Below are 144179 nucleotides of genomic sequence, written 5' to 3'. Positions count from 1 at the left end.
TCGTGGTTTAAGCCCAGCCCTAACTCAGAACCATGCAGAAGCTTGATCACCCCCCCCCCCCCCCCCCCCCCCCTCGCAGAGGGATGGGGAGGAGAATTGAAAGAATGTAACTCCCACGGGCTGAGAGAACAGTCTACTAACTAAGGTATAACACAAACCACTGCTGCTGCCACCAATAATAATAATTATAAGGGAAATAACAACGGAAGAGGATACAACACCTCACCACCCACCGACTGATAACACCCAGCCCCCAGAAGTGATCTAACCCTTCCAGGTAACTGCCCCCAGTTTATATAGTGGGCATGACGTGCTGTGGTATGGAATACTTCTTTGGCTAGTTTGGATCAGGTGTCATGTCTCTGCTTCCTCCCGGCTTCCCCTCCTCCCTGGCAGAGCATGAGACTCTGAAAGTCCTTGATCAGAGTAAACATTGCTGAGCAGCAACTGAAAACATCGGTGTTAGCAGTGCTGTTCCCAAGCCGAAAGTCAAAAACACAGCACTGCACCAGCTACTAAGAAGGAGAAAAACGACTGCTACTGCTGAACCCAGGACAAGTAGTTTTTAAGATGAATGGTGGGTTTGTAAGAGAGGATATCCAAATACATTTCCAAATAGGTTTGAGACATTTGACTTGCTACAGAAGCGTTGTCTCCAAGAGTTGTAGGTATTCTTTTCTGTTCTCCACTAACTGCAGATCTACTTCAGATATTTTCTGGTTCAAATATTCCATGGGGTTTCCCCATGTCAGAAGTGATTCCACTCCTCACACTTACATATGATGGGCTTTGCCGGTTAAGCTTACAGCTCTTTTCAGTGGTCAGTGTTATGTCTGGATGGTGCTTTCTGCTTTGCTCACTTGGCTCTCTGAACAGAAGAGCTTTGCCAGCCCTGATGTCTCTGCCTTCAAAGCAGAGGAGGAAAAGGTGCTTTTTGTCTCCTCCACCTATACTTGCACAGACCTGGTGAGTAGCACTCATGCTGCCAGCAAGTGGGGTCTGGGTGTTCTCTGTGCCATTTGTGGGGGGATGTTCTGTATGCTTTCTACTGCTTTCATACGTCAGTCTTTGTATCATGCTGAACTCCAGGTCAGGAGAAGAAAGACAGAAGCTCTGGACTAGGGAGTGAAGATTATTCAGTATTGGGTGATAGTACCTACTGCTACATTGCAAATATCTTGGGCAGAAAACTTCTGAGACAGACAAATTTTGTGTGCATGTTACATGTATATATGCATTTGTTAATTACTTATTCAGTCATATCTGTGGTCTTGGAGCACTGAGCTGCTAAATTAAACATGAGATGTACATACATTGGTTTGGAAGAAAGAGACTATTTGACTCTAGCCTAAGATGAGTATCACATTGTAATAATATGCATCTAAACCTGATTTCCTTAATTAGAATTAATTCTGTAACAAATCACACTGTGATCACCTTGTGCTATGGAGCTGGTGACATGCCTGGGGACATCCTCTGAGGTGACTGGTGTCCTCCTCTCATGGTTTAAGCCCAGGTGGCAACACAGAACCATGCCACAATTCACTCACTGCCCCCTCTTCCACCCCCCCCCCCCCCGCAGAGGGATGGGGAGGAGAATCAAAAGAGTGTAACTCCTACAGGCTGAGAAGAGAACAGTCCAGTAACTAAGATATAACACAAACCACTGCTCTTGCCACCAATAATAATAATTATAAGGGAAATAACAACGGAAGAGGATACAACACCTCACCACCCACCGACTGATAACACCCAGCCCCCAGAAGTGATCTAACCCTTCCAGGTAACTGCCCCCAGTTTATATAGTGGGCATGATGTGCTGTGGTATGGAATACTTCTTTGGCTAGTTTGGATCAGGTGTCATGTCTCTGCTTCCTCCCAGCTTCCCCTCCTCCCTGGCAGAGCATGAGACTCTGAAAGTCCTTGATCAGAGTAAACATTGCTGAGCAGCAACTGAAAACATCGGTGTTATCAATGCTGTTCCCAGGCTGAAAGTCAAAAACACAGCACTGCACCAGCTACTAAGGAGAAAAATGACTGCTACTGCTGAACCCAGAACACCTCCTTAGGCTACACCAGTGCAAGGCTCACCCCATCATCTTTTACCAGGCACAGCCAAAGCCCATAGTAAATTAATGCAGAAATGTCAATTTGGCTGCTGCTATAAAACCTCCAGGAAGATTTATTTTACTTTTGCGACTTTAAAAGGCAGAGGAACACAGAGTCACCCACTGTACCTAGTCAGGTAGTCAGGAAGATGTCAGTGGCTTTTATCCAAATTTCTCTTCCTTGTGCAGCATTAGCTGGGGGAAAATACAAGTGACACCCCAGCTTTCCTGTTTCTGACAATGGGCTTTGGTTTTGGAGGGACTCCGTCTCCCTCTCCAGGATGAAATCAGAGCAATGTTTGCCATGTTAATGCTTGGAAATGAGGTAGCCCAGGAAACTATGCCTCATTAAATACTTTTCATGCTTCAGATCTCCTTTTTCTGCTCCCTAGTGTGTCCTTGTCCATAGCTAAAGGATATTCAATTCAACGTAGGTTCATTTCTAGTTGGAGTGTCTTCTTCCATACCAGCTTTCTCCCAAGTGACTTTATAAAATGGAAGACAACAACCACAGAGTAATGATGATTCATAGGAGGGAGAAAGCACCATAAATATTGGTTTAGGAGACAATAGGCGTGAAATCAGTTGAGAAATCACAGAAGCGAAGGGATACAGGGAGCACTTGTAAGCAAGAGATACTGGAGAGGACAGACCTGTGGTGAACCTCACATCACAGGAAAAGGGCTGGTTCACTTCACTGTGAGATGAACAGGTCTGCTGGAAGATGCATTCAAAACAACTCTACTGCTACACTAAATGCAGTGCTGAAGGACCACTGATGACTCTCTCTGAAGTTTGTAGCTCTGTAGCCGTGTAATACTGTAAGAATGAGACGGTGAGATATGTGTTGAAGGGATTAATGACTTGTGATGCAACACCCTGATAAAGGTGATGGGCTGCTGATAGCGGTGATTAGGCTATACTGCCTCAGCCAGATAGAGCTGATACTAATGTTTCACTGTTCTCTTCCACTCCTACAGAAGACCTGCCCTTGAGCAGCCTGACCAAAGGTAATCAAAACTTTCATTATCCCTTATTTAAGATATAATAAATAGACCAAAGTGAGAAAGAGGCTACCCCACACACCATCTGTGACAGGAACAAGAAGTAATTTGGCTACATTCTCATCTCCACTTCTCTCAAAAGTATAAATTTGGCATTTCAACTTCTTCATGGCAGAAGATTAGAATATCACCTCGCTTTGCAGACAAGTCAATGAGCTTGTCCTCTCTCCTCTCCAAATCAGGGACTCCTCTTTGGTAAGATTTGTGCCTCTGACTAAGCTGGCTGATACTCAGGTGGAACTAACCTTAATGATTTGTCAATTGTTTTTTCCATGTACGCTCAATTAATCATTAGCTTTGGGTTTTATAGCTAATGCAGTAAGTGAATTTATCAATGGTAATTTCAAATCTGTATTTCTGTTACTTCAACGAACTGCACTATTTATGACTCTGAATCATAAAAGATCTTATTGAATGTGACTGGACATATAGAGCTGAATTGGCAGTAATCAGAACTTAAGCCCATTTGTACACGGCCTTTCTCATCTCTGAGGACTGGCTGGAACTCAAAGGGGTTTATTTTCTGCCAAATTTTTATACTCTTAATGCACCAAATACAATATTAACATGGCTTGACACAGGCTATGAGCTCTGTACTGAGTTGCAAGGCCTCAACACCAAGCCTTGTCCCAGAAGACTTCCAAGAAGTTAATCCTACAGATCGTTTAATTGTAATAAGGAGTTGGGGAAGGAAAGAGAGAGTTTGAAGTTGAATAATAAATACGTTTAGGAAAAGGTATTATGCATCAGTTATTACAAAGGGGGCAAAAGGAATACATGTTGGTAGATGTAAACTATGGGAGAACTGGACAACAGCATGGTACCGAGGTGCTTTGCAGAAGAAGCCGATGTGAGAGGGGCCTGCAACATAACACAGAACAAGCCTAACTATTCACAGATGAATAAACACAGGAACATCCAGCTTCCCAAACACATGTGATTAGTTTTCAAACCTTACAGCAAACATACTGAGTCAAGTTACACATACAAGAAGGCAATTAAAAAAAACTAACATTGAAAACTTGTGCAGGTCACAACACTGTGCTAGAGAAGATGTAGTCAGGGAAATAATGGAGTGAAAAAGATCTTTATGTAGATGCCAATAGATATTTGTTCCTGGAGGCTGTTGCTAATATCAGGTGGAGCCACCACCAGAAAAAAACTGAGGCACCAGAATGACCTGCACAGCAGGATGGGGACTTGGGACCAGTAAAGGAGACCACAGCAGGCTAAGGAGGAGAAGGCATTTACTCCCAAACCTATCAGACCCTACCATACAAACTGGTGGAAGAAGGTGACCCAGGGAAGGTAAAGCACAGCTTCTCTGTAGTTTTCTGCAGAAATAAGATTTAAATAAAGGGTGCTTTATGTTCATGAGAAATGTGCATGCAGAACCAAAAGCAGGAAACAATTCTTTGCCCCAGACAGGCAAAGATCTTCCTTGCTTTATTTGAATGGAGCTTCCACACACCCAGAGAGAGAAACAGAGGTGATGTACAATTCACAGGCATAAATCACACAAAGTCCATTCACAAAAGCAGTTTACATTCCTTGCAAAAAATTACATGGATGTTGGAAATATGTTTATCTGTTCACTGACTGGAAAGCTCCATATACATAACCTGAAATTTCGCCAGTGATATGTTGATATGCACAATCCTGCTACGCTGTGCACCTATTTAGTATTTGTTTTAGAAATAATCATAATAATTTTGCAAGCTTATAAACATCCTGATCATTTTAGTAAAAATAAAAATGTAAGTGGGAATATCTGAATTTAATTTGTCATGAAGTCATATTACCTTGAACTAGGGTGTGCATAGAGAAATCCTCAGCAAAAGGAAGACAACGGGGCTTTTTTCCAGTGTTGACTCTTACTATTCTATTTTTAGAGTTTGTAGTAAATAAAAACAATCCAATAATGGCAAATAAAAATATCACCTGAAATGTGGTATATTTGGGTTTTCAATAAGAAGATCTTAAATCCATATTCTCCTGTCTTTTGGGTGCTTTTTCTTTCCAGCTGCCTTTGAAACACAGACGAAAAGTACATTTTAAGCAGCAAATCATCATGCTTATCTTCGCAACAAGAAATGTGTGCACTTGGAGAAAGCTGAGGATCATTATCACATCTCTCTTCCAAACAGGAGAAACTACATCCTGCAAAATCACAAATGCAGAACTTGATCATTGCAGACATGTTGCTAGTGGGGATGTTGGTAGCAGCTTCCTGCAGCCAGCTCACAATGCTCAGGTGTTCCAGGTCAAATGGAGGGACAGAAGCACAAGCAGGGCTGTAGGTAGGGGTATGGGCACAGTGCAGGACACTCCTTGGGCCGCTCCTTGGGGGAGCTTGGGGTTTGAACTAATGGGGCATTGTTCTAGTATTAATGCAACATCGGCTTAGAGCACAGCTCTTCCTCTAGGGGCACTGAAAGTACTCTTCGTGCAGAGAGCCGTGTTTGCAGACTTCACAGCTACAACTGAGGACAGATGAAGGAGGGAGATGAAGAGATGTTCACCACCTGCTGCTCGATACCCAGCTCCACCTGAGCAGCAATCAGGCCCTTCCAGGTATCCCCCCCCCCCACAGCTCGTATACTGGGCATGATGTCCTGTGGTATGGAATACCCTTTTGGCTAGTTCAGGTCAGGTGTCCTGCCTCTGCTTCCTCCCAGCTTCCTGTGCCCCTCCCCACTGGCAGAGCATGAGACTGAAAAATCCTTGATTGGGGTAAGTGCTACTGAGCAACAATTAAACCATGGGTGTGTTATCATCATTGTTATCAGACTAAAGCCAAAACAGAAGAAAATTAACTCTATGCCAGCCAAAACCAGGACAAAAAGGGGTGGCAGTTACCCAATTTTCATATGTTTATTTTGCTTTTGGTGTTGATGTCTGTTTCGGGTTTTGTTTGTTCGAATCTGTATTGGTAAATTATGCCCCAACTCACATTTGCAATACAAAGATGGAGAAAGAAAGAAAATGTAAGAGGGCTGGCAGCACTTCCCCAGACCTACTGTCTCAGGTATGAGAACTGTTCTACGTTCATCAGGCTGAAACCTGGGCTCACCAAACAGAAAGGTAATAGGGACAAGCCCAAGAGAAACATGCTAGGGCTTGAAGGATGGCGGACTAGGGAGGACTATCAATCTATTGTTTCATTTGTAGGAAAGGATAGTTGTTTAGACTCTGTTCCGCAGGGGGAAGAGGGTACTAGGGCAAGAGTTAGCAGAGCTAACTCACAATGCTTCAGGTTAGATTCAAAGTGCAAGGGGGTTTTAGCTGGATTTGAACTAGTGGGACATTGTTCTAGTATTAATGAAGACCAGAAGGCCTCCTGCCTCCTGAGAGTGCCATCAGCGTGCTGTGCTCGCTCCCTGAAATGCCTGTACACCAATGCACGCAGCATGGGGAATAAACAGGAGGAGTTAGAAGTTTGTGTGCGGTCTAAAGGTTATGATCTGGGACAGAAACCTGGGCTCCCTGGGGGCAGGGTGCTCCCCCTGCATCAAAACCCTGGCTGCAAGCACCTTGGGCAGGGCACGATCCGACCTGCACCGTGCCTGGGCGCAGGCCTTGCTGCCTCCCAGCTGCCTCGTTCCCTCTCCTGCCTGTCCCCAGCTCTCTGCGGCTCCTGTCCGCGCTTCCCCCGCCACCAGCTCCCTTCCTCCTTCCCCCCATCCCAGCCCCACCTGACTCCTTCTTTCTCCTGCAGGCCATGGGTCTCGCAATGCTCTTACTCAGCGTTCTGGGAAGTGTAATCTTGAAAGCGCACATGGTCGGTGATGAGCTGGATGAAGCCACACGTGACCGCATGCGGCGGCGTTCGGAGATGCTTAGCAAGGAGATGGCTCGGATGCTGCAGGAGCTGGAGCAGGCCGAGGAGATGAAGAGAATAGAGCAAAATGGTGTGACCTGGAGCGGCCTGCTCTCTGCTGCCTTGTGGACCTGGAAATTCTGGGTGATCGCCATCTTGCTGCTCCTCCTGATTGTGGGGCTCTGTTGCTGCTTTAGCAAAATAAGCCCTGAGGTGAGCAGCAGCAGCAGCAGCAAGGAGGAGGAAGACACTGAAGAAGAGGAGGAAGACACTGAAGAAGAAGATGCTTCTGAAGCGGCAAATTTCAGCATGTACATTGCAAAGCGCAACATGTGGTCACCGAACACCGAACAAACTGTGGAACCGGAGCAAGTGGGTGCATGCGGTGGTGGAAAGCCTCGTCACTGCTTGCCAAGAGTCCAATTCCTTGTCAAAGCGTTTCTTGCCGGAGCTGGGACCAGCTATGGGAGTGGGCAGCGCCTTTGATTGCTGGAGGCCCCAGGAAGACGACCCTGTCTACCGTATGCTCGTGATCCTGAAGCCCCCCCGTGGCCACACTTTCTGCCTGGAACCAGGCACCGTGGAAAACGAGTCCCGCATCTGTGTGAAGCTGAAGTGCACATGCATTGCTCAGCAGATGGTGGGGCCCATGCTGTGCTTCCTTCACAGCCCCGAGGAGCAGCTCACAAAGGAGCAGAAGCCCAGCCTCCTGCACACCCTCTGCACCGACTCCTGTCTAGATGTGCAGAAAACTGCTTGCTGGTTCCGGGATTTGGTGAGGGAAAACAAGGCAAGCACGCCTCTCTTACCTTCATGTTACTACTCTCTGGCTGTGCTGCCCTCCAGACGCTCCTGCAGAGTGGCAATTCAACGTACCTGTGGGAGAACCACGCTCGTTGAGATGATCTTTGGCGTGCAGCTGGGCAACTCAGACATCTTCATGAGCAGTCAGGAAAGAGAGGGTATCCTGAGCCCAAGCACAACGTGGACATTGACTTGTGCCCAGGCAGAGGCAAAGTTCTTGTGGCTGATGTTTGGTCAGACCCCAGATGACAGCTTACACAGCCTCCTGCATCTCTGCACCCGCATGCTGGCGGGCAGAGGCTTTTTCACCTCTGCCTTGAAGACGGTGGTGATGCACCTCCTGACCACCACACCCCCGTCAGGCTGGCACACCAGCCACCCTGGTACCTGTGTTTCCCATGTGTGGCACTCACAGCTTCACGCAGCTGCTCTGTAGTGACAGTGCAACAAGCCCTGCTGATTGCCAGAGAGAAAATACAAATTCTTTAGCCACCTTTAATGGTTTGCAATGTGAAGATTAGCAGTTGAGCTGTGTATATGTATCAGATTCTGCTTCTGGGCACGCACTGAAGATGATTTAATGCTCAAAGTCATGCTCACACTCAAAAGTCACACTTTTGTCAACTTCAGTGGGTGAACAGAAGCCACTCTGGTTTTAATTACACACATCAAATAGCAAAAATACTTCATGTGCTTTTGCTTTCTCTAAATATTGCTGAGAGTTAGCAGAAAATATCTTTAAGAAGTGAAACACTTTGATAAGAATGTCTCTAAGCACTCTTACCTAAAGAGAGATAAAAATTAGTATTTATTTCAGTGTTTAACATATATACAAGTAAATATTGCTCCCAAACATGTCACGAGAGGCCTATCTGACTAGATAGACGTAGATGCCAGTTCCCTATGTGTAGGATTTCCACTTGAAGCATGTGGAAAAAAGGCCATAATATTAATTTGAAATCTTGGCCTACCTTAAAGAGCTCTATAAATTATTCAAAAGAGAAATTGCAGGCTGCACAACACTGTGTCACTTTTCAATGCAACGCAGGGAGGCAGGAGGCTCCTGGAATTTCCCATGGCTGCTAATTAAAACCCAGAGGATTTCAAGAAACTTGTGGAGAACAGAAAAGATAAAAGAGGAACCCAAATGAAGTTATCCAGCATGCTTTAAAGAAATACTTTTTAATAGAGAAATAATAAAAGTTTTTGTAAATAGCCTTTGTACTGAACTATTCATAAGGCAAAAGCATACAAATACCTTGGTTGCCCCTTTTTAAGTGAAAAAAAGAAAAAGTAAAAAAGAAAGTCAGCAGCACTTACTGTTCTTAGCTGCTTTGGAATGATGTAGGTGAAATACCTACTCCTTTGTAAGGACAAAGTCCTATAGTTCTGGTGCCTTAACATGCATCCTTGTTGCCTTCGAGAGGCGTGACGACCTGGTTCAGGAACAGCGTGACGTCCCCCCCTTGGGCCGCTCGGTCCAAATGCTCACAGACACCAATGTGGTGGATGGCAAATGGCGTTTATTGAGAGAGAACACAGCATTATATAGCCTAGGTTTACGATGTCATTTCTGTCTGCTTGCATCTTAAAACTGATATCATCACCTAAACACTATTGGCTACCTGGAGAGGGGTCTTATCTTTCCGTACAGCACGATATGTTCCGGCCGCCAGGCCCTATCTGCCTACATTTCCCCCCTCCCTATGCTTAATTGAATTGGCTAAAATGTAACAATCTTAAAGAATATATATGTCGTAAAAATATACTAAATGCATTCTACTCCTATTCTCTGCTCTACAACAAACTTAGGATATATATCAGAAACTTGGATAGAAAACATAAGGCACACTAAGCAAGAGGTAACAGGAGGATAACTGGGAATAACGGGGTATAACTGGGGATAATTAAAGGAAATTTTGAACAAGAACATTCTTAAAGCAGTTGTTGGCTGCGTTTTTAAAGCAGTTGCCGGTGTTCTACTAACATGATGTTAACTTTCTCTAACTGGCTCTTTACAAATGACATGAGCTTATTCAGTATACAAAGGCACTGTGTTGGCTGTCGTTTGGATCTAATCAGTGCAGAACTCTCAGGTGCGGGCTGGATGCTTGTTGGCTTATCGTCCTCTCTTGTCACCGGGGTATACGGGTTACAGGGACGTCCGATAATCCAGTCCTGTGGATAGAAACTCATGGCAGAGTTAAGCCCTTTATCTGCAATTGCCTTAACAATCACTTGTATGTCCTTGGGGCTTATTGGCGAATAGTGCCTCTGTCCCCCAGGTGCCACACAGACCGGGAACGTTAATGTGGCTGGTGAGCTCTGGTCGGCGCACGCAATTTACATTTTCTTCCAATCTGTCAGAGGGATTTCTTCCCCTTGTGGTCCCTTTGTAGTTTGGGTGGGAATACTTTGGCTCCTGATTTTGTTTATCTGTTTCCTCCTCCTCTAAACTTGAATCAGTTGTGGACTGCTCGTCCCACCCCGTGTCTGATTCAGAGTCGGAACTCGACTATTCATTAGGGACTGTAGTGATAGGACAAGGGGTAACAGGTTGAAACTTAAACAGCAGAGGTTTAGACTGGATATAAGGAAGAAATTCTTTACTGTGAGGGTGGTGAGGTACTGGAATGGGTTGCCCAGGGAGGTTGTGAATGCTCCATCCCTGGCAGTGTTGAAGACCAGGCTGGATGAAGCCTTGGGTGATATGGTTTAGGGTGAGGTGTCTCTGCCCATGGCAGGGGGGTTGGAACTAGATGATCTTGGGGTCCTTTCCAATCCTAACTATTCTATGATTCTATGATTCTATGACTGGATGGCTACTTCCGATTTTCGGTGCCTCTTTGCTGGGCTCCGGCCCTGCCCGCTTTTGCCGGTTGGCCGTTCCCTCTCTCTGGGTTCGCCCTTCCCTCTGCTCGGGTTCCAACCCCGCCCGCTTCTCCGGTGGCCGGGGCCGTTCCTCCCCTTTTGGCTCGCCCCTCCCTCTGCTCGGGGGGTGTTTGCCCAGCATGGGCACCGTTCCCTGTGGCCGCTCGGATCCGTGTCCGCCCTGCGCCCACCCCCTCTTCCCCTTTCTGTGCTCCCTCCCTCTGCTCGGGGGGTGTTTGCCCAGCATGGGCACTGTTCCCGATGCCCGCTCGGATCCGTGTCCGCCCTGCGCCCACCCCCTCTTCCCCTTTCTGTGCTCCTTCCCTCTTCCCGCCACGAGCATCCTCGCCCCGCCCTTCGCCTTTGTGCTCGGCGCCATCTTGGGGCGCATAGGGCAACGGTCTAGCGCTAACCTGCGCGGGGTCTGCTCTCTCCGCGACCCCCCTGGCTTCCTCGGCCAGCGCTCCCCAGAGGGATCCAGCCTGTTCCTGTCCCTCCGCGAGCGTGTCAGCACCCGAGGACTGAGGGGTTATATCGCCTTCTTGCCGATCTTCCGGGCTAATGGAGTCGGCATAGTCGGGGGGGGGGGGGGGGGGGGGCGCAAAGTCTGTGTGGCTGCCCCGACTCCTAACTTCGGGGTGGCCATCAAACAGTCCCTTGCCGCCTTCCAGGTTGTCTGCTCTTGCTGGGTCTTCCGCAGAGCCTGGACGACTCTCCCCCATGACTTAAGATGTTTCCCATTACCCGAGGACATCGTCTCCTCAGCTAATGCATTAGTACATTTATCCCATGATTATGGGTGGAGAATATCTACCGGTTGGGCAATAGCCCCAATTTTCACAAGTCTCTCAACAGCGAGAGTAAAATCTTTAGGTTTACAATCAAAATAGAACAATTAAGTTCAGTTTTCCATTAGATCAAGGAGATAGCTACTAGCAGAAGTGTGAAAAGCAATTAACTCCTTAAAAGTTCAAATACATTCAATCGACAAAGGTAACATTAAACAAATGTTAAGGATGCATGGTTAAGTACTCCAAAGTCCAAACCATCAAATATCCATGCAACAAAACCAACCTTGTGCCTGCTCCCTGTCTCCATGATTCCCATGTAGGTTTTAAACATTTCATAGTCCCTCAACAATGTAGATCAAGTGTGAGACTGCTTACGATGCTCCCAAATTGTCTGGATGTCCTTACTTGTCCTTTGTCTATCTAGGAAATTTATGTCAGATTTGGCAAAGACAGTGATGTGTCTTATACAAAGATGTAGGAAAAGCTCACCATGGTGAGCAGAAGCCCTAGCTGGGCAGGACTGCCAGTCATTTTGACATGGATCTGCAGAAAGTGCCTTCATCTGCCTGGGCAGAGGACAATGAGGAATGAGGACAATGCTGATCCCCAGTTGTGGACTTGAGCAGAACAGAGGGGAAGCTGGGGTTGAAAAGTGAAGGTGCAAAAGGGAGTCATTTAGCAAATAAATGTGACACAAGAATTGCAGTCAAAGAATGTGCAGAAAACACAATTCTAATTGTTCATGTCTCCAGGCCATGAGCTTGGGTAACAAGCAAGGAAAATAAAGTCACAGGCTTCTAAGCAGAAATCTTACATTTGGGGACTCTGGTTTCTAGAAGACACCTCCCAAAATTTGGATGTTGCACATGCACTGGATATAGTAATCACAGAGACGAACAAGGAAACAGGAGGCTGCAGAAGGTACCTGGAAACATGTGAGACATGCCCTAATGAATAATCACAGACAAAATATTAGAAGATGTATTAATACATTTCTGGTGCAGACCACTAAAACCTCATTAGGCATTAGAAGCTGTAACAAGATAGAAAATGTAGAGCAAAGAGGGGCCCTGGTAAGGATGGTGTACATGAGGAGTCTCAGTCTGCCACTATCAAATTATCAAATTATCATCAGGTGTTATAATCACTTTCTATGACAATTTTCTAAAAATCAAGCTATGCTGCACCTAGCATGGGAAAAGATATGTGTATATATATGTAATGTAATATTCAGAGGGTTTTTTAAGAGCTGGCTGAAAAATCTCACGGCAAATTCCTGGCATAAAGTGAGAAGAAAGTATATGAGTATTAGAACACAGGATAAGCAAGATGGCCCACATAATTATAGACTTGTCAGTCCAACATCAATGCTGGGAAAAAAAAAAACAGAACAGTTGTTATGGAAGTTAATCAAGAGAGAACTAAAAGAAGAAAACATAGTTGGTGCTGGTTTGCGAAACTAATTGTCTTCTTTTTGGACAAGATTCCTGGTTTGAGTCTCACAGGAAGCTACAGCAGCACGCACCACTGTCTAGCATCCCCAAGCCCCAAGATATCCCTGCAGCCAGGCAGTAGCTAGGATGCATTTATTGCTTGCAGCAATGCTTTGAAACATCTTTATCAGCTGCTTTCATCAATTGGGTATGTGACACATTGACATTTTTTAGTTAATGGTACTGCGTGTCACGGCATTACCTGTCCCTCTGTGTGGTGACACCATGGCCATACGTTCTCAGCAGGTGAGCGGTACTGCGTGTCACGGCATTACCTGTCCCTCTGTGTGGTGACACCATGGCCATACGTTCTCAGCAGGTGAGCGGGGTCTGCTGCCCGTGTGCCATCCGGCAGTGGCTACCTGTGCTGTAGGACCAGGGACCAAACCCAGCGGGACCCCTGCTGTGTTTGGGGCTGACACCATGCAGACTGGAGGAGCAATAAGTGACAAAAGAAGCTGAGTAACCGAGGCAGGGAAACCTGGATTACATGGTCACATAAACTTCTTAACATGTCCACATGCAGCCTCATGATGAAACAAGGTACTTGTTGGCAAGACTGGGAGATCTACCTGCTAAAATGGGTGGCAGTGTCTTGCTGGTAATCAACTAAATGGAGCTCCAAGGGCAGTACTGGTGACAAGGACAAATGATCCTTGTGCAGGAGTGCCCTGAGTCAGAGCAGGGTGGTCTAAACACCTTTCCGACTCCTGTGACACTGCTGCCTCCCATCCTGGAGAGGTGCAGGAGTCTAGGGAGACTTTGAGGGAACAGAAATGCTGAAAAAGCCAAAATCCACCATCAAAGGCAACAGGCCCCTGTCCTGGTAGAACTGCTGATGAGAGAGAGAAGGGGAGATGTGATAGTCTTGGCAGACAGCATGAAGGAGCAGAAATGTGGTGAAAGGGGAATTTTCTGCTTAGCAGGTGTTGAGGTAGGTCAGCACACTGCTGGTTGAAGCTGATGCACTGATATAAAGGGACTGGACATACTTCTCCTTTGTAAGAGTAATTAAGAATCCAGCGAACTTACCACAGACCTGGGAATTTTTAAATCAGGGCAAGATTGATCCTCTTGTTGTTGTTGTTGTTGTTGTTCAGCAGTGTTCTAGCTCAGTCCGGAGTTCATTGAGGGACCTTCTGAGGCATCTGTTAAGAAGAAAGTAACACTGGTCCCTTCTGGCTTTATAACCTATAAATCTATTAATCTGTGCATAAAGCCCAGGCAGTGAATCTGAACAATTAACAGGCTAAGTACAGACTGAATTATTGTGCTTTAACTGAGATGAGGAAAAGCAGAGTTATTCTCAACACCATAAAACATGGTGTTTGGAAAAGAAGTGGAAAGCTTTTAAAGATAAGACAACAGCTCTTCCCAAAACAGACTGTTTGCAGGCAGTTATGCACAGGTGATCAGGGACAGACACAGAAAGAAAATCCCTGGCACCTTTCTGAAGGAAATCCAGTTCCCATTCACAGGGGCAAAAAAAACATCAGAGAGAATATGGATTAATGAGAACATTTTTAATGAACTGAAGTGATCACCAAGTAGCCTTTACATGAAGGAAGGAAGGAGAGGGGAAAGTACAAGCTGAGCAGCAGCTTGTTTGACCTCAGCTCAGTCTCTGCCTTCACCCAAGAGTTCCCAGGAATACTTGTTGCTGAGAACAGCAGAAAAAAATGTCGCAATTGCTGAAGTCTTCAGTAGCATTTTCTGCTTGGAGGATGCGGCTGGCAAGGTCAGCGCATCCCTGCCCACCATGGATGTACCACCAGAGCCACCCCCTGGAAGACATGTACTGGTGGCTCCTGAACTTCATCCATAAATGCCAATCCACACAATGCAGTTTTAAAAGAGAGGAGGAAGAAACAAACAAGTAACATGATCAGAGTTTCACACTGTCATGAGACTCTAGGGAGAAAAGTTATTATTTCTGTTGTTGTTTTCCAGAAAAAAAAAAAAAATAAAAAAGCACCACAAAATGCAGCATCTTCTCTACCTTTTGTATCAGTGGCAGATGTGTTGACCACTAACTGCTTTTCAGGCTCCTCCTGCATTGTGAATGGCTTGCCTGGACAAATCGTGATTGTAATGAGCCAAGAGATGTGGTGCTGCTCTGTTGGCTTGTAATTATGCCTCCTACATGAGATGACATCAGCAGACAATAGCCCAAGGAAATGTCCTTCACCTCTTCCATGCACATATGTATTTTCGTAGCAGAACTCATACTGCAAAGCTGCTGGCAAAGACCCTATTTCTTTGTATTCCCCAGCAAAACTAGAAGTGAATCAGGCAAGGTCACTGGAAGTAAAGCACTCGTTTGAGGGTGTCCAGCACATCTGCTTCCTGCTGCAGTCGGGTAAGCATGGCGCAGACCTGGGCATCCTCACACAGCCCTGAGCACTCTCCTGTTCTCTGCGGCGTTCAGAGCCATCTGTTCAGCATGAGGCAGCTGCAGCCCTGTGCCCACATCGGCACCTGTAAGTGCTACTCAGCAGCACCAGCCACGGGTGCACATGGGGCATGTTTCCCACACAGCCTTCTTTGGGTTGGAAAGGCACCATATGGATTCTGGTGAGTCTGGATATGTTTCTCAAAGTGCCCTCTTACAGTTTCACACATCATCAGTTTGGTACTTCGAGATTCTTCTTCTGGGAAAAGCAAAATCATTTTCTTACAAAATAACTACTGGGGTTAGATGTTTTTTATAAAATTCTTTGGTGGTTTTGGGAGGGATTATTTTTCCTTTTTTTTTTTAAGTTAAAATATATGGCAACAAAATATTTTCCAAGAAAAAGTACTGTTTTATCATGTCACATTTTTTTCTCTGTCTCCAAATGAAGTCTCACTTGCTCCAAAGCTCCATAGAGCAAGCCAATGGTGAGGTTTCTGCCTGGCACAATGCACAGATTTGAATGGGAGTCTCCTATATCACAGCCAAGTACTCTGCCCGTGGCAAGCAGACAGTCCTGGAGTGTTGGCTGCTGAGTATCCTTTTTTCTTCTTCACAAAACTGAAAGGTCTGGATTTTGTTCTGTAAGAAGGGAAAGCAAGCAAGTCACATTCTTTGCCCTGGAAAAAAAGAAATACTGGGTGCTGGAATTTGCTATACAGCTGTGCCAAACAGAAGTCCTCTCTGTTAGGAAAAATGAGAGTGCAGCACAGGAAACCTCTAGAGCAGAAAATCTCCTTTCCATCTCCCCTCACCATCTCCACAGCAAAAAATCTGTCCTTAATGCTTACAGAGTGAAACCTCACTCCCTATCCTGGTTCCTGATGGGTGCACATGATGGCACATTCTTTAATTGCACTGGTTTACGTTTTTCTACAGAGCACTGTTCTGCTCCCAATTCCTCCCATTAGGCCAACCCTCTGGAGTTACATTGTGAGATCAGAGGCTTTCTGCTTGGATCTCTTTATCTAATTAAAGAAAAATCTTTTCTGCACTAAATGACTTTACAGCCTCATGTCCCACAGCACAGAAGGACAAGCACTTGGTTCTCCTGTAATCTCGTTACCTGCAATTCTCCCAGTGACGTTCCTGAAAGGATTTTATGCCAGTAATAAACACACCAGACCTCTGGGCAATGAACTCACCAGGAAACTGGGGGTCACTGGGTAACGCTGCACCCATTCCCCTGGCATAAGTAACCCCTCTCCAGACCCACCATGGTCCAGCCAAGAGACAAAATCAGAGATGCAGAGGTGCTGCTTCAGGTCTCCTCTTCCTCTTTCTCTACTCTCAACATAAGCCTCTCTGCAAAGTAGGGTTTATTTCTGGCACAGTAATCAAGACACCTGTTAATCATGTCTAAGCACTGAAATTAAGACCTGACCTGATAAGTAAAAATGTCATGGTTTAACCTCATAAAGCAGCAAAGAACCAAGCAGCCACTCACTCACTCCCTGCCACCCCCTGGTGGGATGGGGAGGAGAATCAGGTAAAAAAAAAACCATAGGTTAAGTACAGTTTAATAATTGAAATAAAGTTAAATATTAGATAATTATAATAAGGTATATATTCTTAAAAGGAAATAATGAGACAGAAAAAAACCCCAAGGCAGAAAAGCTGTTCACTACCTGCTGCTCGATACCCAGCTCTACCTGAGCAGCAATCAGTCCCTTCCAGTTAAACCCCCCCCCCCCCCAAGTTCATATACTGGGCATGATGTCCTGTGGTATGGAATACCCTTTTGGCTAGTTCAGGTCAGGTGTCCTGCCTCTGCTTCCTCCCAGCTTCCTGTGCCCCTGTCCACTGGCAGAGCATGAGACTGAAAAATCCTTGACTGGGGTAAGTGCTAATGAGCAACAATTAAACCATGGGTGTGTTATCATCATTGTTATCAGACTAAAGCCAAAACAGAAGAAAATTAACTCTATGCCAGCCAAAACCAGGACAAAAAGGGGTGGCAGTTACCCAATTTTCATATGTTTATTTTGCTTTTGGTGTTGATGCCTGTTTCGGGTTTTGTTTGTTTGAATCTGTATTGGTAAATTATGCCCCAACTCACATTTGCAATACAAAGATGGAGAAAGAAAGAAAATGTAAGAGGGCTGGCAGCACTTCCCCAAACCTACTGTCTCAGGTATGAGAACTGTTCTACGTTCATCAGGCTGAAACCTGGGCTCACCAAACAGAAAGATAATAGGGACAAGCCCAAGAGAAACATGCTAGGGCTTGAAGGATGGCGGACTAGGGAGGACTATCAATCTATTGTTTCATTTGTAGGAAAGGATAGTTGTTTAGACTCTGTTCTGCAGGGGAAAAGGTGTACTAGGGCAAGAGTTAGCAGAGCTAACTCACAATGCTTCAGGTTAGATTCAAAGTACAAGGGGGTTTTAGCTGGATTTGAACTAGTGGGGCATTGTTCTAGTATTAATGAAGACCAGAAGGCCTCCTGCCTCCTGAGAGTGCCATCAGCGTGCTGTGCTCGCTCCCTGAAATGCCTGTACACCAATGCACGCAGCATGGGGAATAAACAGGAGGAGTTAGAAGTTTGTGTGCGGCCTAAAGGTTATGATCTGGTGGCAGTCACAGAGACATGGTGGGACAGCTCGCATGACTGGAACGTGGTCATGCATGGCTATGTCCTTTTTAGGAAAGATAGGTCAGCAAAGCAAGGTGGTGGAGTTGCTCTTTATGTGAGAGAGTGTTTAGAATGTATTGAGTTCTGTACAGATGAGGAGCAAGTGGAAAGTCTGAGAGTACGAATTGAGGGACAGACTGGTACAGGTGGTACAGTTGTGGGAGTCTATTATAGACCTCCTGATCAGGATGAAGGAGTTGATGAGGCTTTCTACAGGCAACTGAAAGCAGCCTGGCAACTACATGACTTCGTCGTCATGGGGGATTTTAACTACCCCGATATTTGCTGGAAGACTCACACAGCCAATCATTCACAGTCTAGGACTGCAGCAGGAACTGGAGGAGGAAGACACTGAAGAAGAGGAGGAAGACACTGAAGAAGAAGATGCTTCTGAAGCGGCAAATATCAGCATGTGCATTGCAAAGCGCAACATGTGGTCACCGAACACCGAACAAACTGTGGAACCGGAGCGAGTGGGTGCATGCAGTGGTGGAAAGCCTCGTCACTGCTTGCCAAGAGTCCAATTTCTTGTCCAAGGCTTTCTTCCCGGAGCTGGGATCAGCTATGGGAGTGGGCAGCGCCTTTGATTGCTGGAGTCCCCAGGAAGACGACCCTGTCTACCGTATGCTCGTGATCCTGAAGCCCCCCCGTGGCCACACTTTCTGCCTGGAACCAGGCACCGTGGAAAACGAGTCCCGCATCTGTGTGAAGTGCACATGCACTGCTGAGCAGATGGTGGGGCCCATGCTGTGCTTCCTTTACAGCCCCGAGGAGCAGCTCACAGAGGAGCAGAAGCCCAGCCTCCTGCACACCCTCTGCACCGGCTCCTGTCTAGATGTGCAGAAAACTGCTTGCTGGTTCTGGGATTTGGTGAGGGAAAACAAGGCAAGCACGCCTCTCTTACCTTCATGTTACTACTCTCTGGCTGTGCTGCCCTCCAGACGCTCCTGCAGAGCGGCAATTCAAGGTACCTGTGGGAGAACCAAGCTCGTTGAGATGATCCTTGGCGTGCAGCTGGGCAACTCAGACATCTTCATGAGCAGCCAGGAAAGAGAGGGTATCCTGAGGCCAAGCACAATGTGGACATTGACTTGCGCCCGGGCAGAGGCAAAGTTCTTGTGGCTGATGTTCGGTCGGACCCCAGATGACAGCTTACACAGCCTCCTGCATCTCTGCACCCGCATGCTGGCAGGCAGAGGCTTTTTCACCTATGCCTTGAAGACGGTGGTGATGCACCTCCTGACCACCACACCCCCGTCAGGCTGGCACAGGACATATTTCCTGCTGCGGCTGGATGACATCATGAGGTACCTGAACCGCTGCCTGGAGGAGAAATGCCTCGACCACTTCTTCTTTGGGAACCAGAAGATTCCTGAGGAGATCGTCTTGCCCCCATTCTTGGAAACAGCCAAGCCATTCAACCTCTTCCAGCATCTGGCGCAGGATCCGGCTGCCCACGAGCGGGCAATGCGTGAGTTCAAGGAGCTGCAACATCGGCTTACAGCACAGCTCTTACTCTAGGGGCATTGAAAGTGCTCTTCGTGCAGAGAGCCGTGTTTGCAGACTTCACAGCTAGAGCTGAGGACAGATGAGGACCACCTCATGCAGGAAGGAGATGAAGGATAGAGTGCAGGACACTGCAAGGAAAGGAAGAACCTGGTGCAGTGGGCCTCTGCCAAGAGCGGCAGCATTTTCTTCTGGATGCTTTTGAGATAGCAGCCGTTGACGACTGCAGCCGCGACAGAGATGACTTTCCCTGTGCTTCCTTCTCTCGCTGACTGCAACCAGAATGGCATTTCACGTGGACCAGACTCTTGGTGGCAGCTCTGGCTGTGCAGGGACCAAGCGAGAGGCACCGCTGATGTGTCCCCGTGTGTTCACTGGGCTCTGGACAGAGAATCTACATATGCTGGACCCTCCCCAGGGTCCTGGTGCCCCAGAACTGAGCATGCTGGGCACGGAGAACACGCTGCTCTATCAGCAGTGGGAATTCCTGCCTCACCTTTCCTCCACAGCAAAAGCACGCTCTGGGGACTGGGACCCAGATGCAGCTGAAGCTCTTTCCCACTGGAAAGGAGCCTGGCAACAGAGACTCCTGTTAATACTCGGACAGTGAGCTCCCTTCCTCTTGGACAGGGTCCATTCCCTCTGGGAGCTTTCTCTTGCGCAAAGATGCCAATAAGTCTCTCATGTTACACCCAATGAAGCACAGCTTCTGTGAGGGTGTGGGCTATGGAAAGAGCTCTACCTGATAGTCAAGCTGATGGGGACCATGCTTGATGGTTAGCTCCACAGAATCATAGATTCGTAGAACAGTAACAGTTGGAAAGGACCTCAACATAATTTAGTTCCAAGCTCTCCACCATGGGCAGGAACACCTCACCCCAGACCATGTTGCCCAGGGCTCTGTCCAACCTTGCCTTGAACACTGTCAGGGATGGAGCATTTACCGCTTCTTTGAACAACTTCTTCAGTGCCTCACCACCCCCAAAGCAAAGAACTACTTCCTTATATCTAACCCAAACTTCCCCAGGTTTAGCTGCAACACATTAGCCCTTGTCCTATCGCTACAGTCCGTGAGGAGGCATCCCTCTCCAGCATCCCTGTAGACCCCCATCAGATACTGGAAGAGTGCTGTGAGGTCACCACGCAGCCTTCTCATCCCCAACCTAAACAGCCTCAACTTTCTCAGCCTCTCTTCATACAGAAGGTGTTCTGTCTTTTCCTTACTTCATCTGGTTGCTTTGAGAAGTAAGCTACAGCGCTTATATAGGGTCCTATATCTTGAGCTAGGAACCCTAGGGCTATGCCTTGTCTCTCATGTGAAAATAACCAAAAGAGGTTGGTGACCTCTGGCAGTCCGAGGGCTGAGGCCCTCAGTAATCCCTTCTCCAGTTTGCTAAATGCCTGTTTTGCTTCCCCAGTCCACTGCTATTCCCTCGCTTCTTTTTGCAGCAACTGCCATAGGGGGTTGACTAATATACCGTAATTATAGATCCAGGGTCAACACCAACCTGTTTGCTGGAAGACTCACACAGCCAATCATTCACAGTCTAGGAGGTTCCTCCAATGCACTGATGATAACTCCTTAATGCAAATGGTGGACAAACCACCTAGGGGAGGAGCGCTGCTAGATTTAGTACTCACCGACAAGGAGGGTCTGGTTAAGTGGTGATGGTCAATAGTAGCCTTGGCTGCAGTGACCATGAGATGGTGGAGTTTAGGATCCTGCATGGGAGGAATAGAATACCTAGCAAGGCCACAGTTCTGGATTTCTGAAGGGCCAACTTTGGCCTCTTCAATCAACTGCTAAGGGAAGTCTAATGGGAAAGGGTACTAGGTGGTAAAGGGGCTCAAGATAGTTGGTCAGCATTCAAGGACCACTTCTTCCAAGCTCAGGATCAGAGCTTCCCAATGGGTAGGAAATCTAGTAAGGGAGCTAGGAGACCAGCGTGGTTAAACAAGGAACTGCTGGGCAAACTCGTGCAGAAAAAGAGTATCTGTGGATTATGGAAGGAGGGGCTGGCCACCTGGGAGGAATATAGGACAGTTGTTAGAGGATGTAGGGAGGCAGTTAGGACATCTAAGGCCTCCTTGGAACTTAATCTTGCTAGTTGGGTTAAGGACAATAGAAAGAGCTTCTTCAAATACATAGCGAATAAAAGTACTTACTGTAAGAGTGACAGAGCACTGGGACAGGTTTCCCAGGGGGGTTGTGGAGTCTCCTACGTTGGAGATATTCAAGGCCCGCCTGGACAAGTTCCTGTGTGATGTACTCTAGGTTTCCCTGCTCTTGCAGGGGGGTTGGACTAGATGATCTTTCGAGGTCACTTCCAACCCTTGGGATTCTGTGATTCTGTGAGCCTGAGCTCCATTTTCAATGTTTTGGGCATTCTGCAATGCATTTAAAACCTGGCTTTCATGTGCAGACTGTAGATACTGCATGCTGCTAGACAGTGTTCCACTGCTCCCACAAAAGACAGATACCCAAGGACACGTTCTTGCAAGTAGTATTTTACCAACCATCCCTCGGCAGCTCCAACTACCTTGTCCAGGATGAGGTACAGCATCCCTTAAAGATAGACAGGACAGCTCACTACAGCATGCTTCTCGCAGAAAGTTAATTAATCCTATTTTACAGAGCTGTGCCAGCTGAATCCTCAGTACAATGGTTACAGAATTGTCATCACCAGAGTTTCTTTTTATTATAGCCCCAGAGTAATTAAAACATAATTACTTCACTTGCAGAAAAGCTGGATCCCCTTGTAGTCTACCTGAAAAGCTTTCATTTCCAGCTGTTCTCCTCAGGCTGTGGGAGCAGCTCATCAGAGAGGTTTCTCTGATGGAGTTGTAGACTATTATGGGCAGGCTGAGGGTCTGTCAAGCTGACTGCTTTTGCAATAGCCCTGTTATTATCACTTACTAAATTTCAAACAATCATTCTTTTGCGTTTATGCTTGAGTAAGACCTCTGAACTTTCAGCAAGGCTTCGAATCAATATCACAGCCAGCAGGTAGCATTACTGCCTGCCTTTTCACCCTTGCTGTCACAGAAGTTGCACCTTCATTCTTTACCCAGAAGTCATGTGAAGGAATCACCTACATGGCCTGCAAAAGACAAATAACATCAGCCACAGCAACTTTACTGCTCCTTGTTCAGAGCAACATGTGTTTCTGCACCAGTGGCAGGACTCACACTGTAATGCTATGGATGCACACAGTACACATACTCCGGTGAGTACTAAGCAGGAACACACTTCCCTGCACTGTGCAGAAAGAGCAAGGTTTGAGTGCTAAGCCACCACAGGTTATTTTCACTTCCATGTAAAGACATTTTAGGGTATTCACAGGGTAAAGAAGGCAAAAAAAATTTGTATGCAGCATTTGCTTTTCACTATTAGACTAGATAAAGTCTAAGTTGTACTGCAGAAACTTCCTTTAACATATCTGCCTAATGCATTGTTCATCTGAGCCTTGTACACTGGGGACTTCTAAACCACTTTATACCCAGCCGTGCCAGTCTCCCTGCTGCATATCTTGATACTGTATTGTCTTACCTTTGCACTTGTGAGTTATCTTACCACAAGAGATGAGTGCTTGCATTGTTCAAGCAGTGCTGGTAGGTAGCTGGAGGCCTTGTGGTATCATGACTGCACAGGGCAGGGGTGATGCTTCCCAGTGGTACCCAGCTGGGCTCTCACTCTCTGTAGCAAGGTCTGTACAGGCATCTGTCTGGGTGCTGAGCCAGGCTCCACAGAAAGTGCCTGATGAGCCTCACCTCCTGCTCTGATGCTGTAGCAGACTGAGGGAGAGCTGCCCATGTCACCCATCTCCTGCTGAACTGCCAGTGCCCACCGGACTGCCCCACCATGCACTCACATCTGCACCTGTACAACAAATGAATAAAATGATGTAAAAACCTGCTTGCAAACCAAGGGGTTCAGGCAGGTATGAGTGCTGCCCCTGAGAGCATGCTTTAAAGCTTCATGATTCAGCAAAGGCAGAACACCTCAAAGGCCATGGATAATTCATTTACAGCCATTTTCAGATGAAGCTAAATTTTGAAGAGAAATTCAGATGATGTATGTGATAATCCAGGTGATCTATGTGACCTGAAGTATTGGAAAGCCTCAGGCTAAAAGGAAAAAAGAAAAAAAGATCAGTGAGCAGAAAACAAACAGAAAAGAAACATATTTTCAACCTCATAAAGCACAAAGCATTAGTAAATAGATGCTTAAGGCTATAAAACAATAAAAAGATACAAAAGGCACAGAGGTGTTGCTTATTTTATAACAAAATAATTAATACTATTATTATTGTGTTGGACTCAGTTGAACTTTTAGATATTCAGGCAACCAAACTCCTGAAGTTATAACAAGATTACTGAACAGGACTATATCACTTGATAGTGTTGTTGCTTCCTTTGTAAGCAATGCATCAACTTTCTTGAATTTTATCCCATATAACGAGACAAACTGTTATGACAGCAAGACATATGCATCTTGCATCTAAAAATCTCTGAAAACCACCTGTTTGGGTTCCTTCATCATTAAGTGGATTACAAAGAAAATAAACCTCAATGTTTCCTCCAGACAAAACCCTTCAGAAGGTGACAACAGCTTAGAAAGTTTGAATAAGCAAGTTGTTTGCAATTCCAGTGCTACTCAAAACAAAATGAGCATTTCTAATTACAACATGACGAGAAGCTGTCAGTGGGGGGGGGGGGTCAGGCCCTGCTGCAGAGCAGCCATCAGTTGAAGATCTCAAGACAGATTCTTGGTTGTGTTTGCAGAAAAGCAGCGAAAAAGGGTGACCCAATCTCCTACTTTCTCTCTGGTCCAAGGAGGTGGCTCCAGAGCAGCCTAGCACTGGGCCTGGTGGTGGCCAGGACATCTCTGCCCAGGGTTCCATACTACAGTGGTGGTCTGCCAGGAGATGTGCTGCAGAGGTACTGGTGAGGCTGGATTACCACTGCTGGTCAATGCCTATGGCCACAGGCTGGGGACAACACTGGACTTCCCTTTTCACTGGCCAGGTATAGATCTTGTTCTAATTTTGGCTGGGAGGCTGGGATAGTTACTTTTCTTCCTAGTAGCTGGTGCAGTGCTCTGTTTTGGCTTTAGTATGAGAACAATGATGATAACACACGCATGGTTTAGTTGTTGCTCAGTAGCACTTACCCCAGTCAAGGACTTTTCAGTCTCATGCTCTGCCAGTGGGGAGGGGCACAGGAAGCTGAGAGGAAGCAGAGACAGGACACCAAAGTAGCCAAAGGGATATTCCATAATGCAGCACGTCATGCCCAGTATATAAACTGGGGGGAGTTACCTGGAAGGGACCAATTGCTGCTCAGATCAGGCTGGGTATTGAGCAGCAGGTGGTGAATAACAGCAATGGGCATTACTGCTGGGGCTTTTTAGTTGTTTGGTTTGTTGGGTTTTAATATCTCTTTTTGTTACTTCATTATTATTAAAATTATACCTTATTTAATTATTAAACTGTTCTTAACCCCTGTATTTTTACCAATTCTCCTCCCCTTCCCACTGTGAAGGGACAGAGTGAGCGAGCAGGTGCATGGTACTTGGTTACCAGCTGAGGTTAAACCAAGACAGATGTATTCATGGATCAGCAGAAGGTGCTACTTATTAACATTGACTTTACCTATCCATGAGCCTCCCCAGTCTGCAAGAATCATGGTGTATGGCCATTTGCTTTCCCAGAGGTCAGATGGGCCCCAAGGATCTCCACTGAATAGAATCTTCACGGGCTTTGCAATGATGAGGACACACAGCATGGGAAAGTACTGGAGTAGGTGACCTCAGGTGTGGGATTTCTTATGTGGTCAGATAAGGCCTAGGTTTTCTGAAAAAGAAACATAGATAAATAACACAAAATTACAAGTATTCTGTCTGTGATCAGTGCAGCGTTCATCAGGAGAATGGCAGTGGGTCTCATGAGAAGCCTTCAGAAGAATCTCTTGGGATGAGTCTGTGCAAAGCTTCCCTTGGTATCTCACTTTCAGTCAACACAGATCATAACTATAGGTGAGCAGGGACCAAGCCAGCTGGGACCAGGGTATGGGTCCAAGGGTCAGTCATTAGGTAGTGGGTAAGTTTTCTTGGACAGGTGATGATAAGCCTCCATCCAGAGATCCAGATCTGTATATTGAACATCCCACAGCTGAACATGAGGAATGCCCGCAGTTCACACAGGCTGCAGCCAGTTCAGGGCTCTGCTCCTGCATGGAGCTTAGGGCAAGCCTGATTAGGTTTCAGGGGGCGTCTATTGTACACACAGCTCTAGTGGAGACCAATTGTACCATCATGTGCAATGTACATATGCCTAGGGCTTATACATATGTATATACATACAAGTTTATTTATACACTATATATATTAAATGAAAAGAGCTGAAATCCTGCAGTCTGCAATGTGGTGGGTGGTGGCAGCTGAGAATTTCAGAACACTCGAGAAGTTTCTATTCAGATATCATTTTATTTCCTATTTGGGATAAAAGGCTACAGGCCCAGACGCAAAAATAATATATTATGCATGCTGAGACTTTAGCTTTTATTCAAAATATATAATTTTATAGTGAGTGACATTTTCTAGAGAGATTTATTAAACAGCAAAAGCAGTGCCACTGAACATCATGTAGAAACATACTGAAGCACTGTTTTTCTGAGAAGCAGGTTATTTGATTTTCAGCCAGAGATGCAGAATTTCCCCACAGGTCCTGAGCAGCCTGGGGTTTGATTTAACTGTTTCTTCCACTTACCACAGCGACATTCCCCACAAACTGAGCTCTGAACATCAGGTATGACCTTATCTCAGAGCTTTGCCTCTGGCTGGTGTGCCAGAGCTGTCATAGCCGACCATCAGCATTGCAGAGTTCATAGAATCATAGAACGGTCTGGATTGGAAGGAATCTTAAGGATCCATATTATTTGCTCCATAATTACAGAGTAAAATATTCTAAGTGGACTTGAAGTAGTAGGAACAAAGACTTGTCTGGTGTACACCATGTGTATTCAAAGAACGTTAGACATATTCCTGCTGATGACATCTTTCCTTTCCCTGTGACCAAATATTTTGTATATTGATATTACCTCCATGGGCTGCGTTTCTTGCTCCTATGGTCCATCTCTCCTGTGCTTCATCTCTCCAGTGTCCCCTGTCTGGACACTGCTCCTATATGACCTGGCTGGAGGTGAGGGTGCTGGAAGGGACATTTCCCTGGTTTACGGACCAGGCTTCTCTTTGGCCCCACACATTTGTTTTCTCACACCAATTGCATTTTCCTGAATTCTGGCCATCTTAGAAGTTGAATGAGTGCACAGATCCTCTTCTGAGGAGCTGCTACTGAGCCAGGCATTCACCAGCTTTATTTTTTGGGTGACTATTTCCTATCTCACCCCAGTATATCCTATTTCTAACAAAAGAAGGAACTTTCCATTTGTCCCCTCTGAACTGGACACTTGCCTTTCTCATACCCTTTTTCCAGTTCATTTGACTGAAGGCAGACCAGAAAGTTTCCTCCAGAACCTCCTGCACCAAATCCAGAGAACCTGGTTAAGGCAGAACACTGTTCCTCTAAATTACATGCAGGCTAATATTAAAAAACTCACATGATAAGAATTCATTCATATCTCTTGGTATAGGACAGATTAAGAGTACTTGTAGTTTATCTAGCTCTCTTCCAGCTTTGTGGGTTCTGCCTGTTACATTAAGCTCACAGCAGCCTGTTGGGGGATGATGCCTTTGCTGTAGAGCTTGCACTGGGGTTACCACACCACCCTCCTTTGAACAGGCTGCAACAGGCTGTGATATAGCCTTTTTCTGAGATGCAGGTTTTTTAGACCCCTCTGCATTTTGCAGCTTTCTGAATCAGTTATTTTTAATTCTCAATTAGCCCATGCGAGATACAAGTAGTTACTTCTTAGTGATAAGAAATTACTTCTTCTTATCTATTTCCTCAGTAATTCAGTAGAGCAAATTAAGGGCAGCCCTGCTGTCCTACACAAATAGATGAGCATCCTGAGATTGACCTCACAGCAGCATCTTTGCATAAGGTACATATTGAACATATCCACTGCCTGAAAACAGGAGTTTCTTAAGCCTCTGGCCTGCAGTGGTGTGGCAGCACTTAAAAAGTTGCAGAAAATTCTCTAGAAAATGAACTTTCTTCAACAGCCCTGAGCTAACTTGTACCTATCGTGTTGCTCCACCATCCCAAGGTTGAGCAGACAAGACATGGGATAATGCCACACTTCTATTCTTCCTGAAACAGGAAAGAAAAACAAATTAACGATTTTACTTAATCTCCAAGGATTCCAGCTTTCTGGTTGTCAAAACAAAGATGGAGTAAAAAAGGAAACCATTTAAGGGCAAATATTAAGTTACAAACCACTACAGAGAGGCTTTTCCACTGTAATTCTTCTACATAGTTGGCATCTTATCTCAAGATAGGTAGGTAATTTTTCACTGGTCAAGGGTGCAGCTGTGCAAAGAACATTTTTCTTGCAAGGGTTACAAGGTGATAGAATTTTCTTTTAATTCAGTGCACAAAGATTAAGATTTCAGTTGGCAGACAGTGAGAAATTAGTCCAATTTGCACAGTAATTAGTGGTTACAGGTGCCACAGGTGTTGCTTCCTGTACTCACTATGCCTCATTTCCTCAGAGCATTTCCTGCTATGCAGCATTAATTTAATCTTGTTCATAATCTCGGGCAGTTTCAAAATATCTCTTCCAGAGCTACTCCCTTCAGTTTCCTGAATTCTTCTGTGTTGGAGGCTTTCACACTGTTTTTTGCATGGTGTATCATGTCAATGATTGGTTTCTTACCCATTCAGTTTATTTTAGCTGTCCCTAAAAATCACTTTAATCAGTTCACTTTTGACAGAAAGCATCTCTGACATTTGACTGGACCAGTTAAGTAAGCCAGGAGAATAATTATTTCAGTGCTGAATATTTTATATTGCTCCAGGACACTGATGTCTGGACTCTTGTCCTGACAATTTTCACAATCACAAAAGAAGACAGCCCAACATAGCTGATGGAGACACTCGACTACAACATGCTCTAAGCTCCACTGCTAAGAGACTGGTTCTAAGAGGCTAAGGTGCTGGCAGCACATGCCTGTTGCCCTCCATTGTCAGGGACTCCATAGCATCCTCACAGAGATGCTTCTGAAATCTCCCCAGAGCTGCACTCCTTCCTGACTCTAACTGCCCTTCATTAGCAGTTGGGCGGGTTTAAGTTATCTTGCTGTGACATATTCTTGAAGATTTTTGCTGCTGTATTTTCGAAGTGCACCTCTGGTTGACATGCTTCCTGCCAAAGTTAGGTTGATACAGTACCACTGTTCTCTTTATGCTGATATTTGAGGCAAACCTCTGATTAGAACCATTATCAAGACTGTTAATAGTGTTCTGTAATAATTTATGCACAACCAAACCACAGTTGCTACTAAATGCACTTTTGTGGAACATCAACCCTATAAACTTTGAGGTAGCTCCAAAGAGGAAGGGTGAAAAATCCACTCTTGGTAGGGTGATAAAACTTCCCAGCTTTGATTATTTTTAAGTGTATCCCAGGTTATTGCACAGAAGACAATAGGGTTAGTGAAAGGAAAAGCCTGTCTCCATGTTATTTTTAATTATGAAATACTTCTGGTGTTCTCAAACTATTGTGAGATGAAGAGCAGTTTTCACACGTGTCTGGGCAGCCAGATTTGTGACAGGAAGTCTGAAGACTTGCTCAGCTGACAGTACTGAAGTTTGTTCAGTTGGGTAGATTCTGCACTCACCATATATATCCCTTGAATGATCTCCGTCATACACATCTTTGAATCACAGTAAGACTCTTCCAGAAGCTGGAAGATGTAACAGCCTACAGACGTTGCATCGCCCATATTTTCCATCTTTTGTTTTTAAAGCACAGCAATGTCTGCAGAGTGCAGAGTGTCTGAGAAATCATTTCCTTGTGTCAACAAGAAACAGTTCTCTGCTTTGGTCACAGAGCTGGAAGATGTTGAGAGGTATAGCACTGGTTGTTCCCTCTGACAAATGCTCAACAATCCACTCCAAAGTGCCAAACTCAAAGACGAGCAGAGTTGTAGGGTCAGAAGCCAGAAAGGACATGCAGCATTGTGCTCCCCAGTGTCAGGAGGAATTTGAAGACTACATGGTGCAAAGTTCAAAGTGCTTCTCCACTCGGTACTCTTCCTTTACTGCCAAAAGACCCAGATGTCAAGGACTTTCTGGACTAAGGCAAAGGGAAGATTAAGCACAAGTACTTAAGAAGAGTTCTTAAATATTGCCCAGTGGAAAGACAATGGTTGTCCTCAGGCCTGAGGTGAAGGAGTGTCAAACTCAAATGCCTCCCCAAACCAGATGCTTGCAGAGGTCACTCCCACCTAACTTGTCTGAGACTGGAAACATCAGCAGCAAAGTCTACCATTTGCTATTGTTTCCTTATTGCTGGAGAACTTCAGATGTCAAAAGAAGGTATAGGAAGCACAATACTACTGAAAACCCTGCATACTAGTTGACAACATCAGGATACATCTCCACAATGCTGCATCTGTTCTCCTGCCTGCGGCCATCAATACTTGCTGGTACAATTGATTCCATCAGGGTTATGATGACAGATATAGATCGTTCCCAAGTGCAGCAGATGCATGTGATCTAGCAGCTTTCATAACAGACTTCCTTTCCCAAATCTTAACTTAGATTGTTTTTAAAAAGAGCAATGCAGTTAAGAGCTGAACAGCCTGTTACGAGCATAATCCCTGCAATCTAGCATTAGTGCTAAGCCTTTGGAGCTGCAAACAACCTAAAGGCAGGTAGCAGCATGTCCATATCAGGATAGCAGGTAGTGGTTTTGGATTTGCCTCTCCATTAAAGACATTATAATTATTTACATATTCAGATGGGCATTTTTCCCAGTCTGGTTTTCTAGGTTTCATGTAAGAGAAATTCTGTATAAAGACCACTTCAGTTAAATACAGGAGCCATAGTCACTTATTGAGGTTCCATCTTCCAGTTCCAGACTAGGTATATACAGATCCTCAACTTGCTGCAGGGGAAGCAAATAGTGAACCCCATCTTTGCAAACAAAAGGATTTTTAGGGAAATGCCAGCCGACCCATGCATTTTAGTCCCCTTCTTTTGCCATACCTGATGGGAGCTGAGATGTCTGATCTGCCCACTTGCAGAGCTGGTGCATATGACATTGCGTTGCCAGGGATTGCCATATGATTTATTCAATCTGCTTTTACTACTGTTTGCTTGTTTGCTTTGTTTTTTTCCAGTCATTAATGGGATGACATGAAGACTGAAAGGAAATCTGAAAATTCATTTAAATGACCTTCAAGGAAATGTGAACTGCTTCAGCAAATCTGCCTCAAGTTTCCACCATCAGTTGATGAGCAGGCAGAGGAAGTGTAGAATTATCATGCACTGGTATTTACATGTTAAATTATTCATCTTAATTAGTATCTAAAGCTTTTCAATATTTGTTAATTTTATAAGAATATATTCATTTTTTCTTTCAAGGAAGCAAACAGCATTGAAATATTAAAAACTGAAATATGAAAAAGGATATGTTATGCTTCTCATTCTAGGCATATTCACTGGAGACACACAAAGTTTTAATGTTAATGTCTCTGCATCACTACTCCCTGCATGCTAAAGTAGATTTGGAAATGCTTGAAAGGTTAAAGCTTTTGCAAATTCTGAAACCAGACCATTTTGGAGCTATAAATCCTGATCATCCAGGATAGTTGTTCTTGTGTAAAACCTCATGTTTTCTTGAGAGACTGAGCTGAATATTTATGCTTAGCACATCAAACACAAGGAAGGCACAGAGGTTCACTTGTCTGCAGTGGGTATTTGAGAGTTTACTGTTGATAATTAAATCTGGAGATTATAATTAGTCACCCACACTGGAGTGCCCACTTTTTCCTCATTTACCTTTCTAGCATAGGACTGGTATTAGCTCACCAGTTGCCCTGGAGCAATGTCTTTGTAAATCAACTTTTGTCATTTATGGTTTAATTATGCCCTGGTGGCTCTGTGTCCCCTTTGCTTTGCCAGTACATGAACTGCTTCACACAAGTGCACATTCTGATGCCTGTGGTGAACTGAAACAGGAGACTTTGGAAAGCACCTTCCAACAGCCAGTGCCTTGGCCAAATCCCCCAAACCTTGACAAAAGGTTGTAGGGTGGCTTTTGGTAACACAGACACTGTTTGGAGCTGGGGTTTGGTTTAGTAACGCAAACATTGTGTTTAGAGCTGGTGTTTGGTTTGTTCATAAGTGACACACCAGTGGCCTCGCTACAACTCAACCCCTTGTTTTAAAGAGAAATAAATGCACCCTGTCTATGGGAAAGTGAGACTGAGGAAGGGGAGCACAGAGGACCACAAATGAGGTTGTGAGCCAGCAAACAAGCAAAGGAGTGGAACAAGCATCCTGGCCAGTGGCTGAGGAGGCATTTGAGGCTGGCCTCAGAGCCAGGCATGGAGAGAATGCATCTTGATGTCTCTGAGTAGTGCACTGATAGCTTTCGTTGGCTGCTAGAGCACAGCCAATTGTAAGCAGCATGTGGGGATGGCATTTTTTTTGCCAGGAAAACACTCGATGAGGCAGCCTTTGTGGGATTTCAGACCTGCAGAGGAAGAGTACTTGTGCATTGTCAGGTGTGGTGCTTTGCACTGCTGCAGTGACACGCCAGAGCTGCAAATACAGCTGACAAGGCACCGGACCCAGCCCGGGGCTGTGGTGAGCCATCACAGCAATGCTGCTGGCCCATCAGACCTAACACATGAATGCAAAGCCAGGGGAAAAGGTAGAGCATCTGACAAAGAAGAAACCCAAATGTACTGGGAGGATCTGGTTCTCAGTTCAGGCTGCAATACCTGAAAGATGAAAAACGCCTCCTGGCATAGGATGTCTGCTAAGGACTTGGAGGGGTCTGACCCCTCCAGCAGGCAGGCTGTGCCCCTTCCCTCCCAGAAGGCTGTGGCAGACCCCCCATCCCCACTGCTACCTTCATCTCTCCAGCTCCCACCAATCTACCTCCGGCTCTGCTCTGCAACATCCCAGATGTTCCTACATGTACAACCTCCATCACAGCCGCACAGACCAGCCATCAGCCATTCCTGCCCCACGCTTCCCAGAGCAATGGCAATACCACAAATAAGGTGTTGTCCAGGCCTCTCCACAGCTACCTGAAATGCAATCCCTCTTAACGTGTGCCTTGTGATCACTGTTTTCATTTTCCCAGCTATATCAACACTTTAACTCTCACAAAAGAGAATTCTGTAGAAACCTTCTTTCATCAAATACAGTTTTCTGTGTTTTTCATTTCCCCTTAAATAAACACCTTCCTCATATAGTGAAACAAAACCAGGGAGAAAAAAAAGAATAAAATGAACATAAAATCCCAAAGCCCAGCCTCTCCACAAACACCTCCAACAACCAACAACTATCTGTGGCTCTTGTGACTCTGGTAAGCCAGAGCAGAATGTATAGCTTTATTGATCTGTCTGTTGCAGGGGGATTTGTAAACATTTTCTTGGCTCAGAGGAGGCTTTCCATGTCTCGCTTAGTTTTACTGTTGCTTGCCAAAACAGAAACAAAATAATTCAAGGCTTTGTTTAGGAAGTTTAACCTGTCATGTACTACCCTGGCCCTCCTGTCACTCCTGGACTTTCTGACTGAGTGGCAGGTTTGGAAGGCACAACAGCCCATTTCTCCTTGTTTTGCCTTTCATGCCCTGCCTCTCATTCAACTTAACAGAACATGAGCAGAATGCATACATGTAAAAGCATCTGAACACTGTACAAGTCACACCTACACCTCACCCTAAAAGCAAATGCCTCCTTTCAAAATTGCATTCACCCACCCGCAGAATAAATTCAGCTCTTGTCTTCTGAGCCCTCATCTCTCTTTCACCTACAAGGCGCAGTTCAGCAGCCATGGACAGCACACTTCACTGTCACAACACACAGCACATCTTACTGGTAGATAACACTGAATAGCAAGGGAGCACACAGAGACTGATGCCAGAAAACACACAAGAATATTTAATTCACACAGGAATATCTAATACCACTACTAGCAACACAGTCAGTGTTGAACTGCAAAATGCCAGAAATAAGGACTGTTATTGTAACTGCTGGGAACAGAAACTGCCTGTAGCATTTTGCCAGGGGTCACTGATTCCCAGTTGAGCCTCCTAGGTATATGATGACACAGAACCACTGCTCCAGCTTCAAAGATGCAGATACAAAAATCTTGCATTGAGCCCATCTTTCTGCTTTTGAGCTAGGATACAACAGATGAGGATTTAGGGATGTTCTCAAGCCATGCACCTAGAAGTCTCTTTACATGGGGCATGCTCCAGCACTTTACCCTAGATGCAATTGATTTAAAGTCTTGCTGCCACAGGCAACTTTTCTTCATTTGCAAGCAGAAATAAATTATAATCTTGAACCACTTCTCACTCCTGTTCTGTAAACCCAGACTGACTATTTTCATGTCAAAAGAAACCCAGTCTTGTCACACCAAGATGGAGAACAAGTCTCACACGACAGCTATGAACAAGTACAATTCCTCCTCCCTATATAGGATGAGCAGAGAAACATTTTCTCTGGAGGGAGGTGGATGTTTGGCTGTGTGGGGGAAATCCAAACACTTGAACTGCTGCAGGATCCCTGCTCAGCAGGAGCTGTCAGACTGCCTCCACCTCCCCTCTGAGATGAGCATCTTAACATCACTAAAAATAGAAGTTAATGGTTAGGTATTATACAAATAACAGCTGGAAAAAGATGTGATTTAGCTACAGAATTTTAGCTCTTCCAGAGGAGGGGAAATTGATTGAAAGGAACCTGTTTCCCCACATCTAGGATATGCTTGCAAAGCTGGTCCCCTTTGCCCATGTTATTCTATAGCATCTATACCAGGTGTCTTCTGCTATCACCTAGGTAAAGCATAATTTGTTTCCTTCCCATCACAATATAAAGCATAGCATTTTTTGCTTTTGTGTGCATTTGTATGCTTAAATTAATGGTTTTAATTATTACAATTGTAGGAAAAGTTTTCTGAGTCAGTATGCTGTTTTACTTCAAGAAACTTGTGCATTTTAAGAAATATGCAATTTAAGAAATGGGAGAAGCAGGCTCAGCCATCCTACCAACAGCATCCACAGATCTTGGTCCCCAAGGAGCCGATTCACTATTCCTGTCACACCACAATTCCACCAAGGAAATCCCCCCCCCCCCTCCAATCTCACCATCCTACACAAAGGCAGCACACTGCAGAACAGTGGAGACTTCTCGCTTCCTATTGTGTCCAGTGCAGGGTCTGCAAACTTCAGAGCCAACCCATCCAGCATTCCTGTATTTCTCTTTCATAATTTAACTAGCAGCAGGGATTGGGCACAGGGGAGGCCAGGCGGCAGCACAGGGATAATGTGAGGTGTGAAGATGCACAGAGGTGCAGCAGAGCCCACACGACCCTTGCAGCCCTTGGGTCGGCACACAGGGACACCCCCTTTGCTCCAGCCAGGCATCACCTCCCGCTCACTACTCCAAGGTGTCAGGAGCCTCCCTGCTCTTACCAATCAGTGCAATTAGTCTGTAGACGGAGGGCAGGGACAGGTCTGTCCCTGGTGAGACACCCTCTCAGCAGGTGACTCCTGATAGCTTACCTCAGCAGTGACTGCAGTGCTAAGCCCTCACCTCAGCCACTGCTGGCTGCAAGTGGAGTGAGGAGAACCGCACTTTGTACAGCAATCAAAGTATGGTTTTGCATTCTCCCTGCCCTGTGGAGAGCTCTGGCTCCACAAACAGCTGTTAAAAGCAACCAAAGAGAAGGAAAAAAGCTAGAGAAAAAATAAAAGAAAATAAAACAAACAGTGCATAGGAGCAAATGAGAGTACAGCTGTGACCTAAGGTCAGGGACATTCAATTGTACCTATTAACACAAAGGCATAACCTTTGCCTCTTCCCTGCTCCTGTCCAGCTGAGTCTGAACACCAAAACTTTTTCTTCTTATCATGATCTCTGACCACCATTTGTATGTCTCAGTCCTCAGGTCCATCTTCTGAATTCTCTGTCTCTTTTGTCTGAGGTTAAATAAGCATCATCAGTGCTGTATCTGTATCCACCCATTTCCCTCTCTGTCTGCCTATGCTGAGTGGCTAACCAACACATCTGGCTGCTTTTGCCCTTGCCAGGAGTGCAGGAGAGTGTGTGGTGCTTCATCCTGAATTTTGAGCCTTTCTTCTTCTCTAAGCCCAGCCACATAGTTTCACTGTGTTTAATACATGGGACAGACCCAAGGACTCACTCAGCGATCAGATCTTCTCAAGGCTGAGGACAACAGTGGGTAGAATAGAGGTATCCTCCCTGGCAGAATTCCTAGCTCACCCCTCAAGGCATCCTGAACAAGCCAGCAGGCCAGGGGTTCCTCTGCAGCATCAGGAAAAGCGGACTCAGCTGTGAGCTCACCCACTCTTTCCACCCTGGTCCCAGGGCAGCAGTCTCCTGCATCAGTAATGGCCAAGCTTATTTGCTTCCCTGAGCATCCCTCACATGGTTGCAGAGCCAACCCCAGAGAGGTCTGATGGGGCAGGAAGGTGGCAACTATCAAAGCACCACGGGCCAGATGATAGCCAGCACAGAGCAGCCTGGCTGATGGCACTGCATTGCTGCATAACCAATGGTGGGCTTACAGTGAGCTTGTGTTGAAGCAATGCTAGGGGGAAAACCATGGCTGCAGGGAGCTGTTTTGATGGGGAAGCAGCCAGCAGGAGAGCTGGTATGAATCACTGCCAATTACCAGAGTATCTAAAATTACGTGAAACATCCACACATAGTCTGAAGAATTACAAGCTAAGTAGCAGGCAGTTTTCTCCTTGGTGCCAGCAAGCTGCAGGAATGATCTGATTTGGTTTTATCCATTCCAAGAAAAAAAAATACTATGGTTGCTCTGCCTGGCTTCTACCATTCTACCATCAATTCCTTACCAGGCTGCAGCCACTGTCACAGGACTCTTCCTCTGCCATTCCTCCACTTTCGTGGCTGCTCTTGTGATTCTCCCTGCTACCATACAAACATCTTGTATGCATATCCAAGCACCTTTCAGACCCTTTCCTCACCCCTCTTACTAGGGTGAACATTACAGGGGAGTGAAGGATCATCGATCTCTGGTGTCCCCTGACCCTTATAAGTGTTGAGCCATAGGAGTTGCAGCCACCACTGCCACAGCACTAACCCCAGGCTCCTGCAAGGGCTTCCCAGGAACTCACCTGGTTAAAAGTAGGTGATATTTCTGAGCTCCCACATCATTTCCCAGAGCAGACACAATTCATCCATCACAGTTAATTCCTGGACAGGCATCTCATCCTCCTCTTCAGGCAGAAGGAGTGCTGCTGAGCAGGCAGTTATTTGACCCTCCAGAAGCTTTTCAGGAGATGCTGCAACACTGAGACCAAGCTCTCTGCTCCCCCATTCCTTTGCTGAGGCTGCACAGGCCAGCACCTTGACCCTGATGGGGACTCCTCAAAGTACAGGCCCTAGCAAAGAGCAGGGCACTTTGTCCCTGCGGCACTGATCCTCGTGCTGCAGTCTGCAACCAGGTGACATTGTCCACCCCCTTCAGGGTATCTTGCTCTCACCCATGACACCATAGCATACATGGACAGAAATGTTCTGTAATATGTTAAAATATGTTAAAAATAAGCCTATATATCTTTAGAATAGGTAAATGAACAGGAAAAAATGCGAACTCTCACTGATTTGCAGTTAAACATATATTCTCGTTAGAACCAGCCACTACATCTGTAGAGGAATAATCCTATGACTAAAACATAACAAATCAACATCTTTGATGAAACAAATAAGGAGACTTCATGAATCTAAAAAAAACAAATTATTAGATTTCGTGGCACAAATAAGTGTTTTGAATGTTTTGACCCCTTTACTGGAAATATTCAAGGAATAAATTTACAAAAAGTATTTGTAGAACCCACACAGAAGCATGCAAAAGAGCAGATGGAGCCGAAATATAGTAGGGGCTGAAGGCATCCTCAGGGCATCCCTGTTTGCATCCTCAAGCATTCAGGGGGAAAGATCTCTTTTAGTCTTTGCACTACAGATTCAAAAATGTAAAACTCACTGAAAAGATTATCTGTGAGAAAAAAAAACCAACCTGTTTAATAAAATTGCACCTCTGTCAAGGAACAGAAACACAATAATTCAACATGAAAAATCAATTATACCATGGAAAAGGCAAAGCTCATGAATGCAACATTGTTAAAAAGTGTTTTCACATACTCTGTGAAGTAGCTGTAAAAGCAGATTGGAAGTTTTTAGAAACATGGTTGTTAGCAGATGAAATCTCAGCCAGTAGCAGGCAACAGCCAAGAAGTAGGAGCATTATCACCACCGTCCCTAATTTAGGAAAACATTCTTGAAGAAATCACTCCAGCCAAATGTGTGTAACATTTGGCTCTGATTTAAATCTCACCGAAAGCAATATGTTATAGACAAGGCAGGATGGAATTTGAGATCTTTGCTCTTAAAACTACCGACCTTAAGTTTCTGTCAGTTTGGCAGCCACCCTTCATAGCTTTTTCATGGGAAGGTGTGAAGTGAGGATGTGTGTGCCTTTTGGGGCTCAGCTTTCTCTTCAGACCCCTCAGGGGCAGGGGGAGAGCTTCTGACCCCCTGCATCCATCCAGCCTTATGCAGTGTATTGCTCCCAAAAGCTCCTGTGCTGCTGGAATCCTCCAGCCCAACTCTGCCTGTTGCACCACAGGAAGCAGCTGCCTTGGCTCAGGCTCTCAGAGCACTCATTCTGGCTTTCAGCTCAAGCTCTTTCTTTGAGAACACCCTGCAGCTTTCATATCTTTAGGACAGATTCAGATTTTTTGTATCGTGCTTTGTTATGGAGATTGCTACATTGCAAAGCAATTAAAAATTAAACATAGGCAATATGGCAAAAATGAAACTACAGTCTCTGTCTTGGGGACAGAGAGTATTTCCCCACCATTCCAAGTTATTTTGCAATTCTCCCTGGGAAGACAGGCCTTTACTCAATATCACAGACAGCAGGTCTGCCAGCTCCTTTCTGTCTGGGTAGTTCCATCTGCATGTTCAGGCTGCAGGATACCCCCCTCATCCAACTGAGAACTGTGAATTGGAAGCAATAGGGACCTGCTGAAAAACATGTGGTTCTTCCCATTCATTACAACAGCCACAAGGTAGCTGTCCCTGGAACAACCTGCAGCCCCCAGTTCTGCTCCAGGCTTGCACAAAGGGATGTGCAGTGTGATGTTTCTTCAGCTGCCATTCACCAGTGGGCAAGGAGATGGGGTCAGGTACCCAGTGTTACCTGGAGTACCTCAGCCCTCCTACCTGGCTGTCTCACACCCTCTCTTCAAACCCCACAGCTGTGTTCACACAGCTGTGAAGGAACACAGTGCTCCTTTGTCTCACTTTGAGATGGCAATATTTAAGTCAGGATATAGAGACAAGTATGAATATGTTCATGTGGCTGAGGCAAATATTAGAAAAGGCAGTAAAATCGTTATACAGCAGAAAACTCTTACTGACAATTCATACTGACAATTGTTTGTGAGAATCACGCACACATAGAGAAAACAGAAAACTTAAAAACTTCATTAAAAATGTTATTTCTTTCACACTTAGATCTACCTACCATTTTAGAGAAAATTTGATTTAAAAATACAGCATATCCTTATGCCTCTAAGGAACTCCAAAATAAGAGCAGGAAACAGGTTTTAAAGTGTTAATGCAGAGGAAGGTCTCTGCGACACAAAATTATTAATTTGTGCTATGACTGCATAATTAATACTTGGTCTCATCTCATTCTCTTTTAAATGTATTCCCACATTGCATAGAAGTTGTTGGGTAATGAATTAAACAGTTTGATGTTGATGAATCACAATTTTGCCTATCAATATTAAAATAATGCCAGAGGTATGTTTTTCGGTTTGGGTCATGAAAGCTTAAATTCCAATACTGTCAGAAATATAGACATCATGTTTTCCCAAGCCTCAGTGCAAAACCAGAAGAGCCCAAGTTCTGTTTTCAGACATGGGGTTTTTTTGACTATTTTTATTTGCTTTCTTCCATTCAAGCAATGACATGAACATACGGTATCTTACAAAACTTCAGACTTATCAGTAATAGCATCTGAAATGGAGAAATCCAGTTACTCAGGAAACCTCAAGTCATAACTAGCTTGTTTCTTGGACTATGATTAATGTGGTAAGTGATACCAGATGGTAAATGCTTTGATAAGCCTCTGCTCTCAAAAGAAGTGTTAATTGCTTTCAAAGCTGCAGCAAAGGATAATAGAGGAAGTGCAGGTCTCAGCCCAGTATTGAAAAGACACAGGAGCAAAGGGCACCTCAGCGTAGTCTCTACCAGGAGGACAGGTGAGGGACCCCATGGCACTGGGTGCTTCCACCTTCCAGGCAGGACCAGGGTCTTCTAGTGCAGCTGATAGCCATCCTGTACCCACACACCACGAAAACCATCTCCTGCCTTCAGAGGAGGGTAACTGCCTGTCTAAGACAGATAAACCCTTTATGCTCCCTGTGATAAAAGACAGAAAACACTGGCCTGATAAGAGGTAAGCTCCATACTTGTCCATATTTTGGCATCACAATGCCTTTTAGCCACTTTGTCAGTCTTGCAGTGTTCATAGCTCTGACTTTTGTGGCAGGCAAAAATTCTCCACTAAACACATACTTAACTGCTGGGCCAGGCTGTTGCTATGATATTCTCCACACAACACGATGGGCTTTGTGCTATAAGCAGTTTTCATCAAGGGAACTGTAAGAGGAGGAGGCCATATGGCTGCTAAAAATTATTTGATAGGCAAAATACTTTCTCACAAGCTGAACATCTCAGCAGGAAAAGGTAGAATAGGTAATACCCCTTTCAACAGCTTGGGAGACCATTGAGGAATCTTCTTGTTTTGCATGGCAGAAAGCAAACCCTATTGAGACAGCCACTTGCACATCTAGACATGCTCTGTTTTTGCAGACCTACACCAGGACCCAGCAGTAACACAGACCACAATGCACGTGTGCATTTTTCTGCATGCCAGGGAGCACCGCAGCACCCCATCCCATTTTTGAAGGTAGACTGTGTTACTCTGGCTGACCTTCACTTCAAAAATGCCATTGGGCTGTCCACAGGAGAGTGTGTTAACTTATATTGTGAAGGTAAAGGAAAAACAAAGAAGTGAAATTCCCAAGTCATGAATAGTACCAAACATGGAACACCAGTGTGAAAAGACACACCACTGTCGCATGTCTGCTCTGCAGCATGAGTCCAGCAGTGCAGGTAGCAATGCCCAGCCATGCAGGCAGCAGAGCCCAGCTGAGGGTGCCTGCTTGGCTCCCAGCCCACTAGGGACATGAACTGCAGCCATCAGCAATCACCGCTCTCTGCCCTTCAATGCTGACACTCCTGGCCACCTCAGCACCAGCCATCTCTCTTCTTTATTGCCCAATAAATGAAGTTCTTGCACATTTGCAAGTCATACACCCTGCTTCCAAGTCTCTGTGAATAACAGAGCCCAAGGAAAATCCAGACAAGGCAGAGGGTTAAAGCTGAGAGCCCTTGAGTTGGAGGGAGGGACAGGTCTGAGAACAGAGCTCAGGGGTAACAAAACTGGGATTGAAGCTTGTTGACTCTGATCGAGAGCCATGTGCAAAGAGGAGGAAAAGCCTAGGAATGACTGGAAGCCTGGGGAAACCTGCCTCCCTAAAGACCTCTGCAGGGCTTAGGCTAAATGGGGAGATGAGGGAGTGCAATTCGCTAATGATACCAGTCGCAAGAAAATTGAGGTGTTGGTTTTGCACAGCCTTAGCTGAGGTGGTTGAAATTCATCAAGTCGCAAAGCCAGACAGGTCTTGTGGACCAATGCCATATTTAGTGGATTAGAGAGGAAAAAGAGCCAAAAAGTTTAAAGACACAATTAAGGACATTCAAATATCATCAACATGACCTTTCTGAAGAAAGCTGACCTAGTGTGTCAGATGGAGACTTCTCAGAGGTACAAAATAAACAGTTGAAAACCAAAGCAAAGCTATGTCTAAAGCTATCAAAGTAAAGATATGAAGCCCCAAAGCAATGAGAAATTGCTGCTTCATCATGGATATCCTCCAAGGGAAGAAGCAAATAAATGCAACTAAATCATAACATACCACAAATAAAACACCAGCAATAAATATAAGCTCTCTGTGAGTCTCGGCATTCCTCAGCACCTGTGAGCTCTGACTGTGACCGCTGTCGTGACACACAACTGCCACTGTCTTCATGTTGTGAAGAACAAACCAAGGACATCTCTAGCTCCAATCAGGAACAAGACAGGACATAATATTGATTATGAACGCACATCTATCAGGCTGACAATGCACAATCCACAGGGAAGTAGGAGGGCTCTTTGCAACTATTTAATTTAAGACTGTAAGTGAAGCTTTACTTGGATTATATTACAAGTAGAAAGAATAATTTAAAAAAGCGAGTCTGATGAGAGGTCTGCCACTTCGGTAATTTCACTGCAGAAAAGTCAGTTCTTCTAAAAACTCCTACAGAGGTGAGGCTCTGAAGCGAGTGCGAAAGCAAAGTGTCTGTTAATGTACACTTAACCTCTACACCACTGAGAAGGTAATATCTTAGAGCAATTGCAGCAGTCTTGAAAAATGTAAATTCATCTCCACAAGATGTTAGCCAAAACTTGAGCAGTCCCCATTGATACTTTTGGAGACTGCAGTGTTGGTCCAACAGCTCTAAAAGCAAAAGCTGCATCTGGGAAAAGGGTCAGACCTTAGTTTTACAAACTTTGTTTTCTTTCTTCTGCAACTGTGAAAGACAGAGACAGCTCCTTGCTTGCAAGACATGATGTCCAGCAGAGTAGAAGCCCTTTGGCAGTGGCAAAAATGGTGCTGTCTGACCTGCTGTGATGCCCAGCCACCAGCCTAGCGGTCAGCTCTTCAGAGCACAGTGAGGATTTCAGTGTACTTATCTCTACAGCTCCCCTATACAAAGAAACACTGAAGACTGAGAACTGCTCCCACTGCTTGGTGAGTGTTTTGAAGTAGTCCTGGGCTCTACTGACTGGCCCTGCCTGCAGAGCTGCCCTAAGGGGCTGTCAGACTGAAACATGAGGAGAAAACACACAACAGTGTCGGGGCAGTGATGGCTTGTGCAAGCCTCCAGCAAGGCTGCTGTTCTGCAGGGATATTCACTGAAGTCCTGCTTGGACTTCTTCCAAGGGAAGTTCCATTTCACTGTTGGGATTAGCATAATACAGCAGGAAAGTTACACCTCCTGGACATTACTTTCCTGGTCTAGTGGAAGGTGATCCCTTCCCATGGCTTAAGGGGTTGGAACTAGTTTATCTTAAGGTCATTTCCAACCCAAACCATTCTATGATTCTATTTCAATTATTAAACTGTTCTTATCTCAACCCATTCTTACCTTTTTTTCTTATTCTCCTCCCCATCCCACCTTGGAGATGCAGTGAGCAAGCAGCTGCATGGTGCTCAGTTGCTGGCTGGGCTTAAACCACAAGGGCACCCTTGCCAACAAAGGCAGCACATGCTGCTTCTTTTGTCAGGGCAGGAACTTTACTAAAGACCTAGCTTTAAGATTTCTGGCCTCAGCAGAGCTAAGAGCCTAGACAGTGAAAGAAATGGTCTGAAGAATGGACTCTCAGCTGCCACTCTGTGTTAAAATTTATTTAGTTTAGTACACATTGCCAGCTACCTGGCTCGCAGCTGATGCTGAGGTTCTGCACTGCAAGAGCTGGCAGTTTGCTATGACCCGCATCATGCTCCTGATACTATGTTCCTGCTGAAGGTCAGGGATGCGATGGAATATTAGGATTATTTATTTTTTTAGGGATAATTTCATTAGGAATAGTTAGTAGCAAATTCCCTCTGTAAACCCCCTCTACAGCACAGATTTCTCCATGATAGAATTTAGTGTATCTGCAAGCGCTTAACCAGGGTAACACCAGCAACCCACTTTTAGAAGGATTAAGGATCTTTGAACTTACCCCATTGAGAATTTCAAGCCTTGACATTTTAGTCCTAAGGATATATTAAACTATATAGAGTTCCATATCAATCTCAGATTTAGGAGTATTCAATTTTCAGTTACCTTAGGGATTACTTTTCATTGACAGCGTTACCAACATACATGATAGTGGCTAGGCTCTTCACCTACACTGAGGAAAACATTGTATCAAATACTGGCTGCTCACCATCTAAGTAAATCAGATCGAAAACAATGTGATGCATCAGCTTCTATTGACATGAAAAAAATATATATTAACAAATCACCTCAAATTTCTAAGCTTGTTTAATAGCACTTTGTGAAATAATTTTAGTAAATAGAAACTTAATACAAACCATGGTCATGAATAATAAAAAGTAGATGTAGTTTTGTAATGTGCAAAACTATCAGACATATCAAAGGCAATCATGAGGCAAGGAAAGAGCAGCCATGAAGTGAGCCACTAATGGCAGGGCTGCAAAAGTTTGCAAGGAGGAAAACAGGAGCTTCATTAGGGCAAGAGTGTTGAAATTACCGGGGTGTGACGTCTCCTGAGGAAGAAGGACCAACTGCCTTGTATCACCACTCTTCATGTGAGATGTCCCCCATCTTCTGAAGCACGGGGGATTCAGCTCTGGTATCTCTCACTTGCTATCAAATCTGCATCTGTGATTAATCAGCCAGCCTGACCTATCATAGAAAAAAGATTGCCAGTCTCCAGTTCATCCTACTGTGCATTCCAGCCATCTTTCAAAGAGGTGGTCAGTAGCAATCATTAAACCCAAGGAAAGAGGGAAACAATAAAAAGTCAAGATACATATTCCTCTACCAGCATTCGAGTCACAACAGCTCTGAACCACACTAAAATACAGACAGCTCTGGTTTGTCCACTGTGCCAAACTAGTCACTCCTCACCGGGGGAAATATCCCCAGACAGGTAAGGAGCAAAGTCCCTTCAGCCTCAGAGCTTTGTCTTCTATGAACCAACCTATCCACCCACCAGACTCAGCTATTTAGAGACATCCAATTCTGATGTAAAGATTTCAAGTGACAGAGATCCAGCTATACCCCAGGGTGAGCTGCAGTTCTGGTTAATCTCAGTCAACCATCAAGACCTGTGTTTTATGTCTAGTCTGAGTTTGTCAGATTTTAGCTTTCACTGACTGGCTTTTGCTAGGCTTTATTTCTGCTAGATTAAAAGAGCTGTTAAAAGATGTTTATATTTCTATCTGCCAACTCTGAAAACCTCTCCAAGGCTCTGACAATTGAGCCAAGTTTCTTCTGGGTATAGGGGAAGCATGAGCTGCAAATAATAGACTTCATATATTAAACCTAATCTTCAATCACACCTGTGCAAGTAGAATGCCTTCAAACAGCACTGGTAAGATATAATTGACCAGCCATGCAAGTGGAAACAATTGAAGATGCGAGAGAAAACTCAGCTCACTGCTCCCACTGTGTGGGGCCTGCAGCAGCAGCACAGGTAAAGACAGTGCAGACATATTTTTTGTCACTCGGACATCGGGGGAGACATCTCTCTGAAAAATGTCAATTTAGCACATTAGTGCATCCATCTCCTGCCTCAAGAGGTGATCCACAGCTGACAAGGATGCTGGATCAGCCCTGCATGGATGCAATAGCCCTGTGGGGATGCTGTGGTGGTCACCTCTACAGAGCAAAGGAAAGGGCACAAGACAGCATGGGCAGCCCTGTGAGGCAACTCACCAGGCTCCACACACCCTGTCTGGCCCTGGCAGCTGGAAGACAAACCACACTGATCTCCACAGTGTGCCTCCATAAGCACCACAAGCAAAGAACAGGGTGAGGGTCCTGCCCCAGGGCTGCCTAGTGTTCACCCACAGCATTACCCAGCAGACCCAGCTTCTCTAGACACTGTGATTTCCAGGTACTTACTCAGAAAAACACAGTCTAGCCAATTATTTTTGTGTCAGTGCCTCTGTGAAATGCTCTGTTCAATCGACAAAATGACCAGAAAAACAAGTGAGGCGCTTCCCACCCTCCCCATGCCTTCAAGTGTCAGCATTCTCTGTGCACTGAGCTCTCCTGCAACAAGGAGAGGAGAGCCTTTGAACATGTAGTGAAGTGTTACCCATACCTGGAAGAAATTTTAATTGGATATAAGAAAAAAATTTGTATATTCAGTGTAAAGGAGACTAAACCACTTAGGAAAGGATCAAACAAATCCTCTGAAAAGGGCCAGTACCGTTTGATCAGCACGTGGTGTCTTCGAATTGAGAAGAGATTTTTTTACCTCTGTTTTCTGAAGGAGGTGATCTAGTTAAATCTCAGGTTTGGAGCCTATTGTGCCTGTTTACGTAAGTGGGAGAGTATTAACCCTACTGCAGGAATTACTAGCTTTGTATACAAAACCTACGCACACAGATGATAGGTGGGGTTTACAATACAGCTGGGGAATGCATTGCAGCCTGTGAGTGGGGAAAGGCTGGGTTCATCAGGCTCAGGACCTGGGAAAAGGGGCAGTGTTAGCTCCTCATCCTCACATCTCTTGCCACTTGGAGCAGGGAGCTGCAGCTCTGCTTTCAGGATGATGCACAGGTCTGCAACTGGAAACTGCAGAGGCAGTTTGGGCTTGAAGATTCCCCCATGGCATGTTGCTGGTCCCAAGCACCAGAGGACCCCATTCCAGCCCCTTAGGCAACTGCACAGCTCTTGAGCTGAGCACCAAGAACACTGCAAAGGCAGGATGACACTGTTGAGAAGGCAGGATGAAGCTCATTCCAGCATCCCTAGTTCTGCTTGTGATTTGCTGTGGCAGAAGCCATCCCTCACTGTGTGCCTTTCAGCACTGAGCACCATGGTCCCTGTGCAGAGCTGGGCCCTCCCAGCACCAGGGCTTGCAAAGGCAGCAGGAGGCAGGCAGCACTCCCTAAAGGAGCTGGAGCTTTTACTGAGACCTCTGCTTCCTGGCTCAGCAGCAAAGCTTTACTTCAGCAGAGACTGTTTCCTTTGAGAAGGCTTGGGCAATAACCACCACCACCAGATACCAGGCTCGACAATCCTGACAGAGGTAGAAATCATCAGCACAGCCACCAGAAAACCCTGTGCAGGTTTATCAAGGTAACAGCCTGTGCCCCTGCCAGGGGGTGGGCCACATCTCCCTGCCCAACAGACCTCACCAGTGTGCACAGGACCCTACCAGGTGCTCCAGAGCAACCCAAGGGTGGCTGATGGAGGTGCTAAGTGGTCCTGGGTGCAGGGCTGCTGTGCTGACACCAGGACCACCAGTACAGAACAGAACAAGCAGAGGACCACCTAGTCCAGGAGAATAACACCTGCACTTCCTCAAGCAAGGAGAGACAATGGGTCTTCCAAGATTAAGAATTCAGGTAAAAGCACTAGAAACAGTGGAATGCTATAATAGAGCTGAGGACAGGAACTTGGCATTGTCAAAGGACAAGCCCCTGACAATTTCTTTCTTGTGTCAACAAGTGCAACTGAACTACTGTAAAAGAAGCAGCACTTCTCTGCATATGCAGAACTAAATACACTAACTAGCCTAGAGGTAATTTTTAGTAGACACTCTCACTTCTGGACACAGACAGTAGATACTACAGAAAATTAAGACCTGCTTTCCAGCCCACGTACACTTCCCATCTTCACACACAGGAGAAGCCTTACCTTGCAGAGCTCAGATTCTTTATTTTCATATGTGCTGAGCTTGCAGCCTGGCAATTCACCAGAGTATTTGTTTCGTGAATGTCCTGATCCCTCAAAGGTGCCAGGCCCTCTCCTGCCTCAGAAGGCAGCTTTCTGGATAGCCTAAGAGCAAGCAGGTATTCATAAATTCCTATACAAGCATAACATATTATGTTAGAATAAGCAAGCCTCACTACGACCTTCAAACACAAACAAGACCTAAAGAACTGACTGACAGGAGGAAAAGCAGCTAGACCCAGTTTTATAGAATTACCTTTGTGGTTGGTAATTGCTGAGTCAAGGAGATGTGTGGTTAGCTGGTTTAGCTCACTTGTGTGGCCTCTACATGTCTCTCCTTAACAGCTGAGAGTGCACTTGAAGGCTGCTGGAAGTCCTGTGTGTGTCTGAAAGCAGTTCTGAGTGAAGCTTATTCTTCTGCAGGATGTGCTCCCCAAGCCCTTCCGCTTGTAAGGCATCAGCCCATGTTGCCCAGTCTAGGGCAGGATGGTGCCCAGAAGTGACCTACGTGCGGTGCCAAGGAGCTTAGAGATCTGTGGCACCACCCTGACTGCAAGAGCATGTTACCAGTGTTGCAGCAGCATCTGCACTGTGTTATGGCCAGTGTTGAGAACCATGGTGCCCACTGCACATCATGCTCGGGGGTCTGCCGATGGTCTCTGGGCCATTTAGCAGGTTCATATCAGTAATGTTGGGAAAAAAATGTTACTTTAACATTACAGTAAGTGAAGGAAGGGCTTAATTTCTTTGTTTTCAGATTAGCAGGGAGAGAAAGCATACCAGACTGCCCAATTTGAAAGGAGAGGAGAGAGAGAGAGAGAGAGAGAGGAGAGAAATCACCTGTGCCTAATGCAGTGCCATTACAAAGCAGTACTCTCTGAGCTCAGTTTATCTCTATACAGGAATTTGGTCTCCAGATGATACTTAAATGAGGCACTGTCCTCAGTGAATGCCTTTTTGAAGGCAATCTGGTGTTGGATGGGTTTTATATAAGTGTTTTAGCAGAGCAGACCTGAGCGCTGGGATGAAGTTGCTGCTTGCTTTTGAAGTATCTGTACTGAAAAGCATTTTCCGTTCTCTCTTTCTTGGAAAAGCCTTCAGATGAAGCCATTACCATAATGGCACAGCATACCTGCTGCATTGTAGAGGCACACTAACCAGAGTGTTTCCTAAAAATGAACTAATTTATTGGGATCTTGGCACAAGATATCACACAGACAGGGAAGGAGATCTCAGCCAAGCCTCGTTCCTTCCATTATGAAGGCTCTTGCCAGGCCACCCCCAGCAGAGCCTGCTTTTGCCACAGAACAACAGTGCCACAGCAGCCCATGTTCCTCTCTTGGGAAAAGGAGAAAGAGGCTAGGCTGCTCTGCATAGCTACTGCACTGCAGCAATGTCATCATCAGCTGAAACAGAGCAGTAGGGGATAAGACTATGGGGGGCTAAGATAAGGGGCTATGGGTTCAAACTTACACAAGAGAGATCTAGGTTAGGTATAGGGAGTGACGTTCTTCCTTTTGAGGTGATGAGGCACTGGCACAGGTTGCCCAGAGAAGCTGTGGCTGCCTCATTCCTGGCACTGTTCAAGATCAGGTTAGGGTTAGGCTTAGGCTTCGGCTTAGGCTTAGGTTTAGGGTTGGAGCAATCTGGTCTAGTGGAAGGTGTCCCTGCCTGTGGCAGGGGCGCTGGAGCTAGATGATCTTAAGGTCCTTTCTATCCCGAACCACTCTGTGATTCTGTAAGTCCTCAAAAGCAGCTGCGTGGGGCTTGGGTGCCAGCTGGTGTTAAACCATGACACCTTCACTGACTTACCAGCCTCAGAATCCCTCTGTTTTGGATGAGCTGTCATGGGAACCAGCCAAAGGCAGGATGTCAGCCCTACCAGGAATACAGGCAGAGAGCAGCGCCACAGCTGTCCATAGGAGAGACACTCAGTTTTTGCTCCTGGCACTGGAAGAACCACAGTGATACCAACCATTGAGCTGTCACTGCACCCCACAGCCAGTTCACAGCATGTGCTGCATTGTACATGGACTGACATAGGTATAAAGAAGAATGACTGCCAGGATCATTCTTTTTTTGAAACCTTATGTCAGCTAGTATAGCATCATTCTAGATAATAACACGTCTCAGCCATTGCCTATCAGTTCTCAATGTAAATAATGAGTCTCTCCTGTGGCATTAACAAGTTAATATAAACACATAAACTGTCAGCTGAGGTACACCCCCTGCTCAACACACATATAGCATGCTCAGTGTCCTACACTACCACTACACAGCCAGCTCTTGCCCTGGCTCCAAGGCAGGGCTGGTCCCTTCAGGCTGATCATTAGAGGAATACCTCAAACAGTTTGCAACAGCAGCTCTCCTGAGCTGAGACAAGACTTACCTATTCCATGACACCCCTCTCCCATCTCCAGAGGGGACATTGCTGCATTGCTGCAGGCCCTGGAAGAGAAGCACAGCCTTTTGCCCAAGCTGGGATGAAGATTTGGCTGGACAAGTTCTCTGTTCTTTCAATGAGCTATGGTGGATGAAGGCCCCTGAGGTTGAAGTGAAGTCCTTTCTGCTCAGAAGTGAGATTCTCCAAGGCACCAGCTGCTGCTTCCAGCAGCACTAGGAATATCCCCACTTAAACACGGTCTTGGCATAGACACAGAGTACTGCATTTTCTGTCCCTTTTATTTTACTCCCCATCCTGACTACCAAATAGTCACTGCATGCATATAACCCCTCCATCCAGCCCCTGAAGCAGGGCTCAGGGAGCACCGGTTCCCATGGCCTGTACCATCACTTCGTTAATTCCCATTTCTCTGAGGACCAGAACTCTTGTTTCTCAGATCCCATAGTGTTTGACTCACTGTGCCATCTCTTACACTCCTGACAGATGCAAATGGCCGAGATGCATTTTTCAAACAGTTTGGGGCAGTCTGATAGCAGGTTTTACATCAATGAGTGGAAAGTTTTAAAGGATTTCCAAAACATCAGTTATGTGGCTGTCTTGTGTCTGTGTGTTCTTTACGTGTACTTTACTCTGCATCTGTTTTCCTATCCAAAAAATTTCAACAAAACCAGAGCTAAACAAAACCTTAAATTGCAGATGACTTTCCTAAGCTCTTAGTCTTTACATGACTTAACATAAACCAGATAGTGAGAATGACTGATTATTCATACTCTTAAAATATGCTGTGTTTCTTCACTGAAATGCCAACAAGAACACGGAAAAAAAGGAAGCATTTCAAAGAGGAGATATGCCCCCAGTAGGAGGTACAGCTGTCACACCAACCTCTGCAAATCACATTTTCTCTTTATGTACTCCATGTGTGTATATAATAATGCAAACAATTACTTTCACATGTTTACAAAACAATCCTAACAAATGGATTGTAACTTATGAATCAGAGCTGCTGTGGGTTGAAGATCCTTGCCCTTCAAGAGGATGCTGGGTGGTCCTGGGCAAGCAGCTCCCTCCTTGCATGCAGGCCCTGCAGGACTCTATCTTGCCTTGCTGCTGTTCATCCTCACCACCTCAATCATTATTCTAGCAATTTGGAAATATGGAGATAATTTTCTACCAAGAGACATTCAGAAGACAAGCCCCACTCGAGGCAGATGACACAGTAATGATAATTATTGCCTTACATTAGCAGAAACAAAGGAGCAATGCCAAGATATTAAACACAGGACTGTGCAGTAAGAATTTCTGACAGGTTATTGCCATTGAACGGCCACTTTCACTGTCTAAAAGCCTCAGTCACTTCAAATAACAGCAGATAGTTTTCTCCATAATGAATTCAAGGACAATTAGCTGGAATCAGCTAGTAAAACCTAAGATACTTCAGACGAAGTGTTATGCCTTGCCATAAAAATATATACACTTCATTTGTTATACTCAAAACCTTGTTATGGGCAAAAGGGAGTAACACATCTGAGGTACCAGGAATTTATTGCCAGTCCAATTACCATTTTACCTGCCTAATCAAAATATGAGAAGCAGTTATTATTCCAGTTACAAGAGCACTAACATACTCCAAATTACCTAACCATTATTTTTAAAAAATCTATTAAAAATAGAGCTAACACTTTTTGTAGGTAAATTTCCTGGTGTTTCTGCAAGGGGGCTCTGCTCTCACTGGTACCCATGGGCACCCCAGGTTGCTAGCACCCACCTACACCCTGTCTGCATCAATTGTGGGTTTAGAGATGGGTCACTCAAGCCAGCAGAGCTCCTCATTAGCACTAGCAAGTCATTAATAAAAAGTAAGTTAAAGTACAGCCCAAATACACTCAGGCAACAGGCACCCAAGCAGCCAGGCAGTTGCCACACACAGGCCACCTCCATTCACACTACCCTGTGCAGGACTTGGGGCTGCCAGGTCAGTACACATTTATGGCAATAGCAAAAGTAATGAGATATTGGACAGCACAGAAGAACAAGGAAAGCTCTGGCATGGGAGCATAGCAGGCATCAGGCAGCAGCCAGCCCTTTCGGATTTATTTACCATTAATGATGTACAACAATGAAAATAACCAGTCAGGGTTGTTAGATGAGCAACAGGAGTTCAGAAAGCTTTTCACATGGGTGCTTAGCACCACAACATTACATTTTATATCTAAGCTAATTGTTGGACTAATTAGGAATTTTCTTTGGTTTAGAAATCTTTTAAACACAATGTACTCACAATTTTAGCCTAACTATTTTGGCAGCAGCATTTCAAAGAATGCACTCAGTGCAAACTGGCTTGTCACACAGAATTATAGAGTCATATCCAAGGCAAAGCCTTCAGAGCTGCCTTGCCTTGTGCTGGCTCCAGCTCTGATCTACCCAGAAACTCAGGAAGAGAGTATAAATTTAAATTTTGTCTTTTAAGGAATTCATACTGTCTAGTACCATTGATATCAAAGCAACTGGATGTAAATTTGATATTCGGTATGTATTCTCTTATGGAAAATATCTCCGAAGGGATGACTAAATTACTTTTCATTCCAGCTTGAGTTTATGACTTTCTCAAACATCACATTGATGTATTTGCCTGCCTCTGGTATTTTTCACCCTTCCAAAGTCAGGAAACATTGTTAGTCTAAGTTTACTCGTAAACAGCCAGGGACACAGCATTTTAGCATTCTACAATGGAGTAACTGTAAACAGCATGCCAGAAGTTTCTGAACAGAACTAAAACATTAAAGTAGTCCATCACAACATGTTTCCAGCCCAGAACTACCTTTGATTCCACCCCATGTGAGGTCTCAGACCAGTCAATAACCCTGATGACTGCCCCAGCACAGCCAAGAGCAGCCAGATGCTGTCTTCCGCATTGTGTCATACCCCAAGGGACACACCAGCTCCTCCCTGCACTCACCCAGCCTGACTCTGGGGACATATGGCAACTCATGGCACAAGATTTATGTCTTGGACTTGAATGCAGAAGGATAAAAATTAAGCCTGTGGAGAATAACACGTCCAGCAGTGCCGTGAACTTGCTTGTTCCCTTTGTTAGAAGCCAGTACCTTCCCCAAAAATGATAAAGAGCAACTAGTGGAAAGTCAGCTCACCACCAGACAGGCCAGATCAGGGGGGTGTGACAGTACTCAGGAGCATGTGTTAAGTCGCCACATAGTTCCTGTCTTGCTCATGTGGGTAAAGCGTTTAACATAACCAGGCAAGCGCAATTTAATCTCCCTTTTTGTCCTAGGTGCTTGCTTTCAACTACTCTCTTCCAGCACACACATCTTCCCACAGGTCCTTCCTCCTGTCCTATCCAGCACTGAGGGAGGATGCTCAGCACTGCCCTGCTCCTCCAGCAGCAGTTGCTCCTACCCGGTGCTCATGCTGGCAAACGCCTGTGCAATGGCACACTGGTTCCCATGTTAAGGGTCTGCAGCAACCACATGTGACATTAAATGGACAGGTGACAAATTTAACTCCTGTTTTGCCTGTCCCATCCATCACCGTTTTTGCCAAGTCCGTGTGTCCTAACACCAGAAGAGGTGCTGAGGGGACTCCTCAGTTTAGCTTAGTTAGGACACTGCACATGAACAATGGTGATTTATTCTCTTAACACGTTTTGATGGGTAAACCACATTTGCAATGACTTTGATAGCAAGAACAACAGTGAGAACCACAAGAGACTTGACCAGGTTCCAGACGTCAAAGGAACTGGAAAAAAACAAGTTCTTTTAGAAAACAAACTGAAACACCAAATGAGCTGGTTATCCCACTTTTGAAATACCAGAAACCACTGTCAGAGGAAGGCTCCAAGTACCCTTGCTAAAATACACAGACTGATTCTCATGTAAATCTCCCTTTTTTACTGCTTCATTGATTCTGAATAGGGTGTAAAGATGAACAATGCTAAGATAAATTTGAAGCAGAGGAAGATATACCAAATAGGAAAAACTAAACAACATTTTAGGGAAGGGGGGGAAAAAAGGATAAAAGATTATGAGTTGAGATGAAATGAAAGAGAGAGCTGGTAAAAACAACAATTTCTTTTTCCACATCAAATAGTTACATTCACCATGAAGATAATCTGGAAAAGCAGAAAAAACAGCAGTTCCTCCCTCTTACACTATTATTTCTTAAATGTTTTTATTGTTTCAGACATGGACTTCCAGCTGGGAGAGAAAGGAGGGAGGCTTGATATGAATGGCCGCAGCATGAATTAAAGCCTATTTAATGGCAGCTATTAGTAAGAAAGAACTAGTGAGAAACCTGGTCCTCAGGCCACATGTTGTTGGCACAGCCTGGGCCAGGCAGCCTCAGCTTCAGAGCAGCAGCAGGTTAATGATAAGAGATGGTGGTGGGTGGGTTGGTGCTCTCCCCATCACCTCTGCCTCCCTGAGCAAAGGGAAGCACAGTGAGTTCAGAAGCACCTGCTTGAGGCTATACCAAGAATGCTCCAAGACAGCAATGAAGAGCAGCTGGGTCTTGTCCTCCCCCACTGAGACACCTCACATGTCTTGGGCTGGGTGATGGGAGTGGAACCAAGACACCCCTGGCCACAACACAGCCCTCCACTCCCTCCATTGGACACTGCCAGGCCATCAGCTGTCTCCATTTTTTGTTAGGCTCCAAAGTATCTACCTGCTCAGCAGCAGACAAACGAATCGGTACCCTGCACACTTAGCAGGAGAAAAATAATGAAGATTTAATGTAAAAGCACACTGCTAAAGCATTGTAGATTCTGTTCTTCCCCCTCTCTCCCCCATTTTTGTTTTTGTCTCCTTTAAAGCATCAGTATGTGCTTAGATACTGGAATGTGTGTGCCTGGGTCAGAGTCCTACAATTTCACCATGGAATCTAACAGAAAAAATCCCTTACTCTTCCCTAGTTTCTCCACATCAAAAAGATTACTAGCATACAATTCTCTACAAATCTCTGATCAGAGCTGCTCAATTCACAAGAGGAATTTTTTTTTTTCCAGTGAGAACAATAAACCATGGGAATAATCTCCCCAGGGAAGTGGTGGATTCCTCAGTGCTGGGACACTTAAGATTCAGCTGGACAGGGTTCTGGACATCTAGTCATACTTTGCTTATAAAGGTTGGACCAGATGATCTTTGAGGTCCCTTCCAAACTGGGATTCTGTGTTTCCATGAATTCTTGTTTTAAATTATGTTTATTTTTTTATTTTGCTTAAGGAACCGTGGGGGTTTGGGTTTTCAAAATGACCCCTCCATCCTGACCCCCTGAGCTGCATGCATCAGGTAACCAGAAGGCACCAAGGGCTCAGGTCCTGGGGCTAGCAGGGCCAAGCTACTGCCAGAGCCAGACTGTGCTTCTTGCAGACTGGAGACACAATGAGCCTCCTGGGACCCTTCTTAACTATCAGGCTGAGGGGAGGGAGGAAGAGAGCTTGTTAAAACAGAAATCCTGGACAACTTCATTGTGAAATCTGTTGAGCTAAAGAAAACCATAATGATTGAGCACCCACTCAGTATTCTCCAGTCTTCATGCACTGCTTTGCACTGGCCAGCACTCCTGTGCATGGTAATCAGTATTTTATAAGTGGCAGTCACTGGCTGTTGTTTCATGCCACAAACATACTTTAGGTAAAGCAGAAGGAAAATGACTGGAGAAGGACTGCAAATGCCTTTTGATAAGAACCCCATAAGAGCCTACTAAAGAGACTTAAATTGGCTCCACAGTTATTGACATCAGAAGCAAGTGGGAAGAATGACTGAAGTGGCAGCTAGCTCCTCCCCGGTGCAGCAGAGATATCTGACCTCAACAGTATTGGAAGGACAGACAGCACAGCAAGTGGAGGCAGCTCCTAGGGAGGTACCTGAACACATAGGCATGTGCTTTATGTTGAAATGTGAAGCTGCCATACGTGAACAGTCCAGGGCAGCTTTGCCTCCATCCAGACAGAAAAACCCCAGAGCCTTCATCCTGGAGAAGTCACACGAGCTGGAACTCAACCACATAGTGACCATGACTGTTCTGAGAGTTCACAGCAGAGCATCACAGGCACTCGCCCTACTGTCAGTACAGTTTATGCTTTAAAAGGGGCCTCAAGATTCATGCCCAGTTTTCATGATGTTTCCTGCATGGTTTCCTTGTAGTTACTGTCAGCATCTTCCAAACAAGACCAAGGTGACATACTGCAGCTGGAACAGTAAAAGGTGACAAAGGAAAGCCTTTTTAGCCAGAGCAGTGCTTGCCCGATACACAAGCACTTGGGTAGTGGGGTCTTGTTTCACAGCTCCGTAAGTGCCTACATGTGCACCTTTGTCTTCTGAAGAGAAAGCCACCGTTCACTTAGCAGCTGAACTTACCATTTCCGTACCTCCTTTCAAAATGAATTAACAGTGTGATTTAAGGCTTTTCCCCTAGATCTACTTCAAGGAAATTTTGTAGCTGGCTCAGTGGGACAAGAGGCTTCGTCTACTGGCTTGATCTTCATGTTGCATGCTGGGCAAATAGCTATTTAAAAGCACCAAAGGAGCAATAGTCCCTCAGTTCATTTGGTTTCCCTCCAAAGTTAGAAGACTTCTGCTTAAAAGAAAGTACTTTTCCTTATCGCAGATGACAGAATCACAGGAAAACACCTCAGAGTTCCCTGCTTTAGAAAGACCTGTGTTGTTTGTGGCAGATTTCTGCCATGGAAGAAGTTCTTGATGACCTGACAGTCCCCCCAGGCAAGCTGCCCCAGGCCCCCGGTCCCACTACCTCAGGCCATTTGAGGTGTCTCCCCTGAGCCACCCACTCTGCAAATCCACAGTGCTTCCCTGCCCACCACAGACACCAAGCAGATTATTCCTTTCCTCTTTCAATCACCCCCCACTTTTTCCTTAAGCACATTTGAAGACTATTACCATAATTGATAGCCCTCAGACCCAAAATGTCATTTCTTGGTTTACATTTAAACCAAATATTAAACTACCTGCTTTTTCCTGAGAGACTGTCTTTCACAGACTGCCGATCATGCTGATCACCCTGGACCCCCCACCTCTAACAACAGAGCCACAGAGGGACCTGAAGCCCAAGGAGAACTCCCATCCACTGTGGTGCTCTGGGAAGCAAACGCAAGCTTGTCCATCCTGCAGGACCGAAGCCTCCATGGTCTGTGCCCTCTCGCTGCCCTGTGGGGATCTCAGAGCAGTCCTGCCTTCAGCCCGTGTTCCCCACCACTGTGCAATGCAACACTCCTAACCCTGCTCCTCACACTGCTTTCTTTAGGTCTGCAGCCTTGCTTGGATCACACACATGCTGTTTCAGATCAGCCAAAGTCCTCTCTTGCTCTCAGCTCACAACGCAGGCTGCATTCAACTCCCAGAAATCCATCTATTCTTCCTTCTCTGCCAGAGCAATGCTGACACCCAGTCTGGCTTATGGCCAAGGGCCTGGTACTCCTCTTGCTCTGGGATGGAACAGAGGTCATTCTTTTGGGGACAGGGTGCAGAAATGTCCATCCCCAGACAACCTTGCCTAGGATTGCCCACTCAACAAAAGATGTGAAACGGGGATGTAGACTCTGAGGGCAGTCAGCAGAGCATCCAGCAGGTACTGAAACCCAGGTTCTTCCAGAAGACAAACCCCAGATGAAGCCCTTGCCCCCCAAGCAGGGGGCTGTGTTTTGCCTGCCATACCTGTCAGCACTCCAGAAATGCAACGGCAACAAAACCCACACATTCCTCCAGCACAAAAATACCTCTGTGTGGGCTGAGCCAAGTGAGTGCTCCTTCAGTACCACATCCATGCTGCCACGATGGGCAGGCGAGATGTAAAAATAGGGCTCTCCATCTCCTGCTGCCTCTCTGCAGGCTGAGAGTTTGGTTTGCAGTGGGATTACATGTGCTGAGGGGTGATCCAGTGCTGGAGAGGAGGAAACACCAGCACTCCTGCCGGTGTAACTCCCCAGGCAATCGACATTGGTTAACACAGGTTATCTTGGCAGTGGAGACAGAGCCAAGTATTCCAAGTACTTGATGCCACAGCAGGAAGCCTGTTAATTTCCAAATTGCACCAGGTATTGGCCAAGAAAGAAAAAAACCCAAACAAGCAAAACAGAGTAGAAGAGGAAACTGCAGAGGCAGAGGTAGGAGCTGCAGAGCTGCTGCCAGCAGTGCCACTGGCCCAGGCACCACAGGTACCAGGGCAGGAGGAGTCAGTGCCAATCACCACTGGCACAGGCCATAGAAGATAACCCATGTGCTTGCTCTCACACAGCCCTCAGACCAAAACCACCTCTCCCCTGGAGCTGAGGACACCAGGCAAGTGGCCAGAGCCCTTCCTGCCATCTCCCCAGGGTGTGTCCCTCAAGCCTCCTTTGTCTCCCAGTATGGCATTTATACCATGACATAGATCAGATCATGATACCAGTCCCACTGAGCAGGCAGTGACTCTGACCATGTGCTCTGCAGCACTGGCTAGTGAGCAGCTAAAAGCCTGCCCCAGTCCTGAACTCACACCTCCCCTGAAGAGTGAGAACTGCAGTGTTTGCTCTGCATCATGCAAATGTTAAGCAGAGCCAGCATTTCATAAACTCCATCTGCCACCACACAACAGCAGCTTCTGCTGTTGTTTATTTACATGGGTGAAGGTAGAATATATTTAGCATCTGGATGGGTTTTCATGAAGCAAACACAGAAAGAGCAGAGCAGAACAAAGCATGCAACTTACCCAGCACAAGTGAGACGTGCAGTGTGCTAGGGCTAGTAGCTGTCCAAGGGGACCTGCCTCTGTCTCAGAGGCAGTCTCTGTCAGGTGTTTGCTACTGTGTGGGCAGAGGAAGGGAACTCTCACTTGGTGTGTGCATGAAGCTTCAAGTCAGCCACTGCACCCCTGGACAGGAGATGTCCGTAAATGTGCTGTTGTCATTTCCTTCGGCCTCATCCCTGGCAGCCTGGTTAAATAGTGTGCCTTGCTGTGTGCTGAGAACACAGGTACAGGACCCTGCACACATGTGCATCCATTGCCCACACCCATTTCAACCACAGCGAGCACAGCAGTTCCTGCAGCTCTTCGCAGCCTGGCACCCATACCTGCATTTGTGGGGTGATGTTGAATGTAAGCAAGTAGTAGAAGCAGCTTAACACCAGGAGCTAGCTCATGGCACATGCAGAGCCAGCTGTGCTTCTCCTGATGCCCCAGCTGCACCACACAGCCATGCATCTGCCAGACCTGCCAGGACCTGGCCTTTTGCAGCAGCACTGAGGGAACTGCACCCTTCCATGAAGCTATTTCTGAGTGTTCCCATTCACCAAGTTCTCCCTTCAGTATCACTAAAATCCTTGTGTTCTTAGGCATTTAGGGATGAAGCTGCACAGCTGAACTGCACCAAAACCAGCATGCCCTTTCTGCAGAAACCTCCTCCCTTCACCTGCATTACATTTTATATCTTATTTTAGCATTTACATTTCAGATCCTGGCCAGTGAGGGCTGGAAAGAAACTGCTAATCTGCCTTTAACTACAGCAACAGGAACACAACCTTTGCCAGCAGCTGCAACAGTTGATGAACCAGGAGGTCCCCTCCGAGGCACTGCTGTCCCACCTGCCTCACCTCCACACCCTCTCAGACAGACTTTGCATCAGGGGTAACACACACAGAACTGGCACTAATCATCATAGTCCAGCCACAGGCACATCTTCTACCCCAGCCCAAAAGCAGCGTGCTGAGGTTGGGTGCACACAGCAAGATCCAAGCACCATATCCAACACCAGCACACAGAGCAGACTCCTCCACATGGTCTCACCTGAAACCTTCCCATGAACTGTAAATCAAGTCCCAGTTTTTATTAAAGAAGTTGTTCTTCCCTATGAGGGTGGTGAGGCACTGGCACAGGTTGCCCAGAGAAGCTGTGGCTGCCCCATCTGTGGGGCAAGTTGGACTAGCGTTTTGAGCAACCTGGTCTAGTGGAAGGTGTCCCTGCCTGTAGTAGGGGAGTTGGAACTGGATGATCTTCAAGGTCCCTTCCAACTCAAACTGTGCTGTGATGCTATGATTACAGCAGGCAACATGAACAGAGAGGCTGGAAAAACACTATCTGCATCCCCTCAATCTGTTTCATTTAACCTGCCATTTATTAGTCAAATTCCTGTTTCGTACCTCTAAAGCATGCAATAGAATAATGTGTTCTTCTACAGTGTAATTAGGCAGCAGTTTTGGCTAATTGCTGTTGTCTTAAGGACAGGGAAATGGGACCACACACCCAATAGCACTGGAAATGCCAAAAGCAGGGCATGCATTCACACCTCTGCAGAGACAGCACACAATGGCCAGAGTTCCCATGTCCCTCAGGCCAGGCCACTGTGCAGTTCATAATGCTGCCTTTATTTCCAAATAAGAAACAGAAACACAGCTTCAGCTCTTCTATATTGCAGGGATTTTTAAAGTTCAGTTTATTGCAGCCTATCACAAGTGTTATTTGCAATTTGTACCCTGCTGTATCACTTTGAAGTATAACCTCCATCTTCACGTACAAGCTACAGTAGTTATTTGCTCATTTAATGTTAGGGAGTAATAGGGATAACAAGAGATACTTGTGCACAGCATTTATCTACCACATCAGCAAAAAATATACAAATATATTTCAACCCTGTTTAAAACAGTACAATGATGCTGTTTAAAGAGCAGCATTGTTACTCAATGTACCTACAGAGAAAAGTTTATCCAGCACAAGTAACAGGAACTACTACGTAGCATATTCTAAAATAACAGTCTTCACAGTTGTGCTTTATAGCACAATTATTCACCGGAGGTGACTCTAATTGTGGTGTCAGATATATTCACTATTTAATGACTTCAGAAGCTTCACAGCATGTTGCTGGCAAGACACTGCAGAACATCTGAGCACCAGGCTGAGAGCAGGTAGGGACTCTCCATGCACTAAGCATTTCCTCTGGCAGCACACCCTCCACTGCCCTTCTGCATGTATTTGATGAAGTGCTGTGCAAGGGTCAACAGGCCAATCTGAACCCCTGGTTATATTTCATAAAGTAAGAAGCCTTTGAGAAAGCTACAACTATATTTTTCTTTTCCCCCTTTTAATGGCTTTAAACTGACCGAGGGCAGATTTAGATTGGATATTGGGAAGAAGTTCTTCACCATGAGGGTGGTGAGACACTGGCACAGGTTGCTCAGAGAAGCTGTGGCTGCCCCATCCCTGGCAGCGTTCAAGGCCTGATTGGATGGGGCTTGGAGCAACCTGGTCTAGTGGAAGGTATCCCTGCCCATGGCAGGGGGTTGGAACTGGGTGAGCTTTAAAGTACCTTCCAACCCAAGCTATGATTTAATAATGTTTTTCAACGTCATTACAAAATAAATGTTCTATTAAGTGTTGGCCTTCCACCTACCTATTATAACTTGTTTGAATCTGACACAAACTCTAGACACACATAGTTAAGTTTTCTCTGGTTTCAGTGAACTGCACAACAAAGTGCACTTGTTAGGAAATAAATCTTTTCTGTGAAGGGTTTGAAGGCTGCAGGCTCTAGAGGGAAGCACATCAGCTTTAAGCAGAGCACTGCATACCCTGACAAGCAGCGCCCTGGGGATAAAACATTTCCAAGAAGCCAGTCAAGGACTGTGCTGGTTTTGCAGTTACAGCTGGATGCAGCTAACACTCAGGGTATGAGAGGAGGGATCTGATGCAGGAGCTAATCTCTCCAGGCCAGTGTTCTGAGGTGTGCTTGTCCGGCTGGGCCTCTTTCCACACCATCCCAGTGGGCCCAGTGCTCGTGACACCCAGCGCTGCTGCCCTCCCCACCTCCTGAATACAAAAGAGAACAGAGCAGTTAAAAAACAGAACAACACTCAGCAGAACAACCCCTTACCCCGCTTTTACACCCAAGGAGACAAAAACTCAGCAGGTTGTCCTGGGATACCAGGAGCTGTGGATTTCTAGAACTGAATACCACCCAGCAGCAAAAGCCCAACAGCTTAGACCATTCCATCAAATGAGGCAATGGATGACACCTAGTCGGAGGGCAAAGCCTAGACAGAGCAAGCTGTTACTCTTGCACAACACAAGTAACAATCTCTGCAAGGTACCTGAAACTGTGGCTTTAACAGAGCCAGGAGCCCTGATGCCCCTGCAAGAAACCACACTGCCACGGATTTTCAGCTTCCCACAGTCTGGCAACACCCAAAAATCCATCAGGTTTGGGAATGACTGTAGAGAAAAACCTAAGTTATTGACAGCAGACTGGCTTTTGAGCACTGCTTTTGAGGAGTTCTCAGCCCTCAGGGCTGCACAAGCCACTTCCTGGAAGAGCTCAGCTTGCTGAGCTATGTGGTATGAGTTGTTCCCAATGTGCTAGTGACCCCCTAAACCAGGGCAGAGCCCTCCTGGCACCCTCATGGTCAGGGCCCTTGTGAACACCAAAACACAGGGAAGAAGCTGCTGGCAGGAGGAGCAGGACTATCTCCCCCAGGTAGCACATGTTTTACAGGCTTTCCTCCCTGCTTCACTGCCTAGCGGGGAGAGGTTTCTCCCCACATCCAGCCCAAGCCACTCAGTCAGCAGCTGGGAAGGCATTCTGGGGCTGCACAAGTTCCACCTCTCCCCTGTTTTTCCCAGAGGTCAGGCACAAAATGTTAGCACAGAACAACCTGTTCATCTCACTAACATTCAGGAAAGGTTTGGTCCCAGCAGTGAATTACCCACTGCCACCGCATTTGTCCTCCGAGATGCGTGACAGGACATCAGCCCAGACACAGATTAGATTTCACTGAATTGTGATTCAGTAGGGGTTTAGGACTTTAAAGGTCAGACAATTTTTTAGGGATGAATACTCCAAAATAATGAAGATGAATATTAAACCACTTAGAAAAGAATGGATGTTTAAGAGCTATATAATTATTGCTATTCAGAAACATGAGCACAGATGCAGCAGTGGGTATTGCAACCTGAAATAATTCCAAAGGACTATATTATTACCAGTATAACTGGGAAAAGGGTTGCCATGTCATTAATCAACAGGGAAATGTCTGCATCATGGCAGATGACAGCAGCATGTTGACGTCCTCCTTATCTCACACATTTTTTACTGTCTGGTACCCAGGGAGGACCTCTTTTAGGAGCCTGTTTGAAAATCATTATCCAATGGCTTGTGTCAATGCTGAACCTGTCCATCTCAGGTCTTATGTGTGAAGGATAATTTATGGAACAAAATTACTGGAAGAAGTGGTAACTTGAAGGCAGCCTGCAATTCTGATGTTAAAGGGTTTTCCATTGGCCTTGGTTATCTCAACCAGGTGGGGACTGGAGGGTGGGAAAATGGAGGGTGCCCTCACCTGCCTCTGTGCAATCACCGACAGCCAAGAGCTCTCACCCTGGACCCCAAAGCCTGTGGTAATGCAGGTGAATCTGTAGCCACATGTTGGGACTCCTCCAAGGAAGGCACCTTCTTGGGTGTTTGCAGCATCCTTGTGCTGTTGGGAAGGTCTTTGCTGCCTCTCCTAAAATGTGCTGTTGCAGCCTGAGCAGGATTAGGCCAGCTGGGAAGCTTTTTGGTCCTGTGAGCCATCACCTCAGTGCCCCTGAAGGGACCTTGCCCGTTGCTGGAGTTTCTGGTATCATCTCTCCTGGGCAGTATAGATTTATCATTGGTACAGAGGCACAAGGACACGTTCTGCTCTAGCAGACTAATGCGGAGTTGCAGCCTCTCATGTGCTCCTTCTGGAGGCTCTAACTCAGCTTCCTAACTTCAGAAACCATCTGGAAAAGCAGACACCAGAGTGGAGCTGTGAGCAGGATGGGAAGAGATGCACCAGTGGGGCACTGGGATGTGTGGCTGGACCTTCTGCTCCTGCCAGTTCTGCACCGATAACCGGTGCTTCATCATGAATGCCTCCAGTGCCAAACCAGTGCACAGAGAGGTGTCGTTATTCACAGGCAGCAGCTTCAGTTAACATGCTGACATGTGCCTTGAGCATGGTGTCTTGAGATAGTCCCACACTGAAGCAGATGCACAGGGATGTGGTCACACACCAAGAGACACGACGAGTGCACATCCAGTAAAATGAACTCTCCAAATGGGTAAGGGCAGGAGGATATTTATCAGTGTTGGAGTGACGAGGTCTTGGCAAGTTCTTTGGCTATTTGCTTTCCACACACACGCTAAACAGACAACAGCCACTGGCACTGAACATGTGAACAGAACACAGTGTTTCAGATTTCCATGAAAGTGGCTCTGGAAAACACGCAACTGGGGCAGCATCAGGAACCTGGCTTGCTGTGCATACAGCTCTGGCAGAGTTCATCTCCCTGTCCAGATGGAAACATCCCAAAGGATCCTTGCTGCCCCAGGACCTCGCTGTTCCAGGGTAGATGGACAACCTGGAAGTGCAATCTGGAAGTGCTTCAGTAGTCTTAGAGTTTCCAGGAGATTAAAAGCAAACAAAAAAACCCTAAACCAAACAAACAAACAAAAAAATACGAAGCAAAAAAGACCAAGTTGTTAGCTGTGTCTATTAAACTTGGTGTTGTTCAAACCTAAGGATGCACCTCAGCACCAGTCCCTGAGCATTAGACATGGAAAATCAAGATTCAAATTCCCACTGTAGATCTAGTCAGGTCTGGGTTTCCTGCTTCTCAGGAACTGATGCTCCAGAGGCTGCTCTAGGGTTCAATTTGTCTCTGAACAGAAATTTTTTCTTCAATTAGTGTTTCCCCTACTGTATACAAAAAAGAAAACAAACCAAGAAACAACAAAACCAGAACAAGACCATGATACATCTGTGTATTTCTGTGAAAACAAGGTTTAATTGGAAAACTACCAACTAGTTCTCCCTATTGCATTTCAGGACTGCAAGAGCCAAGTGCACACTGGAGTAAGGGGCGCTGGCAGGGTGTAATGTCTGAGTCCTTCTAGCTGAAGATGCCCTGGAATAGCACTAAGATGTGATCCATCACACCAGCACTGCTTGGGAGCCAAAGCACCCAGAAGGCTGCAAGGTCAGAGGGTGCTGCATCTCTGTTTCCTGGACCACTGATGAGCCACCAGCTCCTCAGTGTCTACGGACACATTTTCCTGACCCTTTCTAACCTATGAAGAAAAACACTTTCCAGTATTAACCCATTCACTTACTTTGGTGAGTATCTGTGGTGAGATGTTGACCATGGAGTGGTGTCAGGCCTGTGGAGTCACTTGTAGAAAGAGCATTCAAAACATCACAGCATTCTCCTGGACAGAAGCGCAATGCATTCCCAGCAAGGCAGAGGGTGCTTAATGGTTGGAGGTGTCAGCTGTTGCAGCACTCACCAGGACCTAAGAAAACACCGTTTGTGTGCCAGAACATCTTTCAGCTTCATGAACCAAGGTGATCTGCATGATTCTTCACTAAGTATTCAAGCTTGGGTCCCTATAACATGTCATCTTTGCTTGCTGATATTCTTCTGAACTCTTAATATGTGGGTGAAATGCTGCTAAAGCCATTCTAGGCAAAGCAGCTCCTGTTGCTGGTCCACCAACAGGATTATTCATGACAGTGTACAGCTGGCATCTCTATTCCACAGACTTTCCGGGGTTTTTTCCAAAATTTGATCCATGACTTCAGCACATTTTGCCCCAGTGAAAGCTGGATTTCTAACTAACATTAAGCTGACAGGTGGAACTTACCTTGACAATTAATTAAAAGAATGTAGAAAGGAATCAGCAAGGGAAAAGCAGCTCTGCTATGTGCATGAAAGCTTGAAATTGGAGCCATTGAATGAGGGTAATAATATGATATTAATGTGAAATGAAATCCTGAGAGCTGATATGGTCTATGCAGTGAGTTTGGAACTTGTGGGTTTAATAAGGGTTTCAGCAACTGCACAGCCTAATGTGGAATGTCAAAAGGAAGCAGCAGCCCCTCAATTCCTCTTGTAATTCACACTTCTGAGTCATGGACTCACTCTGTCTGGCTGTTTTGCCAGTGTTAAGTGTCATCTGCTTGCAATAAGAAAGGTCAATTGTGCTGTAACTTCACCAGGGAAGTCACTTCAGTCTGCAGTAAAAGAGGTCATGAGCTTGTGGACTCAATTTCCATTAAACACTTTATTGAAAATTAGTTTATTTTGGGCTCATCCTCTTTCGGAATCCAAACCCCAACTACACTATACAGTGGGAAAGTAAAAAGCAAGATGTACTGCTACTATAATCATAGAATCATAGAATAGTTAGGATTGGAAAGAACCTCAAGATCATCTGGTTCCAACCCCCCTGCCATGGGCAGGGACACCACACACTAAACCGTATCACCCAAGGCTTCATCCAACCTGTCCTAGAACACTGCCAGGGATGGAGCATTCACTACCTCCCTGGGTGACCCATTCCAGTGCCTCACCACCCTCACAGTAAAGAATTTCTTCCTTACATCCAGTCTAAACCTCTGCTGTTTAAGTTTCAACCCGTTATCCCATGTCCTATCACTACAGTCCCTAATGAAGGGTCCCTCACCAGCATCCCTGTAGGCCCCCTTCAGATACTGGAAGGCTGCTGTGAGGTCTTCATGCAGCCTTCTCTTCTCCAGGCTGAACAGCCCCAACTTTATCAGCCTGTCTTCATAGGGGAGGTGCTCCAGTCCCTTGATCATCCTCGTGGCCTCCTCTGGACTTGTTCCAACAGTTCCATGTCCTTTTTATGTTGAGGACACCAGAACTGCACACAATACTCCAAGTGAGGTCTCACGAGAGCAGAGTAGAGGGGCAGGATCACTTCCTTCGACCTGCTGGTCCATCTACATCAAATGTGCAGCACCAGAAAAACCTTTTCCCATACTTTGTGAGAATAAGAGTCATGAGTTCAGCTCCTTATCAAAATAGATATTTTTACCCCTTGAAGTCTCCATTGGCAATGGCATTCTTGTGCACTGGATGAAACAGGGATTGCTCATTCCCATAGTCTGTGTGACCAGACCAGCACCACGTTTTCTGCGCATGCAACAGCTATGGTGAGCCCACTGGTGAGCTCAGGGTTCTTGTTGTCAGTGCCTTGAGTGAACCCTGCTGCCAGCTCTGCAGCCATCAAAGGAGAAAGTATAAGAGAAAACCCAAGGGTGAGGCTCCTGGCTTAGCTCAGAGTCTCCTCCCATGGGCTGCCTTGACCTGGGGAGATGCTGGTGCCTCTGCTGGTATGGGAAATCATGCTCAGCCAGCTGCCCAGGCTGAGGTCTATCACCTGCATACTGTGACAAAGCCACCAGTGGCACCAGGTTCCCCCATGGGGAGCAGCTGGGCCAGGGGAGCCACGTCAGGCAGCTCCATCTCCTGCCCTTCACACAGCCAGCGTGAAGCCAGTCCCACCAACAATAAATGTTTATACTAGCTGTAATCTGCTCCTGAGAAGTTGTATTAAAGCTGGTTGATTCGCTGTGGGTTTCATGGAAGCTATAATTAGATCTGTAAGCCATATGGGATTCTTGACAGAGGAAAGAAAAAAGCCCACAAAAAGAATCCCTGGTCTTGTTTGAGAAGCAAGGCACAGCATGCACTGGCAGCATGGCCAAAGGTACTGGTGCAGCCACACTGGGGTGCACCCCCAGCTGTCCCCTGCCCACCTTTCCCATGTTAGGGCTGGTGTTGCACAAGAGCTTGCAGCATGCCATGCTCCACGTTTGGCCTGTTTCACAGCACTCCCGGCACCCAGTGCTCCAGGAGGTCATGGTGCCATACTCCACGTTCCCCACCTGGCCTGGAGAGGGGCAGCCTGGCTGCAAGAGAGGAGGTTTTGTGGGGCCAGCAGCCCCGTGGCTGTACCAGCCATAGGCAGTGGCAGACTGGGTTTTCCCTTTCTGTGCCAAGCTGTCATCCAGCACCACAGGTCAAAGCGGGGTGGCACTCCTGCAGCACTAGTGCCTGACGCAGTCAGATGCCCTGGGCAGGAAGCACTGGCGGCTGCAGGTTGTGGCCAGCACAGTTCAGTGCTGCTCACTGAGCAGAGCAGAGCCCCCACACTGTACAGATGCAGGTACCCCACTGCTGCAGTGCCCAGCCTGACTCCACTCAGCACTGCTGGGCATGCAGAACACAGGCAGCACAGGGCCCTTTTGTGCAGAGAAGCAGCACTGTGCACGGACGGGCATGCCTGCTGCCAGGTAGAACCCTCCAGATCAACCAACATGCCCACGCCATCGTAGTAAAACATTTATTTGCTCAGGTGATATAAGCTACCATGTTTACAGTTTGTGAACTCACCACTGGCGACATTTAACATGACTCAGGACTGCAGCTGTTGCCACCAGATTTTTCATCATAATTTTTAAGTTTTATAAAAACCTTGGACACCAGAAAAAAGGTATTTAGACTTAATGTGGCAGATGGGAGATGGGCAATCTGTGAAAGGGGGAAGACAGTTTATTGGACGCAGCCAACCTCGACGGCCTCTTGGCTTTGGCTGCAGCTTCAAGTAAAGGTTTCAGTAGGGTGAGCGTGGTGCAACACATTAATCTTCAGTGAGTTGGAATCGTATTGTTTTCTGCCGAGTAAGAACATCGGTTGCAACGTTTTCAGGGAGCAGAGGAGGGCAGGAATCCTGCGGATCAGCCCCGGCTTCTGTGCAAAGAGACAAAACAGAGAGTGAGAGGACAAGGAGCAGAATCCGGACTTTCACTGCAGCCGAAGCTGACCTGCCATAGGGAAGCACTCAGTGGGGTCAGCCTCATCAAGGCACTGCTTCAACAGCAGCAGGCAGGGAGCAGGCAGCAGAGCCTGCCCTCAGTCCTGCACCCGCTCCTTGGGTGCCAGCAGCACTGTGAGACTGGGGCACAGCAGGCAGAGCATGGTAGCTAACAAGAGTTAATGACAGCCGGCATCCCCAGCCCAGCTCAGCCAGCCATCACCAGCTTCCACACCAGCTGGACATGCTGGTGCTGCTGCTAAGGGGAAAACCAAACCAACAAAAAAATCTTCCCATCAGTAAAGCTCATTGTTCCAGAATCAAGAGAAATTTATGGTTTCTGTATTTGCTTCCACCTTCATTGAGGCCAAGCTTTTCTCCATGGCAGGGATTTCAACCTGCATGGTTTCAGAGATTTGCACAGAAGTGAAAAAACACCAGCACAGAGCAGTGGCTGGGCACAAATCCAGCACTTGCCTTCCTGAGGTGTACACGTGAGAGAAAAGGTCACTGTGTTGAGAATGCAGATTTTTTATGGTCCTGCTCTGAGGTCCCACATCATTTGCATCAATCCATGGCAGTGCGGACAGCAGGACTGCCGCAGGAGAAGTATGGTCCCACCATGCCTGGCCTCGCTCCCTGCCACCCCAGTACCACTTCACTTACCTTAGTGAATGCAAAACTGCAGCTGCAGTACATAAATGCAAACTAAACACCGCGTTCTAAATTCATCCTTGCTTGCTGGGGGTTGCAGCTCCCAGCTGCCTACAGACCATCCATGTGAAGCCAAGGCCAGCTCTGGTGGGGTTCCCTGTGTGACCACATCATGGTGCTGCCCTCTGCCACCCCCCAAGACCCAGGACCACAGCCCTTAATGGTTTTCCTCATCTGCCTCTCCCAGTGCAAGTGTCTCCTGCAGAGGAAACTGAATGGTTGGCACACAAAACACAGTGGGCACCTCTAGAGAGGCAGTCTGGCACTCACATGTAAAACTGGCAGCCCAGGAGGAAAAGCAGCTCAGCCCCAAGCTAGGCACACCAACTTGGTGTCTACTTCCAGATTTATGACAGGAATGCTTTCTGGAGTGCGACGCTTGAAACAACCTGAGGTGACGCAGTTTGTTCCAGAACAACAAAACCAGAAGCTTGTTCTGTTCACATTCATAGTTTCCAGCGTAAGACCTATCAGCAGCCAGTGATGTGCCATGTTTGCTTTTTTCCCTTTTTAGTTTCCTTCCTTCCCAGCTAAGCTTCCTTCTTTGTACAGCAGCAGCCTTCACACCCAACTTTGTGAATAAATCAATTATATTAAAAGTCTACAGCCAGCAAGACCCATACAGTTTGCCTTTTCTTGGTATTGTATTACTGATGACAGGGCACTAGTGCCTTAACCCTTCAGCCCCACTAACCTGGGCACTTTTATTCATAGGCATCTGTACTGGTGTGAAAGCATGACTACAGCCCTGTTCAAACAGTAAAAGTCACTGTAGGCCATGTGTATTCTCGTTTAGAGAGCTGATTTAATCTGATACTCAATGCCTAATGCAAGGTACCTGCCTGCAGCCTGCACAGAAGGAAAGGCAGCACTGCTGCCCCTGAGGGGTGGGCCAGGGCCAGCCAGATCCTTGGTGGGTGCCTGATGCCCAAAAGGGACAATTCAGCTTTGAGGCGGATGGCAGCAGCAGGGGTGTAGCACTACAGAAGGACCCGCAGAAAGAATGGGTGCCTTGTTCCTGGAACCCCCGGCTGGCCAGAGATGCTGTGGTGCATTAACTTACCCAACACTGACCAGATCTGGCAGCATAGACTCTGGCACCAAGTCCAGACACCCCGACACACAGCAAGGCATGCAGAAACACATTTACACAGGGAAAATATGGGATATATGTTTTCTGTAAGTAGCACCTTTTTGACCTTGCCATGGTTTGCTTCTTTTAAACCAGAACTTTGACCAGCGTTAAAATTACCATGATTTTGTGGCTGTTGTTACTGCTGCTTTAGGAGAGCACTAGCAAACCCCTGGCTCTGAGCAGCACCCTGGAACAGGCCAGGAAATGTTCTTAAGCTATTGCAGTGCTGACATGATGCCTCTCTGCAAGCAGTACCTCCAAGACTTCAGTTTCTCTCCATTAACAGGAAGAGAAGCGATAGTGATAGCAGCTGTGACCATTACTACTTCTGGTTCCCTCAATTACTGGGGAAGCAGCACACTCCCTCTCCATGCAGGGTGCCAGCTTGTAGCTCTAGGTACAGTTCCGCAGTGGCAAAAGAAGGGCTGTGCTGCACCTTCTTGAGGGCACATGCACAGCAAGCACTAGCTGTGTCAGGATTGTTGGCTGTCAGGGCTCATTCTACCGGCATGGGATGCCCAATGACAGCATCCATCTGGCCCAGCAACCATGCTAAGAAGTTACCACAAGACACTTGTGCAGTCCCAAAGCAGTGACCAGCAGCAGGGCTTTCATGATCTCCAGGAGGCAAGAGCATCCTGGTGCTGCTGGCAGTAAGGTACCAGCCTCCAGCAGCTTTGCAGGAATAAGACAACCTCAGCAGGCCCCCTTGGGCAGGCAGCGTGCCCAGCAGCAGCCACCCCATGCGAGTTGCGAGGCCCTTCACAGCCTGGGCTTCCCGTCCCCAGGAGCTGTGTCCTCTCTCCCAGGCAGCGGACACATTGCTGCTGCTTTCCAGTTCACCCTTACAGCGGGGCTGCCCGGGTGCATGGGGAGGGCTGTCAAACACATGGGAACACACTAGCAGAAATAAAGCCACATTGGCACCCAGAGCGGAGCAGTACCATATATTCACTGTAAAGAACATGCCCAGAACACAAGCTGAAAGGCAGCACAGAAAACAACTAACACAGCAAACGTTTAACCCACCAAAGCCCTGCTTCTCCAACCAGACATTGTTTGTACCAGCCCTCTTTAACACAACATGTATGCTCTGAGAAAAGGTTTAGGAAAAGGTGTAAGAGAAAGCATGTGCCAGCAAATTTAACAAGAATAAATAAATTTCTGACGTAATTTCTCCTCCTCTGGTGCTTGTCCAAAAAGACACCATCTCATGGCTAAAACCTGGGTTTCTCTGTTCTTGAGAAGCCTCTCAAGGAGCAGACCTGCAGGTGGGTGATGCTCCAAGGGCAGGTTTGCATCTGCTGGAACAAGTCTTTGCTGCCTGGGGTGAAGCTGGGGTGCAGCACTGGGCTAGCATCCCCTGGCATCCCAGAACTGCCCTACCCCAGCACCCCCATGATCCGCAATGGGGAACACCCTGTCAGGGTTTATTGATATCCTCTGTTCTGAAGCATTAAGGAAATGTTGCAGTACTGCACTCTGACAAAAGATGTACCAATGTTACTCTGATCAAGGAGTTTCTCAGCACTTTTTCTGCCTCAAACTGTTGGCAACCTCTGGTTTTGCAGAACAGAAAGGATAGAGAATTTCCTCCTTCATAAGGCTTTTCCACACTCTGAATAAAAGGAAACATCCTGCTGCAGAGTTACTCCAGTGGAAACAGCAGATTTTACACCCAATGCATTCCCAAGGGACACTCCTCTCTGCCAAAGAAGCGAAAGCTGCACGAGATGAACCCTCAGCTACGCAGGTCTAACCATTCCTACACTATTAGCAGAGAATCAGATCAAACACAGGGACGTATCGTCCTTCTAAGCTGCTTATATATATGCACTGTGGACAAAACACTCAGCTTCAGTGTTTAGAAAATGATTAGAGTAAAAAAATCAAAAATATAAAAATAAACCTCCCTAAACCACAAGAAGCTATTAATATTTTAGCACTTTCACAGAACATTAGACACATTTATGTCCAATTATGACATATAAAGCATTTTCATTGGGTGTTTTTAAAATGCATGATTAAAACAAATACCTCAGCAGAAAACCTTTGAAGCTATCTCCATGCCCAGGTGCTGGTGCTGTCTGCAGAGAGCAGCTCCTCGCTGAGCCATGAGAGCATTTGTTTTTATCATGTTTGACAGTGCCTTTGGCATCAGACTACTGGAGGTTGGACAAATACTCACTGCCTCTGACAATGTACTATTTTAATAGCTAGCTTCTGTGCACACAGCCGCTTGAGAAGAACGTGATCTTCCAGAGAAATCTAGGGAGGGATTTTTTTGGGGGTGGCTGAGGTTTTTTTGTTACTTTTGCAATAGGAAGTGGCCATTCTAATTTTGAGGCTTCATTTCTTTTTTGGTCTCTGTATTTCCCAAGGGAAGTTAAAAGGGCTTTCTAAAAAAGAAACAGCATCTTCTGTTTATCTAAAAAAGAAACAGCCTCTTCTGTTTATGTCCTTTGCACCACTCCCACCCAGACTCCGTTTTTCCACACCAGGCAGTAAAATCACAGAGAGCAACCCACGATGGCTGAGAGGAAGAAGGGTCACCTTGCCTGCACATCAGCCCTGAGCTTCAGGGCCTCAGAGACCAGGGGCCTGCCAGATGTCCCCAGACACAAGACATCCCCATCCACAACTACTCTCGAGCTGGACCTCTGCCCTGGTTAGAACCAGGGCATCTTCAGGCATCTGCTTGGGTTACATTGCCCTCAAGAGCAAGCACACAGGGTGTAAAATGTAACTATTTTATCACTTTAATGGTCACAATGCCCCAGTCAAACCCATTACTTGGCATTTGAGAATGCACTAATGTTGCAGAGTTAAGCTGTCTCTAATTTAAACACAATGACCACATGAGTTTAATTAATATGAATGGTAGACTTTTCTTTAGAACAAGCAGAGCAGCAGAACCCCTCACACATGGAGGTTTTCAATTGCTATCACCTATTGCCAGATGTTTATGTCTATCCCACAGGCACTGCAATCAAACAGCAGGTTGAAGATGAGACCATCTTCCAGTCCCATTATGCATGGGGATTAAAGAGAACTGGAACAAACCATAGAGTTTACAAGAAATACGCCCCAAAAGTCTAGGAAAGACAGAAATGACCATTATCATCCTCATCAATCACCGTGAGTCACTGAATGGCTACGAATCCGTCTGCTGCAGCCCTGTCCTGCAGCTCTGGGGTGACCCACCAGCCCTACTCGCTGCCCCTGCTTGGCTCCCTGTCCTGCACCCTGAGGTGCCAGCACTCTGCCTGGTGCGCTCGTCACATCTGGTGTCCCAGAGGAGTCCTGTGGGACTGCCACGGTGCCCATGACACAGGGCTGCTCCCACACTTCCCACAGGCTTCCCTTGCCAGCGTTTCACACCTCATGCCTCTGTGCTGATGGGAAGGAACAACCTTTCACTGCACTGACTGCCAGAGCAGGGACCAGGTCTGAACGGAGCAGCAAACCAAGTCCCACATGAGTTAGGCACAGCATCCCTGGTGCTGAACACAATGTGTTTTTCTAACGTTGGCACTAGGCAAAGCCATTGCGGCAGCAGGACCAGGCTCTCGGACAGGGCTGAGAAGGGTGCACAGTGAGTGGCTGGTCATTACTGCCAGACCCAGCACCGCAGGATGAGGGTGCTCAGAGTTTATAGGTCAGACACCCTCTTGGTGAGGTCCAGTGGCAGAGTCCTGCTGCTCCACCAGCACCCAGCCCCAGCAAGCCAGACCCTAGCAGGAGGAGAGGGATCCCAGCACTCTCCTCCTGCTCCTCCTGGCCCCACAGTGGGACCCACTGAGTGGCACCCTCAGGCCCCAGCACGGCTCCGGGGTGGCAGTTACCGTGAGGCTGGCTGGTGTACGGAGTGAATAGTTTATTTTACACAACATAACAACACAGCGTTGCTGTTCTTGTACAGCATCTGCCTAAAAACAAAGGCAACACCATTGTCACGGAAAAGAAATATACAGTCTGACCATTTTAAAAAATATCATTTTACTGATTGATCCAGAAGTGGTTATTTTGTTAGCTTGGAGGAAATTTCATTTCCTTTATAAAAGGCTTTTTCTGTGAAAACTCTCTCTTTTGTTTTCTGCTACTGCAGAACCAGGAAGCCAGTCCTAGAGTAGGGAAGGCACTGGTGCTGTTTCATGCTTTTTTTCACCCCTTAATCTTTTTTTTCCTTTTTTTTTATTTTTATTTTTATACTTTTTACCTCTGAATGTTGCCTTCGGTTTTGATATTAAATAAAACCAAATGAAAACTAAATAAAACCCTGTGTGCACTGGGTAGCTTATAAAGAACCCCGCATGAACAAGCCATTAATCAGTGAGACAGCAGTGGACTTCCAAATCCAGTTCCCTGGAAGAGGGAGATACACACGTTTGGCGTTTTTTCATTGAAATAAAAACTAAAATAAGAAAAGAAAAATAATAATAAAAAAAAGCAGGTCACACAGTGCTTTCCAATATCCACTCAGAACTGGAGAAAGTTGCTTTTCCACTATCCACATCAGAGCTGTCCGACTGGACTAGCATCCCATTCATGGACATGCTCCTTTTGGACCGCAGTCCGCCTGCGCCCCAGGCGCTGCCAGGGCAGCGGGACTCCATCAGCTCACCGCCCAGGGAGAGCCTGCGCTTGGCTCGGGATGCGTCAGCTGGCAAAGTGAGGAACTTACTTGGCTTTGATTGTGCTCTTTTGTACGTGGGGGCCCCTTTGACAGAGTCGGGGGGACGGCTAGCTAACTGCAGAGCAGTGGAGTTATTTCTGTTAGTGTTTTGGGACTCAATACTGCTGACAGCTTCACTCTGCGGCTCGCTGCTTGGCTTTGGCCCTGACTTTCGCTTCTGCTTCTGGGAGACAGAAGTGCTGGAAGTCCAGGTGGGAGGCAAAGCGGAGGTAGTAGTGCCCAAGTCCTGGCTGGAGCCAGTCTCTGGAGACTGTGTCACGCCGTCGCTAGCAACCTTGCAGCACTGGATGCCCTCTTCATGCCCAACAGCCTGCTTGGACATCGACTGCGACAGCACCCCACTGCAGCCCTGGATCTGAGCCCCGTTCGTCTGTGAGTACACGTTGCTGACCTTGGTGGCCTTCTGCTGTCCGTTGTTGTTACACACCTTGTAGCGGATCATGAGGATGATGATGAACACAAGCACAGAGGCCACAATGATCCCACCAATGATGATAATCATGGTCCCACCCAGGAACTGGGACTGCATGAAGTGGCAGCGCACATAATCCTGCTCAGTGGTGAACTGTGTGCAGCCCACCACCCTGGTGGCGGTGAGCGAGGTGATCCCGTCATCGTAGATTGCCAGGACGCACAGGTCATACACAGTCCCAGCGGCCAGGTTGTTGACCAGGAAGGTTTTGCTTGTGGGAGGTATCATTCTGAGGGAGAAGGAAACTAGTGTGAATGAACCCAGAAAACCCACAGACACCTCCCCACTGTGTGCAGCACTCCTTGGCAGCAGTGAAAACCACCAAGCAACCCACCAAGAGAGTGACCATGTCAAAACCATAAAAGAAATAGCCAAGCAAAGACAGTTTTGACCAGTGTGACTGTGACATCCGGTAGCACAGAGCCCCTCTGAACTCAGCTAACACACCAGCATGGACACTCCCTGAAAATGCTACGAGGAATGCATTTCCAGACACCTTTTCTCCCTGTGTTTTCATAAAGCTGAGAGTGTTATGATCCATGTAACTCATCTAAACTTCACAATCTTTTTGCCAATCACATTAGTTCAGAGGAATAGAGATCCATTTACATTAACTAAAAATAATACCGTTCAAGGTAATTTCCCCATTTGGGATGAGTCTTTCCCGCAGCTGCCAGCATCTGCTCCATGGGCAGGGCTCTGCACAGGAACCTACTGCTCCAGCGGAGAGGCTGCCTGGAGCCAGGGGCAGTACATCAGCGCTGAGCAGCCTGAGTAGGGCACAGCACAGCAGGGCTGGGGCTGCCTTACCTGTAAACAAGGGAGTCATCGTAAGTACCATTGTACTGGATTTGGAACATACGTATCCCAGGTATATTCCTCTGAAAATTGAATTTCAGCAGAGCAGTAGAAGATGTTGCTTCTGCAACGACCACCTTCTTATCTTGGCTGACTTTAGTATCCCCATTGCTACTGCTCGCATTGGAGCCTGACTTGGTGGAAGTAGAGATATCCGAGGAGCCAGGGTCAGGCTCGTGGATGTGGTTCGTACTGTTCAGCAAGTGGGGGAGTTTGATTATGTGCAGGTCCACTGTCTGCGTGGCCTCCCCAGCTGGATTGGAAGCAATGCAGGTGAAGGAGCCTGTATCCTTCACCGTCGTTATCAGGATGTCGAGTGTCCCGTTGTCATACACCACGGACCTCGTTGCATTTGAAATCAGTTTGCCCTCAGGTGAAATCCAATGAATTGCTGGTTCAGGGTCCCCCCGGGCCTTACACCGCAATGCTGCCCGCTGGCCCTCCAGCACCCGCAGCTCATGGGTATGCCGGGTGATGAGAGGAGGCTCACACAGGAACTCCTCCTCAGGGATCGACCAGAAGTACCGGCCGGACAAGAGCGTGGGAGAAGCACAAGTCTCCAGGTCATCCTCCCTTGAAAGACGCCTCAGCCACAAAAGCTCACAGTTGCAATGCAAAGGGTTCCCACCAAAGCTCAACGCAAATGTCGAGGGGCTGATAATTCCTGAGGTTGCTAGTACTTGAGCTCGCTGGAAGAGAGGATCAGGCGGTAGCTTTTGCAGTTTGTTAGATGTGACATCCAACCTGGTCATCTTATGCAAGTGGGAGAAGGTCCCCTTAGGAATATGGTCAATCATGTTATGGTCTAGACTGAGAGTGTGCAAACTAACCATCTTCTCCACAGCATCCCACGGGATGGTTTCCAGGTTGTTGTAAGACAAATCCAATTCCTCAAGAGCTAAAACATCATCAAAAGCTGTAGAAGAAATTAAAGTCAGCTGGTTGTTGTTAAGTATCAAGTGGTGAAGATTGGAGAGTCCACTGAACATGTCATTTGTGATCTTAGTCAATCTGTTGCTGTTCAAATGCAAAGCCCGCAAATTGCGCAAATCAGCAAATGCGTGAGGTGTAATAAAACTGATTGTATTCCTGGACAGCGTCAGGTCCACGAGGCTGGTCATATTGGCAAAGTCTTTCCTTTTAATGTTTGTAACAAAGTTGTCTGCCAGCCGTAACTCCACAGTCCTCCTGTCAATATTGGGAGGAACAAATAAGAGCCCTTTCTTGGCACAAAGGGTGGCAAGGTTTGGAGACAAAATCTGACAGACACAGCGCTTTGGGCAGATCTGAGCTCTCACCGCTATGCCAATGAACAGCAGAAACAAAAGCAGTTTTTCCATTGTAGATCAGGTTCAAGAGCCTGTAAGAGAGAGAAAACGTTTGTTAGTCTCCGCAAGATGAGCAAATGACATTATAAAAAAGCAAAGACAAACTGTCTGTGGTTAAATCACGAAGCTGAGGTTCATGCAATGGTGCTTCATCCTTATGTTGTTGCCTGATGTCTTTATCATTCTCCATATCCTGACACAAGAGCTGCGATACTACATTCCAAAACATTGAGAGACAGGTATCTTTGCATACACACATATATAACCACAGACATCCAGACACCTGTATACAAATAGTGTCAGCAGTGCCCTCTGGGGCCCTGCTGCTAGAGCTCAGCCCTGCTGGTACCTCCATGGCAGGCACTCCACTTTCTGACAGAAGCTTCTGACCTCGCTGCCTGGAGTTACTTTGCCATAATGCCCTTTATGTACTGAAAATGAGAGGTTTTTCATGTGCACTTCACTTACTAGGCCAAAACTCCCAGCGGCCTCTAAATCATGGCAATTCAATGAGTACACAGACATCTCCACCAAACAGCTAAGCTCTTACCACTATTTTCAGAATAAACTTGGAAGAAGCTAATTTTGTGTTATTCCAGACCCAAAAATGCAAATAAAACAATTAAGAAAAAAAAAACCAACAAAAAACCCACCACCATCCCCCCCAAAAAAACCAACCAACCAAAAAAAAACAAGAAAAGCCCCCCACAACAACAAGGGTCTAAATAAAAATGGAACATGAGCTAATTTTAGATCATCGCTGTTTTCCCGGCTCCCACAACCAGCAGCGCTGAACTCTTCTCCCAGAAAACCTGACAGTTCAATTAGCCTTATCTCATACCCTGCCAGATCCAGGATCTTCAGAGTATGGAAACAAGGAAGAAAACAACAGTGCCCACACCAGCTAAATGAAATCATCCATCACGACTGTGCCAAAAGCTCGGCGAGTGCAGCGGTGCTGATTTCTGCACCACCATGCATCAGCATCCCCCACAGCACAGGCAGGCAGGGAGAAGGCATCCACTCCTCCATGGAACAGGAGGGCTTGAGGGAGCATGGTCCTGCGGAGGAAGGGAGACCTATGTGTCAGAGAAGAAACTTGTGCAGTCATAAGCAATGGAGCACAGAGGGACTCACATTGGAAATGAAGCTCCCTTCAGGACTCATAAAATTGTACATGTACAGATAGGAATACTCAGATGTATTATCAGCCCAGAAATGCACTAATGAAGCACATCTAAAATAAAATTAACTTTCACAACTAGCCATCAGCAAGAGTCTTGAATGTCAGAACAGCAATTACTGCTCCTATTGTCCAGTCCATACATAGTCTATCACCAGTGCCATGCAAACTAAGAGGAGCTAATGAGTTGTGAAAGCACTAGCCTCTAAACCCTGCTCTTTAGCACTATCTATTTATGTTTTTTCCTGATATTTCTGGGGACTGCTGTTTTTCATGACTACTGGCTTCAATCCTTGAGTGGCCACTGGAAAAAACCCTCAAGTATTCTCTACAGCACTCATCAACTGAGTATGCACCTGCAGCATGGCCTACCACTACTGTAGCTCTGGGAACCATTACCATAGCCATTACCATTACTCCTACCATTAATTCTGTCAGAAAACTGTTTTGTGAGTTCAGTTTTGTCCAGCCTGTACCAGTACTGCAGGTCAGGGTGGTCCTACAGGCGAAATGGACTTGGAGAAGAACGGTGATGCTGAGATTCATGTGGACTCAGCAGCTCAGGGCATCTGCAGCATGACTGCCAGGGTCCTCAGCCTTGGCTGGGGACACTATGCTCATTTAGATTTGCTAACTCAATAATGCTAATTTAGATTTGTAGCTGTGATTAAAATAATGTGTTTGGACTCAAGTTCATCTGAAGAACTATACAAGATTAAAACCAAATCAGCAAGGTGAATTTACACTTTGGAAATACTGTTACAAGATGAAACAGAGATGTAAGGAGACGCAAACTTAAACAGGTGTAATAACAAAGTTATGACAAGGTTATCCACCAGTGGACGTGGGTTTTTTGGATTTCAGGAGAGCTTTTGATACTGTCTCTGACACTATCCTCTGGACAAAATGCCTAGCACATGGCAAGAGCTGGACACAATGCAAGAGGCGAAAACTGGGCTGAAGGGTTGGGCTTTAAGGGCTTTAACAAATGGGGTGAGATCCTGCTGGTGGCCAGTCACTAGCTATGCCCCCAGGACTCACATTTAGGTTTAGGCCCAGTCCTGTCCAGTATTTCTACCAGTGACCCAGACAGGGAGGTAAGCACACACCACGTAACCCTGCCAATGACACTAAATTAGGAGGCGCTCCTCAAGGGTACTTATGGAGAGGTCTTGGTGGATCAGAGCACTAGCAACCACCAGCCCCATCGATTGTAATTGAGAGATTCATCACCTGGGACCTGATCTGTCTGCCAGTATACCTCAGCCCTCCTGCACATCTGCCAGTGGCTGCTGGCACTATGATGGGCCCCTCGGCAGCCTGACCTGGGGAGGGGGGACTGACCCCATGCCATGGGGACAGGACTGTGCCAGCACACACAGGACTTTTAAAATCCCACCAGGTCCATCAACTCCCTCATACTGCAGCTTGGGAAACCGCTGAGGGGTAAATGAGGAGGGCAGAGAAAAGCAGGCATGACATTTCTCTTGGACCATGTACAAGCCCTGCATAGGAACTGGTCTCCACATTGAGCTGTCTTAACCAAAGCCAGAGGTGCCTGTGGGTTCCCACTGCTGCCCAGTGTCCAGCTGTTCCTGGTAAATAGTTTGTTAACCAACCTTATCAGGGTTTTTTTTTAAGTGTCACATAAGTTGTGAACCATAGAATACTAGGATGGAAAGGAACTCAAAAATCATCTGGTCCAACCTAGACTATATGTCCTAGCACCTTGGCCAGCTGAATCTTGAAAGTGTCCAAGACTGAGGAATTCACCACTTCCCTGTGGAGATTATTCCAATGGCTGATTGTTCTCACTGGGAAAAAATTTCCTCTTGTGTCCAGTCGGAATGTCCCCAGAAGTAACCTGTGCCCATCACCCCATGTCTGTTCTATGTGACTCCTTGTAAAAAGGGAGTCTCTATCTTCTTTGTATCCACTCTTCAAATACTGAAATATGGTGATGAGAAATGTGAGCAAAGCTTAAAAAAAGTTGTGTGTTTGCACAAATGCTCACAAGTGCTCCAAGATCTGTATGTCATGCAAAGACGTACTGATACTTGCAGCTGAAGCTGTACTGGACACTTCAATTGATAGAAAAAGCAAAACCACATATGGATCAAAATGACTGTCTGCCCCCACTGTGTAGGGACAGCCCATCCTCCCCAGGCTGGACATCAACCCTCGCCATAGGGGCAGCAGAAACATTTCACCACCTTGCTGAAAAAAGGCAGAATATTTGCCTGTGGGTATGCTCAGTGTCATGGCTACAGCCCACAGCCGAGATACTCTAGAAGACAGCAGGAACTGCAGGATCTAGTGACTTAGAACAGCTGCCATAAGAAGACATGACTTTTGAAAGTCAGCCAGGCTATGCATCCCCTCCTGTCCCAGCACACATCATCCTGCACAGAGATAACTTGCAGTGACAACAGCACTGAGACAGCTTACAGCTCATTGTAGAAAACACCTTTTTGACATAGCAAAGCATTATCTGATTATCATTACTTAAAAAAGAAAGAAAGAAGAAGAGAGCATATTATTACCATTAAACAAATAGAGATATGCTAGTATCCTAGGAAGGTGCACACTGCTTTCATTTACTACTTGGTGTCTGCAAAAAGATAGGGATAGTCAAGCTCCGACAGTGGCATTTGTGATTCACACACAAAAAAAAAAGCTCTCATATACCAATTATAAATCAATTTTGTTCCTACATTTAATAATTTGAGTTATTCAGTCTATCTATAAAAACCAGCTACAGATCACAGTGGGCTGCATGGCTCATTGCCACGCAGATGGGAAAATTGTGTCTCTGAAGAGCAAAGGACCCCATCAGCCTCTGGCGCATGGTGTCTTCAGGACTGGGGCCTGCTGCTTCTCCTACTGATTTGAAATGGCTAAGCTAGGGCACTGTCCCCAGACTGTAGTCCCTGTTCCAGAGCAGAGGAAAACCTTCCCCTTATTCATTTTTCACAGCAACATAGTGGGTCTGACACCAGTTCAGCAGACCAGGACTCTTCTTTCCTGTCAGCCCCATTCCCACCTTAGCCATGCTCCCAGTGTGGACTTTGGTCTCCAGATGCCCCAAGTCCCTTTGGCTGTAAACCAGCCATCCCGGCACAAAGGAGGTATCTTGAGCTCATCTGGGCCAAAGCCTGTGCAATGCCCAGGGCACTGTGCCTGTGGAGGAGAGGCTGTGCCTGTGCACACCTCGAAGGTACCCCATCAGCAGCAGGGTAGGAAAATATATGACCACCTACTGGTTCTAGCATCAAATTGAGGTCATGTAAAGGGCTAATGAATTTGAAATTTCTGCCTGGAATTGATCTGAGAGACATGAGAATGAAATGTCATGATGTACGCCAAGCTGAGATTGCTTCTCTTTCCTGATGTGCTGCGTGCTTTTTTGGCTTTTTGCCCCATCTTCTTTGGGAGAAATAGGTTTTCTGATACTTAGTACAGCATCTGCTGCCATGTCCAGTGCTACAAAGGGTAATTTACATATTGTGAAGTACATAACATACGGAAGCAGCAGGATCCAGGAGACAGTAATTAATTAGCAAACGATTTCCACTGCATCTGATCTAGTTCAGATGATACGTGCTACATAGAGTCAATGTGCTGGATAAACCCAATACAGCACTCTGGTAGTTGTTCAGAGCCAGCTGCTAATACAGTGCTTGGCTCAGACATAATCTGTCATCACTGAGGTCATGACAGAAGCTATTGACTGTCTTTCCTAACCCTCCAGGCCTCAGCAGAAGTGGTGATTTTAAGGTCTTTGCAAATGCAATTTTGTGGTGAGCAAAAAAAAAAAGAGGTCTAGAAGCTGATGATGTTCACCTGCTGGGAATGAAGGATGGGGAAATAGCTGGCACCAGTCACCAAAAGCATCCTGCTGCCATGCTAAAATGAGAGCATAGAAATGAAGATGCTGTGATATATGTTATACCAGCTGCTAAAACTACTTAAGTAGAGAACAAGGAGCTTCAATTTCACAAAGGTCAATGGTTTGTAAGCACGCCTGAGTGTTTTGCTGAATTGGAAACACAGTGTCTAAGAAAACAGAAACACTCAGATCAAAAAGCCTCCCACAGAGGTTTCACCAGGGGCTTTGCTGGCTTCAGCTGCTGCATGGACCACAACCATGTGTTGGAACCACAGAACAGGACCATGGTCTCTCACCCCAGAGGTATGCACTACGTGTTCCATCAGAGGCAAAGCCCTTACTCACTGCTGAGGGGTAACATCTTAAACAGGCAGTAAGGAGCCCTCAGCCACAAGGCAGCTTCTGATGTTCAGCCTGCCTATTAGCACTGCAGGGAGGACATGCTGCTTTGGTGCTTTGACACTTGCAACACTTGCTGCAGGACTGAGCAGGGGAATCACCATGTGGAGACAAGCTATGAAGGAAATAGTGTTGCCCAGTCTTTGTTAAAGGGCTTCAAACACTGCAACAAGTACAGCTGCACCCCACCTAATGCCTGGGAATTTTACAAACTGGAGGACATCAAATCCTGCTTGCTCCAGGACCTCCTTCAGCATGCCTGATACTGCAGCAGAGGTGGTCAGGTGTGCTCCAAGGTGATGGTCCCCTGTAAATATTGAGGAACAGGGCTAGAGGCTGGCTGGCTAATGAGCTGTTTCGCATAGCTGTTCTCATTTCCCTCCAGCCTTAAAGCTGCAAACGACACATATGCAAAGCAGCTCATTCTGGGATGCAATTTTTCTCCTGTAACGAGGCGAGATTAAAGTGAACAATAACAATTATTTTAATTAAAGGGATTTCTAGAGAAAGCAGAACCAGTATCAGTAATCCCTAGACCGTGCCCCACGCCTGCCTGGCTACCTAAGAGCAAAGTTTCAACTGTTTTCCCAATTGCAACAGTGGAATGGTGTTGAAAATAAAGGGTGAGGAAGACACTGCCCGAGAGCTCGTGGGGGTCTGCACCCCTTCCCCGGGGGGTGCAGAACGGCAGGGCACAAGCCAGACAGCTGCAGTAATGGAACAGTCATTATAGCAGGACAAAATGCCCACCCTAACAGTATATTAACTTCTTAATTCCTTTATTAATTAATTAATCATTTACTAAATTGGCACAGTTAAGTTTCTGAAGAAGAGTGCAAATATTAAAATGCTAGAAAAAACATTGGCTGCCCCACAATAACAATAGGATGTGCTACCAGGACTCTTCAAGCATTGCATGGGGAGTCCTGGTATTGTGGAGACCTTTCACTACCCCTGCCACTGGGCTCCCTCCCCATAGCTATCCAGAGTGAAGGTCTGCACTACGAATTGCTAGGCGTAAGAACAGTAAGTAGTAATTGCATTATCCAGGGTACTGAGTATAGTAGTAGAAACTATACAGAGAGTAGCATGAAACTGCTACATAGTAGCATACACTGAAACAAATGCATGAAACCCCAACAATCTCCAAGTGATTAATGCTTTGATTCACAACATACTGAGTTTGTATTCTCCTGTGCAGAGTAAGCCTTTCCCTGAAGGAAGGAGTGATTATGCAAATTATCAGGGAGTCCTTCACTCAAGCAGTATCAATGTCACTAAAGACACTTTGTAAGAAAAACCTGTATCTTGAGAACATTTGCCTGTGTCTGGTTATAGACAGGCAGTGACAAAAAGCTGATGATACAGCAACATGGGCACCGAGATGATTTGTCTGGCACAGAGGGAACCACAACCAGACTGACCTGTAACCCAGGAAAACAGTGTTCCCAGGTGAAGGGACCAAGCTAGAGGTGACATAGAGCAAACAGGGGGAAATGCAAGCAAACTGGAATGAGGAGCTCATGGAGGGATGTGAAAGCCAGCTGCCAGTCACTGGGCATGACAGACACATCCCTTAAAGCCAGGGGTGTGCCCTGTGACCGATGACCAGGGAACCGACCCACAGCTTATGTGGGACTAATGGAAACAACAGGCACAACTGCAACTGTCACACTGCCACTGCTCCTACCAATGGATGCCAGCCCCACGGAGGCAGCACAGCCATGGGTGCAGCGCTGCTCCCTTGTGCCATCCTTGCAGGGCTCCACACCTCTTCTTCAGCCTAGTCTCATTTTGTAATGCATCTGAATTTTCTTATGCTGCATGCTAATGGGCAATAGCATCCCACCAGTGTTTTGGCTTGTAGGTAAGGTGGGATGGCTGGGGGTATCTCCTGATGCCTGAGTCTGGCATATGGGCCAGACAATACATCATACCACATTTTAAAGCTTAGGCTGAAGGCCTAAACCTTTCATAGAGAGGTTTGACACCTCTGCTGAAGGACCACCAGGAGGATGTGAGCCCTGAGCACCCATGCAGACAAAGGGTCCCGCATGGGCACAAGGGGAAGCACTGGCTGTTTTGGGGATGCAGCTTCTCAGCACACAGACAAACTCCTTCACAGCCCAAAGCAGCCTCGAGGGTTTGCTGCAGTAGAAGAGAGGCTGTGTCTTGACCTGCAGTAAAAGGATACTATACTCATTATTACTGTCAATTTTACACATTCCTCAGTTGTCCATCTGCCTGGAGACAGTCAAGCAGAAAGGAACTGTCAAGTGCCAGAAGAAAACTGAGGTGCTGCAACAGTTCAGCTTTTTGTACCCCACAGTTCATCTGTTCCATCAGTGACTCTTATTTCCTTCAATTGCTTGTAATCTTCAGCATTGCTACCTGCACTTATTTTTTTGTGCTGGTTTTATTATAAACCATAAAATCAAAGTGCTTTGATCTACTACTTTATTTCAAAGTCTCATCAGTGTAAAACAGACTGATGATGCATAAGGGGCACCAACATCATTGCAAATTCAGGGTGTCTTGGCCTGTAATCTACTGTGCCTGATCCCTGTGTAGTCCTAGTGCAGATCCTTGGGAATCTGGCTGCTCCATGTCTTTCTGTGATTGTCCCAGAGACTGGACATTCACTGCCCCAGCCTCTCTCACTGCTTCCAACCTGGCTTTGGGGCTGGCAGGGCACAGGACACGGGTGGTTTGCAGTTCTGGAGTTCACTGGCTGCAAAGTCACCTGGTGAGCACTAGCATCACTAATGGATGCAGGATTTTCTGCACCATCTCAACCTGAACCCTGGTGCTGGAAGCAGCTGATTGTCACCCACTTTCAGAAGGCACCCTGTAGCAAACAGCATAACCCTCCCTGGGACAGACCCACACCTCCTGCATGCTTTTAGCCTTTCCATGCATGCCCTGCTACCTGCAATGTGATTATCTCAGCCTGCAGTGCCAGTAATGATGTCAAAATTACATATCTCACCTCAATTCCCACACCTTGTTCGGTCACTGACCTCAAAAAAGGACCTTCATATATACTGTATCACAGTTCTGCATCCTGGGTAAAAATCCTCCCTTGTGTCATCACAGCTGGCCGACTTATTTAGGAAATTGCCTTCACCTCCACCAGGTGAAGGCAGACACCCCTGCAGCAGACAGAACCACTGAGTGTGGCAGGACCTCGGAGACCACCTCATCCATCCCACCCCAGCTCAGGCAGGGCTAAAGCAGCATCTCCCAGCACCCCGAACCTTAATAGAGCAGGCACGAGGGGAGATCAAGGCTCAAAGCAAGGGCCCAGGGGCAGCACTGCAAATTCACACAGGGATGCTGCCTCTCCATGCATGATGTATTGTGCTGTTTCTCACATGTCTTCTACACAACAAAATGTTTCAGCTCTTGCCTTTGCAGAGTACATCTTAAAAACATGTCTATAAAACTCAGAAATTGAGCAGAAAAGTAGGGTAATTATGCTTTATTTATTTTTAAAGCACTTTATCTTAGAATTGTTTGGTATTATGTGGAACAAACAACTCTCAAAAAATGCCAAGTCCTCAAAAAGGTAAAAACAGTGCTGGGTTCCCTGCGCCAGTGCAAATGGAGCGTGGCTCCCGAGTCACAGCTGAAGGGTTTCCAGCAGGAGTCAGGGAACACAGACACCCTCCAGGCACCCAGTTCCCCCCCCTTCTGCTGACCCAGCTTTGTGTCCTGGATTTCCACAGGAGAGCCAAAGGCTTCCTGGGATGTGTGGGGAGGTTCAAGATCCCAAGCTTGAGGTCCACCATGCCCAGGGGCACTGTCAATGCTCATAACCCATCCAGCGAGCCCCCTTGCCTTCAGCAGCAGGCTTACCTGAATCACGTGCCACACCAGCAGCATACACCCCATGACACTGGGTGAGCACTGTTACTGCAGCAGGGATGCAGGGATTTCTAGGAATTTGGTTTGATTTCCTTTCTGGTTCTGCTCCTGCTACTTCCCACACTGACCGTCCCTCTCACATACACGTGTTCCAGCAGGTTGTTCTGAACACACAGGGACCAGCACCCTCACCACATGGTGAGTCCCCTGCACTGGGCTAATATGGGGGCAGCTTCCAATATGTTTCCAGCATGCCTGCTGCTGGTGTGGCCCTGAGCCCATGGCCACTCACAAGAGCTACAAGTGGCACTGCTCGGCTGAAATGAATGCACATGAAATACACTGAACTGAATGCTGAACAAGTCATGAGGAAGGCTGGTCTGACATGCAGGGCTGTGGTGGAGGCAGCTCATTAGGCATTTGTATCACAGACAAGGAGCCGAGAGTGATACACGGGATGACTCAACACAGCAGCGCAGGAACACGACTGCAGCTCTGGAAGTTATTAATAGCTGTGCTGTGAGAAAAACGAGCCTGGTGATCCCCAGCGGCCCTGATCTGCAGGGCTCAGAGTGGCACCTCTCCCTGGCTCTGCCATGGCTTGGGGAGATGGGTACTCTAGCACTGGCTTCTGAGAAAAGCCCTGGTTAAAAACATTGTGGTAAAAACACAGGCTGTGGAGAATGGTAAGAAATGTACTGTGGCCAGGGGCAGGCTGTAGGAGCCTCTATAAAATACGTGCATTATGAGTTGCTTTTCTTTCTCTCCATTCCACAGTAATTATCATAGAATCAGAATCACAGAATGGTTTGGGTTGGAAGGGACCTTAAGATCATCCAGGTCCAACCTCCCTGCCATGGGCAGGGACACCTTCCACTAGATCAGGTTGCTCCAAGCAACCTAGCCTTGAACGCTGCCAGGGATGGGGCAGCCACAGCTTCTCTGGGCACCCTGTGCCAGTGGCTCACCACCCTCATAGGGAAGAATTTCTTCCTAACATCTAACCTAAATCTCACCTCTGTCAGTTTAAAGCCATTCCCTTTTGTCCCATCCCTACAGGCCCTTGTCAAAAGCCCCATGCCAGATTTCTTGTTTACCCCTTTAGGTACTGGAAGCTGCTCCAAGGTGAGACACCAGAGCCTTTCCTTCTCCAAGCTGAACAACCACAGCTCTCTCATCCTGTCCCCATAGGAGAGGTGCTCCAGCCCTTGTAGCAACTTCATGGCCTCCTCTGGACTCTCCCCAACAGATCCACATCCTTCTTATGTTGGGGGCTGCAGAGTTGATCAATGCAGCTGCGTGCAATACAGGAAAGGCAGCACAACCACTCTCATGACCTTCCATTGCCTTCTTCCTTTAGGTCCCAGAGCTCTTGGCCCCACAATGCAGACAGGACTGTGCTGTGGGTGAGCACAGCCCTCTCCTGCATCCAGCCCTGGGCTGGTCTGAACCTAGCACCCATCACCCTGCACACCCCAAGCACCCCACACACAGCCAATGAACCCCTACTGTGGCCAGAGCCCCACAGCAAGGGATCTCACCAAAAATCATTTCAAGTAGGGCAGCAAACAAGCACTGAGTTTTAAAGTCAGAACACCAAGCTATTGCATTTTCCAACTCCTGAGGCATTGCCATACAAAATACTGTACAAATATGCTAAATGCTGACTCTAATAGCAGCATCAATTGTACAGCTTAAAAATGCAAGCAAGCCTAAGTGAATAAACTGAATAATTGTTTAAACAAAACAGCTTTTAACTTATCAAAACATTTTTGTTGAATTGGAAGATTGTGGCGTTTTCTAAACTAAGTGTTTTTTGCAGCATCAAAACAGAACACAAACGTGAAAGGATTTGCTTTGACACTTCTCTGTCACCAAGTTTGCCAAAGCAGCAAGTTCCCCAGCTGCTGTGCTTGTCCCTGCAGAATCCACCCTGTGTTATGCAGCCAGCACGCTCCCTGTGGGCACTCACAGCAGGCAGGGCTGTGCATGGAGGGCAAGTGGCAAGGCCTGATGCCGCGGGGACAAACTCCTTGGGGCCACCAGCACCCTGATGCCCCCCTGGTGCAGTTATATACTCGCACGAGCATCCTGCGGACACATTCTCAGGAAGGGTGCACAAAGAGCATTTCTGACTGGCAGGAAGCCAAAGAGAAGGGAGACTGACACAGCTTAGGATGTCCGGCCAAGCAGCAGCTGCTCTCACAGTAGAACGTGCAACTCACACAGCCACATCTCCTGTGCAGACTGCCTGGCTGGCACTGTCACGGCTGGGTGAGGGCAGGGGTGCCTTGTCCCAGCAGCCTCCCCATCTGACAGGGCTGCTCCCAGTGCTGCACGTGGCTGAGCAGCCTCATCCACCCCACCATCAAGTGTCAATGCCTACACCTCCTTGTCACCTCAGGTGGGAACTAATGCAGCAGCACAAACCGCTCTGCAGGACGGATGTTCACAGGCAGAGATCTGAAAAGTTCAGAACGAGTCTTGAAATTATACATTCTATTAAATTGAACAGAGGGTAAGAAAACACCTGACATCTTGCAGTTCCAGCCAATTCAGCATGCCCCTGTGCAATGCTCAACACCCCAGCACACTAGTGGATTGTGCCTCAGGCTCGGGTTTATCTTCCTCCCCACCCATATTTTGGAGGCTGCAGCCCAGTCCCAGTGTCTCACTCAGAGGCTCTTGATCCTGTTCCTGCTGCATGTGCAGTGTCATAGTCAAAGAGTGAGGTGGGGAAACCCAGACAGTACATGGAACACTCACAGGGATATGATCATTTATCCTCCAAGGAGTCAGGAGAGCTATTTTATTTGGGTACCCACATGGACCTGGGGTAGCAAAAAGGATCATAAAAACTATATAGACCCAAAACAAGGACACCAGAATGTCCTTTCCTTCCTCCATACATGGATGAGGAGGAGCCTCAGCATGAAAATTATCTAGAAGGATTATTCCATCTGTGATTGGATCCTGACAAAAGGTGGGCATCACTGCACACTGAAACCTGGAACACACTGTGCCAAACCCTGGCACACAATGCCACAAACAGGTACATGGAAGAGATGGTGCAAGCAGCAAAGTCAGAACATCTACCGGTACCACAGGCTCTTGGCAATAGGGTCCCAGAGAAGATGCAGGACACATCCCATAAACCTGGATGCAGGCATGGGCACCAACTGGCCACACTGCTGCTTGAAACAAAGCCATGGCAAGAAAGAGAGTGAATGCACATCACAGTGCTGCAGCAGGCTCTGCAGCCCCACCTAAGCACTCCAGCTGTGGAGATCCTTGCCTAAAAACAGCAAAGCAAACACCTCCACCAGGCTTTAGATTCACCTTGGAGACACTGGTTCACTCCTGGAAACTGCAAAGAACATAAGAAATGGAGAAAGTGTTACCTTACTGAGGGTTGTGTCACATGAAGGCTTTTGGAGCCGGGAAAGCTCAGATTTACCCAAAGCCAAGACATCCAATTGCAAAGACCCAGGGGCACCCAGGGTCCCCTGGTGTTTTAAGCACAGCATCAACAGGAGCTGCTCCCGCACACAGATTGACTTGATGCTGTAAAACTCCCGGTCTGCTTTCCTGGTCAGCTCCACAAAGACACTGTGCCCTTCCCTCAAATTCAGTGGATTGCTCTTTAATAAAAAGGTTACCTTTTCAAAAGTGTCTTCATACTCCTAAGTTTAAATGCAGAGCTTCATCCATAATTACGAGCATTATCTTTGAATCAGGACTCAATCCTTCATCCTTCGTCTGGGGACCATCCCAGTGCCCATGCTTGGGAAGGGACCCATTTCTGCCACTCGCTGCTACCTTGAAGGACAGGAAAATGCTAGCAGAGCCCCATCCCGGCACCGACCAAACACCCAACCAATAAGTGCCCTATAGTGACAGCACAAGTTCACATGAAGGCATTGAGTGGCAAATTCAAACCCCAGGTCTGGCACAACTTCTGCTCTGCCCTTAGGATCAGCTTTGCAAGTGGGATTGTTTATTGCAGGAGAAAAGAAGACACACTGGATCCATCTGTGTGGCTAAACCAGCTCCCTGGAGAGGCTAAGCGACAACTACCATGCTGCAGAGGGGAGCAACAGGGTATACACAAGAAAGTGAGGCACCAAGTCACTCCAGAAATGGTGAGCAAATGGGTCCCAGGACAGACAGACAGATGTATAACATCCAGTTACTCCAGAAGCAGTGAGCAAATGGGTTCCAGGACAGACAAATGGATGTATAACATCCAGCTACTCCAGAAATGGTGAGCAAATGGGTCCCAGGACAGGCAGATAGATGTATATATAATCTGCCTTGCAGAGCTGGCTACACGCCCTCCTTGAAGTCCCTGGAATTATCCATTCCTGACTGCCATCATATGTCAGTACAGGATGCCCAATGTTGGGAATTTCTAACTTACTGCTGTGATAAAAATGTAATACAATTATTCCTAAGGTTTCCTTTACTAAGTAAACCTCATGGTTTTTAATGCACTGACACCTGCAGGCACCTGCCTGGAGCCTGAAATGGGACAAGCAAAAAGGAAGACCCAGGGTACAGGGCACTATAGCCAAACCCAATGTGCCCACCAAATACACGTGCAGTTTAATCAGGAGAAATCAAAAGCAGAGGAAACAGCACTATCAGAGAGGGAGACCATCAGTACCACATATCAAAATAATATTGGAAAGCTTAATCATAAGTAGATTTCCAAGCCTAAACAGTTTCTGTTTTATCAAGCACTGCCTCACTTCTGCAGAGTCTACAAAATTAAACAGAAAGTAAAATAACAATTGTTTACTCCAGATGGACATTTATTATCCTAGTAATAATATCTTACAAACATTGAAGCATTAACTGATGCCAATTCTTTTCTCAGCCACTGTACTCTTACATAAATATATAGTAAATTAAACAATCTAAAACCAGACAGACATCTATTAGTGCTGCCTCTACACTTGCCTGAACATCACTTATCAACACGAGCCATAAAACGTAAACTGGATTTAAGTTCTAAAGTTTAATTTAACATCAAGTAATACAAACTGTAGATCTCTCTCATGAAAAGAATATCTATTTAGTATTTAGGTCTGGCCAGTTACCTGGTAAATCAAAACAGATGTGGTCAAATTAGCTACATCTCAGCTATAAAACATGGCATTTCTACAGCAGCCTCAACATGTCACAGGCAAAGCCAGGGAATCTCAAGGAGATAAAACATTTTCATCACAATAAAGAATGATGCACTCCAGCAGAATACATGTAATAAAAGAAGGACAACAAGAGCCGAAATGGAAATTTGTTTTGCAGAAGCCAAGAATAGTAAATGATTTATATGCACTTATTTTAATTTATTTCAGGCTGAATGCAATTTATCTAAAGCCATCAAAAATTAATAGGCCATACAGAAAGGAGTTTCAATAAATTCAAACTTAGGGACATACAGCAAGTACATCTCTTCTCAACTGCTATTAGCACTTAACTATCTAATTAATCCACCATGTTATCTTGCCTGGAACCCTGGCAATTCCCCTTTGCAGGAAGGGGACTGATTGCTATGGTCCTGGCTCCTGGCACAGCCCATTCCTCACTGCCCTGGAGGCAACATCAACTCAAAAGCAGACCAAAGTTGAGGGTGCCCTGGGGCGTGGGTCGATTCAGAGAGAAAGTGCTTTGGAACACTACGGTGATCGGGGCTGCCTGAGACCCCTCAGCTGCTTGGGGGAACTGCCCAGCCTGAGATGACCACACTGGCTTTCCCCAGCCTGCCCAAGCCATGGTTCAGAAAGCATGACAAAGTGGGGCAGCAATGCTGGTGTTGGTGGGCTGCACCCAAAAAAGCAGCACATGGAGCCAAACAGCCCCACTGCAACCATCCCCAGCCTTCCTCAAGGAACCCAGTCCATCCTCAGACGCTGTGAGCTTCTCATCCAGATCCCAGCCAAGGGCCACCTCTTGGCGGAGCAATGGGCCAGACCATCTGGATGGACAGTACAAAGAGTCAGGAGGAACTGCATGATCATATGAATAAAGCCCAAGAAATGGGACAGTGGGAACAGGAGCTACGGCACTTGGGATGATGCTCATGATCCCACTGGGCCACTCTGTGTGAGGGCAGGCTTTGGTGGGAAGGAAAGCCCTAGCAAGGACCTGCTTCCCCGGGAATTGCTGCCCGCCACTTCTTCAGCCAGTGGCTGCCCCAATCATGATGCTGCAGTCTGAGCACTGCATGCCCCAGAGAAGGACTCTCCCCAAGGGGAAGGTTTGGGACACTGCTCCATCAGGTGAGTGCCTGGCAGAACCCTGGAGCAAATTCTGAGCACTTCCAACAGATGGTAAACTCCTGGGATATGGAAGCACCCCCCTAATTCAGCAAATACCCAGTATCTGAAAACCGAGTGTCAACCACATATGGCACCATCACTGCTTGTGTTTTAGCACCCACAGGGTAGTGCCGGGGGCAGCCTTGTCCCCAGGACAGGTTCCCATGCATTGGTGATGCAGCCAGATCAAGAGAGGCAGTGCACAGCCCATCCCAGCACCCCTGCTTGATGGGGACCCTGGGGACATAGAGCGGGGCTGGGATTGGTGGCTGCCTCCCCTTGGCTGCAGTCAGGGAAGAAATGGAAGTGATCATCACAGAATCATAAAATCACGCAATGCTTTGTGTTGTAAGAGACCTTAGAGATCGTTTACTTCCAACCCCCTGCCATGGGCAGGGATACCTTCCACGAGACCAAGTGGCTCCAAGCACTGTCCAGTCTGGCCCTGAACACTGCCAGGAATGTTGTCTCCAGCAAAAAGCACCAAGCAGAAAACCCTGCCTTGCCCCATGCTGATTTGGAGTGCATGTACTGAAGGCTCAGGACGACAACACAGAGGATGATGCCCAGATCTCTGCACAGGCTCACGCAGCCAGCAATGGGACAGAAACCACAGCAATCCATCTGGCTATGCAAAAAACTCAACAAGTGAAGCTCAGCCATAGAAACAAGGCTGAAACAGCTCCACTCAAAACACGAGCATAAGAGCTTAGTGACCTCACATACAAAGCTGCAGCAGGTAACCAATGGATGCTGGTCTGTGTCTAAATCCAAAGGAAATCAATGGCATACTAAAAGAAACATTTCCCTTCACCTACCAAGGATGGCAGTTTCAATGAAATACTGGGAGCCATATTTCTTAAAACTTCAGATACATCTGTCAGGGTTGGGCAATTTCGCCTAAAAGAGAAACTTTCAGTGTGCCATAAGGGAGAAACTATTTTTGCAATCTTCCCTTTGGCTCAAAATCTGCTGCTGCAGAAACTGACGGCTCTAAAATACATATTTATGGTGTCCTGATATAGAGGAAAAACAACAGAGGAATGTAATAAGTTGCATGAAATGTTAGCAGAGCTCTGGAAGCCAGATAGACAATAAATTGGGGATCAGTGCCAGAGTGAGAGAGTTGACCCTCCCAGAAAGAATGAAAAGTGAATTTGCAAAGGACACAGCAGAAGATCACACACTGCAAAAAGTCATTAAGCCTATCTCTGTAGCACAATCAGGAAATTATATGAGAAGCCTGTACTATCAGTGCACATCAGTTCTTTCCATAATTGCTAGCTTTACTATTTAGAGGCAGCAGAATGATTATGTGAAAGCTCTTAAAAACCTGGTATACTTCAGAAACTACATGAGGTTCCTGGGTGTAAAGAAATGCATAAGGAAAGCTGCATTGGGCAGGGTGGAGACAGGAGAACCTGCAGAAGCCTAAGAAATGTAAAGCCTTGCTCTCGAACAGAAGTCTGTGAGCAGAGATCAGGCACATAAGAACCACTGAACAGGCCTTGGTTGTATTCATGCTTAGGGACAAGGGCTCATTACTAGGCCAGGTTGGAACCTGCAATTGCAGCATCAAATAGTACTGTCAAACAGGTGCCCCATCAGCAATTACCAGGCTTGGGACACAAGACTGTTGAGAGACAAACTTTGGAACAAGATGGGAGAGGAGAGAGTTCAACTTCTGCTTCTGATGTGGAAAGGGAAGCCATGGGACTGAAGTCTCTGGAGATAACCCCGGAGAGAAAACAGGAGCTGGGCTGGACAGCAAGAGACCCAGAGCCCCTGTAAAACTAGGAATGCTCCTGAAACAGCACTGCAAAATACAGAGCACACTGAGAGCATCCCTAGCTGCCAGGACACTGCACACACCATATAGTATCGCTCCTGCTCATGAGCACCCTGCACCCCAGCCAGCATCTGTCACCCTTGGCACAGCGACCCACAGAGAATGGCTCACTAGTGTGGGGGTGTCTCATACCGATCCTCTGCCAAGGGGGGCCGCAGGACTGCCGTCATCCCACCCCCCCACTCCACTGGCACAGCCAAGATGGCAAGGAGGGCCAACACAGAACTGCTGCCCCATGGTGGGCATGCATCCTGAGCATGCATCCCAGGTGGCTTCATGAGCTACAGCTGCCACAAGGGTGCCTAGGAGAAAGCAAGGGGCAGAGAAGCCCCTAAATCCCACAGCCACCAATCATCAGCAGAGGAGGGTCAGGGCTGAGGAAACAGAGGAAGGCAAAGCATCCTGGCAACACCAGTGTTCAGGCAGGACCAAGTGTGCAGGCAGGACCAGCTGTCAGTACAGGGCATGGGACAGGGGGCTGAGCATGGCCAGCCACTATCCTGACAGTGTATCCCAACAGCCAGCCTTCCAAGAGAGGGAAGGGCAGGAGATCCCACTGCTTCACATCATCAGGCCTGTCGGAAGAGCCAGTGGTGGAAATCATGTGGGTATCTGAGTGAGAGGAGAGCAAAGCCAGTGGGAGGTTGGCAGGGAAAGGATAGGCATCTGTCTCAGGTGGAGCTGACAGCACAATTCCCCCTGGACCCAATCACTTTTAATTCCTCTTACCATTTTCACTGGCCTTCTCCTATTCCTGTGGTTCGTCCAGTGTTAAAAATAAACCATTACTATCTTAGGGAGCTCCTTGGCCAATCATTTTAATACTCCTGGGTATTAGTTATCTAGTTCTGACACTTTTAAAATGCTTTACTTACACTGTCACTTTCTAACCTTTTCTTAGTTCCTGTAGAGGTAGAAAACACCTCACTGTCTCCACAAGTTTGCATTTTTCTGCTTCTTTGCAAATGGTTAACAGAAATAATCACTGAAAACTCCTCTTTCTTCTGCATCACCCTTGACAGTATTTCCCTCTTTTTCAGTTAGGTCCAGTCCTATGATAGGTTTCTATTTGTATCTAAAATGTAATTTTCCTTCTGCACTGGGTACTTGACTCAAGGATATTTAACATTTTAATTAGAAAACTTCCACTGATCTCAGAAGACAGATATTCAAGCACAAAAAAAGACCCTCACCATGCAGAAATTTTACTAGGGAGCTGCCCAAGAATTAAAACCATGGTCTGGCAGAAATGTGGCTCATAAAAGCATGGCAAGAAGGACAGCTCCAGTAGCAACTGCTGCCCTTCATTCAAGGGACAGCCTTTTCCCACCAGCCCTGCACACCCCTAAGGGATGGGCAATAAGGCCCCTTAACCACCCTGGCTCCTCTGCACGCCACAACCACCCATCTCCTCTAACACCTCAAATCCAACTCAGCTCCTCTGCACCCTGAAACCACCCCAGCTCCCAGGCAGCTGCTCTGGGCCCACAATTTTAAACAAGTCATAGCCTAAGCAAATGCATCATTATTTCACATGTTAATTGGCCAGTCTTACACCCTCCATTGCTCTGCATTAATATAGGACATTGTGTGGGATACTTGGGGCACTGCCGACACACAAGTATTTACTAGTAATTAAACACCAAGCTTTGTCTAATAAATACAGTCTACAACTTAACAGGAGGCTCTTCTTTTTAATAAACTGCAACTCAGAACTTGAAAATACACCGGATTTCTGATGAACAGCACCACTAAAACATGAAGAAGCTGTACAGTGATTATTCTTATAACTTTACCTCATTTCTGAGTTAGTTTTGAACAGTTTCTGAATCTAATTATCAGAGATCATTTTAATTAATCAGGGAAGGACTGAAAGAACAGTCCTGTATCTTTTTGTCTTTTTCCAAAGGACAATCACAGAATCACAGAATAGTTAGGGTTGGAAAGGACCTTAAGATCATCTAGTTCCAACCCCCCTGCCATGGGCAGAGACACCATGCACTAAGCCATGTCATCCAAGGCTCTGTCTGACCTGGACTTGAACACTGCCAGGGATGGAGCATACACAACTTCCTTGGGCAACCCATTCCAGTACCTCACCACCCTTACAGTAAAGAATTTCTTCCTTATATCCAATCTAAACTTTCCCTGTTTAAGTTTTAACCCGTTATCCTTTGTCCTATCACTACAGTCCCTAATGAAGAGTCCCTCACCAGCATCCTTATAGGCCTCCTTCAGATGCTGGAAGGCTGCTATGAGGTCTCCACGCAGCCTTCTCTTCCCCAGGCTCAACAGACCCAACTTTCTCAGCCTGTCTTCATATGGGAGGTGCTCCAGTCCCCTGATCATCCTCGTGGCCTCCTCTGCACTTGTTCCAACAGTTCCATGTCCTTTTTATGTTGAGGACACCAGAACTGCACACAATACTCCAAGTGAGGTCTCACAAGAGCAGAGTAGAGGGGCAGGATCACCTCCTTTGACCTGCTGGTCACGCTCCTTTTGATGCAGCCCAGGATACGGTTGCTTTCTGGACTGCAAGCACACACTGAAACAGACTCATCTTCATTTTCTCATCGACCAACACCCCCAAGTCCTTCTCCACAGGGCTTCTCTGAATCTCTTCTCTGCCCAACCTGTAGCTGTGCCTGGGATTGCTCCAACCCACGCACAGGACCTTGCACTTGGCATGGTTAAACTTCATAAGGTTGACATCAGCCCACCTCACAAGCATGTCAAGGTCCCTCTGGATGGCATTCCCTCCCTCCAGCGTATCAACTGAACCACACAGCTTGGTGTCATCGGCAAACTTGCTGAGGGCACACTCAATCCCACTGTCCGTATCACCGACAAAGATGTTAAACAAGACCGGTCCCAACACCGAGCCCTGAGGGACACCACTCATTACTGGTCTTCTGCTGGCCATTGAGCCATTGACCACAACTCTTTGCATATGGCCATCCAGCCAGTTCTTTATCCACCGAGTAGTCCACCTATCAAATTGATGTCTCTCCAATTTAGAGACAAGGAGGTTGTGCGGGACAGTGTTGAACGCTTTGCACAAGTCCAGGTAGATTACATCAACTGCCCTACCCCTGTCCATCAATTCCATAGCCCCATCATAGAAGGCCACCAAATTGGTCAGGCAGGATTTCCTATGCTGGCCATCACCAAGCACCTTGTTGGTTTTCATGTGCCCTAGCATGCCTTCCAGGAGAATCTGCTCTATGATTTTGCCAGGCACAGAGGTGAGACTGACTGGTCTGTAATTCCCTGGGTCATCCATTTTCCCCTTCTTGAAAATGGGGGTTATATTTCCCTTGTTCCAGTCCTCAGGAACTTCACCTGACTGCCATGATTTTTCAAATAAGATGGACAAACATCTTGTAGGACAGAAAAAGTAAAATAAGCAAATAAAGTGGGATTCACTTCAGTGGGACAAGATCAAAAATATTTTATGCAGATTTTTGGGAAAATAAATCCTCAGAAGCTTTCAAAACTTCTAGCCCAGGAGTAACTCTGAAAAGTCTTTTCCCTCCTTTTCTACATCTTAGTGTATAAAGAAGATACCATCAAATCTGCAGTGCGAGATCGTCAGTTTGCAGGTTTTATAGCTATCTCTTCTGTGCCAGCTAATTTAATGGGTCTCTTGGTCCTAATGTTCTTAACTCAGCAATGTGTCTGAGCATTTTAGATAAGAGACATACTTAAAGCTTTGGCAAAGAAGTTTACATCTTAATTGTCGCTCCAAAAATTGATCAACCCTGCTGCTGCTGCAAGATTTCTCTTGAACTCATGAAATGGAACACCGATAGATGGACAACTACCGCCCCAGATCCATCCACAATGCAAGCTGAGATTAATCCTGGCTTAAGTCACCAGCAATGCCCTGCAAAGGCTGCATAATAATTCAGATTACACAGCCCTCATGTAATAAAATTAATATTATAAATTTAGTATTATCATTCGTAATTCAGCTGTACCCAGCTGTGGGTCAGCTGTGCAGGAGCCTGAACAGCAGCTGCCAGAGACCATACCAGCCTCTGACCATCCCCTTGCATGCCCTGCAGCCATACAGTGGACTCCTCCAGCTTGCATCACATCACCACTTTCAATAGTGGCTTGGAGAAGACAAAGATCTTGGGTGCTCTTGTTTTCCCACATCTTCTCTCCCAAACCATTTCCACTGCTTACTCCAGATTGATGGGAAAAGGCAACTCTTGCATTACATCAGGTGTGAACAAAACTAGCTGGAATTGCACTGTAAACTGCAGCTTGCCAGCTCAGAAGAACAAAGTCCTTTGCTGACTTGCAGAAAGGAATGCAACACATGGAGTGTCCTTGGGCACTGCCCGTTCCACCACATGGGCTCCCTAAACCCCCCACCACCACGATGAAGCAGCAGCCCTGGCTCTGTCACCACATCAGCTCACCACAGAAACCCCACTGGTTGGGATGTCTGGACTCAATCTGTGACCAGGCCAGTGGTTACAATCTGGAGTTCGGGCACGTTTTAAACTTATTTATGTTCAATTGAATACATTTAGCTATAATTCTCTCTTATCTTAATTAATATCAGGAAAATTACACAGTTCCATTTTCACAAAAGGAGAAAGAGTAGCATTATGCAGAAAAGTGCTTGTAGAAACAAGATACCTCAGGTAAATTAGCTTGACTTCACTGAAGCTAATTGAGTTATTCTTAAATTATGCACAGAAATCAAAGGAGGTACTTTGTTCTCTCCAGAATATCCTCTTTAAAAATGCATTACTTTCCCTTATTCTGGGCTTCTAGGCACGGAAATGCATTTCTCTGTGATGCAGTTCACAGCATATCCCACTCACTGACCCCAGCAGGTATGGCAGAAAGGTGCTTACAAGAGGAAGGAAGAGGAGGGTGCCCGGGAGAGCCCATCGCCCAAGCAGGCTGGACATCCCTGAGTGTCACCAGAGCCAGGAGCAGCACCTGGATGCTACTCCCACTGGCTCCAGGTCTCCCACACCTCACTCCTTATGGTTACACACGGAAGTGAGAGAAAGTGAGAGACAGCCCCAAACAGACTGCTCCTCCTGCGCAACACACACAGCACCCGATGCCTCAGTGCAGCTGTGCTGTGGACCATCCTGCCCAGAGGGACCCTCTACAGGGTGTGCAAAGGGAAAGGAGCCTCTTGGTGCCTTTGCTGTTGCAGGTGACTGAGAGGGGTGATGGACAGTCCATGCTTATGGAGATGTGGCAGAATATTTTTCCAGTTTTTCATGTTTGTCTGCTATGACAAAAAAAGAATGAGCCCCCACTTGCAAACCAGCACAGGTGAGGCAGAGATGACAGCAGGGGATTTTGGAAGGAGTTCTTTCACTTTTGTTCCACTCTGAACTGAACAATAATCAATACTTTTTTCTTAAAAATTACTGGGGAGCCCAAACACCTGAGCATCTGCAGAGGGCAGTCAGCCCCCCCCAGCTTCGCATGGTCTCGGAATCTCTGGAACAGCACCACGCACTCCAGGTCCCCACAAAACGTGTAATCATGGGGCAGGTCATCCCGAAACCTGTCCTACATGTAAGGCAAAGTCATCAAATTTGAAACATTCTGAGCAGAGCACTTTTGTAATAAAAAAAAAGGGGGGGGGCATTTTTTAGCAGGTAACTTTAATCAGAAAACTTCTGAAGTATTTCATGGCACAGAAGCTGCCCATTGTCTACAACTGCAGCAAGCACCCAGATGCTCAAATGCAACTAAAACATTGATCCTGTGTCCCCAGGGATGGGGACAGCAGGGCAGGTCTCAGTGCAGTGGAGGGACAGCAGGGAAGGTCCTGGTGCAATGGGTTCCAGCTGTGCCCACTGAAGGATGGACAGGGCAGGTTGTTCTGCAGAAGCTGGAGCTGCCTCCCACACAGCCACGGGAGCAGTCTGGGGACAAGAGCAGTGACTTGCTGCTGCAGCAGTGCCATGTCTGACACCAACCATGTGCCTCCTGCAGCCACCACAGCCCCAGCACCACCTAAGGCCAGGATCGCTCAGGGAAGAGACCCTGGAAAGCCAAGGATTTCAAACTAGCTTGAATAAACTGCGAGGTTTGTGCAGCCCCTCAGCAACAAGGGTGAGAGCCGCAAGCTCCTCCGTGGCAGAGAAGCAAACCTCTGCCCTGGAAATGCTGAGAATGTAGCTCTTTCCACAGCTACCACATGTGTACCACAATCATTTGCCAACATTCCAACTTCTGGTGCTGACTGCTGCTTTTGAATGCTTTATATACAAAAGAAAGCAGCAGAAAAGCAAAACCAACTTACTCTTTCTGTTGCGCTGAAGGCTTTGAGATATGCAAATACTTTTTCATGTGCTAAATTTCTCCTGCACAGGACTGATGCTAGTAGAATTTCTTTTAATAAGAAAGCCTTTTACTGAAAATAAAAATGTACTTTAAGGAATCCAAACATTTTTTTTTCAGCTTTGATATCAAAGTAGTTCTTCCACCTCTTTTGCTTTCTGGTCCTCTTGTTTACCTTTGTAATTAAAAAGCGGGGTGGAAAAAAATAAAGTACTTCCATTTTCCAGCATGGGGACGGATATGAGAAGAGCAATGGTGTGGGCTTCACTTTGAGTGCTCACAGGACTGAAGATCATTTTCCCCTTAGTTTGCCACTCAGCAGTTCAAGTACCACTGATTTTGTGAGCACAGTAATATTACCTCTCTCCCAGATACAGGATTTGTAAGTCCACTGAAAGATACATGCCTTCTACATATTGCTGTCATGCGTCATTGTCAAGATTGCACATTTTACTCATCAAGGGCCTTTCTGTAATAACAGTGCCTATTTGTCTCACACATGCAATAGGGGGGGAAGGTCACCTTCTTCCCTGACTGGCGTAAGCATTTCCAGCCGGTTCTTCACCCCTGGCTTCCACAGACACCTCCAAAATGCCTTTCAAGTCACTGAACTGCTTCAGAGCTCAGCTCCTACTCAAAAAACCCTCTCCTGACAGTTTTACCTCTCTGGCTGCAAGCCCTTCAGAGCACACTTGTGTGGGCAGTACATGGGGGACTGAGCATCTGTCCACCCCCAGATCCTGGTACAGACAGGGCAAAGGCAGGTCCCAGTCCCTGGCACAGCCTCACCTAAGCTCTGTGTCACACACCTGAAAAACCATCACCTGAGGAGGTCGGTCTGTCTGCAGGGGCTGCTGCACCCATCCCTGGCTGCTGCTACTACTCTGCCTCCCTCTTCGTTGCACTCAAGTGGGAGGGGCTTCTCTTGCCCAGACATTGCTATGCATTGCCTCCTGTCCTCAAGCAACAGCTCTGTGCTCCAGTACACTTTACCATCCAAGTGCTGGCTTGAGGGCAAAGGGAAAGCCACCCCTCTTCATCCCCTCCAGCAGCAGCACCACAACTCCTCTGCCTCTAGCTCCAGAGATCAATGAACTGGATGTTATTATTGGAACAGGATGGTGACAGTGACTGACACTTGCCTGGCACTACAGATGAGACTGACTATCACAGCGGGATCCATCAGAAACCGCCATTTCAGAGGGGAGACACCAGAGGCCAGAGGTCCTGGGAACGTCCCATGGCATCAGGTGGTCCTGATAGGAGGCGAGAGCCATGCTGACCATGTGCCCAGGCACATGTGCTCAGGACAGCACAGAGGAGCTGGAACAACACACATGCCTGCTACATCTCTGCCAGCAAATAGCTCTTGCTGTGCCGCCCCCATTCCTGTGCAGACCCCCACAGCAAATGAACGAGGCAAGGACCTAGGGAAGCTTGCTGGCAGCAGCAGCCCCTTGCTCTGACATATATATACACATTACTTGATGGTAAACTCCAGTCTGCACCCGCTTTGGGCAGAGGTGCATCCTGTAAGCCCATCACCTGCAAGCAGGATAAAGCCCACCAACAGCTCCCCTGGGGACCAGGAGCACTGTGTGCCACATTCACCTGGATGCCAAAACCAAACCTTGTTTGCCTGAGCACCCAGTGGGTGCCCAGCACTTGCAGATCTCCAGCAGCAGCTCTCTGCCTGGTTTGGATACCTCTGTGCCATAATGTCTCTCATGCAGTCCCCTCACCATGCCCCCAGCTCACCAGCAGCAAATCCCTGAAATGCTTCTCCTCATTCCACAGCCCAGCTGTCTATCCCATCTCTTCTCAGTGTCCAAGCCTGTCCCCAGCTTGTGATTCTGAATCAGAATCTCACCTCCTCCAGTGCCAGGGTTCCACCAGCACCTTTTCCCCAACCTCCAGCAGCATCTGCTAATTAGAAGCTTTCCAAAATAAACTTCCTTGAAGTGGCTGAGAAAAAAAGCACCAAAAAAGAAAGAAAAAAAAGTAATAACACCACTAACAATAACTTATTGCTACAGGCTGCATCCCCACCCAAAGTGGGTGAAGGCTGCAGATGATCAGCAGTGACTGAGAAAATTTGGGCTGTTAAGCCTGGAGAAGAGAAGGCTGCATGGAGACCTCATAGCAGCCTTCCAGTATCTGAAGGGGTCCCACAGGGATGATGGTGAGTGACTCTTCATCAGACACCACAGAGACAGGACAAGGGGTAATGGGTTCAAACTTAAACACGGGAAATTTAGGTCAGGTATAGGGAAGAAATTATTTACTGTGAGAGAAGTGAGGCACTGGAACAGGTTGCCCAAGGAAGCTGTGCATGCTCCATCCCTGGCAGTGTTCAAGGCCAGGTTAGACAGGGCTTTAAGCAACCTGTTCTAGTGGGAGGCATCCCTGCCAATGGCACAGGGGTTGGAACTGGGTAATCTTAAGGTTCTTTCCAACTCAAACCTATCTATGATTCTATGGAAAATATCATGACAGATCATGGAGACACGTGAGCACCCAATAGCTAAGCAGACCAGCATCCCCTGACCTTGTCAGAAGTAGCACCACATTGGACAGCTCCTGCGTGACACCTGGACACCGCAGCGGCAGGAATGTCTCTGCTCCGGCACAAGCACCTTGTACAGTGCAGCAGCAGCAGTCCATCATCACCCTAGCACACTCAGAACTGTGACCTGGAGGCATCAGTGTAAGGTCCATTGCTGCCCTGCCGCCACCGGTACCACCCAGGAGCTGCTAGGAGAAAAACAGCCACAAACTGGCTGTGTCAGAAAAAGCAGGGAGGAGAGCAGCCAGGAACATTGTCCAGGAAAATACGAATTCTTTTGTCCCTAGGAGCGATGCCCTCAAGGCATGAAATTGCTTTCTTTGAACTGAAGGAGTGGAAGAAAATGGGTATTTCCAATCTTCTGGATACTCCGCTCCAGCAATGTGCCTCGGTGCCAGAGGCACCCCTGAGGAACTACCTTCTGCCTTGCTCAGGGAGGCCTTCCCAGCTCTGGGTGAGGCTCCCCTTGCCAGACTGCATTAGGTGCCAATCCAGACCCCCAAGACCCTGAGTGGCTGCACCTCAGCACAGGAGAACCAGGGAATCAGGCTGCAGAAGATAGGAACTGGTAACAAGCAGCACAAGCACAGCCTTATCCACCAGGCTCTGGCATTTAGAGATGACACAGAGGAAATGGGTTTCTCACCCAGCAGTGCAGCAGGGCCACAGCGTAAGACAGCTCACACCAGGAGAAAGGAATATTGCAATGCTTCACTCTGCTCTACTCATTTAAATTAGGGGAATGTGCTGCTTTGCTGTTTGCAATCAGTTAAGTTCTCATTTACATATGCACATAGAAAAACAAACAAATCCCCAAAACACTGAGCAGTATCTCCCAGTGATACCATGGCAGCCTTTCTTTCACACAATCCCTGAATGAGATCTGACTGTCCTTATTGTATGTTCTCAGCATAAAGAGCTGTCTTTATGTGCAATTTCCTTCCAACACATTGACACTCAGCACAGGCACCCACTACCAGCATAGCTTAAAATACATTGGAAAAGACTTTTCGCAAAGCAGTGGTTCCATTTTGAAGCCTGGTGCCCCTCAGTAATCAAGTCTAATGAAAAGCTGCATAGCCCACACTCACAGTGCAAGGGTTCAGCCATCAGCTCTGTCCTCTGTGATAACACATGTGAATACGCTGATAACAATGTGAAAAATGGGCACTACGTGGGACACAAGCATCATCACCTCAGCAGCAGCACTGAGACATCACAGCCTGAGAGGTTTCCTGCCCAAAGATGCACCTTGCCACCTAGCCACCTACACTGGCAGGACAGTGCAAATGTCCATCGTTCCTCCATAGGGCAGCTCTGGTGAGGCACAGGCAGTCAGCCAACTGCACAGAGTGAAACATCACAGAGCAGGGTTTGGGGCGTCCTGGGCTCAGCCCCTGGTTTATTGCTGCAAGCATGTGTCACTGCTGCTCAAGAAGCTGAATCCTGGCTGGCCAGCACAGGTGCTACACAGGAGGCAGCCCAAGCCTTGGCCAACCCACCTCGAATTTTGCTTGCCCTTTCCTGACCATGTTAAGCAACTGGGAGGGGTGCACTGGATGCTGCCAGCTAAACCCCACATGCTGCAGCATGCAAGGGGCCTGGTGGGACTGCCCTAGGAAATCAGCTGACCAACCCAAAATTTGTGGCCACACAGAAGCCCCCCCATCCCTGAAGGTCAGGCTCAGTGTGATGGGCACAGGCAGCGAGGGGTCACAGACTGGGGCAGGGGGACCGAGCACAGCCATACTAGGAGCTGCTGCCAACAAACAGCTGGGATCGCTGCTCTGACAGCACAGAGACATTTGCAAGGCTGGTAACATCAACTTTAAACCAAGCTAGAAATGCAGACAGGTTGTCGTTTCCATTCCTGTCCTCATCTGCTGGAGAACTGACTTTCCTCCACTGTCTTTTTTCCCCTTCATTAAATGGTAACGGGTATCCTCCTTCTCTCAGCACCTCCAACTGCCATTAACTCATTCATACACCATTACTTTGGCTGCACAAGTGTCAGCTGGTAATTGGGAGCATTGCAGACTGTCGAGGTGGTGTATTTGCTATTAATTTCACGATGGAACAGCATTCACCAATCAACAAGAACTGACAATCAGAAGTATTTAGACACTGTCCTACTGCAACACAACTGTATCATATTAGTGTACAAACTTCTTTATAGGAAGGAATGCCATGTCAGAGTTACAGCCTTAACCAATGGCATGTTTGGGGTTGTTTAGTCCAGAGAAGAGGAGGCTCAGGGGAGATCGTCTCACTCTACAACTACTTGAAAGGAGGTTGTAGTGAGGTGGGAGTAGGTTTCTACTCCCAGGTAACAAGCAATAGGACAAGAGGAAATGGCTTAAAGCTGCAACAAGGGAGGTTTAGATTGGGCTTTGGAAAAATTTCTTCACCGAATGGGTGGTCAGGCATTGGAACAGGCTGCCCAGGGTAGTGGTAGAAACAGTGCCCCTGTAAGTGTTCAAAAATCATGTAGATGAGGCCCTTGATGACATGGTTTAGTGGTGGACTTGGCAGTCCTGGGGTAAAGGTCGGACTTGATGATCTTGAAGGTCTTTCCCAACTTAGTTGATTCTATGAATCTATGTTTTAGAAGAAAGAGTAGGGCACAGGTAAATAGGAAATAAGCCACTGCATCACACAAGGATGAGAAAATGAAAAATGTCAGGAGAGCTGACCACTGCCAGCACACATAAACTCACACCAAGCATCACAGGAGAGCTGCTAGGCTGTGACTAATCTCAGGGATCCCAAGCTGTCACTTTTGCCCTTCACGGAAACAGCCTCCACTCTTGCTAATTTTGGGAAGGACCTGAAGAAGCCACTTGAGCTTCATGGAAAAAAGCAACAGCTGGGAGGTTTAAAGCATTACAAGTGTTGTAGCTGAAGGCATCAGTCGCAGGAGAGACAGATGTGTTGCTGGTGCCTGCCACCCTGGCAGCAGCAAAGACCCTGTGTTCCCCCAGACACTCATCCTCCTGGGAATAGGCATCCAAAGGGCTGTTCTCTGCAGATACCAAAGCTAGGAAACCTGTGTAGTAACCCTTGGTCTTTGAGACCCAGTTGGCATGGTTACCACAGAACAGCCTCACAGAAAACCAGCATTAATTTCCCCCTGTGCCCAAAAAAGTGCAAGCTCTTCTCCTGCAATGGGTGCTCCCCAGGGAGAGGCAGGAGGTTACCATCTTGTGTCTCATGAACTATCACCATGGAAACAATGCCTTTACTCCCCTGGGGAGGCCTTGGGGGGCAATGGGGAGTGTGTGCAGCAGGGGGCAATGGGGGGTGAATGGGGGGCCAAAGCAGCAGGGGAACAGAGCACAATGGGATGCCACAGCAGCAGCTCCTCTGCAGCATCCCCAGCCTCTCTGCTCCACTCCCTCCACACCAGCAGCCCAGGGCCGCCCTCCTCTGCCTTTTGCTTTTTTTTGGCAGGGGAAACAGTTTACTGCCAAGGCCTTATTTGTTTTACCTTCAGTGCCTAGTTTACTGTACAGACAGCTGCCAGACTACTGGCAGTTTGGGATTTTCCTTCTGACGAACAGTAACTGGCAGACAAGCAAACTCCCTGCAAAGTGCAACTGAGAAAGTAAGTGCTACAAAATAAGAGCAATTTATTCCAGGGTTTACAAGTCAGCCCTTGGTCGTCAGAGATAATTCTCTTCTGCTGTCAGGCACTTCTATTACTATATCACTGCCAGGCTCCATGAGCTGCTTTCACGTGTGTATTTGCACACATGTGTAGATACTCCATTTTCCCCTTTTTTCACACTTCATCTGAATTCAGCATGTAAGAAGGGAGGCACTGCCTGACCTGTGCTGCTGAGTGTACTTTGTTGGAATTGCATGGAACACCTGAGAATGCTTCTGAGCAGAATTCATTATTTTGAATAGTGAAACCTACTGATCTTTCTGGAAAGTTCTGGTAGTCTGGAAAACCCTTTTTCACCCACCTGGTCCCAGATACCTGCTGGAGCCACACAGGCCAAGTTTCATGGTATGTCTTGCCTGAGAGCAGATAATTTCTTAACAAGGTTTAAACTTTAATCTCCAGATCCAGTGAATTAGCTATATTCTACTCTTGAGTTACTCCTGTGCAGCCTTACTGATGTTTTTTACATTTCTAATCCTTCCCCACTCTTTGTTGGAAGACGTGTGTGCTCAAGCATTGCTCTGATACCATGTCACCACAAGTCACACACACCCTTGAGCTCCCTTCTCATAGCATGGCCATGCAATCATTACAGAAAACACCCACAGTTCTTTGTCTTCCCTGGACTTCTGGGCTGCACACACAGCCCAGAGCGGAAGGATTCCCCTGTGTATAGGACTCAGATGTTTTAGCCCCCATTTCCATCTCCATTCACATTGAGGCACTTGAGCAGGGGTTCCCAAGCCCCCACTTTGGTGCCACATGCTGCCGGAAACATGGTGCAGCACCAGTGGCAGAGCCTGAGTCGGGGACAGGAGGGGAGCATGGTCACCCACAGTCACCCAGGAGATGGTACAGAGGGCACACATCGTGCCCACAGACAGACAAGTTTTGACACTGGTGAAACACTACTTTCTTACGCATGCTGGACATTAAATACCCAGCCTAGCTTGAAACCACTTCATAAAATAGCATAGAAGAAAAGCCTAAACAAAACCCCCTGTTTTTACAAATGCTTAGCAGTACGCTGGGCAGCTATTCCAGCAAGCTGTGTGCTCTGGAAGCCCAGGCAAGCCAGGTCCTGCTCTCCCTGCTCCCATTCCATGCAGCCATGGACCACGCGTGGAGCAGCTGCTGTGCAGCACCTGGGTTTCGCCTCCCCAGCAGGCAGTACCAGAGGCTGCAGCAGGCTGATATGGTGGGATGAGATGTGGTCACTGTGGGTATCATTGCTGCCTCCATGTTCTGCACCAAGGCCTCCCCTGGGGCAGCAGTGAGCAAGCACGAGTACATGGAAAGGGGAAACAGACAAATCTTCATCCAGGCTCAGCTCCTGCCAAGAGATGGCACAGTCAATGGCAAACATTAGGAAGAGGGTGTAGCAGAGCTGGCATCTAGCCGAGTCCCCCTTGTACTGACTTCCCCCTCACTCTGTGCTGGGCAGGGGGAGCTACCAGAGGGGCATCTGCTTCCCTCAGCTCTGGCTGTTCTGGCTCAGAGGGCACATGCAAGCAAGCCACTGTGTTAGAAAGCAGAGCTCAAGACTCTGACCTGGCTGGCATCCACATCTTGACATCAGCAGGTCAGCCTGTCACTAATTGAATTATACCTGTGTTACTTAATAAACAAAGAATACTCTCCACATTAGAACAGTGTAATCCTTTAATTGGTTTATGAGTGCAGAGTCCCATGGGAAGTGTCACAAATCCATCAGGATGCCCTGAGCACTGTACTTCTGAGCTCCAGAGATAACAAGTGTCATATGCTGGTGTTCAGCTCTGGGCTGAGCTGGGAAGCAACCCAAGCCAGCACTCTGCTCTGCTCCACACCACACCACCCAGCACCAGCACTGCTCCTGTGGGCTGTGGAGCAGTCACCGCAGCAGAAGCAGGCAAGTCAGATGCCTTGCCCCCAGCACAGCACCCTGCTCACAGAGGCACCCTCCATCACAGGCTTCCTGCCCACTCCAGTGTGCCAGGGGGTAACCCCCCGTGGCGCACACCACAGAGCCATCCCTTGTTGAGATTCAAGTGTTGGGTACTCTACAACCCCAAGTACCAGTACAGGTTGGAAGCTGACCTATTAGAGAGTAGGTCATTTGAGAAGGACCTGTGAGTGTAGGTGGATTGTAAATTGACTATGAGACAGCAGTGTGCCCTGGTGGCCAGGAGGGCAAATACTATCCTGGGGTGCATGGGGAGGAGTGTGGCAGCAGGTCGAGGGAGGTGATCCTTCCCTTCTACTTGACTCTGGTGAGGCCACATCTAGAGTGCTGTGTCCAGTGCTGGGCTCCTCAGTACAATAAAGACAAGGAGCTATTGGAAAGGGTCCAATGGAGGCCACAAGGATGATCAGGGGTTTGGAGCATCTTTCTGATGAGGAGAGACTGTGGAAGCTGGGCCTGTTTAGTCTGGAGAAGAGAAGACTGAGAGGAGATCTCATTAATGCATGCAAATAGTTCAAAGGCAGGTGCTAGGAGGATGGTCACAGACTCTTTTCAGTGGTGCCCAGTGACAGGATGAGGAGCAATAGCCACAAACTAAAACACAGGAAGTTTCACCGCAACATGAAGAAGAACTTCTTTCCCCTGAGGGTAGCAGAGCACTGAACAGGCTGCCCAGAAAGGTTGTGGAGTCTCCCTCTCTGGAGACATTCAAAACCCACCTGGACATACTGCTGTGTAACCTGCTGTAGGTAGCCCTGCCTTGGCAGGGGGGTTGGACCAGATGATCTCCAGAGCTCCCTTCCAACCCTAACCATTCTGTGACCCTAGAGCAGGAACATGAGGCCCCTTCCAGGCAAAATGCAAGGGGCAGGTGAGTGCTGCAATCTCCTGGACACACACCAGCCCCTCATATGCCCTCAGTCCATCAGACCTTACCAACACAACTCCCGTCTGTCATGGTTTAAGCCCAGGCGGTAACGCAGAACCCCGCAACCACTCACTCACTCCACCCCCACACACACATGGTGGGTACATCAGGTCCTCATCACCCATAATCTCACTCTAGAAATCCTCTTCTGTTGCACAACACAACTTGCTAATGCAGATGTAAGCCAAGACTATGTCCATGAAACTTAGCATGCTTTGCAGAGGCAGCAGTGCCTTGGCAGAGGGAAACCACACTCAGCAGAACTCAGATGTCCTGCTCCATGATGTTCCATGCATGCAAATGTCAGTTCAGCATCAGGCTTTTTGTGTAAAAAAACCACTTTCGCATATTCATACTCAGCAGTACTTCCAAAGCCAAACCAGAGCTGAGGGGAGGATGGGACAACATGGCTGTGGCTGGAACCCTGCGCACACCAACTGCCCTCCCCGATGCACCATGCCATGCTGCACATGGTGCTGCCCACTCACGAGGACATGTGAGCTACTCCAGAGGTGTTTGGTTTAGACTGTCAGCATTACAGGAGAAACACATAGTGCCCTTGGAGTGTGAGTGATTCTCATAATTCATGTGGCAGCTGCAATACTCTTACCCTTCACTCTCCTCTTTTATCCTTCACCTCTCTTCACATCCTCAGTATAAATCAAAGAAGCATTACTGACAATCGGGGAACCATTTGGGTATCCGATTTCACGTACGGCCTCAATTTCAGCTGGTGATGAATAAGTCTAGCCTCTTCGTGGCATTCTGAGTCTCACATCCTGCCGACCACAATTTCACCTATTATTTATTTTTATTATTTTAACTTTCCAGATGCAATTTAAATACAGTCACGTGGTCTGTACATAGGAATCTTTAGTGCTTCTTAGAAGAAATTAAGCTTATTCAGTTCAGGTCTTTGTACTCTTCAGAGAAACAGCGGAAGACAGTAACATAGCCTGTATGCGAGCAGCAAGTGGCTGCAATGTTCAGAGCTGCTGAGGGTCATGTGGCTGAGCAACGCAAGCAAGCAAAAGGCATTTACCTAAGCAGTTTATCTTTTACTCATTTATATATACTGCAAAATGCCATGGTAGCAAAGCTCATTTAAAAACTGTTTTCCTAATTTGTTCCCTTAGAAATTAATACAATCTTCATTTGGAACTGGACGCAGCTGTAACTATCCATCCTGACCTGCTGCATCTTTTCTCACAGTATCTATCATGTTTTCTTTCTATGAACAAGGAAGGACATGGGCATTGCTTCAATCCACACAAGGTGTTTGTCTGCAGAATGCTTCCTAAATAAAGTAAGTTAGAAGCAGAGTGTCTGACATGGAGCAGTAATGGGCAATAATGAATACAACAGAAACGTGAGCCCTGGGGAAAGTAACCTCCCATTTCCACCACCACATCAAAATGTCTATAGGTTAGGCTGCTCCACAAGGAGCAAGAAGCTGGAGCACACTCTGCTTGCTATTAACAGCCAAGCAAACAGAGCCGCTGCAATGGATAGCAGAAGAGACAAACCCCATGTCATGATACTCTCTGCTGTCCCCACACTGTGACACCCACTGTGACACCCACTGCCATCCCTTTGCTTGTGCAGCCAACAGAGCCTCAGCAAGGGCATTCCCTAGCCCCAGGGCTTCCCTGGTGCCCAACGTTTTGCTGCAGGTCAGAGAGGACACCCCAAGACCCTGCATCTGCAGCAAGGGCTAGGGGGGAACTCTGGAGGTGACCCCATGTCCCACAGCAAGGCCTGGAGGCGCTCCAGGATCGGGGCAAGCAGGTGAGCAGCAGCCAGCTCTGCTCTTGGGGCTCCAGCTATTCCCCCTCTGACATCCACACCCCAGAGTCTGCCAGGTCAGTGGCACCTCTGGGCCCCTCTCTGCACCCCCAGGACCATGGTGGTGGGTGAATACAGCCCCAGCATGGGGAAGACCCTGACAGGCACCAGCCACAAGCAGCCACCAGCAGGGCAGTCCACACCGCTCAGGGTATGCACCAGGGCATCACACCACTGCCAGGCTGGGCACCACATCGTAGAATCACAAACTGGTTTGGGTTGGAAAGGACCTTAAGATCATCCAGTTCCAACCCACTGCCATGGGCAGGGACAACTTCCACTAGAGCAGGTTGCTCCAAGCCCCTGTGTCCAGCCTGGCCTTGAACACTGCCAGGGATGGGGCAGCCACAGCTTCTCTAGACAACCTGTGCCAGCACCTCAGCACCCTCACAGGGAACAATTTCTTCATAACATCTAATCTAAATCTCCCTTCTGTTAGTTTGAAGTCATTTCCCCTTGTCCTGTCACTACATGCCCCTGTCAAAAGTCCCTCTCCAACCTTCTTGTTGGCCCCTTTAGGTGTTAGAAGGCTGTTATTTTCTCCAGGTTGAACAAGCCCAGCTCTCTCAGCCTGTCTCCTTAGGAGAGGTTCTCCAGCCCTTGAAGCATCATCATGGCCTACTCGAGCAGGTCTATGTTTTCTTATTGGCATTATTGTATTTTACCAAACCATGCACTGAAATACCTTCTGTCTGGAACAGGACAGAACCTCCTCATCATAAACAACCAAAGAGATGCTGTAGAGCACTAACCATGTCCCCATGGGTATTTCCAGCATGCACTAGATCCCAAGGGGAGTGGTCCTCACTACCTGTCAACATGGAGATGTACAGAGGGGAAGTCCAAGTGGGGCATTTGTGATGCCCAACTACAGTAAGAGAACTCCACACAAGGGAACAAGTAGTACTGGAAAGAAGGCTGCACCCTCAAAACTGGTCACTAAGTGAAATCCTTGCCCCATGCCTGGGGACAAAAACACACGTTCAGACTGGCCCAATCCATTGCTGCTAAGGCCAGGTCACCAAGGGATGAGCATCTCAAGGAGGAGACCCCGTGTGGACACACTGCTTGATAATACTGGGCAGAGCCTCTGCAGCATCACAGCAGCCGGAGGTCCAGTTCTCTCCATGAACACCCCATAGCCCTGGTGCCCAGCTCTTCCCAGCCTGAGGACCAGCTGCCTTCCAGTAGTTTTCCCCAGCAGCAAGGCACACACAGAGCTCAAACTCAGAGAAGTCATGGGTAGTACAGCATGGATCTGGGATGTGCAACAAAACATCTCTGGGATCCAAGCTGTAACCTATTGAACCCAAGTGCTGCCAGACTCACAAGTGACACTACAAGCAAAGGTTGCCATCCATATCTACCTGCAGCACAACCCTGCTGTTGTGCACTGGCAAACACCACTGGAGCCTCCAATGGGGCTTGTACTTTACTCATCTTGTCTTTTTAAACTGTAGTGGTAGAAGATGATCAGTTTTCTGTATCAGCTCACCCAAGTTCAGTCACGGCATTCAGGGCCCCACCGCTTTCCTGACCAGGGTGCCACTGGTCTGCACACCCCTTCCAGTACACCTGTAGAAGAGCAAGCTGTCCCCAGAAATGGCCACGGCCAGGGCTGAGGCTTGACTGGCAGGAGGCAAGCAGTAGTTGCTGCTCCGGAGCTACAGCTTGGAGCTTGGTCTCGACCCACAAGAGAAGCATCACTGCATCCTGGCTCCAGTGGAGCTGGGATGCAACACTGATGTGTCAGGAGGAGCCCTGGGCACAGCAAACCTGCCCACAGCACAGCAAAAACAGCTCCACACAGAGCTGAATCACAGTCCCGAATAGAATGCTCTCTGGTGAAACACCACGTACCCGGCAGAACCACTGAGTCACAGCTGACAAGGCGACAAATCTTGCTCGCCTTACTCAGACCTGCTCCCACAGAGCCCTATCAGGGAGTCTTTACACAAACTGCTTTAAAAGTGCTTCGCTGAAAACAAAAACAATGCAGCTACAGCACACCGACAATGCTGCCACCTGCATGTGCCTTCCGTTGCTGGGGCAGAGACTGCACATAACAGCTAAACTCTTAACTCAGGCTAAACCCCAGAGAAGGTTAATCCACACCTCACCCACGTGCAGCAGAACATCTCCGCGTTACTTCTCAGTGTTAAAGAAATCCCATCCCAAATCCTGGGACCAGCAGTGCTGTCACCAATGTACTGAAAACAGAATTTGGAGCTTCCTCTTGGCGTGACTTTTTCTACCATGCTTTTTCTTCCTTGTCTGTGTTTTCCTCACGTCTTCTGTATTACAGCTGGTGGTCAGTTCTTTTGCTCCAGGAAGCATATGGCTGACAGAGCTCCCTGCCACAGGTTCCTGTGTCAAGCTCAGACTTCCTGCTTCTCTGTCCCCCTTGGCCAAGTACAAATGATAGGTAGTACAAAGAATTAGAAATGAATACCCAGGAATATCAGGTATCTGGAAACATAACAATGCTGAGGCAATGAAAACTTAATGCATTTTATCTGTCTCCAATCGAAAAGAAGCCCAGTGTGATCTTGACAGAGAAGCCTAAACAAAAACTTCAAGGGAAAAACAAGATATTCCACTTTAAAGTAAAGCTACCTAATCATGTGTTCTCATAGAAATGTTTTCCTAAGAGACAGTTCCTGGTGAGAAATTTCATCTACAAGAGCAACCTCAAAAGCAAAGTATTGGACACGGGTTTTGCAGCATCAGGAACTAGCTTCAGACATTCAGAGTTACACTGGCCAGATGATAAGCAATTAGGGAGGAATTTACCGAGGTTCCCATTATCGCTTGAATTAGCCATTTGACAAATCACCTTTTGCATTATTCAGTCTGTTCGGGGCAAGTATTATTTGTAGAGCTATTTATTCCATGGGAATACAAGAGCTGCTGCACAGTTGAGGTTGCAGGCACAGCACACCCAACATGCACCCCAGCCAGCCCCTCCAGAGCAGGGGAAAGTGGGCAAGCCAGGACAGAGGCACACAGGCAAGGAGCCCTTCAGATACTACCCACTGTCTAAACAATGGGACAATTTGGCAGTTAAAGCAGCTGCCATGTAGATCTATGCTCGCTGGTCCTTGGCAGGGCACGGCTCCTGGCACCACACCATTTCATGGAGCCCAGACCAAGGGGCCAACATTAGCCCAGAGGCACAGAGCCCATCTTCTAGTTACCCTGGGCATGCAGTAACCTGACTTAAGGAGCTCTGGGCCAAGATCTCCTCCAAGAGCCCTGCCTTCAACTTCTCCTCACCCCATCTCCTCCCCCATGAATACCAATTCCTCTCCCTTCCTCTGCAGCCTCCCTTAGCTCTCCAAGAACCATCAGTGGGAGCTGTCACCGAAAATAAAATTATAGTCATTATTATTTCATGACAGGCTGCAGGCCAGTCAGACAGCCATTACCATCATCACCACAATGCAACGACCAATCCTGTTTGTTACTTGGGAACATATCCCTCCTCAGGAGCCCCACAGGACCTTCCACAGAAATGCATACATGGACACAGACTCACCCAGCTGCAGCAGGGATATGTGGGAATACTTGGGATAGGCTGGAATTAGGGCACCGTTTTTCACCCCTGGGTCTTTAACACCATTTCGAGAACACAATCTGGACAGCCATCACCATCCCTCTCTACCCCAGCACACAGTGAGATCGTATGTTCGGTTCAGCTCTCCCAGCAGTTCCGTGCCATGCCACTGTGGTGGGCTGCCACACACTGCAGGCTGCCGGGAACCATGGATTCTGGGTTACAGCCACCACAGCTCTGTGGGAACAGACCATTAAGCTCACCCACAAAGGAGGATCCCTCTCCCTTCCCTCTGAACTCCTCCCTGTTTCCATAGGAGCTCCTATGGGATGGGACCATGCAGCAGGGGCACCCATGGGTCCCCTACCTGCCACATGCCCTAGCAAATGAGAAGTTACTCCTTCTTCAAGATCTGTCATTTTGTTTTCAAAACAATGCCTCAGACTTGGGGGTACCAGAAGGTGTATCTGAGTAATTAGAAGCAAATGTTTCTGTTTTGTTACAAACTGCATGATTATTTGATATGTATTTCTAGAAAGAATGGCTCACTCTTAAGCAACAGTACCATACACTGGTTTGGATTTGGCTTTCCAGGCTTGAGCATGTCTCCAGTATTGCCTCTGTCCAACCACATTTCCTTCTGCTATCCATCTACATCGATAACATGCTTTTATATTTTAGGCAATTACCTCAAGAATAGTTTTTATTTGACACACACCTCTTAGCATAAAATTCATCAAATAGTGTCAGCAAGCACATTTTAATAGCATGATATCGAACTGTAATTTTACTACTAGCTAGAAAAGTCTAAAGACTGCAGAGGATATATTTAGATATGTATAAATAGACAACACTCAGTGATGTCTGGTCAAAGGAGTACAAATCTTCCCTAATGCATGGAATATGCCTGGCCCAAAACGCTTCAACAGCACTTAGACAAGCCTAAGCCCTTTCTGTTTGGCTCAAGTTCTGCAGGCCCGTTAATAACAAAGCTATTAGAACAATTTTCTGGCCTCGCTGCTTGCTCAGAGAATATTCAAAAAATTGCTCTTTAAAACTGAACCTGTTACCACATCTGAAAGCATAGGCAATATTGATCAGCAATGGAAAGCCATTAGCTCTCCAGCATCTGAAGCATCTCCACGTGCCCCAGCAGATGACAAGCCTTCCAGGCACCTCAGGGTGCTCTATCCTTCCAAGATGCTCCCCTTTGCCTGTCCCTTCCAGCAAACCTGCCTTTGCCGCTCTCCTCAGCTCAGGGGATAAACCCCACACCCCACCCCTGCAGTGATAGGAGCCCACAGGAGGTCTGTCTGGGGAAGATCTGTCTCCTTCTTGCTATGCTGCCCTCCCAACAGTGCTTCTCCACCAGCCACTTCTCACCTTTCTTGTCCTGTCTTGTGACCACAGCCCATCACCATTCATACCTTTAGTGGCAAACAGGAGCCTCTCCAGACAACAAGAGCTACACAAAAAATTCCAGCTAAGCCCCAGGGAAACCATCCCAAGCAGTCTTGCACCCCAGAGCCCAGACCTTCTCCTGGTCACCAGCAAGACAAGCGAACCTGGCCCACCAGCCCCTGCTGGAGCAGGACAATCTGGGGTCCACTCCTGCAGCTGCATGTTCTTCTTGGTGAACTGGTGCTCTGAACTTGTACTAGGCACCTGAAATACCCAGGGTTTACTTCCACTGACTTGCATTGCCATGGTAAACCCAGTAATTGCTCTTTCTGAAAACCGAAAGGCAAGCTAATAATGCCAGGAGAAGCTTCTTCGTGAGGCTTGTGACTCAAGGCCTAACTGGCAAGCTTTGGTATGCATTTTGATAGACTCTTACGCATTTTAACGCATTTATTATGCATTTAAACAAATGCATAATCCCTTGAGTACAGTATATATTTAGAAACATAGATCGGGAAGGTGTTTGGGCACTGAGAACACTCATGCTCTGGTACGGCTCTTCATGCAGAATCAAACCTGACTCCTGGATCAGCAGTGACAGACCTCCATCTGCTAGGACATACCACAGCAGCATCACAGAGCCTAAAGCTAACACCAAGGCAGAGCCTGTACACAGCCCACATCATGTGGGGAGTCCATCCAGCATCCCTGAGGCAGCACAAGGAACACACAGCCCCGAGTACCCAGGGCCAGAACAGCCCAAGTGTGCAGGACATGGCCCCACCATACTGCGGTGGGACTGGTCCCAGCACACACAGTCCTTTTGGGCATCTCCACACCTGAACACATACATGGCCAGGACTGGTGCTGCCAAAGCTGGCCAGGGCCCTTCCATGCAGGTGGCCACCCATAGACACACAGCAGTAACTAAGAAGACCCTACAGACCTGGGATGGATCCACCTCATTGCACCAGTTTGTTGTCTGGCTGCACTGACCCGAGCTGGCCTACACATGCCAGCACTCAACCAAGGATGCTCAGAAGAACCGATACCATGTTGCTCTGGAAACAAGAAAATGTAAGCATGGGTGGGAAGGGTGAGAGAGACTGTTACCAGAACAGCACGATGACCAGGTACAGGGACACCTGGCCCACCCCGTTCCACGAGGGTCAGTTGGAGGCTGTAAAGGGTTGGGCTTAGACAGGGGCAACCAGCTTCCGCTCCCAACTGGGGGACTGGTGAGGTTCATTCCCACAACTGAAACTGTAATACCCTTCTGCTCTAGGCATACAACACTATGAGAAAAAGTCCCTGCCCCAGAGACATGATGGACCAGGTGAGAGGGAGAAGGTGCAGGAGGGGAAACACTGCTGCCCAGTGCCACAGACAGAAAGGGCAGTGCTCAGGTAAACACTGATGGCAGATCCCAGGGCTGCAGACCCTGTGCCTCCCTGCCTGTGCTGGCAGACAGCAGTATTAGAAGGGGCTTTGGTAAGTGCTTTTTTGTAAGTGCTTCCAGCCTAGCCATACCATGTCTTCCAAGGTGTGATAGCCCCAAACCAGGCCTGTGCCCACACACACTCCCTTCCACCAGCCGTTCTACTCGGCCCCATCTGCTTCAAGAACCAGGACCTTTGTATGCTCCTGACATCAACATGGCTGCGAGATTTCTGCTGGCTCCTCTACAACTGCTCTGCCATCTCCTCTAACGGGAACCTTCCGGCAGGAACGAAAAGGTTTATCTTGTCCTACATTTGCTTTCCTGCATATGAGAATTATTAGCTACACGGAGGACGGAGGCGAGAGAAAGGGAAACGGCATGCACCTATCCCGCGATGCTGGGGACCAGCGGCAGCCCCCAGGACAAAGCAGCAACGACAGAGGTGTGTGCGGGGCGAGGACTGCAGGACTGGGCGGCCCTCGGGAGGACTGCGACCACTGCGAGGAGGTCGGGGGGGATCCGCGGACCTCCCGCTCCCTCCCGGGGGGACCTACACTCCCCGCGACCTCGGCGCTGGCGGCAGCCCCGAAGGGTGGCTCCGCGCACAGCGGCGGCCCCGCGGCTCCTCCGCCCGGGCACGGACAGCGACGGCCGCGCCTCGCCCCACTGCAGCCCTCCCGCGGCACCGCGCGGGCGGAGGCTGCGCGCCCGCGGCTGCACCGGCGCTCCCCGGGCGGCGGCAGCAGCGCGCAGAGGCGCGGAGCGGGCGGCGGCCGCGAGGAACAGGCGGCCCCGCAGCACCCTCGGCCGCCGGCGCCGTCCCGCGGGCAGCGGCGGCAGCGCGGCCCGTCCGCGGGGCGCCCGCCCAGCCGCACAGCCTCCGCGCCGTTCCGCGCCCCTCGGCCACCGCCCTCCCGGGAGGAGCGCCCCGCCGCCACCATCCTCCCCGGCTCCGTCCCGGTGCCGCCCGCCGTGCTGCGGGGCTCGCCTTGCCCGGCGCAGGACCCCGCCGCGGCGCCCCCCCCCCCCCCCCCCCCCCGCCTCCCCGCTCTCCGTCCCCCGTGAATAAGCACCGCGGGCTGCAATGCAGATGGAGCCGGCACGGCCGCCCGCCGCGATTACCTGGCGCCTCCCGGGGAAGGACGGCGTCCGGAGTGCTTCCCCTGCAGGTGCGGCCGGGCTCCGGCGGGCTCCGGGGTCTGGCGGCAGGCAGGCCGGCCGCCTCTCCGCCCTGTGCCGGCGCTCACCAGCCGCATCCTAGAGCGGCTTCGCGGCGGCCCGCGGCCGGGGCGGGCAGGGCAGCCCGCGCGGACGGCCCCATGCGGCGCGGCGGTGCGGCTCCGGCGGCGGGCGGCAGCGGGCAGCGCACATGCACACACGCACGGGCGGCGGGCGGGAGGCGGGGGGACGGCGCGGGGCACGCAGCGGCGCAGCCCGCCGAGCCCGCTCGCATAGCCCCGCCGCGGGCAGCCCCGCTCCGCGCCCGCCGGCCGGTGACCTTGCCGTGTACCTGCGCCAGGTTGATCCTCGCCAAGCGCTCCCGCTCCGCGCCCAGCTGCGTAATCCCGACAGACGGACTGGGACTGGGTGGCGAGGAGCGCGGCCGCGGCCAGCCCCGCCGCCGGGCCGGCGCCTTCCCGAAGGAGTTGCTACAGCGGAGCGGCCGCGCAGCCTGAAGGGGCGGCCGGCGGCAGGGCCATGCGGGCTCCGTGCCGCTCCGCTCCGGGCGCGCTCAGGCGGAGCAGCCGCGGCGCCGGGCGCTGCGACGGGGCAGGGCGGGGTGCTCGGCGCCCGCGGCTCGCCCCTCCGCCGCGGCTGCTGCGCCCATCCTCCGTGTCTCTGCCCCCCGCCCGGCCCCGGGCAGCCGCGCCGTTCGCTGCAGCATGGAGGCAGCCGCCGCCTCCCCCGCGCCGCGCCGGGGCGGGCTGGAGGAACCGGGCGCCTCCCCGCCCCGCCGTACGCACGGATGAGCCGCAGCCGCCCGGCTGCCGCGCAAACGTGCCGCCGGCCGCCCCCTCCTCGCAGCGACAGGGCAGCGGGTACCGGCACGGACACGGTCACGCCTGCTCCGCCACACACCAGCTGCGGTAGCGGGGACAGAGCACGGCTGGGACAGCCCCTCCGCGGGTGTCCCCGGGACCGGGAGGCGGTTGCGGGCCCGGGCGGGGTGCGCCCGGTTTTGACCTGGTTATTTCTCCGGGAAATGCTTTGGCATCATTAACCCGCGGAGCTGAAGCGGAGACGCGAGGGTGAGAGACGGCGGCTCTGACCTGCATGGTGGATCGGCTCCTGCGCGCCCTCCGGGAGGCCGGTGACAGCCTGCCCCTGCCTGAGCCCGGCCCTCCGCGGAGCGTCCGGTGTGAGGCCGCGGGCTGCTATACCTGACTTTTAGGAGGGGATGACCCTGGCAGGGAAAGGAAAGGCTGGGTTAGGTTTGGGTTCAATAAATTTAAGAGCTTTTAGGGATTTAGAGATCATTATCTGTTTCTGTGGCTCTAACGGGGAGAAGAGTGTATTTCATGTTACGAAATACTGACACCTTTCTCTGATGCTCTTTTGTGAGAAAATGTCGGTGATGTTGCAGGACCAGAAGCAGAGCAACGAGAGCTGCCAGGGGAGTCTTGAAGAGGAGCTAACGAACCTCATCGGCTGCGGTGACCCTGAACCTGGCGTGGGCAGGGAACCCTGTGCCCACTGGGCAACAGGCCCGACACCTCTGACACCCTCCTGCTGGGACCCTGCCTGCTCTTTCGTGGCTTCCCGGCTCTTTTTCGCTCATCCAGCCTAGGCACTCAGGATGCTGTCTGCACAGGGCCAGCACACAGGGCAGTCACAGCTGCAAGGCGCAGGGGAAGAGCTCATTGACTGCTCGGTGTGCTCACAAGCAACGGAAGCAGTGCAGCTGGGACACATTGGCATTTTGCTGGGTTTGAACATAGGGGGAGCCCCGTCGCAGAAGAGGAAGGGTTCAGTAACGGTAACTCACGTCTCTCTACTGACGGAGCGCAAAAGACTTTCGTGCCTTTGATGCAGCATGTGGTGTGGGTGAGAAAGGAAGCAGTACTCCCAAGCTCAGGTCTGTCCATGCGGCCTGATAAAACTCTCCTTGCAAACTCAGAAGTGGAAAGGGAGTTTGTTTCTATGGTCTCCACAGCAGCGTGTGACCCTGGTCTAGGGAGGAACTCTCCTCCCAGAGCAGCTGACTCTCAGAGACTGGTATTTACCTCCAAGTCCTAGATGCTATTTCATGGAGATGGTTCAGTTTGTATAGGGGCAGAGAGGCTCATGTGCTGATGAGAGAGAATGAGTCCAGATCTTCTGCTCCCTTGAGTGAAAACTGCTGTCAGAAAGTGGATTTTGCCAAGGCTGGCTCTGCAGGTACACTCACTGACACTCAGTTCTAGCACAGTTGTCCTTTGGAGCTCAAGGCAGTCTTGTGCTCAGCCCTGATTCAGCTTTCACAGTGTGATCTGCTCTGGAGAGAGCAGAGAGGGAAGACACTCTGTGGTGAAACATTTGTTATCTTGGCTGATGGCTACCAGATCAGGCGGTCTTCTTGGGCTTCATGTTGGAGCCATTGCTGCTGTCAGTTCTCCTCTGCCCCAGGAGCAGAATAGCTGGCATGATGGTGGCACCAACTGTGCAGCTGGCACTGTGAAAGGAAGCAAGCATCTGGATATGGCTTCCCTGGCAAAAGGAAGAAGAAAAAGCCCAGTGGAAACTCGGTGTAAGCTTGTGTTTGTGTTGAGCACTACACACTGTGAGGACTGGTTCAGCACCACTCTGATGTGGTACCATTACAGACAGTTCCAGACTCCACATCCTTACTGACAGCTTTAGTGACGTGCTTGCACTCTCTGGTCTCAGTGGTCTGAGCAAGGGCTGCTGCAGCTTCCTTGCCAGCCTGAAATCTGTATTGAACGTGAGATTGAAATGGCACCACTGCCTTGTTAACATATCCAGTGGAAAAACTGTTCCTTCCTGGAGTGTCTGGGAGCATGGGGAACTGGGAATGTGCTGGGGAGGTTCACTTCCAGGTGGGTTGGATGGATAGCCAGTCTGCCAGGTCACTGGATGTGGCTGTAGTGATGGTTTTGATTTGATGCATTCACCACTTAACTCTTCCAGCTATTGCCCACTCCCTTGGCCTCTTTTTCAGGCTGCCTTGTGGGTGCTGTTCCATGGCAGCAGCAGTACAGATGCTGGGTTCTGTGTTTAAAAGGGAAGCCTGAAGGATGCTCTTGGCTGCAGTCTGCTTCAGAAAGCAAGACATTGCAGCTGCAGGATATTGTGTGTCCCTTCCCTGGGAGTACATTGACGGCGATGAGAATGGACCCATGGTTATGTGGTGACTTGCTTTCAGGTGCTCAATGGGTGATGCTCTTGTTGTGGAAGCTCTTTGTTCTGCTGTAACTGGGCACTTGCCCATGGCCAAGGATAGTCCCATGGCTGGTTAGAAGTAGAGTGAAACCCCAGATACTTTCAAATGGGAGCAGTCAACACTGTGTTTGATTCTATGTCTGAGTTTAGAAATCAAAGCAAATCCTGGACCCAGACCTAAGTGACAATGTGTGATACTAGTGCTGTTGCAGATCTTACCCTGAGACCTCCCTCTTATGCCCCTCTGCTGGGTTCTTTCCCTGTGGTGCTCACAGCCAGGTGGGGTGATGCCACAGGGGTGTCTGTGCCTGAACACTCACTTCAATGCAAGGGATGGGCTGTTCTAGAAAGGACCTCAGTGTCCTAGGAGGGGCAGGTCTGTGTCTTGGGGGAGTCCCCACATGCCTGGCAGCGTAACCTCGCATATGCGATTGGCCTCCATGATCCCCAGGGTGAGGATGCTCAGTATTACACAGCTGAGCTCCAGTGTAGCTCTGCTCAGGAATTGCCCTGTCTTGGGGACCCCTTGCTCCCACTGTGCTAGGGCTGAGCCACCCTACCCATTCCCCATCCTAACAAGCACTTCCTGTGAGTTTTGTCTTCCTCTAGCCTCCAAGCATACCATTAATGTCTTTATCCTGGTAGAGCCAGTAATGCCTTAACCTAAAATCTCTCTTCCCTCATAGGTATTATTTTAAAATGATTTCATCATTCCTTTTCTTTTGGCTGAAATAAGGAGAGCTTCTTGATGAAGTGCTTTGTACAAATAATACATAAGGCTGCTTTTATGTGCTCTTTCCAATCCTTAATCATAGCACAAAGGAGGTACCTCAGGCTGGGCATAGTGCCACCTCATTGCAGCTGGCTTGTTGTGGGGTGCTGTGCTCCCTGAGCTGGCTCCCCACACCTTCCAAACCCACTGCCTGCCCTCTGTGGGAGTCACAGCAGGGTGCTTGTCCCCCATCACTTCACATCCCCTCCCAGGCCCCACCTCATAAACCAGAGCCATCCTTTGAGCTGTGGCTGATGCAGGCAGCATCCTCAGGACTCACCACCAAACTACCAGGCAAGCCAAACCAAACACTGTCATTGGGGTGAGAAAGGAGAACTCTCTCTCCCCTGAGGTGGTGATGGCTATGCAGAAGGCTGAAGGTGTGACTTCAGGCGTGCATCTCTCCACACCAAGCGAAGTGCTTTACAGAGCCGTCTCTCTCTAAGCAGTATCGAGCATTAGTTCAGTGTGCTGCGTGTACACCCTAAAGGAAGCCGACAGCAGTGCAGCGTAGTGTTCAGCACAGTGCGAGTGGCTCCGGGTTGTAGCAGCCATGTAAAACTCTGAGGCGAGAAGTGATAAATGTTCCTTTTTAAGACAGACTGTTGTACCTCATCAAAAAGTATTTGGAAACTGCAATGTTTACTCATCCTTACAAGAAGCAAATTTAATGCCTTAATCACTGAAATGTCAAGTGCTGCGCAGCGTGGAGAGGATCCCCCTCTCCAGAGCACCTGGGAAACAGGAAACGCTGCCGGCACTAGCGCAGCACCAGCCTCTCCTTCCCGTAGAAGCGTTGGAGCGTATCGAGTTACCCTGGTGCTCGCTTTCTGGGGATGTTTTTCCATTTTAAGTTCTTTCGTCTGTAAGATGGGGGAGCTGTTGCATTGTAAAAAAAATGGCAGATACCATTCCTGCTAGTTTCTAGGCATTACGTCTCCTTGTAGCCAGCCTGCAGGTGAAGCTGCCGCAAGCGCCGGTGCTTTCCGGGGCAGTGGTGCACCCGGTTACAGCCTTCACAAGCCAGGGAGGCACATTGCAAGTGGCGTGTAAACCTGGCCCAGGCAAACAGGTTTTAGAGAGGCCCCTTCCTCCTCCCCAGTTCTGTTTTTATTCCAGGTGAGCTGCCGTTGTGTTTCTATCCAGGGTACACTGGAGAGTGGAAAAGGACCAGCACAACTCAATTCACCTCCCGGCAGCCCTTCTCTGCCCATCCTGCTGGCTCGCTGCTGGTGAATCAGACCTCGTACCAAAACCACCATGGGGAGAGGGTGCTTGTGCTCAGACAGCCTCAATTCAGTCATTGAAACCAAACCAAGAAATACTTCATACCTGAAGTGCATCTTTTTTTACATTTTTAAATCTGTTTAAAAAAATCCCAGTTCAACTTAAATTTAAATTCATTATTACAGTAATTGCACTGTTTCCTTGATTTTTTTGACAGTTTTGCCTTTTGAGGAGTAAAATTATGCACTTCTTTTTTTTTTTATTTCCTGATTGATTGCATGAGGATTTCTACCAACTGGTTCGTGGCTTTCAAAAAAGTGGTTGATATCTTTAAGGACTTTTTATTCATAAATATGAGCTAGGGAGTAGCACAGATTAATGCTGGATGTGCAGTAGTGATGTAGCACTTGCAACGTTTTGCACTGTATAAGCAAGTTTTTGTCTGGTAAAGACGGCACAACTAAGAGAAGTTTCCTGTGCTGCCCAAGAGCCTTTCCCCACTGCCCCAAGCCTTGTGGGCAGGGTTCTGCAACCCTCTGCACCAGCACACAAGCTCAGGACATGGGGGCAGCATCTATGTGGCTGACATGCCACATAGCCCTTCAGAGAGGTTTACACTCTGTGTGATAGCTTTGCTTACCCTCGTGGCTCTCTGGGCATGTCAAGCCCTGTGGCTTGAGAGGCTGCTTCATGGCTGGTACCCAAGGTCATCTGAGGCACAGCTTGTTTAATTCAGTGTGGAAGGAAATAAAGCAGGTGGAGACCCTGCATGGGAAATGGAAAAAAAGAGATTTATTGCACGGCGGTGAATAAAAAACTGAGAACTCGCCCAGTCATAACTTAAAAATTATACCTTAGCCCCCCAAAAAACCTGTTACCTGCAAAAGGTTGTTCTCTTCTGCCAGGTCTTATTGTCACCTCCAGGCAGTGGGACAGGTGTTCCCAGGGCAGGCAGGGACCAAAGCAGTAGGGAAGTGCCACAGGTCCACTGTAGCCCAAGGGCAGTGCTAACATGAGTGTTGGAGCCAGGGTGAAGGTTAAATGAAAAGGAAGGGGTTGCTGACACCATGGGTAATCCAATTTTTCCAGCTGTAAACAGACATACAGGTACTTGTATTCTTGAGCAAACCAACCCAACCTTCACTCAACAAAGTCCTTTCCATGACATAGGAGTGCCTTCTACTTTCCCATCTCAGCTCACTGCATGAGCAAACCAGTGCCCTCAGGAAAAGACTCTGTGCTGCAGTGCAATGCTGCTGTCTGATGGGCTGGTTTGGGGAAAAAACAGCTCTAAATTTCTTCCTTAACCCCACTGGATCCAGCAGCAACAATTGCTCATTGCTGAATGAGGAATTCCCATCACCCGCTGTTGAATGGGGTTTCCCATCGGTGCATAACAAGGAGCCCACCAGGCTCCCTTGTGATGCTGGACTTCAGACCACTGTCTGCCAGTGGCAGGATTGCCTCGCCTTGCCTGGCATAGTGGAGCCTGCCAATTTTCTCAAGCCAAGACAGGTGCAGAAGGATAGGTGGGATAATGGAGAAATGGCAGAACACCACTTGACATACTTTTGATCCAAGTTAGCATTGTTCAAGCCCACATACCATCAGTTGGGCAGGTTTCTGTTGCTTTTAAGGATGTGGTGCAGCAGTGGACTTGGCAGTGCTGGGTAAACAGTTGGACTGGATAATATGAAAAGTCTTCCCCAACCCAAACTATTATTCTTTGTATTAAGCAGACTGAAGTGTTGGGTGCCACGCAAATGGAATGTGCTTCACCTGACAGATAGTGCAGGTGCCTTGTTCTGCTTTGCCAGGGCTTGGCATCATCTGCCTTGCCAATTTAACAGAACAGAGCAACTGAGCAAAAGATGCACATAATTTCCTGTCTCATCCTCTCTTCTTCTGGTAGTATTTAGGTGTGCCCTTGATAATTTAATAATGTGCTCCCTTAACACTTGCACTCTCTTCATGTTGGGTTTTTTGAGTTTTGGTCTTTTAAAAATTCTTTCTTATCCACATTTCTTCCTTATGGTCTGTGTTACCTTTTTGTTGACGTGACTTCTCAGTAGAAATAGCAAAATTAACATCACCAGTTTGCTCAAATTCCCTTCGCATGCTTGCTGCTCTGTAAGAGCCACATGAAGGGCTTGTTTCCATAATAGACTGGAAAACTGCTCTTCTACCTGTTGCTGAATTGAATGTTTTCCTTAAGCCAGATCTTGCATGAAAAAGAGTATCCAATAGTTCAAGCCATTTTTACTTCCTTCTTCTGCATGTCCCATCTCTCTTATATTGAAGCTCTCTTATATCAAGGACTCATGTTCATCTGACTGGTATGCGAGAAAGAACTACCAGAGACCTGATTTATGCACACAAGCAAAAAAAAAAGAAAAGAAAAGAAAAAAAAAAGAAAAATCTTTCATTTACAGTCTTTGCAGTCTTTAATTTACAGTCTTTACAGTCACAGTTTAAAGCCTCCACTGGTAGCTCAGTGCTGCAGAAACACACTGAAAAAAAAACTACACCAAAAAATGAGTCAATTGTCGCTGCAGACTGTTTACCTCCCCAGACAAGGAATGCAATATTCCATTGGAACAGGAAGAGAAAGCAAATTTAATGATTACTAGGCATAAGCATCCCAAACAAGCAGAACTGGAAAAATAATAAGATAACTGATATCTTTGGAAAGTGGCTAATTGGAAAAATTACAGAGACACACAGGCAAAAGAAGTCTAGTAATGACTCTTCAAAAGAGAGTAAGCTGCAGTCTGGCATGGATCCCCACAGCTTCTGAGCTTGTTCAATTAAAATCAGCAATGAATGTGTTTTCTTTCACTTCCATTACTCAAGCTGCATTCTTCAAAGGGATAGCAAATGAGTGATATGCATATGAAAGAACCATGGAGTATGAAATTACAAAATGATACAGGCTTTGGATATTTGCACTTTGAGATATTAAATCTTCCGAAGGAAAATATTTGAGCAAATTCTGAATAAAAAGGAGGAAGGAAAAGCTGTGAGATAAATCTACTAAGGAAGAGACTAAGCAATTTCCAAGCACTATTGAATTTCTGGGTTTAACTATCACACAGTCTTTCCAGACTCAGACTTACTTCTCTGGGTGGCCAGAGCAGTGAGTACAGTGCAACAGCCTTTCAGACCCATCTCCCTGTAGACAGCTGCTGTGGGGCAGTCTGTGGAGAGCACTCGTGTCCTTCACGTGTGGTTTATCCTGCCACCACTGTGCCGCCAAGGTTCACTTGTGACATTCACCAGCTGGGCCTCCTTTATGTTTGTAACACAAACTGGGTTCAAGGTCCTGATTCAGATGTGGATTTAACTCTTTCCAGAAGTTGAGGTGTGAAAAGTCACTTTCTTGCTCCTTGGTGCCCACCCTCCTTTCCTTCTTGCAGCCACTGCCTCACTGCAGCACTTCTCCAGGCACACCAGACCCATACTTCATCTCTGTCCTGCACGGCTCTGCATCATGAGGCAGAAGACAAGCAGCTGCAGGCCTTACCCCATTGCACCTACCACTGCACTGCAGAGCACATCTCTGCTTCAGCCTTTCTAGCTTCTGCCCAGCACAGCCAAAGGCATGCTTTGTTACAGCTGCTAGCTGGCAAGGAGATCTGACAGAAGTATGTGATGGTTCATTTGGATCTCTCAAACTTACGTGACAATGTACTCTGTAAATTAAGCTTTATTTTATAAGCTCATTAAGAAATACAACAAACAAACACCACAAACAAGAGCTCAACCCCCTTTACCCAGGCTAGTCTTTCACATGAATTCACTTATTCACCACTCAAGTCATGAGGTTTCTTAACTTATAAGCTGTAAGCCTTAGCTTATGCACCTATGAGCAAAACAGCTCCCCTGCCAAGGGTTAGTGCTCATCCTTCCTCTTCTGTCATGGTGCGGGTGTCTATGCACAGATGTTGGCTGCAAGGAACACCCAGGGGGAGGGAACAGTGATGGCATACAACCCTTCATCTCTTTCTGGACACCCTTCCTGCCTAGCTGATCCTCTCACTCTGACCTAGTGGTGTGCTCACAGGTCATATGGGGCTGTGGCACTAGCTGTGCTAGCCAAAAGAGCAGGAGTAATGAGAATGGTCACAAGCTCCCAGGTATTCCCAGCATTTCTTTTCTTTGAGAAGGTGCAGTGGGAGGCTAGGGTTACCTGTTGTGCCCATTCTTGGTCTCAGTCTGCCAGCCTGCTTTATTTTTAATATTATCTAGAGATAGAAAGGCATTGGAAGGCATCTCATTGGCACTGAATGGTATTTTCAGGAGTATGCTGCATGGCAAATAGTTGTCTCAGAAAATTCCTAGCCCTGACAAATCTCTCTAATCACACAAGACTTCTACACTGTGTTTAAAACTCTCGGGATGCCATGACTTGATGGCAATTAGTGTTGAGTTTCACACACAGGCACTGTATTTGACTAATAACTCTCTTTACAGGAGTCAGGGAGACCACAGATGCCTGGGTCAAGAACTGTCACTGTTAATTACCCTTTTACTCCTCCTGTTGCTAACACAAGCTTTTCTGCAGCTTCTGCTGGTGTTGACCTTTCAAGGACAGGATGCTTGGTCCTTCAAGCACCCCAGCACTACTCTCAGGCAACAGAAACAGGTTCAAGTGCTGCATCCCAGATCCCCTTCAAAGGTAGCAAACACAGATTTTCATTCCTTAAGGAAAAGAGGCAGGTATATCATCTCTGGTCTGCCGTGCTGCAGGCCAACAGCCACATACTCTTGGCTTTTGCTGCTGTTTGAAGTTTTCCTTCAGATGAACCCAGGGTGGGTTAAAGAAAAACAACTTCAATAGACAAAACTCGAGTGGCCCCCTGGGTAAGTTGCTCCAATGACTTCCCATCCTTATTGTTAAAAATGTGCATCTTCTACTTTTAAGTTTCCCACTGTAGCTTCCAGGCATAGATTTTTGTTTGTTTGTTTGTTTTTTCCTTTTTTAATGTCTAACCCCTAACAAGAAATATTTTTCAGGCACTGGGTAACATTTGCTGATGTGCTGTGAATGGCCAGGAGATAGGGTGGGGAGATACTAAGAGCTGTACTGCCATCTCCAGCCAAACAACCCTCTCATCCTACGCAGGAGCCATCCTACCCTGCAAGGTCACTTGGCTGCCAGCTCTTGAAATTCACATAAATGAAACAGGCGGTGCTGGTACCACACAGGCTTGAGACAGCATGGGGTGCAAAACAGGGGTTGGTCAGCTGAAAAGCTTGAGACACTCTGAAAGTCAGAGGAAATGAGTTATTCAGGGGGGCTGCAAGGATGCCCAAGAGGGACTATTCATCAGGATCTGTAGTGGTAAGACAAGTGGTGATGGGTTCAAACTCATACAGGGGAAGTTCAGGTTAGATATAAGGAAGTTCTTTACTGTGAGGGTGGTGAGGCACTAGAATGGGTTGGTCAAGGAAGTTGTGAATGCTGGCGAATATTGCAAATGTGAGTGTTCAAGGCCAGGTTGGATGGGGCTTGGAGCAACCTGATCTAATGGAAGGTGTCCCTGCCCATGGTAGGGGGTTAGAACTAAATGATCTTAAGATCCTTTCCAGCCCAAACCATTCTATGATTCTATCGGATGGGTTTCCTCTTGTGTCAGGATTGCCAGATTGTTCTGGACTTGCAACATCACCCCCTCTAGGAAGTGGGTTTCCTTTTTACAGTAAGACCCCACTCTGGGGCACTTAGTCTGCTCCAAAAGGCACCATGTCCTCTGCTCAGAGGGTCACCCAGCCCTCCAAGGGGGGAATTGGTCACTTCAGCCTCTTGGAAGAGCTTCTTGGCAGCCTCTGCCCAAGCACAGGGAGAAAACAGGGGTTTCCAGGGTTTTCCTTGCTGTGATGATGTGACAGCAGGTGCCTGTCCCCACAACCAGCTCCCTTCCCAAGAGATCAGAGGCTCCTGGGGTACTGGGTGTGCTGGCATAAAATCCAAGAGTCAGACACCCCATGGGCACCCCTGGGTGGGGGGCAGCCCCTTCCCCCCTGTTCAGGGTCTTGTTCCTGAAGCCAGGTGCCTGTTCTGGCCTTAGCCCTCTTCCCAGTGAGATCCAGAGCTGCCACCATGCTCCCCACTCCTGAGCATCCCCTTTCTCCGCACACAGGCCCAACAAAGCATCTCTCTGGCCTCGCTCCCTCTCCAGAAGGAGGTGTGTGAATATCAGTTAATCAGATGCTCTGACTTCTATAAAAAGGAAAAAAATGCAAACCCACACCTCCACCACTGTTATTTTACAGACTCAGATTGCAAAGATGCTGTGCCCTTATGAAATCAATGAGCAATATGAATATGCAATATAAATATGCATTCAGTGTGTACAAGAACATGAAATTACACAGGAAATGGGAACTGTATCTCCAGAAAGTGTCCTTTACAGGGCAATGACCAAGCACTTCAGATAGCTGTGTGGAACAGCAGTTGTCCCTACGCACTGAGTAAAAAGCAGCTCTGGAAGCACTTCCCTTTGCATTACAGATAATGCCCTTCCGAAATGCCTTTCCCATTACTGAGAGACTGCCCTGATGTAGTGGTGTCTCCCCATCTCAGCCTCTCCACTCACAGAGATCTGTATGTGTTACTGCAGCTCAGTGTGAACTCTGCAGTGCCAATGGCAGACATCTTAATGAAAAGCATCTTCCCGTCGGCAGCAGCTCCTGCCTGCTCTCTGCAGTCCTGATGAGCCCATGCAGGAGCTGTCACTTGGTGCTGACCTGAAACTCTGCTCACCTGATATTTGTTTAGGAAGGAGCTCAGGGCAGCTGAAATGTGAATACTCAACACAAAAGTCTCTGCTTGGCTTAATGCCTTGCTGGCCTTACAGAGCCCCAGGCAGAGCGGTGTCAAGGCGCTGGGAGCAGGCAGAGTTTGCCTACTTTTCAGGTAGCTGGCATCATGGAGTGGCAGGCACGCCTGGGGTGGGTATCCTGGTTTCTTCTGCTTTGACAAGATGCATCCTGGGGTCCCCTGAGATTACTCTTCTAAATGGAGCCCCAAAGGTGCTTGCTGTGCTCAGGTACCACAGAGAGATGGCACAGGAGCATCTGAGGCTGGCACTCCTTTGCCTCTTGCAGCACTTTTCACCTACTGAAAGACTGCTCTAGTGCTCACCGTTTTGATCATTCAGCAGTAAAATCTGCAGGTGCTTTTTCCCATGTCAGTGCTATGAGCTTCTGTTTGCACTGCAGCAGACTGCACCCATGTCCCCATGGTGCTGGGCAGACACACCAGAGATGCGAGTCACCATGTTGAACCCCCAGTCCGTGAGACAAGGCTGCAGAGAATGGAAAAGTACCAAGGCTGGGAGCTGCATTTACAGTAAGGCTCACATCTGCTCATACTGCAGTTCCCTGCTGCAGAATGGGAAACAGAGCCCTTTTTTCCGTGTTAAGACCTTTGTCTCTATTGAGAGTTACTCCCTGCTGATGTCCTTTCCAAGCACTGCTCCTGTACTTTGTTTCTTTGTGACGGCTTCTCTTGCAGACTAAACATGATGGCCCCAGGCCCCTATGCTGCACCTAACCGAGGCCAGCTGCTCCCCTGTCCAGTATGTATCAGGTGTGTCTCCATCCTGCCAAACTTAAGTCGACATTTTCCCTCCTGAAGCCCATGCACATTAGGTCTATACATTATAAGGTTCATGATAATCCCGCCCAGGAGTCAATCATTAAGAAAAATGTTGCTGGCTTTGGAACTCAGCTGCAATTTGCCTTTCTGCAGCCCAGCTTGTTTGAATCCCAAATTACCCACATCCACTTGTCTTCAACTCCTGTTTCCTGTCAATTTCCCATCAACTTTGCACACTGATGAGGACTCACTTCAGCCTTTCTTAAAACGCAGGAGCAAGTGCAGCTTTTTTCTGCACCTGCTGATACTATTCCCAGTTTGATAGTTACTAAAATCATCCCTTCTGGTCTGCCACACCAGTGCCCTCGGATGAAGACCTCCTCTTTGTGCATAGGAAACTCGGTAGTCTGAGCTGCTTTTCATCCTCCTCCATTTCCACAGCCTCTGTCTCCATAAACTCCTTTCCTTTCCTCACAACCTGTCTGCATAGATGTTTAATTCAACATCACAGCCTTACCAACACCATAAAGTCACTTTGTCATTCTGTTTGTGCGCCTTGCAGATTTCCTTTAGTCTTTGCCCCAGCCATAACACAGGGTAGCCTTCTTACTACCCTCTATGCTGCTCATCAACCTTTCATGTAGCACTCTACATGCTTTGCAAAGACCTTTTCTTTTGGAAACCCCTTCTCCAGGATTTCCACTGTCTCCAAAATGTAGTTCCCTTTCATGGATAATCTTTCCCCCACACACACTCTCTTTGCAAGTTTTCTCACTCCTTATGTTCTCTTTAAAACTGCTCACCCATTTGGGGCAACTTCACTCAAATTCTCCCTTTTGTGGAGGAACCTAAATAAAGCACTGCACAGTTATGTTTCAGAGAGGCATTTTTCAATATTCAAATGTGATTTTAATCTTTATTCATTCCAATGGAAAGATCACATATGCAGTAAAAAAACAGGTACTATTGTCTCCATTTAGCTTTCTCCTTTACCACTCCTCCAGTTTCAAAAGACATAGCAGAAGAATCTGCTGCTAGAAAAGCTTTTTACCTTCTGGAAAACTACAGATACTCATGGGTAAGATATTCTCAATCAGGAGGTCCAAAAATATACTCCATATATGACCATCAAAAATCTCTTAACTTCCGAGACAGGCTTGTTGAACTACTGGCTGAGTGCAGGACAGGATTATGTTGCTAGTCACATCCGAGAGAGATGCTTTTCAAGGAGAGCTCCAGCTATGAAACAATAACAATGAATTCATTTTCTTTAAAAAAAAAAAAAAAACAGAAGAAGAAAAAAGAAATAATATTTTGCCTTGCTCATCTGATGGGAAAAGCATTTCTAGAGATTTTATTAGCTGTCTGATTTTAGATTAGGTTTTTAAAGCAAATTTATTATAGCAATTCAGTAAACCTAAGTACATTTCCAGCAGAACACCAGAAGAGAGCTTTGTCAATCTTGTTTTTAACTCCAAACATGAGGAACACTAAAATGTGCAAAAGAGCTCACACATGAAATACCAAGTCTCATTTCTGCAGTATTTCCATATTTAACATAGGTTTAATGAAAAATGTGTAAAACTACCCTGCTAGCCAAATGCAGTTTTGCTGCTTCCCTCGCCTGCAGTAAGGCAGGCACCACTGGAGACCGTATGGTCCTGCTATGGTGACAGCAGCTCCCAGCCCTGACTCCAGCATATCCCAAACCCCCTCCTACCACTGATCCGCAGGGCCAGGGGCTGCTCTTCAGCCAGAGGGACCCTAACTCACACTGCAGGGTCTTGGGAAGACAGCAGGGATGCAGGCTGCACCCGCAGGCTGTGATTATTACTGGTGCTGTGAGTTTCAGGGCAGTGACAAGATCAGTGCAGTGAATAGCCATAATCAGCCTGTGCCATGGTGCAGTGCGCCTCCGGGCACCAGCCCAGCACTGGGCATGCGTCTTGATGTGCCTGGCTGTGCTGGTTTCACACCAGTGGGCAGCTCAGGCCACCCAGACACTCTTCCACTGTGGGATGGGGAGAGAATCAGCAGTGTGAAAAACGGTGCGTTGAGGTACAGACAGTTTAATAGATAAAGCAAAAGCCATGCACGTAAGCAAAGCGAAACAAGGAATTAATTCATCACTTCCCATCACAGGCTGGTGTTCAGCCATCTCTAGGACAAGAGGGCACCATCACTTCTATCATCCCCCCTTTCCTATGCCTTTTTTTATTCCTTTATTACTGAGCATGACACCATATGGTATAGAATATCCCTTGGGTCAGTTGGTGTCAGCTGTTCTGGCTGTGTCCTCACCCAACTCCTCATGCATCCCCAGCCTGGTGGGCTTTCACTGGTGGGGTGAAAGGCAGAAAAGCCCTTGATTCTGTGTAAGCACCATTCATCAGTAATGAAATCATCCCTGTTGATCAACAACTCTGTTTTCAGGCTGGATCCCAAACACAGCCCCATACCAGTTACTATGAAGAAATTAACTATGAAGTTAACCCTAGCCTAGCCAAATCCAGTACAATGGATAATTCACAAAGAGCTACTCCATAATCTTCAACACTGTTTCCATGCAATTAGTAAAAATATATAGGCTATTCCTGGATTACTTTTGAAGTTAAATTCCCACTAAGGACAGAAAATTGTACCAAGAAATGCCTTCTGGCATCTCTTGCAGCCCCTCACTGCAGAAGAAATATAGCACATACAGAAGCAGAAGCAGAACAAGGAAGAGCTGGGTGACCAACAACTCCCCTTTCAGTGGTAGCTGGGTGATGGAGCCACTTAGCATCACTTCTCACTTCATCTACAAATACTTTATTCTTTTAATTGTTAAAGTGCTTGTACAGTAAGCAACTACCAAATTCTACATTAGTTCTATAATTAGCTGTTCTCCACTGTTAATAATGAATTTAAGACTTGTGTAACAACTCTCAGGAGTTTCCATTCCAAAGGTTCGCATTTGCAGTATAAAAATGAGGCTACACACTGGCCAGCCAATTATGAGCTTTGTCGAGGTCTGAAAAGTGTTGGTATTTCAATAGTCAAGTCAAACTCAGTGACCAGCATCTTTTTGTTAGTAGGTAAATAGCAGTTCAGTCCTAGTTGTGATGAAGGCTCACAGGGAAGGTGGCATGAGGCAGTAAGACCCAGAGGGATACCAGTTTGGGAAGACCCTCATGGCAAACAAACAGTATCTGGGGGTATTTTTCCCTTCCTCCCTTCCACTGAAGCCCCAAATGAAAAGGATGTGCTGCTCTCCACACCCATTCCCAGGCAGCGCCCGCCACAGCTCCATTAAAGGGTTGTCCTGTCTGGGACACAAGGGTGCTGTGAACACCCACACATATCTTGTGGCCTTTTCCAGGCAAGTTCTGAAAAATCTTCAAGGATGGAAACATGTCTGAGAGACTCCTGTGGAAACAAATAAGGCAACAATGCTAAAGCAAATGGTACTCTGCACACTATTACAGCCTGGCCTTACATTTTTCTTAAGCAATGGCTTGGAACAACTGGATTTCCTATTAGTTCTGCAGAGTAGATTCTGGGGGCATTTAGTGGTTTATTTAAATAACCCACCAGCATGGTTACAGTTTTTTCATGGTGAGAAGGTTGACATTGACTAAAACTTAAATTAAGGTGTTTTTTTTTCCTATTCCACTTTCCCCAAAACCAATACTAACAAATGAGAGAAATCCATCCATTAAGTTGTACTTCTCTCTTCTTTCTGCATTTTTCCTTCATTGTACCACACACCAGATGTTAATTTGTTCCCCAAAAAATGCTTGTTGCCACTGCTCACTACAAAGTTTGGAAATAGAGGAGATCTTGGTAAATTCATGAGCATCAAAATGAGCATAACAAGAGGATTGAACTTAGATATTGGGAAGAGGGTGATGAGGCACTGGCAAAGGTTAACCAGAGAAGCTGGGGCTGCCCCATCCCTGGCAGTGTTCAAGGCCAGGTTGGACGCAGCTTGGAGCAACCTGGTCTAGTGGAAGGTGTCCCTGCCCATGGCAGGGGATTGGAACTGGATGATCTTAAGGTCCTTTCCAACCCAAACCATTCTGTGATTCTATGATTCTATATAATTCAGCAGCAGACTATGAGCTACAATTAACCGCATGGTAATATTATACCTCAATGTCACAGACCTCTTGGGTACAAATCACTTAACCCTTTAAGTTTTCCATTAATTCATTAATTTTATTCATCTTAACTAACAACTTTGTTCCTGCTTCAATGAGCTACTTGGAATAATCCTATTCCCATTGCAAGGGACAGTCTGTCTTCTAGAGTAATGTAGATAATAGTAGTATAATGTAATAGTAGATAATGTCTCAGGTCAAACCACGCCATAACTGTGACAGTACATAGAGCTGTTACCTGTCTTGTAGGAGGAAAGGTTGCCAGTAATTTCTGGCTAACGATTTGTCTGCCTATACTGTCTTCATGACAGCTCTGAGGAAGTGTTCTGATAGTGAAAGTCAACAGCTGGCCATTCACATATGGCAATGTGGGAACAGCACATGGCACAGTGCAGCAGCCCATGCAGGCGATGGAAATACCTCATTCTGATCTGATTCAGGGCATTTATATAGTACAGCTGACTGTAGTCCTGCCTTTGGGTCCATCTCTAATTTCCAGCCCACAAGGGATAGAAATGTTGAAAAGGGAAGAGCAATGGCATTCTGTGTGGCAAACTGAGATTAGTGAGAGAGGAAATAGGCAGTTGTTCCTACCCAGAAACAGGGAGGAGATCTCATGGGATGGAAGTGGTGATGGAAATGGAGATGGAAGTGGTGACCCAGCACCCAGGGAGGTTATTTGTGATATGGGGAGGCAGAATCATCTTCCAAAACCTGTGATCAGGCTATTATGTTAGGTGAAAAATAATTCTGTGCAGGGACAAACCTTGTGAACAGTGGGGGGGAGTGGATCCACAATGACCTTCCACTTCTCAAATCTTCAATATTTTTGTTTAATTTTCTATTCCATTCATTTTTTTTTCAGTACCCCTTTCCCAGTAGAGATAGCTGGATATGAACTCTAGGGAAGGGAGACCTGAAGCTGCAGGTGGAAAAGGGCTTGGAAGCAAAAAGTTTCTGGAAAAGAGAGAAATCTTGATTCTTATTTAATAAAAAGTGCAGGAAAAAATACTGAAGTACATCTTCTGTGGTGGGCTGACCATGGCTGGATACCACCAAAGCTGCTCTGTCGTTCCCCTCCTCAGCTGGGTGGGGGGAGAAAACAGAATGAAAAGCTGGTGGGTTGAGATAAGGACTGGGGGAGATCACTCACCAGCTGGCATCATTGGCAAAACAGCCTCGACTTGGGAAATCAGTTTAATTTATTACCAATCGAGTCAGAGTAAGATAGTGAGAAATAAAACCCAATACAAAAAAACTTCCCTCCACCCCTTGGCCAGTGGTGGGTCCATCTTGAAGCTGACTGACATCAGTTGCATTGGACATGGGGGAAGCTTCCAGAAGCTTTTGACAGAACCCTTGTAGCCCACTACCACCACCAAAACCTCACCATGCAAGCCCAATGCAGTTTACACCATATTTGTGTGTTTGTTTTGCACAATTATGTCTTTATTTTGCAGAAAAATAGGGTGCATTTCTGAGCAGCCATGATAGCTTATGACTTATGTTCAAGGCAAACGTGAGACAAATGAGGTACCTCCAGACAGCTGAATACTGGCCAAGCAGGGTTCGCTTCCATGTGGTCTTGGGATAACTAATCACCACTATTTGGAGGAACTGAATAAATGCATAAAAATTAGGAAAAATAACTAAATCATGAAGGAGACACCTGAATAGGCAAAATCTGCACAACATTGCAGCTCATAAACTGGACTGTGAGGTTTAGAAAAATGTGTAGGACAAGTTTGCAATAAGTAATAGTTTCTCTGATGTGTGCAATATATCACATCCTGTTTGATGTATTGTATGATGCAAGGTATGCTTTGTATCACATTAATTATGTCACCAATTGAAAACTTAGAATAACATTTGTATCATGGTAAATGCTAACTTCTGGAAGGTGAGGCTTCTTGCAAGGGCTGCATGTGGTTCACCTCCTTCATCAAGCCACAGGGACGCACCATGTGGATGTGCCATGTGGATGCTCCATGGCGAGGTGCCAAGGGGATGCACCACGGGAAGGTACCACAGGGATGTGCCATGATCATGTGCCATGGGGATGCACCATGATGATATGCCACAGGGACTTACCATGGTGGTGTGCCATGGGCTCTGCTCCAGCTGCTGCTCATGGCCAACTTTCTCTCGCTATGATGCCTCATGCCCCAGCAGTGTGCCCTGACCCCAGGGCTGCCCAGGCAAGCACACGCAGGCCTCCTTCCACCTGCAGACTTCAGCAGGTTCAGGCTGCTGCTTTCACATTTTTCATACCCAGCTGTGGAAGCACTGCTCTTCAAGTTCGAACTAATGAATTGAAGATGACATGCTGGAGCACCAGCCAGCATCTCCCAGCAGATTCCCAGCCCTCCTCATTCCATGGTTTCTGCAGTGCCTGACACCTCTGAGTGGGAGCAGAGGAGGTGGCTGGAGGGCAGCTGCATAGTGAGGGATGCAGGACTGCTCCAGTAGCTGCAACAGCTGTGTGTTTCCTCCGTGGCAGTTCTACAGAGGGCAATATGACAAATGGTGCTCATATTCAGCACATCCAGCATTAGAGCAAAGGCTTCAGCAAAAGTTGAGAAACCCCCCCCCAAAAATGTATATTTATGGCATTTCAGCTTTTTATCCTTGTTTGCAATTAAAAAGAGCTTGGAGCATATAGTTAAGTGAAATAATCTTTAATATGTGTAAGGCTTATATGCATTATCAACAGCTCAGTGCAGCACCAGACATAAAAGGAGTTTCTTCCTGCATGCATTGCTATGTAAAGCCAAAGGAAGGGAATGCAAACATTTCTGTCTTATGGGGGACTTTTTATCAATCATTTACATAAGCAGCTTCATGAGACTATTTTTAAAACCATCGACTGAGATTCCAAACCTGCCATGTTTTTCCTCAGAGGACAGAAATGATGCTGCCTGTCTCACGTGGTACAGCAGTAGGGCTGCTGTAGCCCCAGTGCTCTAAGGATATAAACAAGGGAATTTTATAGCAGAGACAGGATCTTTTATCTTACCACCTTACCTTCAGCTGGACAAAAAACGGCAGTATTTCAGAACCAAAAGCTCTTTAGATCTGAAATTTCACCTATCAGATATTTATTAAAAATATGACCTCTATCTACAGATTTTACCTTACTTATATCTTTAGATTATCAGGGCTATAAAATCATTATTTCTGCAATATGGAAAGATTATCACATTTCCCACTGCGAGAGATGTAGCAGAAGACACAAACAGCTACCAGGTCTGATCAAATGTCCATAAATGTCCACATAACCAATTACCCAGCATGAGCTGTACCAGAAAGCAGGGGCGTTGGAAGTAGATGACCTTAAGTCCTTTACAACCCTAACTGTTCTATAATTCTATTATCCTATGAACTTCCAAATCCCAGATCCTAAATATCTATGCAAATCAGAACTAAAACCCAGTGCTGCAAATAACAGTTCGTCTGGAAAATGTGCTGACTTGCAGGTGAAATCCTGAAGCCACAAAATGTGGCAGTCTTGTTTATAAATTTAGAAAATGCACCAGAATAAATACAAAGTGTGGAGAATGCAGGAACGAGAAAGACTAAAAATTACAGACTCGCACTCTGGCTGACAGCACTAAACTGGAAAAGAGATTAAACCACGCAATCCCAGAATATTCTTCGTTTCCACTGATTTGTGGCTCAAATGTTTTTGTCTGAGAGCCAGCAGATGTGCAGAGCAGGGCACCAGGAGTGGCCATGGGCTGTCATGTAAAATGTGACCACATATACTGAAACTCTGTAGCATGAAAAAGAGCTGTCTGCATGGAAAACATTAAGATATCCAACGACACGATGAAAAAGATGCACAAGGAATTACTAGCTAATATTTCTCACAGTGCATGGACTAGACAGGATACCAGAAACAATCCTACAGCAGATTTGAACAACAGACAGGAAAGTGTCACCCCTCGAAGCAGTGACGCAGCCAACACTGTGCTGTTAGAGGAATGTGTGCAACAAAGATGCAGATTATTCCTGCTTTTTTTTTTTTTTTCCTTATGGAATAATATTGAATTATTTGGTTTTGAACCCGTTTCTGTTTCATCTCTGCCAGATTTGGTGCTCAGCTGGGTTGACAGGTAAATGATTTACGGAAGGTCAGGCAGAGGAGCTGCAGCTTCCAGCACAGGTCAGAGTCACATGGCTATCCTTAGGTTTGGAGTAGGGAACAGTAGCAGCCTGGGGTGAACCATGGATCCTTGTGTCTCCATGTATATTAAAGGTTAGAGTAGTCACTCCCACCAGGATCTCTTCTGCCCAGAGTGCTCACCCAGCCACAGCTCTCTGGCTGGGACACCACAGGTCCCTAGCCAGGATACAGGAGATGACCATCCCCTCTGTCAGTAGCCATGTGCTGGGTGCCCAGGCTCCTCTCAGCCATGATCCACTGGACTTGGTGCAGGGACCCACCTGAGGAACTCATCTGCTCACAGGTGAAAGTTTGCCATCTGCAAGGCAATGAATCTAGGATGTCCATGTAACACTGTCAGAGCATTATTTAACACCCAATACGGAAGTGAAACGCTTGTTGTAAGCCCTGCTATCTCAGTATGAAAACTAGTCTGCTTCTAAGGCCATAGACTCCCATAAGACTCCCAAAGCAACTTTCTTCAGGCAGCAGAAAGATGAAAGGTGTGGACTGGCTGCAAAGCAGTGGGCATATTGTGCCCAATCCCGATGTTTTAGCATTAAAAGATGGAGTTTATGGAGAGTGCAGGCCACAATCCCAAGTCAGCAAGTGCCTACGTGGAGCTTGACACGAATGAAGGATGAAGAAAGCCGTGGGTAAAGAAGCAAAAGTAACAGTGCAAGCAAGATAAGAAGAAACTGGGATGTGTTAAGACACAATAGTGAACTGTTAGCAAGTTTTAAAGGCTAGGTTCTCATAGCTTAATGTAACCAATTGTATCTTAGTTTCTGTGTGCTACACTGTATATGTATCCACTAATACAGCAAGCTATTGACTATGTATCCAATCTTAATACAGCCAGTTATTGTGTATGTATCAAAGTATAATACACTGAGCCATTGTAAGCAGATGCAGAGACTAACATGGAAATTCTAGCTTAGCCAATAGCTATATATAAATAGGCATGTGGACAAACCAATGTAACCAATGAAAGATTGTTTAATAGCGTGTGGGCTATCAGTAACTGTATAAATATAGGCGATCGTGATCAATAAAGGGAACAAAATGTGTAACTCATATTGAGTCGTCCTCTTGATTCTGGTTGTTCTCTCCGACAAAAGGTCCAGGGAAAACTGCATTCACATTCTCAAGACAAATCTTCAATAGCACAGCATCAGTCCCATAAAATGAGGACTGCTTCTCTGGCCAAACAGAGAGTTCCTGTGACCCACTGCCCAGAGGAACCCCTGTGAGTGCAGCCATGGTGAGGTGCCCTCAAAGCAGGCTGTTAGGCACACTGCCAAAGTGGGTATTTCATTATGAGAAGGATGTTCCATCTTTCCCCTGCTTGCACACTCAGGCAGGGTGTGCTGGATGCTGGTGCACAGACACTCTCAGAGCTTCTGGCATTCTTTAAGCTTCCTGATTAGCTGATGTCTTTAATATTTATACACATAAACCACAGTTATAGAGATCTAATCTTCTGACTAGATTTCTTTGCATGCAAGAGGAATCTATAGAGTTATTTCATCTGGAGTTAACAGCTATATCTCAAACATGCTTTTTTTTAAATTATAAACTTAATTTATCACAGCTTGCTATCAGCAGGGGACTCCATGCTCTCGTAAGCAAATGGAAAATTGAGGAGGTAAAATGAAGGTAGGATTTGACGTTACAAAATCAAACAAGGAGTTTACAGTGATTTTTAAAAAAATACTTGTATTTTGCAGAATATTTGAGATTCTCAGTGCTGACCTGATCAAGCTGTTCAAGGTAACCTGTAACAGCAATAAGCTGGCTGCAATTTACACCCAGCTTCTTTTTTTCAGTGAAACTCAGAGAAACCTTGTGTTTGCCAGTGGCTAAAGTTTTCAGCCAAAGTTTTATCATCTCAGTGAAATGTTATAGCTCTCAAGAAGGGCATTTCATATGTGATAGGGTTTGTAGTTCTTCACGTCAATATCACACTTGTGTAATTATTGAAAAAATGAAGATGAGGTGGGCTTATTATGGAAATTCATTAAACTAGATCTGCTGGAAAAGAGTGAGAAAGGGATTTTTTTTCCTACTGTCTCAAGACAAAATAAGCCACCAGTCTGAAATTCCAAACTTTTTCTACTAGGCAATTTTCTCTACCTTTCCCTTCACTCGTCCATCCAAATTTTTGTCCTGATTCTTAAAAAAAACAAAGTAACTGAGCATGTTGTCTTGCTCTATTGTTTAAAGGAAATCTGGGCATTTTCCTGTACATGTAGTCATGTACATGGTTCCTGTACATGTATACAAGGCCATCCCTTGCCAGTGCTATTCTGCTGTTAGTGCAAGGCCTGGAGACAGCTCTCCTACAGAAAAGAAGGGCTTCTTTTAGCAACTGTGATGGATAATCTAGTTTACTTCTCATATTTCTCAATGTTTTAGTTTCCTTGGCAGAACTTTAACAAGGAGTGATGCTTGGGTGGGAAGCAGTGAAGACTGCCTAGAGGGGCTCCAAGTCAGAGACACCCATCCCTGGAATTATTCACGGCCAGGTTGGACGTGGACTTTGAGCAACCTGGTCTATAATGGGAGGTGGCCCTGCCCATGGCAGGGGAGGTAGAACTAGACGGAAGGTCCCTTCCAACCCAAACCATTCTGTGATTCTATGATTCTTTCTCCTCTTTCAGGTAGAGCTGGTAAATGAAAGTGATGGATCACTTCCCTCTCATCAGGACCGCTTCTCCTGCTACATTATTTATGACTTGTCAGAAAGAATAATAATTGCAGATTTGTACAGTGAATTATCTGTCATGACTAATGCACATTTACTGTTTCCTCAGTACTTCCATGTTTCTTCACTGGAAAGAGCAATTTGTTGGTTGCATTTAAAATGGAAAGACTGTTAACAAGAGACACATTTAAGTCTATTTGCACAAGATCTGCTACTACATTATAGTAGCCCACAGTCCCATAACACCCATTTATACACCAGTAACCCTTGGGACAGTGAACTTCAGAAAGTTTTCTGTTAAGAGGACAGGTCACCCAGAAACTGTGGAAGGTACCCCCATGGCACATATGAAGGGCTAAGGGCTTGCTGTCTATATTTGCCTGAGATGTCCTGATGTC

The 144179-nt window shown here is 47.2% G+C and overlaps 3 protein-coding genes across 5 annotated transcripts; 2 read left to right on the top strand and 1 right to left on the bottom strand.

Moving 5' to 3' along the window:
• Positions 1 to 6950: 6950 nt before the first annotated feature.
• Positions 6951 to 19559, top strand: LOC115946265 (uncharacterized). The gene is made up of 3 exons (XM_034062506.1): positions 6951 to 7205; positions 7429 to 8153; positions 18464 to 19559. Exons 1-3 carry the CDS (start codon positions 6951 to 6953, stop codon positions 19557 to 19559), a joined length of 2076 nt encoding a protein of 691 aa, XP_033918397.1.
• A 48349-nt stretch (positions 19560 to 67908) lies between these two features.
• Positions 67909 to 120457, bottom strand: LRFN5 (leucine rich repeat and fibronectin type III domain containing 5). Of its 3 annotated transcripts, XM_034062455.1 has the most exons (4): positions 119908 to 120048; positions 76221 to 77628; positions 74927 to 75639; positions 67909 to 68329 (listed from the first exon to the last, which is right to left on the bottom strand). In XM_034062455.1, exons 2-4 carry the CDS (start codon positions 77606 to 77608, stop codon positions 68220 to 68222), a joined length of 2211 nt encoding a protein of 736 aa, XP_033918346.1. In that variant the 5' UTR covers positions 77609 to 77628; positions 119908 to 120048; the 3' UTR covers positions 67909 to 68219. The 3 variants fall into 3 exon arrangements, with proteins under 3 accessions (XP_033918346.1, XP_033918345.1, XP_033918344.1); XM_034062454.1 differs by lacking the exons at positions 67909 to 68329; positions 119908 to 120048 and adding an exon at positions 120296 to 120457 and having other exon boundaries at positions 74103 to 75639; XM_034062453.1 differs by lacking the exon at positions 67909 to 68329 and having other exon boundaries at positions 74103 to 75639; positions 119908 to 120050.
• Positions 119164 to 119850, top strand: LOC117436156 (skin secretory protein xP2-like). The gene has a single exon (XM_034062502.1). It carries the CDS (start codon positions 119164 to 119166, stop codon positions 119848 to 119850), a length of 687 nt encoding a protein of 228 aa, XP_033918393.1.
• Positions 120458 to 144179: the final 23722 nt, after the last annotated feature.

Source organism: Melopsittacus undulatus, chromosome 4 (genome assembly GCF_012275295.1).
Source record: "Melopsittacus undulatus isolate bMelUnd1 chromosome 4, bMelUnd1.mat.Z, whole genome shotgun sequence".
Taxonomy (NCBI): domain Eukaryota; kingdom Metazoa; phylum Chordata; class Aves; order Psittaciformes; family Psittaculidae; genus Melopsittacus; species Melopsittacus undulatus.
Note: the sequence above shows the minus strand (reverse complement) of the source record. Positions and strands in the feature narration are given on the sequence as shown.

Bases quoted from the DNA above. Each gene is read 5' to 3' on its own strand.
- LOC115946265 (XM_034062506.1), top strand. From the start codon at position 6,951: ATGGTCGGTGATGAGCTGGATGAAGCCACACGTGACCGCATGCGGCGG. The intron at 7,206-7,428 runs GTGAGCAGCAGC...TCCTTGTCAAAG, and splicing joins TTAGCAAAATAAGCCCTGAG to CGTTTCTTGCCGGAGCTGGG. The intron at 8,154-18,463 runs GTCAGGCTGGCA...TGCATTGCAAAG, and splicing joins CTCCTGACCACCACACCCCC to CGCAACATGTGGTCACCGAA.
- LRFN5 (XM_034062454.1), bottom strand. From the start codon at position 77,608: ATGGAAAAACTGCTTTTGTTTCTGCTGTTCATTGGCATAGCGGTGAGA. The intron at 75,640-76,220 runs GTAAGGCAGCCC...CTTCTCCCTCAG, and splicing joins GATGACTCCCTTGTTTACAG to AATGATACCTCCCACAAGCA.
- LOC117436156 (XM_034062502.1), top strand. From the start codon at position 119,164: ATGCACCTATCCCGCGATGCTGGGGACCAGCGGCAGCCCCCAGGACAA.